The 144,179-nt window shown below is 39.6% G+C and overlaps 4 protein-coding genes across 7 annotated transcripts in view; 1 reads left to right on the top strand and 3 right to left on the bottom strand.

The window, feature by feature from the left end:
* CAMKMT (calmodulin-lysine N-methyltransferase) overlaps nucleotides 1–24,663 on the bottom strand; it is a 213,872-nt gene extending 189,209 nt beyond the window's left edge. The window contains 4 exon segments of the mRNA XM_030944331.1: nucleotides 10,173–10,237; nucleotides 18,977–19,143; nucleotides 24,564–24,593; nucleotides 24,595–24,663. Of these exon segments, the coding sequence (XP_030800191.1) occupies nucleotides 10,173–10,237; nucleotides 18,977–19,143; nucleotides 24,564–24,593; nucleotides 24,595–24,663 (331 nt within the window).
* A 547-nt stretch (nucleotides 24,664–25,210) lies between these two features.
* PREPL (prolyl endopeptidase like) lies at nucleotides 25,211–46,780 on the top strand. Its single transcript, XM_030946302.1, has 14 exons — nucleotides 25,211–25,930; nucleotides 28,962–29,159; nucleotides 29,662–29,728; nucleotides 30,381–30,584; nucleotides 32,607–32,730; nucleotides 35,020–35,236; nucleotides 35,811–35,996; nucleotides 37,436–37,639; nucleotides 38,363–38,538; nucleotides 39,926–40,142; nucleotides 40,334–40,483; nucleotides 41,425–41,551; nucleotides 42,447–42,529; nucleotides 43,355–46,780. Exons 1-14 carry the CDS (start codon nucleotides 25,712–25,714, stop codon nucleotides 43,433–43,435), a joined length of 2,253 nt encoding a protein of 750 aa, XP_030802162.1. The 5' UTR covers nucleotides 25,211–25,711; the 3' UTR covers nucleotides 43,436–46,780.
* SLC3A1 (solute carrier family 3 member 1) lies at nucleotides 44,870–57,170 on the bottom strand. The gene is made up of 10 exons (XM_030946303.1): nucleotides 56,759–57,170; nucleotides 55,869–56,048; nucleotides 54,778–54,932; nucleotides 53,596–53,721; nucleotides 51,403–51,522; nucleotides 50,560–50,684; nucleotides 49,237–49,435; nucleotides 48,354–48,500; nucleotides 46,197–46,313; nucleotides 44,870–45,387 (listed from the first exon to the last, which is right to left on the bottom strand). Exons 1-10 carry the CDS (start codon nucleotides 57,153–57,155, stop codon nucleotides 44,947–44,949), a joined length of 2,007 nt encoding a protein of 668 aa, XP_030802163.1. The 5' UTR covers nucleotides 57,156–57,170; the 3' UTR covers nucleotides 44,870–44,946.
* Nucleotides 57,171–67,884: 10,714 nt separating this feature from the next.
* Nucleotides 67,885–127,679, bottom strand: PPM1B (protein phosphatase, Mg2+/Mn2+ dependent 1B). 4 transcript variants are annotated; one of them, XM_030944336.1, is made up of 7 exons: nucleotides 127,587–127,679; nucleotides 102,718–102,862; nucleotides 88,544–89,407; nucleotides 86,590–86,707; nucleotides 80,700–80,811; nucleotides 77,459–77,516; nucleotides 67,885–69,746 (listed from the first exon to the last, which is right to left on the bottom strand). In XM_030944336.1, exons 3-7 carry the CDS (start codon nucleotides 89,387–89,389, stop codon nucleotides 69,717–69,719), a joined length of 1,164 nt encoding a protein of 387 aa, XP_030800196.1. In that variant the 5' UTR covers nucleotides 89,390–89,407; nucleotides 102,718–102,862; nucleotides 127,587–127,679; the 3' UTR covers nucleotides 67,885–69,716. The 4 variants fall into 4 exon arrangements, with proteins under 4 accessions (XP_030800196.1, XP_030800193.1, XP_030800195.1 ...); XM_030944333.1 differs by lacking the exon at nucleotides 67,885–69,746 and adding an exon at nucleotides 69,753–71,521; XM_030944335.1 differs by lacking the exons at nucleotides 67,885–69,746; nucleotides 127,587–127,679 and adding exons at nucleotides 69,753–71,521; nucleotides 120,222–124,611.
* Between the last annotated feature and the right edge of the window lie 16,500 nt (nucleotides 127,680–144,179).

Raw genomic sequence — 144,179 nt, 5'->3', positions numbered from 1 at the left:
CCCTGTATACAAGCTGCTTTGTCCTATAATGTTTTATTATGAAGACATTCCAGTATTTTTAGCCTGACAGAATTTATACTAAGGTGCTGATTTGTAAAATGGCTTAAGACTGTACAGTGTTTCAGCTGTGTGAATAGGTAAATTTTATGGAATGAGGTTTTGGTCAGGTAAGCTACTGTCTTCCCACTCTAAATTCATACTTACAGGCAGATTGCAATGGGGTTTTTCCTGACACACTGTCATGAGGGATTAGCCCATACATTTCGTAATATTGTTTCTTGTCTTACTGTCCTAAAGGAGCTCCAGTAAGTGAGCACATAAAAGCTCTGAGCCCATTCTTTTTGCTAACTCAGGTGGGCTGACTACCCCTACTTTCATGAAACTACCTTCTAAGTGTTATAATCATTAGACTCATGTCTGAAACCACATAAATTCTACCTAAAATCTGCAGCTACCTCATACAAGGTTAAACAAACCAAAAAATAAAGTTACACCTTTTATTATTTTTGACAGACACAGATGAAGCATCTAAATAAAGGAAAGGATTTAAGATCTTGAATGCATCAAGTTAGGAACTGACATTATAAAGAGAGGGAGTGTTAATGACACACAAGTCTTGGGAGTATCAGCTGTGGTGAATTCCAGGCCATGCCACTCAGTGTGTAGAAAGGCCTCCTTACCTGAAGGAGGACAAAATTTTATTGTCAGAGGATCTAAAGTTCAGTTCAGCAATGCCCAGAACTCTTTTTTGACACAGCTCTAAGTCCTTCAATTTTGACACCCCCAATAGGTGGCACTCAAAATGAGAAGGCACTCCTGAAAATACAACACTGCAAATTAAAAAAGATCTTGCAATAAACCTGTATGTGGGAAAGATTAGAAGTCAGGCAGTTCTCTGCATACCACCACTGCAAGATGGCTTGGTTCTGCCTCCCACTGCTAACCATGAACAGCCCTGCAACAAAAATAGAGACTTATGAGATCTCCAACCTCTAAAATGGATCTAATATTTGTTTCACAAATGTGATATTGTATAGATTCATTAAGAATAAGAACAGTGCTTTGGGGACTACAGCATTATCTTCTGAGCTGATATAAATCACATGTTTAAACATGACAACAAATACTGCCTTAAAATATGGGAATGGGCCTAAGCATAAAGTAGAACCTAAAAATTCAATGGTAAAAAAAACCCCTCAGATAGTGAAACATCTTCAATCAGTACTCAAATAGATGAGAAGAAAGTAAACTTAACTCACAAAGCATAGGTCACAGTTTGACAAAAATACAATAGACAAGGAGTTGGTGCTAAAAGGTATAATGGGCTCAAATTTCTTTCTCTTTAGTCCTGAATATTATTACAGAATTCTATTTCTCCAGTGCAAGAGGCCCAAACACATCTGAGTACTCCCAAATTACCAAAAAGGCCCCAAAGAAAATAATAATTTTCAAAAAACTCCAAACCTTGCATTATTTCACTTTCTTTCACACTTATCACAAGTAGGGAGATGGGAAATAAAGGGTATTAGGGTAGATGACTTTTACAATCCTATACTAATTTTTGCTAGATGATCAAACATGTCACAAAACCAGTACATAGCTCAGAGTAGCTGCAGTTCTCCTTCAGGACACCAAAGAACTAGAGAACAGAACTATGCATAAAAGCTTAGATAGGATATATCTGTAGTATAAATAATTAAAATAACAGCTTTCAGAAAATGAATGAAATTGCAAGGCAGAGAATCATCAGGTGACTTTCAGTGCATAAGACAATTATGCATTCAATAATTAAGTATAATGTTTCATTCAATTCAACCTCTCCCTCATCTTCACATAATTAAAAACTTGAAACAGATTCATGTTTTTCATTCTTTTGTTGCACATTCCATGATAAAGTATAACAATAAAAAATAAATTGCAGATTTTAATTAAAAAACCATTCACTAGAGGAACAAGATAAGTGGCTTGTTTATAGGGCAGAAGGAGTAGATGTCTCGTATCAAAACTTCAGAAAGTCTTTTGACAATTTCATAAGAAACAGGCTAAATAAAATTTGGTTCAACTGGTGAAGAAAACTGACTGTGGAGAATAATGGGAATAATTCTCAATGGTTTGCTATAAAAGCAGGTGAATTTAACAGGTGGAGTTTCCATAAATGCCTACACCAGACTGTGCTTTGTTCTGTGTTTTCATTGATCATCTAAAGGAACATGCCCATTAGCGATTTATCAATTTTAGAAGTCCAGGAAGTTGAAAGACAGGCTTCAAAGGATAAAAGAAATGAACTGGGAGAAGTCTGGAAACAGGAAGAAGTTCAACAGGGGCAACCACCAGTTATTCAAATTGGGTAAGAATAATCTGCTACATAAATACACAGCCAGGAATAACTGATTCCTTCTGAAGAGGACCAGGATTTTATGGCAAGTCAACAGCTCAGCAGGAGTCAAAGCCATGCTGTTGTAAGAGGAAAATTCAATATTGGGATTACAGGCTGTAAAACACAAAATCTCCTGGTTTACTTAGCATTATAGAAGTCTCAACTGGAATACTATGCCCAGATTTGACAAACACTCTTCAAGAAAGATACAAACCAAATGTATGGAGTCTAAAGAAAAGTCAGAGGCTAGCAAAAACTGCAGCTTAAGAAAACATGATAGAATTTGGCTTGCTGGATGTAAGTAAAAGAAGATATAGGCAAGGCCATGTGATGATTTAATATACCTAAAAAGCTATTGCAAAAGAAAATTTCAGTTTTGCCAAGGACCAAACCAGTAATAAATTTAAGCCTTAGTAAAAAAAGGCTACCATTAGATATGAGGAGATATTTTCTACCAGTAAGGAGAGTAGATGTGAAATCATTGCTAGAACCAGTATGTTCTAAATCATTGCTTATGGGATAGTCACTAAAACCTTTTGCAGGTGGGCTGCAGTCTTAACTAAAAGAACAAGGCTGGACTCCAGTAATTCTAACAAACTTACAGTTACTCTTCACACATTTTCTGTTTACCAAAACATTTGTATAGGAGGGTCTTTTAATCCACTAAGATTACCAAAAATTAATTCTTTATATTTCTGAAATAATGTCTTATCCACCTCCTTCCACATTATTGAAAAATATTTTTTAAAGAATAGCTTAAACCTGATATAATTTAATTTAAATGTACATACTCTCAATAATAGTATTTAATTTTTCAAGCTAAGTACATGAATACTAGATCTACATTGAATTTTCATCTGGTCACTGCTATGATCAGTTTTCATCATATTTTTCAGTCAGAACTATCATCAGACAAAATATTTCAAATGGATATATTCACCAAAGGTTTCAAATTCTCACTTCCAGAAATATTTTACTCAAAGTAGGGTCTTCTTAATACAATATTAGGAACTGGTGTTAAATTGAATTGGAACCTTTCACTGTGACATTTTCAAAAGAAGACATGAGTTGAACCATTTGAATATGATTTTTTTAAAATTAAATAATACAGTGCAACTTTTGAAAAGTTCTCTAAAACAAACATGAAACAAAATAAAAACAAGGTTCAAGTTACACATAACATTTCAGCTGCATTTGTATAGAGAAAAGAAATAACAAGGATTACCCTTGCTGCCTCCACACCTCAGCCACTGATGGGGCTATAATACAGTACAGAGAAATGCCCCATCCAATGTGCATGTCAGAAATCACCAGCATCAGGTGGTGGTGTCAAACAGAAGGGAGATCTCAGCACTGAAAAAAAGCAGCGCTGAAAGCATGGCTAGAACGCGGCAAGCCAAGTAGAAAGGAATTGTGAGAATAAAAAGAATGATTACAAAGAAGCATGCCAGTTCCACACAAATGGCAGCAACCCAGGGCACATCAAACTCATTTGAAACTATTTACTTCAATTATGCTCAAATTTGAAATGTTTTTAGAGAAAACTTTAAAATGTTTTAAAAGACTAAGCTGAATTAATAGCACAGCACAACTTAAAGGGATGCTTACCATTATCCTGCCCTATCTCAGTTAAAGAAGTGACTAAGATAAGTTACCTAAAGCAGAAGTAAACCCCATAAAATTAATTAAAATCATTCATACTTTCCTTCTACCAACCTACTTTAAGGTGTTATACTGTACTTTCATAATTTTAATAAATGTAAATCAAAATATCCAATTTCTCATGGTAATCCATTTAGAATACATGGAATACTTTCAAAACTACTTCACATTGTAGAAGATTAGCATGAGTAGTACACTTAAAAACCTACTAACGCCAACTACTTTTTAAAGATTAAGACAACAGATGATGCCAAAACATAGCTAATCAGAGTGCCAAGGTACAAAAAACTGCTCAGCAACACAGAAAAGTAACTGCAGTTGATCTGAGAGATTCATATATTTTTACCAAAAGGTTCTCAATGAAATAACCTGAACAGGAGAACCAGTTCCTACAAAAACTTCAATCAGACCCAGCAAGAAACAGGGTACTCAGAAGGGCTGAACTGGGCTTCTTCACCTCCCACTTCTCTAAGCTTGTGCCATGCTTGAAAGCAGAGGCACAAGGACAGATAATGTTTGGAATACATAGTAGGAAAAAAGTACTTTAGATGAAAAGGAAAATGACCACAGTTATGACTTCTCTTTTCACACACAGGTTCCTGATAAATTGAAGATTTTAGTGAGTGGGGAAAAGCTGAATATTTCAGGACAGTACTTAGACAAAATCACTGATGTTCCATCAGAGAACAACCTCATAAAAACAATTCTGGTAGCAAGAGTAATTTAAAAGGCGCCTGCTTCTCTCCATATATTTATTTTCTGCTCCATTCCATATGCCTTATGTCAGTTATGTCAACATGACTGCTTGGGATGATGCTGTAAACTGAATCATTGAAGTGAATTGGAAGAAGGAGGGATGGAGGAAACAGCTGGTTTTTCTTAACCCTGATCATGAAATGTTTTATTTAAAAGGAAGCTGCATAGTGAATAGTAAATTGTAGGTATCATAAATACAATATTTCATTCAAAACAACACGTATCGTTGCTATTCAAACATTCTTCCAGACAATTTATTTTTTGCTGAAGACTTCCAAGGGGCTCTGAGGTTCTGACATGGTAAATCATTTCAAACTGCCACACCAGAGGAATGAGAGAAGGCTCAGAGGACAATGGGTGGCAGCTTCTTCAGGTGAGAATACTGACTGAGACATGGAGAGGCAGGAAGCATATTCCAGCTGGCAGGCTTTTCACCACTGATCACCAGATGTTTACTCAAAACAATGTGGGAAACTTCCACAGCAGCACCTGAAAACAGCACTCTGCTCCCTGCCTGATTCCAGGTAACATTCCATGCAATAGAGGAGTGCCTCTGCTGCCATAAAGGATGTCATCTGCTGATTGTCCCCAGGTAACTTTATGGCATCTATCCTTCCAAGCATGATCATTCTGTAGCGGCCATCATCTCTCCATTGAGGAGTGCACATATCTGAGGCACACAGTGAGAGCTCTGAAGAAACAAATAGCTCTCAAATTCATCCTCATATACTACCAGAAAGAACATATCCCTCTTGCTTCAGTTATTTGAGAGAATGGAAGAAAGAAGAAAAGGTTCTTTGTTTTAAATAAAATTTTAAAATATTTTTCTTAAGTAAATTTTAAATGAAGTTGCATAATTACCAGTTTTAGGTAACTATCATTTAAAAATTAATATATACTGAAAAAAAAGTGTTAAACCTAAACAGAGAAAAATAATTTGTTTCCTTCTTGATTTTTGTTTCCAAAACACCTCAATGCAAACTTGAAAGTTAAGAAAAAATATCATTCTCTTACGCTATTTTCATGAAAAATATTATATGAAGGGCAAAAATATTCTTCAGTTTAGCTAGCTTATTTATTTTGGAAACATATTTTTAAAAAATCCACAAATAACAAATTTTTCCAAAAAAACTTGTTGCAGAGACTAGAACTTCTAAATGTAAAATTAGCATAAACAAAAATAGTTCTAATAGCCAGACACTATGTTTTCATGAAATTACGTAACGTTTTCCACCAATTAAACTATTAAAATAAAAAAATCAAGAAAGGAGTATATAATCCTACTTTTCCTGGATTTCACGTAGATTACCTGGTTTCCTCTATAAACAGAGGCAACAGAATTTAAAACTATCCTGTTTACATCTATCCCAAATGCAAAGCCTAAGAGTTTACAGGATCTACTTGCCTACAGGAGCAACAATTTTGGAGTATGTTCCTGGGCAGCTCTGTAACTGTAGCACCCTCTGCTGCTCTTTTAGTTCTAAAACATATAATGGTACACTCAACCAAGTAGAAAATAAAATGAGTATCTGTTGAACATGTTGTTTCTTGAAAATAAAATTATTAACTAATGCTATGTGCAGTTTACAAAAAAAAGTTTTGCTATTACATATAGTATATTTTCAATTTTGTACTACTTGAGCATTCTGGAATAGCTTGTTTCTGTGATAACATCAGACAAAAACCTACTAGATGAACATTCAAAAATATGCTGTATTTCACTTATTAAAATTCTCCTTTACACAGCCTGTAGCTTGCTTAGACTGGGAGCAAATAGTAAAGAGGTTTCTATTTTGGCCCTTTTCATTTCACTTAATCTAAATGTTTACATAATCTGCAATGATTGCTTCTGGGATAGAGTCATAGCACTTCAGTTATAACTGCTTTCTCACACCTGGAAAGGCAAGGTAAGGAGACACTCTCAAAAGCTCATCCTTGCAGAATTTTCCTTAATTTTTGGATGATTTCTTTTGCCAGGATGAGCATGTGGTTCCAGGGGCCAGCTGATGCTATCCCATAACGCCACCACTGAACCTTCTGCCTGGGATCCATCAGTTCTTCTAAAGGACGGTCTCAGGACCAGAGATGGTGCCAGGTTGTACCCTCTCTTTAATAGATGGCATATTGTTGTCTAAAACGAACAGACTGATCCTTTCCTTCATTCCAGTCCTCTTTTCCCTGCCTCCTGTTTATGCATAGAATTAAAGCTGAAGGAAGTACATTTGGCACTGCATCCTGTCAGTGTGGACAATTCATTTAGAGTTTTCATGTGGAAACCACTCTCCCACAAAGGATGAGCAGAGAGAAAAAAACTTCCACATTTTTCTGAGAAAGTGAAAACCCATTGCAACTTGTAATGTGGATTTTCATTCACAATGTCCATCCTACAGTGCAAATGCATCTTCAGAAATCTTTTAAAAACAGACAGAATACAAGTGTAGGTATACAAATACAAAGTTTGAACAAGCCATTGTGCAGAGGCAATTTTCAAAGTTAACAATTGGGACCCTGCAAGACACCACTGACAGCTACTGCAGCTGGCTCCCCTTTTATGCAGAAGTCTTTCTGGTGTAAGGCAGCATTTTTGGAAGCAATCACAACTACTCCTCAAAAGCTGCTTATTGATATTTTATATAATGCTGCCAGCTAGTGGCACATCTTGTACTGAGTTGATACCTACTGGGAGTATGGAGACAGTGGTATTAACTGGAGTCTGCTCTACCACTTCTCTTTTGATGGTATACAGTGATGTGGCTGTCAAACACCATAAGCACAGAGATCAGCATGGCAAACAGAAAGACCATAGAAACAGTCCCTGAAAGAGCTTGTTTTAACAGAAAGTACTCACTAGAAGAAACAAAAAAAATTCCCCCCAAACTACAAAAACCATGTTATTTGAAATGAATGATTATGTTTAAAAACAAAATGAATTTTTTACAAAAGCTAATCTGTTTCATACAAAATTATTCCGTATTCTACTAACTTCTAGAAAAAAACATTAATCTTGCTGATAAATACACAGTATAGCAATCAAAACAAAGACCCAGAACACTAAAACATTTCCTGTTTTGTGCTAAGTCAGTCCAAGCCATTAAACCTTAAACTTCATTTAAGTGAAGTTTAGTGGCCAGTAAATAAAGGCTAGCTATGCAGTGTGCCCCAATAGAACAATGAAGTCTGTAATTATTCAGTGCATCCCCCTCACAGAGCACACTGCTGTGATAGCACACTGAGTTCTGGCTAGCTCCATTAGTATTAAATATTAGGAGAAATAATCTGATGCTGTCAAAGACCATTCAGAAATATCTGCGATTTTTTTGAGTACACTATGATTTGACAATAAAAAGTTCTTGTAGAGCACTACAGAAATTATAAAAAACAGTCAACCTAATTTTAGAAAGACAACAGTACATACCTCTGGGGGTAAAAGGAGGCAACACAACACCCTCATAATTTCCACAGTGGGTTAACATAAAGAGAGTCAAGAAATACACAGGAAAATATCAAAGAAAGACATAATTTGAATTAAGGGATAATGGGAGCACACAGAAATTCCATCAGTTATGACCCAAACAGAGCAGCTCACTAAACACATGACTGGGAGAACTTCACTATGATGGTGTGGCAGGCACATAGTTATTCTGGCTTGGATACTGACAACATCTATTCCATACAGGTGGTAGCAAAAAAGTGTGATTATTACACTCCAAGCCAGAAGATAATAATTTTACAGTTATGCAAATAGAGTGTAATCTAGAGCGCATAGTAAAACAGGAATAAATCAGTAATATGTAGATCCATACAGACAGACACTTTCAGACAAAGACATTTAAAAATAGGGAAGCAGTGAATCTGTAAATGACTTGGCAAACGCTGTATATAATAGCACGGCATGAACCCTCAAAGCAATTCAGATTCCAAAAGGACAAATGTGAATCTTTGTATAAGCAGAGAAACAGTGAGAACCACAAATGTCATATTACTCCTGTGTTAGCACTGGTGGTGCGCCTATTAGAGTGTAAGTCTTGTTCTACCATCTGCAATCAATAAAAAAGTAACTGAAATTCTCGAAGAAGAGCTGACAACACATCCATCAATAGGAAAGTATACAAGAACTTTAGCAGAATAAATTCTTTGTGTTAACAAGGAAATCTGTGTAGATTGAGCACAAACTCAGTACCCACACAAAGAACAAGAAATCGTGTTACCATATTACAATGTCTTGATTCATTACCTGAAGCACATTTAGACACACACACAGGAAGTATTTTCTCTGCTGTTCAAAAGAAATGCTTAAGTTGTTATATAATGAACTAATGTTTATTGAAACATAGCTTTGGAAGTCTAAGACTGGACATCTGAGATAAAACATATATATCAAAACAGTTCTATATCATTGGCTTGATAAGGAGGGTGAAATATGTGTATATTTCTTGAATATCTGGCAAACTACCAACTTTATTCTATCGGTTTTCTTCCTTGAAAACAAACCAGCCAGAAAGATAAGGCAGAATGACCAAACAACAATTACATGTGTATCTCTAAATGTTAATTATATAATAGTAATTACTCATTACATCAAAAATGTTTCAATGTTGGCTCAGCTTTGTTTCCACCACCTACCACAATTTGATAATTCAAGCCCATTAATAGCATAGATAATTTTATTAATAAGTATACTGAAGCAGAGCCATACTGGGTCAGACACTGATGGCCCACTTAGAGCTCATCTTGCCTCAGGTTAATGCAGCCAGTAACTGATGCTTAGACAAGAGTGAAAGATCAGGACAAACATATCATCCCACCACCCCATTAATTCTCCTAACACCCAGCACTTCCTAAGCCATAAGTGATGTCTGTATATTTAATAGTCACAGTAAATTTTTCTTGCACAATTTTTTCTCCTTTTTGGAATTTATTTCATGTCTTAGGATCCAAAACATTCTGTAGGGAGGAATTTCACAACTTGACTGAGTGCTTTCTTTTGTTTCTCTGGTTCAAGTTTGTTCTCTCCAAGGTAGAAGTACCCCTGATTTCTTCCCATGTTCCTGCACTGCTGTTCCTCACACAGCCAGTGCTGGCCCCTGGCCAACACAAATCAATGGTCTAAATAATGTTTTATTCACTCCAGTCCAGTTGCTCTAATGTTCCCACCATAGCCACAACCAAAAATAACCTGCACTGGGAGAACTTAAGGGTGTATCCAACACAAACAATGGTGCTACATAAAACTGTAATGCTATGGTAACCCTGACCACAGTAATGGAGTTTCCCAGCTAAATTAAATGGTCATTGAGGGGTCATACAGAAATGTTTTATATTGGTGCAGTTAGACTTTTATCAACATAGTACTGTACTTAAATAAACAGTGACTTACACACATTCCCCGTGTTGTCAAAACTTGTAAGAACATCTTTAACATTTAAGAGGCCATTGTGAAATCTGGAAGAAAATAAAAAAAGCAACTTTACTAATACATAAACCATCAAAAAAACCCCATCTTCAAAAAAGAGATTTACTGTATGCATTCACTTCTCACCACCCCCTTTCACAGTGAAGCAGCAAATAGCTACTACTGTAGCCACCAGGGGGAAAACAAGGGGACGATCACCAGTCTTCAAAGTCCCAGCACTGAAATCCATGAATCAGGAGGATTGTGTTTCTCAGAAACTACTATCAGGAGGAAAACATTACCAAGGAGCATCAATTTTTATTTAGTTGTGGAAGTCGCATAGAGGAAAGGAGGAACTTTGGTAAATCAATTTCTTTGAAAGGGAAAATCCATAAAAGTATTTTTGAACAGCAGCTGTATGCACATTCCTATTTTCTCCCACAAAATCAAGAACACTTAATTAAGTTAATGCTAATTAATGTGTTCAGTGAAATGCAATTTTTTTTGGTTTTACATTTGCATAACCCATGTGAAATAAGCATTCGAAAGTGGGGATAATAAATTAATTACCTAAATTTCATACACCAAGTGCCAATTTTAGAATGCAATGAGCAAAACACTGACAGCAGCAGAAAGAATAAGCACCAAAACTGAATAAAAATTTACCTAACATTTGCCTTCAAATATGCAGTCATATACGCATAAAAAAGCATCTAATCTTGTTTTTAAATATTCCAAACTAATCTAAGCCCAAAATGAACAAAATATTAGTCTCACACTTTACAACAATCCGATCACACAGCTGTTTCACAAATGCATTAAAGAAAATCTAGAAGGAATTCAGCAAGGCAGCAAAATATGAAAATATAGGGTTTTAATAATGTTTCAAATATAGCTTCTAAGGCTATTTGGGAACACATTAATTTGAAATACTAAAAAAATGCAATAAATCCCAGAATTTTAGCACCTACAAAATTAGTTCTCATTCTCTCAGCTGTTCTTTCCTGAAGAAAGACTGCTGTAAGAATGGGGGAGGAAAAATCAATCATTTTGCAAACATGAAATTGCATAATTATTGTGAAAAACCCACTATTTATAGCTTCTGATAAGCATAAGCATTAAATAAAGAAATATTAACAAGTTAAATTTTGAGAAGAACCAAACAGCAACTAGACTAATTCTTAAAAATGGAAATCAAATTAATAAACTGAACTAAGCTTATCAGAAGCCACAAAGAAATATATGAGAGATGTTAGAAAATATTCAACTGGACATGACTGCTCTTCTCCCAGGTACACAAAACCAAACCAAAATTACATGCCTTCTCTGCAGAGGAAGTCTACAAGAACGCTGATGGATCATATGGATTTTTAATGTACTTCTTTTTTGCAAGTTTGTTTTCCATCAAATTGGACAGCCAATGCAACAGAGCTGGTGCAAGGCAAGTAACAAGAAAGGAGATAGGTTTGGTAGTTCTGCCAGCCACAGAGCTGCCCTTTAAACTCTCCCCTGCTGACTCCTGAGAACCCTATAAACTCTGTAACTCTGCATATGTCTGGGGCTGTTGGGGGCTCTCACAAAACTGTGAATGTCTCATCTCTAAATGAATCCAAATGGAGGGTGGGAGATGCTGAGGAAGTAAAGAAATATTTTAATCTCTGTTGGCACGCAGGGTAGTCTTGGGATAACATGTTTTGGTTTCTTTTTTTCCCCCCTCAATTTCTTTATGTACATAGTTCATATCTAAAGGAGATTTATCATGTAACTCCCCAAGTGAAACAAACAAAGGTAAGGATAAAAATTTAGTAGTCTAGTACCAGTAGTTAACAGAATGAAGAAAGAAAAACAGAAGTAGGTGAAGTGTCCTGGTCTAGAAAAGAATACAATTTATATAGTTAACGGTCAAAAGGTAGGGAAACACAAAAAGGAGAAATTATAAAACCACAGCACTAGCCAAAACTGCTTAAAATTTGTGGAATCCAAAAACTGAGGAATTGAGCATAATCTCCTACTGCAGACAAGTTTTAGGACTGAGGAAAGCAACATGCCAATAGCTGATCCATTTGTGAAAGGGAGAACTCAGAAAAATGCACTTCCAAACGGCAACAGCCATGTTTCTCCATTTGGAGATCTGCACTTGTGGAGCCTGCAGACAAACTCTGCACCAGGTATTCCCCAACTCTGCCATCATAGGCCTTACTACAGACTTAAAGTCACATGCACCTGTAAACACAGGTGTTCTCTGACCCCAAATTCTGCCATAAATAGTGTGCTACTCAGTCCTGCACCTAAAAACCAGAGCCTGTAGTTCGGGATCCACTGTCCTGCACACACATCCTCAGCAGTTCTGTAACAGCTGCTGCTTCACTGTCCCATCCCATCAGCTGCTCCTCCATCAGCAAAGCCAGAGAAAACTGCCAAGATACAGCACATCTTGTTTCCATGAGTGCCTGTCACCATCACAGCTTTCCACAGTGCAGCTGGCAGAGTCTTATGTGTCATGTGCACTGAATAATCAAAGTCAAGGAAAGGAATCACAGAAGCTTGGGATTAAACCCCAACCCTTAAATTCCCATAAATTTCCACAAGTATCTCAAAATACAGAAGAACATTAGTATTCAGTGCTTTAGAACATATCACGGATGTCATACAGTTCAAATAAGTTCAAAGCTCTGATTGCTGAGATCAACAAAGTACTTCAAAGAAGCACAGGTAAGCATCATGGAAAAAGTGAATTTCAGGCTGGCATGATTAATCTGATTCACAGTGTTCTTATTATAAGTCTCCAAGGAACAACAGGCAAAAATTTCTATGGCTGAGGCAGTGAGTAATAGAAGACAAATCTATGAACAATAAACTAATTCAACTCATGTTTCTCCTGAGACAAAGCAAAGCAGAATTCCTTACTCTGAACTACAAATAAATCAACTTTGGATGAAGTCAGAGAGAGTGAGATCAACCTTTAAATATACTAATGTTCCTTCCTCTCCAATTCAGGCAACACAAGTGGCAGACTTTTCCATGTATTTAAAAATAGCTATGGATAGTACAAAAAAAAAAACAACCCTTCAGTAGGTCCCTATTAAGGCTTGCTTTTCATCAACCATAATGAAACAAAAGTAAGTTCCTTCTTTCCTTTTATATTATTCTTAAACTGAGTGATGAAAAATAACAGAAGTAATTATGTGCCCATATTAACTTTAAAAACCTACAAAATCTAAGATAGAATACATTTCTACATAATATTGAAAAGGGAAAAAGAACCAAACCCATCACCATAAACTATTAACCTATGTACAAATTAAAAGTATATTTGTGAAAAATAAAAGATGGAATAACGGTAAAAAATTACTGTTAAGGGTACTTCACAAAAAAGCTTGTTGTATATCACTATCAATTATCACTGTGGCCCACTAAGAACCTGAGTTATCTGCAAACTTTGCTACCTATCAGATGCTCTTTCTGCACCAGAGTATAGCAAAAATAAGTTAACTCTTCTTTCACTCCAGTTCTAGATCCCAGCTTAATGCGGCAAGAAACTGAAACAAAGGTTCTTTGACTACAATTATTTTTTTTTACACACATCTTGGGCAATATGATGGAGCAGCCATCACTTGATCACTGAATAAAAGAAGTACATTGCCAAATCACTTTTCATCTCTTTCCTCCATTTCCAGCTCCTGGGGCCAACCCTTTATGCTGCTAAATTCACATTGCCTCTTAGCATGCAATACATGGAAGAAAGCAAGTTTGTCATATCCACATAAACTGTCCATAAGAAGTAGACAATATTCACTGAAATTTGTTTCCCTTCACTTTTTTAATCTCTACCCCTAAAATGAAAAACCTTTAAAATTTAAAATATTACTAGGAGAAATATCCAAGAGGAACAGCCAATGGAAGTCCTGCACCATCTTCTAACACAGCTTGCCACAGACAAGTGGTATCTCTGCATGCCCCTCATTTCTAAACCACAGGTCTAGAATCATCTAATAGTTTCTGTCATATTTTTATCTGCAGGTTCATTCATATTCAGAACAAAAGGCATGACAACTTGCAAAGTACACTAAACACCTTTTACAAAGATTTAACCCTTCCTGTAACCTGCTGACATTGTTCTTTTCAGTTCTGTACTTTAGTATTTGAAACAGCAAATGACTGATCAATGGAAAATATTTTACCACAGAAATAACTTATTTCTGCACTGTTTTCTTAAAATGAGCCTACAATTTAAAAGCAAATCCATATCCTGAAATAGAAAACTTGAAGATATTGATTGCTCCTTTTTTTAACTCAAATAAAAGAACAATTTTCCTATCTAAAAGGCAGGCACCATCTCCACAGTGAGACACTGCATCTTGATGATCACTTCATTGCTACAACTATTCATACAAAATTCAAATTTAAAAGCACATTCCTGATGAAGAATAGAAGGATTTAGAAAGGCAGTATTAAATAAATATTAATTGTTCTATTTACTTACTATATATCTTCCTATCCAGAAGAAAACACATATTCAGCACATGCATAATTTTTAACAGCAAAGTGAAGTACTGCCACAGTTAAGAACAACTTGAAAAAAGCTAACAAACACACCTGAAAGTTCTATAAATAAAACCACAGGGGAGATATGGAGACAGTGGTGCTGTCTGTCCAGCTGGAGAGCTTGTTGCTCCCCCTGGGGATGGACGAGGAGCCAAGCGAGAGCTGATGGGTCAGGACTGAAGGGAGGGCAGTGACCGGTGACATTATAGTGGGGGTTTGCTACAGGGGCACCAACAGATGAAACCCTCTACAGACAGGCAGAGAAGCAGCCTTGCATTCACAAGCCCTGGTCTCCATGGGGACCTTCCACCACCCCCATAGCTGTTGGAGGGACAACACACCAGGGCATAAAAATTCCAGGAGGTTCCTGAAATGCTTGTCTGTTCAAGAGGAGCTGACAAAGAGAAGTGCTATGCTGAACCTTGTTCTTTCCAACAAGGAGGGGCTGATGAGAAATGTGAATCTCCAAGGAAGCCTTGGCAGCCAGGACCATGAAATGGTGGAGTTTGAGATACTTAGGGCAGTGAAAAGGGCGCACAACAAGCTTGCTACCCTGGACTTCTGGAGAGCAGACTTTGGCCTCTTCAGGGATCTCTTTGGTAGAATACCATAGGATAAAGACCTGGAGAGAAGAAGGGCCCAAGAAAGCTGGCTAATATCCAAGGATCATGCATCCTGAACAAGAGGAAGTCGGACAAGAAAGCCAGAAGGCCAGTGTGGATGAACAAGATGCTCCTGGACAAATTCAAACACCAAAAAAGAAACCTACAGAGAGTGAAAGCAAAGTCAAGTAGCATGTGAGAAATACATAGAAATTGTCTGAGCATTCAGGGTTCAGGTCAGGAAAGATAAAGCTCAATTAACATCATCAAGACAAGGATGCAGTGTGTAGGAACATCAAATAAAATACAAATCCAGATGAGACTACACTAAGCAAATGAGGTTTTGGATTCTAACAAAAGTGATTACATTTTGACACACCTTTCAAAGCTAACAAAATCCCACACTCACCAGACACTCCTTTTGATACCCCAGAGCTACTGTGAAGCACCTTAGTACCTAAACAAACCTCAAGAACACATTCCACCATGTATTATGAATTTACATTTCATTAAGCACACTGGACATCACTGTTTCACCAGAAGAGTTATGGAGATTTTTTAAATGAGTCAATGATATTTCACTTCAAGGATCTAGTCAAAACAGCACTTAAATTCAGCTTAAATTTTTCAAGCTGAAAATTGCCTTATACTGGGACTTCCGGCTTTCTGCTTTGGAAGATTTGTTATTAAGAATAATGCAAAAAAATACAAACCAGTGACAGAAAAACATGGTATAAGCTCTTCTTTCTGAGATGTGGATGCAGCCTGAGTTTAGTTAGAGAAACAGCAAAACCAACAAAATTCAGAAAAGCACACACATGACTGGTAGTTCCTACAAAAGCTTCTATTTTCCTGACAAACTGGTCCCAAGCCCCTCTAGAGCAGTAATTCCAGCTAGGTCATAGCATATCTGAATATACAATTTTATCAGTTTTGACAGCCCTTGAACTGATACAGCTTGACCTTTATACTCTTTGCCAAAAGCCACTAACAACCTTATGAACTTTCTTAAGTATTTAGTCTCGTCAAGATATTAGCTGACAACCCTTTTAACATTGAACATATGCAATGAGCTTTTCCCAAAAGATATTAATGCATAAGGAAAACAAATGTAGATGAAATTCCAAAGCACTTTTGTCAAGATTTTAGAGAGGCCATAGCAACATTTTTTTTCCCTGACAAAAAGATATAAAAAGGTTTTCCTATTCAAGCATGCTGTTCCGCATTTACCTGACTGAAGTTATTGTTAATATTATGCTCTTGTTAACTTGCTAAATTGTTTCTGTGGTTAAATATTATTATAAATAAAATTTTGCCAGTGGACAGAGAAAAACCAGGGGAAGACTGTCAGACATACAGAGAATGCTTAAGTTTCCAACATATAATCAGTTTCCAAAGATCCAGGAATGCTTACTCCAAGAATTTTTATCTTTTAGACATGTAAGTTTAAGCAAGAAGAACTGTTGCTTTGTTATGTATGTCATACTGTTAGGCTGATCCCCTAAATTAATGCTTTTGCAAAAACGGGGAAGAAACTCTATTTAACACTGACTCATGGTAAAGTCAATTTTGTTGCAGTCTATTTATACCTTGTTCCTAGCAAAACCCACAGTATTTTCCCTTCCCTTCTTCACCTCCTGCAATATTCTGAAATAGTAAGTACACGCTATGTATTGTCACTGCTTCTGTGTGGAGAAGACATTTTAATATAGAAGTGTGTAAGACTAATCAAGTTCTGATCATCATTATTTCTAAAACGAACAGTGATTACTATTTTTAGAGGTCACTGAAAATCTTTTGGAAAGGAAGAAATGCAGGGAAGATATAAAATAAAAATCCCCATCAGAAGACAATGTCCATATTGTCCTTAATATTCAGTTTTGGAAATGTGATGTGACCCTGCTCCAGTACAGAACCTATACATTTCCACTGAACAAGATTAGAGAAACACAATAAAATAACACATAAATAAATGTTCTTGTTCAAAGTCTATAGTTGAGCTGCGTTCTATTATCAATGAAACTACTGTTAGGCAAATAATACCAAATAAAATGATGGCATAGAAAGTGGTGGAAACAGAAGCACACAAATGCTGGAGCAGGATCAGTCTGACATTCCCTTGGCTTCTGTACTGCCAGTACAGGTGAACCTTAGCTCATCTCCTACCTTAAAACTCCAGAACACGCAAATCAAGTGACAGCAAGTGTTGCAAGCCATGACAGTGAACTAAAAGAGTTCAGGGCTGCATTGTAAGGGACTGCAGCCTTGTTCAGCCCAAATTCTACCTAAAAACCTTGTGCTTCCTATCCCCAGTGTGCCTCTGAGGACCTAGAAACAAGGAATAGGGACACTGCACAAAGGCATTATGTAGATTGGCAGTGTTTGAGTTAGTCCACAGCATTCACTGGTAGTTTACAGGAAAAGTCTATACATGGAAAAACACTGCACCTACTTCTACTACAAACAGCAGTTTTCCAGTGGAAAAGTTTCCTTTTGAGCCCTTTCAACACCACTGAGTGGAAGCCTGGGAAATGGAAAATTAGGACTTTATAAAGCTCTAAAGAATTTCGTTCTTGACTTTACATCCAGATGCTAACTTAAAATGATCTGCCTGTAGTGTTGTGGGGTTCCTTTAGTTTGGTTTGGTTTTTTCTCATTGGTTCATCTTAAAATCTTGCAAAAATGCTGCAGTTTAATGATGGTCACTTTTTTGTGTTAGATCTTAATTCCTAAGCTTCACTTTAAATTAAAGTCTCAGGTAAACAAAAATGCACTTCTTGATTTGGGCTCTCCAGAGCACCTTCCACTGTGTAGACAATACGAAATCCTTCACCTTCAGAGATCTAATTAGATGCTGCAGAACAAGTATCAATTCAGGGATTCTTAAGTTACTGTTGCAAACTTCCTGAGGGAAACAAAGTAAGGTAGATACAAAACTGAACGGGGAAAAGAAGACCAAAGCAACAGAAAAGAAGAACAGAAACAAAACCCCACAAACATAGTAGTGGATGAGAGTTATAAACAAAGCTACTGAGAATTCACTGAAATTCCTCCAGAGGGTTTTTTGGAGGGGAAGTAAGCTTTCTGTTGCTCTGTTTGGGTGTGCGTGGACTTTCTAATTGTCAATTTCTTTAATAAAAATGACCTGCCCTAATACAGGATTACTTCATCAAGTATGTATTATTTTGTAGGAATTTGGCTGCCAAATTATCATTGAGTTTTTAAAAAAGCACTAAGAAGAAAACTGAATAAAATTACCAAAAACCTTTTAGAACATTATTAATAACATCATGTCATAAAAAATTTTAAGACCATAAATAACTGTGTTCAAGTTTTTTTATATCCCATGTATAGCTGAAGAATGTCAAAACAGAAAGCTGTTAAAATATAAAATACATGCTCATATTTGCATTCTGTTTTAGCTACAAGCATCAGTATTTTCAGTCAAGCTCTGCCACTTCAGTGAAATGTACCAGAAAGAAGAGTCAGACAAGCTGCTTACTGTAACAAACAACTAAAAATAACATTTACCAGTTTATTTGTAAACTATGCCCTAGTTACACAAAACAGTGGAAGAATGACTAATGAGTTTTATACTTGAAGCCCATTCAAGATCTTACTTAAAATTTAAATTGTGGTTACCTTAAGGAGACACTGTACTTGGGATAAAAGATGCTTCTATACTGAACCCAGGTCCCAGTTTCCTCTTCTGTGTTCTGGTCTTCTATTGAAAAGAGATTGAATGATGCAAACCTTCTGACAGACACTTGTTGGAGATGCACATCTTTCAAGTGCTTTTTCCTCAGAACCTTTGAAATGAAGAACAAATTAAGCATTAACAATAAAACAAGAAAACAAGAAAAGAACCCATGCCTTTTTGAGTGAAGAGGGAAACCATAATGGATATGCTATCAGCTAGTAGTTATGAGTAACAAAGTAAGCCAAGCCTGAACAAAATACAGTGGTATTGATGGTAGGAGTCAAGAGAAGGAGTTATGAACTACGTCTCAGTAACTAAAGCAAAGTTACTGTGTTCAGAAGTTCACAAAGTTGCTTTTTTAACTTAAGCTCCAGCAAACCCATGCAAAAATTAGAGGGCCAAACTGGGTTCTTCCCATCCTCTCATTTTACCAAGTCTCACAGCCCAAGCAGTGCTCTCCCCAAGCAATTTCTGTGCCATTCACTGTCCCTATAGACGAGGAAAAAGGCCAACAACAAAGGTATCTTTTGTAGAATTAAAAGGACAAACCCAAAACATGATCTTCAGGCACCAGAGTGCTGTGTGCTCCCCTGACAGATTCTTTCCTAGCCAAGAAGTCTTCTGCTGCACATTTGCAGAGATGCTGCCAAAGTTCTCTAAGTTGAGAAAATTACTTCCTATCCCAGGCCCCAGACTTTCAGACACCACAACTCTATATTCCCCAACCAGGCCCCCATAAGGGGACTGACACATGAGACTTCAGGTGAGCCCCAAAAGACTCTGAGAGCACCAAGTTCAGTGCTAAGAGACTGAAGAATTCAAGGCAGTGACAGAGACACAATGCCATCTGCATTTCTTAAATGATTAAAACACTTGTTCAGGAAAGTGAAAACGTGGGCTCTCTGTCCTGACTAGTCTGCTGCACTCAGCCATCTTCAGGGAGTGAGGTATCAACCCCTCTGTGCAGGAGAACGCAGCACTCAGCTGCTTGAGCTGTGCCATTGCTCAGAAGACAGCCAGCATTTCCCTGCCAGACAAAAAGATTTATTTCTAAGGGCAGTGATGTGGAAAGAAAGGTGTCCTAGATTTAACTTCTTTCTCCTAACATTGGAGAGAATACATAAATAATTGTGATTGCATTTTTAAAATTAAGGTGCATATGCAGTCCCCAGTGATGGATTTAAAACAAAAAACAAAAAAAAAAAAAAAAAAAAAAAACAAAAACAAACAAACCAACCAAAAAAGAGCAGAAAATAAACTCATGCCTATAAATTGATAGGGGTGCAAGGAAGAGCTCCATTGAGTAGGACAGCACTGCAATTTACAAGTTTTTGTCACCTAGAGATAAGTCAAATGAGAAACAGCTCTCCAGAATTATGAAACTTGAAATAGAAGCTTTGCATACAGGATGTGTACCAAAAAAAAAAATAGAGTCAGTGATGTTTTTGCTGTACCCTACCTGTGTTAACATGCTTTAACTAAAAATGCACTCACAATCAAATGTCTTACAGTTTGAGGCCATGACCTGTTATTTTGCAGGATATTTGGAAGTACTACATATGTGAGCAGAGCGATTGTATTTGCTACACTTTTGGTACTTAACAGCGAGTCTGAGACATCAGGCTTACTGCTTTTGAAGCTATTTTCATTGGCAGGTCTCATCATATGAGAGGCACAGGCATTTTCCATGAAGTATTAAATATGTCTGGATGCTGTCCACACTACTTTGTAACATGTGAGAAAAATACACACATGAATGAAAAATGCAAAAATATCAAAGCAGAAAATTCAAAGACCAGCAAAATTAAGACCTTCATGTAATAGCTGTGTGCCTGAAAACAAAATGGACTATCTTGACAACTAAAGAAAACCAGCAAGACCTAATTTTCAGAAAAGTGTGCTGTTTGGGGACTTATTTAAAGCAATAGCAATTACTATTAGTAAAGCCATTACTAACAGGAAAAAAAACCACAGTGGCAACAACACTTTTCTATTTTCAGTTTTTGTTGTACGAGACATCTTATAGCCACCCTGTAAAATTAATTCTCTGGGTTAGCAGAAAATCTCATGAGCATTTGAATACTCAAAAGAACATTTCTCCCACAGCCTGAAACAAAAATCAAGTGGTCTAACATCTGAAAATTACAACAGCAGGTCAAATATTTTAAAACCCTACCTATAACTGAGAAAATAGCACAAATGGAGAATATGTTACATCATTTATATCTAACTCTGTATTTTTTACATTTGGATCAAAGGGGGGCTTTTCTCAAGTCTATTCCTAAAAGGACCACAGTTGCGTTAAATAGGGTACAAAGATAAATTGCTGCTGATTCAGAATAACTGATAAAAACTTAACTCATCATCAAACAGTCTCTGTTCTACAAAGATTCTGGTAAAACATTACCACAGATCTCAATTTCAACACCCTTGGTATTTAATCACAGTATTAGTACCATGTTTAGGACTTCCTATAAAACCTAAAACTGGTTGATATCTCTTAAAAAAAAACCCTCCCCAAAAAAAGAATCTCCCACGAACAATATGGAGAAAGGCAGTCACCTGAAATTCCTGTACTTGTATATCCTTGTGTTAGGCCCAGTTGCACTAAGAGCCAAATTCATAACAGCTTACAGTCTACAGTTCTGGGGCAGTTCCCTGGCAGTGACTGCAACATGGTATTTTGTACATGCAAGAAAGTTTCTACACAATCAGCTACAACATAACCTGTAACTGCACTCTGAATATCATCCATAGGACTATAGTATTTATTTTTACAAAAAATTTATTTACCAAATTGTTTTATCCAATTGTAAATAATTTACAAACTCAACACTAACAAAAACATGGAAAAAAGATCTGAAGCACAGGCACCCTTCACAGAGAGAAGAGCAGGAAGAGATGAAAATTTGTTTTAGAAGTGCTTCTCTTCAGGAAAAAAAAGTGTCACTGACTTGTCCTCACTTTAGCTTTTATTTTTCAATTCTGGAAGTTTAAGTACATTAGCAGCTGCCAACATAGCCTCAGGCATGTGGTGTGGCTCTTGGGGATGGCCCTGTGCAGGGCCAGGAACTGAACTTGATGATCCTTGTGCCTCTTTTCCTGCTCAGCATAATCTGTGATTCTAAGACTTGTGTGAGAAGAGCAAGAGGAAGGTAACAGGCAGGATAAACAAAAAAAGGTTACAGATTCCATGAAACTTTCTCTAGGGAGCAAATTTACATATAGGGAGGAACCTAAAGCGTGCCTATTGCTCTAACTTCCCTGCTGAAAACTGACTGGATAATGCCTTAAGCCACAGAGACTGGCAGAGCTCAAAACACAGCCTGAGAGAACTTATCCAGTCATTTACAAATGCACAGTAAATGGGTAACTTCCCTCAGCATTTTTTTAAATGCAAAAAAATATTTTTCTTGATTCTGACAGACTAAGTTTAAAAATATTGTCAAACTTCAAACTCAGTACATACATAAAACATTTCATTGATAAAGAGCACACAGGTAATTATGCAAACCCCTGGTTCTTTATGCTAGCTTCATAGGATACCTCATAAAAGGGCTTTTTTTTCTTAATTAAATCAGCAAGCATGCACTCAAGCATCCTTACCATAGTAAATCAATTTGTGTGTGCATTGAATGAAAGCAAATTCAAGATATAAACACACCACAGAACTGATTTCACGTAAGGCGTTATTATAAGCAGTATGAAAAGTGCTTTTAAAAGCACTGTAAGAAACACTTTGACAGTGCTCCATTAAAAATGGATTTAAAGGGAGGTTGATACCTTCTTCCAATCCATAGATAGATCTGAGCACCACTGTAGCAAAGAGCACAGAACTGATTTTTACTTCAGATGTACCAGTAAGATTAAATTGATCCTTGCTTATTGTACCATATAAAAATCAACAGAAAAGCTAAAGAACATGGAAAAACCAAGAGAATCTGCAGAGGTAAAGGTCACAGATACATGTAGTTTGAGAAAAAAAGAGAAGCCTTCTCCCCAAATACCTACATGCACTCTTCCACAACCCCACTCTACTGTTATGAAAAGCTCCTTATGATTTTAAGAGACAGGAATATGCCAAAGGCAGTATATATGTTGAGAAGAAATAACAGCTAGTACAGCTACAGAGTGCAGCTTACATAGGCTGCTAGAACAGAGACCTACAAAGACAAACCTGATACTCCTACCAGTAACTTCGACATTTCCTGCTTTGGAGTATAACAAAACAGAAGTTGGTCCTGTTGAACAGGACTGGCAAATTTTGAAACCAAAAGCACACACAAAGTGCAATATTGATGTCCCCAGGCCTCCCACCGTGACCCAGCTGTGGGCAGGTGCCCCTTCCAACCCAGCTGCCACCACTGACCCAGTGTCACCCCTCCACCCTCTCAGGGACAGCTGTCCATAGGCAGCTCCAGATGTCCTCTGCACAGAAAGAAACACTCAAGTGAGGGCTGTAAATTTCACATCCCTTAATATAAACAGCCAATGAAACACACTAGACTTTTTAAGCCTTTATGCCTACACTCATCTGCAGAGGAATCCTTTCCAACCTTGCACTGCTCTGAAAGGGTCTAAAACCCTTTCAGTGTGGAGGGCTGCAGCTGAGGAGCTGCTGTTTACCACAGCACAGGTGTCACCACTTGCTCCTTCTTCCTCCTCACCTTTCTCCAGGCACAGCACCTCAGCAAATGCAGTTTTCACTGCCAGGTGAGCAGGGTCTTGCCCCAGCTCCCACCAAAGGCAGTCTGGGGGGAGGGAGCAAAAAGCAGGAATGAGGTGGCAGCCAGGACAACCAGCCCCAGTGGCATCGAAGGAAGGTGTAAAACCATGGCCTGAAAATCCCAAGGTGCCCTCGGGCAGTGGGGGTGCCAGTGGGATGCTGGTCCTCCTCCCTTAACACAGGCCATGGACACTTTTGGGGATCTACTGAAGGCACACTTCAGAATCATAAAATCACAGAACAAGCTGAGTTGGAAGGGACCCATCAGGACCATAGAGCCCAACTCCTGGCCCGGCACAGGACACTGCAAGAGTCACACTGTCTGCCTGAGAGCATTGTCCAAACACTTCGACTCTATCAGGCTTGAACTCTTGTCAGGCTTGCCTGACACCACTTCCCTGGGGAGCCTGTTCCAGCGCCCAGCCATCCTCTGGGTGAAAAACCTTTTTCCAACATCCCACCTAAACCTCCCTTGCACAACTTCATGCCATTCCCTTAAGTCCTGTCACCGGGCACGAGAGTGATCAGTGCCTGCCCCTCCGCTTCCCCTCTCTTTAGAGAGGGTTGGGTGCATATATATATGTACATCTTTTTATTATCATATTTTCCAGGGAGAGTGCTGCAAGCCCCTTTACATGACCCGCCATAGTATAGCTCGCAATACTCATGTAGGGGCGCGGGACCCGCCGCACCGCCGCTCGGGGCACAGCCGGGCCCGAGAGAACAGGGCGAGCCCTCGCGCTGCCCTCAGGCTGCGCCGCCGCCCGCCCGCCATGCCGCCCCCCGCCCGCGGGCTCCCCTACCTGTCCGAGCAGCCGCCAGCGGGCTCGGGCCCGCCGCCGCGCCGCTCGCTCCGCACCTGCCCGCGGCGTGGCGGCGCGGGGAGCCGGCAGCCTCGGCCATGCGGCGGCGGGAGCGCCGGGAGCTGGCGCGGCGGGCGGGAGAGAGGGAGGGAGGGAGCGCTGTCTTGGGCGGCGGGGCCGCGCCGCTGAGCATCCAGCGGCTGCGGGACCGGCCGGGCTAGGGATGGAGCGGGAAGAGGGGCGCGGCCATCTTTGCTAAGGGCAGCGCCGAGCCACTCTCGGCGGCCGAGGAAGCGCAGTGCTCTTCAGGCCCGGTACGGCGTGGGTGCGCCTCAAGACAAGCCGCCCGTGGCCACCGCGCCCGGGGACGGGACTGGGTGTGGCACGGCGGCCACCCGGGAAAGCCGCCCCAGGGAGCGTGCCCGCCCCGCCGTGGCTCCGCGTCCCGGCGCTGACATCAGCGACGCCCGGCCGCCGCGGCTGCTGAAGCGCCCTGCCGCCATCTTAGTGACGGGCAGCGCCCCCGGGAGCGCTGCCCCCCGGCCGGCCGGTGTCTGATCCCGGGCAGCCCGGCCCGGCGGGAGCGGGAGCGGCAGCAGCGCCACGGCGAGTCCTTGCGCGGGCCGCGGGCGGACGGGCAGCGCCGGCGGGGAGCGGGGCCGCGCCGGGTGCGGCCGGACACGGGGGGGCCGTCCCCTGCAGTGCTCCTGCGAACGGCGTTCGGCTGCTGCTGCCCAGGGAGCCTAGGGAGAGAGCGTGGGTTTGGTGTGAGATGATGGGGAACTGAGGGGGGACCACTTCTCCAAACTTTCCCAGTGTTCTGTCCTTCAGCGTTTGGACGTGCGCGGTTGCAGCTCCCCTTCTCCTCATAGTTTCACTGGAGTTAAACTTTGGGCTGCCCGGAATGTTCATGTTAAGATGTGGGTGCCAGTTGTTAACAAACAGACAAAGTTTTACTTATTTTCTTCTCATATGATTTATATAGTGAATCAATCTCATTTCTTTGGAAGAGGAAGTTTACGCTACGTCTGTTTCCTCTGTATGTATGTATATTTACACCTGCTGTTTACTTTATGTATGTTTCACATGCGCAGTGTAAATGATCGGCAGTTCGGGATTTTCAGAAATTCCAGGCTGGCTGTCACGAAATGAAGGTTAGGATGTGCTGCACTGGACTGCGGAATCTTCTCCAAGGGCTAAGCTTTGGTGCCAAGTACTACTCTAAACATAACCCTCCTCAAACAGTGTGTCCTTACAGTAAAATTGCACCAAAAAAGTGCCACATCCTGGGCTGTTCAAAAAGCACATGCACCCACAGGACTGCACCACCTGGAAGCATCCTGCCGTGCAGATTCTTTTCCTGCAAGGTATGCTGTTTAATATAGGCCTAATACCAACAACCACCTTGGCACATCTGTTAAGGGATGCAGTCATACTTTTCACATGTTGAAGAAACATATATTTCCTAGAGGATTTTAAGCAGAGGATATCAGTTACAGGATATCAGTTACATTCAAGGGCATGTACCATTGTTTAGCTTTCCTGTGCTGTTTTGACATAAAAATGAATTTTGGTTGATTTTCCTGCTATTGTAATTTTGAAAAAATTGGTATCTTCCAGACTTAGGTAAAGTGTCAGGAGAAAACTGCAGGGAGAGATCAGCTAGTGTGGAGGCAAAGTGTCCAAACTGATTATATCAGATTGTGGCCTGTCTCAAAAAACACTTGACTTTTCTGTGTTGACCAGTAAGGTCATGGTTTCCATCATATTGAAGTATAACATGATGCTCATATGTTCTAAACTATATTTTAAAAGGTATTTGGCTTGATTTCTGTAAATAAATATTGTGTAATTGGATGGCAGTATATCATGCACAGAGTCAGAAAGCAGACTGAAATAATTTTAGGTCTCAGTGTCTCTAATACAGATTTTGCTAGAGCTATTATAAAAGTTAACTGCAGTATGACAGCCTAGAAACTTATTTATATGCCTAAGTATTGTTTAAAAACGTGTTTGTTTTGGTTTATTTGATCCTTAAACATGTTTTCAGAATGGGTGCATGGTTGTCCTAAAATTGTTTCAAATTGACAGTGATTCTTCAGAGGTGACACAAAGGTCGTCTTGTTGTAACTCTCATTTGTCACCATGAAGTAACGAGTTCCTAGGTCTGTGTCTCAAATTTAAGCAAATGTTTCAAGGAGAGCACAGGAGGTCTGGTGTCACAGACATCTTTTTTGAAAAATCCTTTCCTTAGGATTTTTTCCTCCTGAGAAGCTGAGAGGCCTCAGGAACAAAATGTAAACAATGATTATCTGCTGCTGTGGAATGCAGCAGGTGCATCTGTGATTGGTCTCATGCAGTTGTTTCTAATTAATGGCCAATCACAGTGAGCTGGCTCAGACAGAGAGTCTGAGCCACAAACCTTTGTTATCATTCCTTCTTTTTCTATTCTTAGCTAGCCTTCTGATGAAATCCTTTCTTCTATTCTTTTAGTAGTTTTAATATAATATATATGATAAAATAATAAATCAAGCCTTCTGAAACATAGACTCAGATCCTCATCTCTTCTCTCATCCTCGGACCCCTGTGAACGTGGTCACAGTCTGGAGGGACAGGAACGTGTGTTCAGTTTACTCAGTGGAACTTCACTGACAAAATTGTTACAAAGGCTGCTCTGTGTCGCTGGTCCCAGGATGCAAACATGGCTTTCACCTGAAAGGAGGCTGTGCCTGTTTGCTTTGGAGCAAATGTTTGCACATCAATTGTCACTGAGATCCTCTGCTATCCTGAAAATCTTTCAAGATTGCTGGATTTTCTCCAGGCAGGGAGGTGTACTGTACCTCTTAATACATCCCTACACTGTGACCACCAGCTGTATATAATATTTCCAAATGAATACAATGAGTATTGCTGAAAACAAAAGGAGGTCAATCATCAAAAGATTCATTAAGTGTGGAACTTGTCAAAATAAGTTATGGATGCTAAAATTTTACATAGGTATAAGGAGAAACATATATGAGATATATAGATACAGATATATGACATATGTGAGAGAGACTTTTTAAATATCCAGAAACCATGTTCAGGTTAGGAAATTCCCGAGCTAAAATTCCTTAAGGCTAGGGAAGATCATCTGTCTTGTCCCATTCTTATGCTTTCCTAAGTATCATTTATGGCCACTGTGAGGTTTTATTTGATTGCATCATGTTTGGGGCATGGTGTTGTCTTACAACAGTTTTTCCTACAACTGGGGTGAGGTGGTACTACTTTGGTACCCAGCATTTTGTTTCTCCTGACCAGTCACTCACTTGCTCTAGAGCTTCTCTAAGAGCCTTCACAATTTCTTTGCCTTGTGCCAGGTGACAGGGAGGATTGTTCTGAACCAGTGACAGACACTCTCAGCTCTCAGCAATGATATGTTTATGTTCATAGGGAGTTTGGTTACTGGAGCAGATTGCTTCCCTTCAGAGTCTACTTGGAACATTCACATTTGGTTGTTAGGTGTTTCTGAAGACAAACTAGGAACAAACGAACATTCCTTAATGAAAAGTGGGGACAGGATACAAAGCACAGGCTGCTTTTTAAGCTTAGACACATTGAAATCATATCTTGAATGTTATAAAATGCTATTTTGTGTGATCTGTGCAATATTAAGTAGTGTAATATAAGTTGTGAAGCTTACTACTTGATCAAGTGAGGTTTCACAGCATGTAAGAGGAAGTGGCATTGTTCTAGCAGTTTTAACACACTTTTAACATTTTTTACGATAGAGGACAGCTTTGTTGGCAGTGAGGTAGCAGTAATCACCTCACATTTCATGGAAAACCAGATCCTTAAACTTATTCCTGATAAAATTGTTGTGGAATCCATATCATTCACTTCATTCTGCGCCTTATGAACATTTATATTAACACTTCTGAGGAGGTGGAGCAAGAACCTGAACGAGCTGCTGGGACTCTGAGATACGGGGACAGAGATGTGGGTGCTGTTGTCTAGGAAAGGAAATGAGAAATTACACTCTAAAGACAGGACACTATGAAAGAAAGCAGTGAAGAAGGAAAAATAATAAAATTCCATAAAAACTAAAACCTAGTTCTAGAACAGGAACAAACATATTTACTTACAATCAATTAAGAGCATATATTAATAGTATCCTAAATTTTGAAGAGAAGACCTCAATGTGTCAAGTAAAGCACGTTTGACAGTGCCTCCCAAAAGATCAGGAAGAGTTAAAATAAAACACATACCAACTACTGTTTGGGTTTTTTTTTTTTACTGTCATGTACTTTTGTAATAACACAAAGGTGATTTTGGGCCTGTGGCTTAGGGGATATCATCTCAATATATTCAGATTAGTGTGCTGGCTTGTAGCCATTGTTGTCTTTCCTTACTTAGCAGGAAGGAACAAAAGTCCTTTCCAAAAGGAAGCAAAATACATCCATAGTAACTTCAGACCTTTTGCACAAGAGCCTTCTGAAATCGGAGCAAAAAAACTGGAATAACATTTCACCAACATACAAAGCTGTGACAAAGAGGATCAAAGAAAAACTGGAAGAATTGCACAACATGTATACACTCAATTCAAGAAGCCCAAGGGTAAGTGGCAAACAATACAAACATTTCCCATCACTGACTACAATAAAAGACAGTGAAGTTGTTCCTGCTAAAAAATGCTGGTTTACTCATTTTTTTTACAGTAGAAATGTTGAATATTTTAGTAATTGAGCATAGTAACAGTTTGTGTTTAGGACAGCTTATACTTGTTATGACATTGAATTTACCTTAATTTCTCCATAGGCAAAAGCAAGTAAAGATAAAATAATCATCTGACTTTTGGATAAAGAATACACAACATTGTAAGTTACAAGAACAGTTGCAGGTGATCTGAGCCTACTGTGAAATTTAGAGCAGGTAGAGGTAGCTTAAGTAACCTAACTGAAAAAACCTTTCTGATGTGTGCAATTCCTTCTTCACTATGGAATATATGTTCTGTCATTTGTTACATTTGTTACACTTCTGCTGTACAGAAAAATTACTATATAGGGATTCAAAGGAAATAGTATGCTGGACTTGAAATATTTTTCTTTGTATTGAACAGATAAGGTTTGGAGAGAATGTGTACTTTGAAGAGAATGGCTGCATATTTCTTGCAAAAGCAGATGATGGTAAGGGATTTCTCTTCCTAATATGGTAGGATTCTTTAAAAGGGTATACATGTATCACTTAGTGTTCTTTTCTTGCATTAACGTTTAACTTGTCTGTTTCTTAACTAAAAATACTTTTATACAATTCTGTACTAGAGTAATAATTTTAGATCCAGAATCTGAAAGGGTGAGGTAAAGAGAGTTAGAGAATAGTATATATTGATACTAAGGAAAGTTGCTGGAGAGAAAGCGATAAGACATTTCTTTGCAGAGCCCTAACTTAACATTTTGAAGAAAGGAAAAGAACATCCATGCTTTTTTATTTCTGAGGGGAGGTGAAAGAATTTTTAATTTTATTTATTAGAAACAACCATGCTTTAGCTATCTGAGCTTTAAAATTCAATATGTTTATTAGAAGCCAGCATCTACACTTTTGAAATATTTTTAGTAATAACTACAGGACTTTTTTCCTTGGAACTGTAATTTTTGTTTATTTTTACAAAATGCATTTGCAAATATCTTGCAAGACAGGTATTTGTTGTTGATAAATTCCAGTAGAATGTTTGTGAATATTTGAGACAGATTTGTTAAATACAGACATTAAAAGTCACCATTCATTTTGACAGTGTTTTAATTACAGGATTTTTTGCTATCTCTTTTTCCTATGTAATAGGTGAAGGAAATGCTAAGATTTTATTCAGTATTGAAGATCTTGGCTTTTCTGATGCCTTTATTCAACGGATCAGAATTTCACCAGATCAGAGATACATGGCCATCAGCTTAAAAAGTGAAAATTCTGAAGAGGCAACCTGCATTATTATGAAACTTGGTCATCTTCCTGTAGTGGAAAAAGTAATTCCAAGTGTATTTAGCTTTGGTAAGTAATTTCTAAATATCCTGTGGATCACACAACCTTTCAACACAACATCTTTTTTTAGTTTAAAGGTAATGGTTTTTTTAATGAAGACAACATTTAATCCTTATAAATGTTGAAATTTTTCTTATGGTTTCTTTAATGCTACACAATTACAGGCTATCTGATATGGATGAAAGGGACTACTTCCTGGATACAAGTTGTCCTTCACTGCAAAAGCATTACAACAGTCATATCTTTTTCCATTGAATCCAATATGCTATTTTCAAAATATAGTGATGTGACTGTTTGTCATATAAAGATCTTTTTAAGGGATGTTCTAGTTGGTAAATCCTTGCAGCTACAACAGAAGTCACTGGTAGCTGTAGACAGTTAGCTTTGCTTGAAAAGTGTGGAAGTACTACCTACCAGTGAGTGTTGGCTGGAATTTCAACTGGAATCCACAATGTGGGTCACAGTTCAGAGCCCAGTGAAGTCAGCCAGGCCTTGAATCAATTCCTTCAGAATAAATTACAGAGCTTTACATTGCTGTTGAAAGAAGCAGAGGTAAATGGAAGTGAATGGGAAAATATTCTTTTTTTATAGTCTATTAAAGAATATAGCAAAAAGAGCATGATAGTATGTATACAGTGTTCCACATCTTGTACTTTGGATTATATTGCTAGATGTCATCAAGTATATCTAGTGCAGTAAGCAATTTGCCTGGGCAGAGCAAAAAAAATAAAACTCTACGTAAAACTTCCTTGTTAAAAAAATGAGGAGTAGCAAGAATTTAGTGTTGTGTTTCCACACTGAAGATTATAATACCAGTTGAAAAATAAACATGCAAATTTGCCAATGACATTTTACAACATACTTGATTTGAACATCTATCTAGGTTGATCCAGAAGAATCAGTACAGTTAAAAGACCAGCATCCTGTTGCCTAGATAGGTGTGACAGATAATAAGAGTACAAAAGATGACTATCAGAATGGTAAATTCTGTAAAAGGTAAGGCAAGGTGTGTATAAAGCTAAGTCAGGTGTTAGTGAGGTACAGCAGTAGTGCAATGAAGCACAGAGATGCCTCAATCATGAGCAAAAAAATTAGGTCTTAAAACCACTTGCAAAGTTTATGGGCTTGTATTGAGTGATATAAAACAGCAAGGAGACAGACAAAAGTTCCTGAAAATTTACACCTTGATTTTTCTATAGACTAGGCTATAGAAAAGTCTAGATTTGTCCTCCAAAGGCTTGTCTTCATAGTGAATCCTTAGCCACCTGTGCACTTTGGAGCCACATTGCTGTTCAGAAAGCAAAGTGTTTGTGTTATTTTGGGGTTATGAATTCCTCAGGGTTTGTACTGAAAATCAGTATTTATGCATAAGACACATACAGCAGCTTTTAAAAGCACATGTGTTAAATACCATTCTGTTGGCTGTAGGAGCAGCAGAAATGGCAGGAATGTGGCTGGATCAGTCAGAATAACTTCAGAATGACAAGGTTCCTGTATTTATACCTTTCTATGTTGGTGAACACATACACAAGCATAGAAAACTGGAGAATTTTTATCTCAGCAGTACCCATGGGGCACATGCATCATCTCTTTTCTCTAAATGGCTTGTGTGCAGTCACATGCAGCAGTGCAGAGCTTATGATGTCTCTATTGTCTTGCTGACTCCATGTAAACCTCTTTTTCTCTGCTGTTTTAAACAGCCACATCTCCTATTTTCCTGCTACCTCCAGAACCCACACAGGGTCAACAGCTTCCTATTACTGGGCCCTGCAACATTGACCTCTGCTTTTTTTTTTCCTTTTTTTTTTCAATGCATTATGAGATTCTTGTTCTGTGGTATTCAGAGAAAACATGGAAAAACCTTTTGGCTCTTACCACAGTCCCCACAGGATGCAGAAGTGCTCTCCTCAGTTCCATGCCACCTGCAACCCACCTCTTTCAGCACTGGGTCCAGTGTCCATGGAAGTCCCATCTTCTCTCAGTAATATCATCTTCTCTCTGAATTTGATATGCATTTGTCTTTTTTTCCAGAATGGGCTGCAAATGATGTTCTGTATTACACAGCTCAGAAGAACCTTAAAAGCCAGAATGTATTCAGGACTACTTTCACTTACCAGGAGCATACTAAGTTAGTTTATACAGAACAAGATGCAAGGTAATACATACCTAAAATATAACAAGTCCTTTATATATTTTAAAGTATTTTATATGTAAAATACAACTGGTTTTGAAAACAAAGTGTTCCATATCACATTTCAAATAGTAAAATGCATTTTTTTGTTCTGCAGTCAGTAGTGCCTTATACAGCCTGAGAATGTGCTCTGTTCTCCTTTTGATATGTGATCAACAGAGATTAAACTTTCCTCTCTTACCTCATGAGTTCAGCTGAGTTTATAAATGTCAAGGTCACTCTCAGGTCAGGGTGTCCTTTAATGAATGTGTGACAGTTTCATACAGGGTAAATCAGACCTTGGATTTCATTTTGTTTTCTCTGCTATTGATGTCTGATACATCTTTTTAAAAAAAATACATAAGTTCAGGCTAATCCTTGCTCTGGGTAATGGATGAGCAAAATCATTACAACATTCCAAGAGACAGAACTATTGTTGACTGAATACCCTCTCAATAACCTTTCTTTAAGCAGTGGTTTAGGAAGACAAGAAGGCTCTTTGCTAAATTGAGCACAGAACTAGCTTTTCAGCATTGTAGCACATGGTATATTTATATAGCATTGCATAAATATTTGTGATTATTCTTAATTCAAGTTACATATTCAGTAAAGAAATGCCTATTATACTTTCATCAGAAAAAAAAAGAAAGTAAAAAAATCTGCAATGGAGATCAAATAAATAAGATCTTTTTTTTCCAGCTGCATTTGATGCATCGTTTTGGAAAATAAAGTTGCACTGACCTGGCACTTCCCCACAGGGAAACTGTTGGCATAATTCTGAAGGTCACAGTCATTACAGTAGATCTACTAGAAACTTACTCTAAAGGTTCATGTGCTATTGCAGCTCATAGCTGAACTCCTTCATCGGAGATGGCAAGACATTCTTTTGTATTGCCATTGAACAGTTCTGTTCTGCATCTCACCAGCTCTTCTAGTTGCAATCAAATCTTTTTTTAGAAGCTGATAATTTCTTGACTTTTTTTTTTTAAGCTACAAAGATAAAAAAAATTGTAATATCAAGGTCATAATCCTTAGGGAGAAGTGTAATACGCATTTCAGCTCAACCCTCTTAGAGGCAGGATCAGCAGAGCTGAACTCTTGGAATCTCTACTGAATGCAGTGCCACATTCTTGCCAAATTCATGGGTATTAGACAGGCAGGAGGCTGATTTTTCTTGCAGACTTTAGCTCCCCCTCTGTGCCTGTCCTAAAGATGTCAAGAGGGTGCAATTAGGAAAAACTATAGTACCAAAAAAATTTGAGATCCTCCACCTGCAAATAATTAAAGGCACTGAAAATACTATTTAAAGCATTCTTTTCTTCACCAGTCAAATACTCTGAATCCTAAAGAGATCATCATTGCATGACCGCAATGATGATCTGATCTGTGTGATGCAGATTATGGTACTCAACCCTACATTTTCTTGATGGAATCTGGATCTTTGTGTTGGACAGTTTTGCTATTAGAGACATCCAGTCTTAAGGGTTCAAAATGGCAAAGAGACTGTTCTGATCCAAGATATGACATTCCAGTTAATTCAGATGACTCACAGAGAAATTTGAATCTGAATTTTAGCCTGAACTTTTCTACTATTAGCATCCAGGCACTGGTTATCAGTCTGCTTTCTTTTTCTAGATTTCAGATGGATTTAAATCCAGTATGTAGTTCCTAGTTTCTTAGTTCAAATTTTTCCAGTTTCCAGTTTTATCACTCCAACACTGTCCATCTTGCCTCATATAAGCCTCTGTGCTTTTTTTCTTTTTAAGTAGTACTTTTTGTCTTATTTGCTTCAGACAGGTCAGCACATAGACATTTTATCAGATTATTTTCTAATAGCTCTTACTTTTGTTATTGCTGTTCCCACATGATGTCATTTCTTATTTTAACTACCCATTACTACTTTTTTATTTTAAATAGGGTTACAAGCTCAATAAAAAGTTCTACATTCTGCCTAAATTTTAAAGCCTGTATGCATAAACGAGCTTCCAGTCTAGCTCAATGATATAAAAACCTGGAATTAGTTGGGAAACAACTAAATTGCTTTCCTTGCAGATTTCAGGTTTCAAACACAAGACTGAAGGGTTTTAAGTCCCAGGGTAAATGCAGCAGAAGTGGGTCTGGGAGCCAAGTAGCCTGAAATTTCTCCAGTTTGCTTACAGAAATGTTGTTTCTTATCTTGAAGATGGAAGCCCATGATTCTGAAACAACTGATGTATTTTAAAATACTAATAAAATTTAAGTTTTTCTTTTCTTTTTTTCAATGATTCCCTACAGATTCTTTGTAGACCTTTATTGCACAAAAGACAGGCGTTTTCTCACTATCAACAGCAACAGCAAGACAGCCTCAGAAGTTTGGCTGGTTGACTGCAGACATCCCTTTGAGTCACCTGCTCTTGTACAAGCACGAACCACGGGGCTCATTTACCACATTGAGCACAGGAAGGACCAGTTGTACATTCTTACTACATATGGAGAACCTGCAGAGTATAAGGCAATTTTGACGGATAATTACATTCATAGGATTAATTTAGATGACTGTTGGAGGTCATATAGAAATAGTAAGGTTGGCTTTTAATTCTGTTCATCACAGCTTACTGAAATAAATTAAGAGAGAGAGCTGCATGGATTAAAAAGACTGATAGTGCTGCATGGAATCTCACCTGTCAGAGGCCAGTTTGAGCCTAACTCCTTTGACAGCATTAAGAAATGACTATGCTTCAACAGTCACTTGCCCTGTATCAAAACTTAAGTTGGTGATCTCAGTTTGTGTAATCAAACCCACTACAACTGTGCTGGCCATACTGAAAGCACTTGTTGTATTACAGCCTTCTGTAGAGTACTCTTTGAGACTTTGTCTTCTCCAAATGTTACTGCATTGTTCTTCCATTTTGCCCAAGTAAAGGGAGTTTAAAAATCTCCAGTTTTAGACAGGCAAACACCCCAAATACAATTAAATATTTTTTTGCAAGAAAAATGTATGAGATCACCTATAAGTCTGTACCTCTCATTTGTAATTCTTAGTACATTTTAGTAATACAAGGTTGTTTGTTTTGTTTTTTTTATAGTTGATGAAGGCACCAGTAGCTTCCAGTGGCAAGGAGAACTGGCAGTTAGTTTATGCACTGGAAAGGAAAACCAAGCTAGTCGACTTTGAGATGTTCAGTGATGACTGTATTATGTTCCTGAAGAATGCTGGTCATCTTTACTTAAATGTGATTTCTTTTGTTTCACACTCGGTTCAGTCGATAAAGGTATGTTTTAGCTTGATTTAAGCAGCATAATATTTTTCCAGCTTTTTTTTTTTTGGCATAACATAATTAAAGCAAAGATTAATTCCAAAAGCAAAAAGTGGTTTAGAAAATACTGGCAATTTCATCATTATGACTAATTATGTTACCTGTGGCTGTTCTTAAGGATTTGATGTGGTGGCTCATTGCAGCATTTAGAAAGTTAAAGAGCAGCTGTCCTGTGAGCCACTTCTTTCCTCAACAGATTACAGTCAAGCTTTTCACAATACAGCTGATTTCTAATGTAAACAGAACTTAGTTCCCTAAATGCTCTACTTAAGTTTTACTGAGCCTTTTTTTGCCTACACTCACTGGTGTAAGCAAGGCCCCTCCCACAGGAAAAAGAAATCGGAAATCATACTTGTTCAGAAAACAAGTATGGACGCTGTCCCATAATAAATGGGAAGAGTTGATATTGCAGTACAATTGGTGCAAAGGATTTGCTTCCATTCTCTAGTTATTAAATACCTGTGGATTAAACACAAAGTGACTTAAGCCAAATCCAATTTCTGAAGATCATTCAGGTGAAATATTTAATTGATTTGTTTTCCTGAAAAATAACAGTCTGAACAACTCACAAGTTTATTGCAACAAGCTGCCAATGCTGCACTCTATAAAACTGCTACAGAAAAAGGTTTTTGACAAAGTACACTGTATGGTCTCCAAAATCTTTAATTTTTTAAAATGGCCATAGTTTATTTATTCAAAAAGGGCCTGTAGTTACTCAGGAGAACTTGGACTTCTGCTGCCTTTTCAGAAGCCTCTAGCTACCTAACCCAAGTAAGTAATGGTCTGGCAGAGGGTTTGGCTATGTCCCTGCTGCTCTCAAAGAATGAATCTTGATTTCTTTCATTCTTAGCAGAGTTAAAAACCTTAAATATAATAACAGTAAGTATCTGAGGGTGAATGTGCCAGGAAAAGGCTTTGTTCTTCACAATGGCTGGCACTAGGAACAAAGTTAAGAGGCAGGGGTTTTCAGTGGCTTAGCATTACTGAGCTAACTCACAGTAAAAGCATAATAGCTGACATGGACTTGGCTGTATAACGTGTTGAAGTAGAACTGGAAATGCAAGGAAAAATAGGATCTAAAAAATAAAACTGATGCAGAATAATTTCAAATGTTTTCTTTTAAAAAGTCTGTACTAATACCCATTTTAAACCGAATTTGAATTTATTTTTTGTTTTTAATTCATTGTCCAACTTTATCCAATGGTTTCGGGGGAAAAGTTCACCAGTCTTTCACTTCTTGACTGTTTTGTTACTGGATTTAAATGAAATACGGATTATGCTACATACAAACTAAGATAATTAGTTAATATCCAAAGTCTTTTATTCTGAAGGACATATTAAAAAATTTACAGAAGCAGTGTAAGGGTCTCACTTGAAATGCCATGTTTTCTCAGCTACCTACGTGGGCCTGTGAATTTGAATTGGAATCTCATCCTGAACATACCACCAGCACCTGCTATTTTCAGCTCTCCTCCCCAGTACACCCCCCTAAGCGTTTTGCATATTCATTTAAAGAAAATAATCTCATTGAGCAAGCTGTGCAAGAGGTACCAATTATTACGAATTGTCACACTACACGTTTACTAGCTAAAAGCAAGGTAAGATTTTTCAGTCTTTTTCCCATTCCTTTTATTCTTTCCTTCCTCCCCACCCATTTAAAGAAAGTGCATTTGGCAGGGAACAGAGATTAAAAAATGTAAAGAGCAGTTGGTGCTATAGTTATTAAACAGTGGGTGTTTTCTTCAGTGCTACAGAGAAGAACAAGAAAGAGTCGTGATTTTTTTTTCCATTAACCTGGGTATTCCACAGGAGATAACAGCACATGATGAGTCAAGAAGCTTAGTATAAGTGAGAATTGCTAGTTGATGTAATGGTATTGTACTCCACATGATAAATGAAAAAGGTGCCAGCTGTTGAAAAGAACTGCACAGTGCAGATCAAGAAAGGAAAGTTTTAACAGCCTGAGTTTAAAAATTTGGAGATGTTAATAAAGAGTTTGTACTGTGGTAAGTGGTAAACTCTATTGTTAATAACATATATTCTTGGTGTTAAAGGGGGAAGGAAGACTTGGGTGCTTTGGTAGTTTAAAAACTCCTCAGGTGTTGCACTTAAATGAATTTATACTCTGCATCTGTAAGCCCACACAGCAGAGGTTCAGTCTCAGGCTTTATTTTTCAAGAGTGCTTTGTACACTCTAAGTGAAAAAAAATTACTGTAATCAAAAAAACACATTTTAAAATAAATAATTGAAGTTTTCATTGCCATGTGTCATTGAGATTTCTGCAATGTCCCTTATTGTAAAACTACTCCTTCTTTTCCAGGATGAAACTTTGGTGCCAATTACAGTTTTTCATAATAAGAATTCTAAAGAACTACACAGGAGACCACTTCTAGTTCATGTATATGGAGCTTATGGAATAGATTTGAACATGAGCTTTAAAGAAGAGAAGCTGATGTTAATTGAAGAGGGTTGGATATTAGCATATTGCCATGTTAGGTAAGTCAAATATAAAATGGAAATAAGATTTTGTTTTGCAGGATATACAGGTACTTGTTCAGGTACAACTGAAGATGCACCAAAATAATCTTTTTTGTGTACCTATACCTAGTTATTCATATCTTCTTAAGATTTTTTTATTTGGGTAGTTTTTAAATTTACCTCAGGGAAAAAAACCACAAAAGCACACTACATTTTAGGTTTCTTAAATCTACATGATGGCTGTATGTACCTTTTAATCTTTTCAAGTCTCATTACTTCTTGTCTCATCTTTGCTCAAGAAAATATTTGGTTAGATGCTCAAATTGCCATGACATGTTATCTCCCTCCTTCTGAAAGCATTGTGTGCTAATGCTCAGTCTGTGTCTTCTGAAAGCCATTTACATTCCACAGCAACAACTTAACATTTAACCTGCAGCCCTTATTCTTTTATTGGCTAAATCATCTGTCTCCAGTTTAGCTACAAATCTACCAGTTTTATAAAACTGCAATGTACAACAGGCTTCAAATTTTTCTCGGTAGCTAAGGAAGATAACAAAAGAATCACTTTAGAGGGGGGAGGGAAGGGGAGGAATGAGTAATTGTTGGAAATACCAGTCCCAAAACAAATTCAGCAAATATATTCAGTCTGCTGTACTCAGTGGCAAGTACTGTGCTGTTGTTCCTCACACCCCACAAGAATCTTAAGATGCAGGTCAGTCCTACATGAAGATGGATTTGTCATCCAAAGATGGCAGGCTAATCAAATAATCCATTTGAAACTTGAAAACAGAAGAGGAAGCTTCAGGTGGCTTCAAACCAAAACTGTGGTTGCATAGAAAGAAGTATAAATTATTTTTATAATTCTGTACTACAAAACGTAACATTTCAAGTAGCATTTGAAATTCACAAATTGTGGGGGGGGAACCCAAACCCAGCTTTCTAACAGTCTCAGAATTTAAGCTAAGTGGAAGACAAATCCTGAGAGTCTGGTGTGGAGCTCAGAAATACTATTCTACTGTTTTTAATAAGTAATAGTGTTAGTAATGGAATTATTGGAAATATTTTTGTAGTTTCCTGTATAAAAAGGTAATATTATCTGATTTTGTATTGCCTACAATGAAAATGTCATTTCCTAAAGTGTTGCTTTTCCTGTGGATTCCAGGACATAAGCACATGTGCCCTTCTACAGTTAGTATTTTCACCAATCATCATGACTGGATTTATTTTGCCTTCATGTTTTCTCTTGTAGCCACAAAGAAGGGTAAAGGCAAAACTAGAGAAGAGTTAATTTGGAAAGCAAACTGTGATGTGCCACTCTGTGGCTGCTGCTGTTCTTTGGTTATCTGAAGCTATGCCATGTAATGTTTTCTGAAGAGACTCCAACTTGAATTGCATTAAATTTCAGGGGTGGAGGAGAGCAGGGCCTTAGCTGGCACAGAGATGGATGTCAGCATAATAAACTCAAAGGTCTCCACGACCTCAGGGCTTGCATCATGCTGCTGCACCAAGTGGGATTTTCTCAGCCCAAGCACACAGCCCTGGCAGCTGCCAGTGCTGGGGGAGTTCTTGCAGGAGCCCTGTGCAACACTGACCCAGCCCTGCTCAGAGCCATGGTGTTACAGGTGAGCTGCTGCAGACCTTGTACACATTTTAACATTAAACTGTGTTATCTGTGTTATTGTACCACTTTGAGAATTGGAAACATTCCAGTTCAAAGCTCACTCTCCTCATTTGTTTGAGAACATCTTGACTCAGATATTCAAGGTCCTCTGTCCTATTTGCCAACTTTTTTTTTTTTTTAATGATTTCTAAGGCTCCTTTCGTAGATGTTCTAAATACAATGATGAAAACTCATCTCCCACTGACAATTGAGGAACAAGAAGAATGGGGAAATCCATTAGAAGATGAAAAATGTATGAAGTATATCAAAAGCTATTGCCCATACCAGAATATTAAGCCACAGGTAAAACTATGCTTTCTGTGCAGAATACTACTGGCATAAAGTGTAGTGGTTTATAAGAAAACCAGAAGTAGATCACTGAAATTTTTAAAAAACCTCCAATATAAATTATTTCTGTAATAATCTTAGCAATAGTTGGAGTCACAAGTGACTACTGAAATTAACCCAATGCCTTCTCCTAAATGACATGAATTTCTAGACTTGCTTTTGTTTTAGGACTTTCAGGAAGTAATAGATTATTGTGTAGCAAATCTCAACTTGCAAAATGCCTTCTTTTGTGGGGGAGTTTTGACTTTCTACCGTGTTTTGCTGGCTTTTATGCAGACACAGGAGGAAGGAGGTTTCCATTGGAGATATTTTCCAGTGATGGAAACTACCTCCATCTGAGGTATTTTCCAGTGGAGGTGGGGGTATTTTCCACTGATTTAAAACCTTTCTAGAGGTATTAAAACAAACAAACCCTGAAAGGGAAGAAGACCTATAGCTTTGACATTGTCACCTCAAGGAAAATCTCTCTTTATTTGACAGTGTGTTAGCTGTGTTGCACAGCTTCATTAAGTAAAATTCTTACTATTTAAAAACCAACTTCTCTGCAGAAAGATTGCAAAAGTAAACTTCAACTATTGTTCTAAGGTAAAGTATTCCATGATTATTAATCCCTTTTTTCTTTTTTTGCAATCATCAGCAAGCAGACAGGCATCAGGCCTTTACCAGTGGGAAGAGGATGTTTTTATGACCTTTTGCAAGTAGATTATGCCCAACTGTGAAGTCATTTTTCAGACCAAAATACTTTTTGCACTTAGAGTGATAAAACTCTTAGAAAACACTAAGTAATTATGTAATAGATGAGTTAAATAAACACTAAGTTGTATAGAGAAAAATGTGTTACTCTGTGAGAAAGACCAGTTGTCAAGTGTTTAACTGGTTTTGGTTTTTAATCTCAGTGCTATCCATCAGTTTTTATCACGGCGTATGAAAATGATGAACGGGTACCACTAACAGGAATTTTACAGTATGTTCAGAAACTCAGGAAGGCTGCACTAGATCATGCCAGCAGAACAAGTAAGAAAGGTAAGGATAAGAATATCACAGAAAAGTGGAGTTAACTGAACCAAATCTTAATAGTCATGTAAATTAAAGACCACAGAGATTGACTCCTCCTTAAATGAATTCAAACACAATCCCATATCTCCAGCTCCACAGCAGACTCAGAACACTCTCTGAGATGCAAGAACAAAGACTGGAAGCCTGTCAGGGGGCTCACTCTTTCCTAGGCCTCCACATAGGGCAGTTGTTGGATAGTGCAGAGTGAACCCACGCTGTCACTCCAGCTGCTGACACTTGCTGGAGTTCTCAGTAACCCTTGGAGAAAAATCTTATTTTTGCTGCTATACAAAAACCTATTTTTCTCACTTTGCTTAAGCTGCAGGTCCTTTGTTCAAGCTGGAGTGACAACAAGGCCAAAGGACAGGTGCTTTTATACCTGAAACTTAACCCTAGCTTTGGGAGTTTCCAGCAAAAGGTACATTCAAGCTTGACAAATTTCTTGTACCATCCACTCTGGGGAGAGGCTTTTACCATCATCACCAAAAAAGATCTTGAATAACCTTTTCTACATTTCAGGATGCCCTGTCTCTGAGCAGCACAACTGCAGTGGTGGAGAAATTGCAGCCGCTGCTGCAGTTGCTGTTGTGCTCTTTGTGCAGGAAGAAAAGAGCATGTCTTTCCAAAAATACTCAGAGAGAACAAACACACTAAATAGATGAATATTTTCCAAATATGCAGTTATTAGAAATACAAATAATTCATTCAGAAAGCCCCTCTACAATTCTCTTTTTCTTAAGGAATAATAGAAATTCTGTCAGGACAAGAAGGCAGAATTAGCTATCCTTAAACAACTCACATACCCACTTAATTTTTTCCTTGTCCATTCAATGTAAAGTGATCATCAGCTTCATTGTTCCAGGAAATTGGATTCCTAATATCATCCTAGATGTCCAGGCAAATGGCAGTCATTGTGATTCATCCTGGGAGCACTCACTGAATGAGGTATGGTCCCTTTACTGCACAGCTCCATAACATGTTGCAGGGATATTCCCCTCAAGGAACACTTCAGCCTCAGTAGTTGGGCAGTTATTGAATGTATGTTTAAACTATAAAGAAAAACTGCTAGAACAACTGCTGATTTTACATATATATATATATAATTTAAAGACCCAGCAATCTTTATATATAATTATATCTATTTTTATACATATAAAAATATGTACAGATATAAAAGAGAGTGACAGAGCCAGATTATTGAAATAGCCTTAAAAATAGTGTTCAATTCCCACTGTAATGTGCTAGGAGCTTTGAATGAAAGGTTCCAAGTTGTGCAAAACATCATTCCAGCAGGAAGAGTCATGCTCTGTAGAGTATTAAGTGCTTAAAACTGTCATACTATTTACTCCTGTCTTCGTCATTGTGTAAAACATACATGATGGGTTGGATCTTTACATTTTGAAATGCATGATCTGTGCTATCAAAGCTATTACAGTTGGCTTTCAAGAATTTGCACTTTATACAAGCATGCTTGTTAAAAGCAAAATATTGCCAAGACCTAACATATTTTTACTGATGTCTCAGACTGTCACAGTTGGATACAAATTTTATTACTCTTAATTTTAACAAATCCTAGAAAATGTTAATTTGGTGGTGGTGGCAGTTATTCCCAAGATGAATTCTTTTAGGAAAAGCTCCATGCTGTCTTAGGTCAAGGTATTTCTAAGCACTAGTATAGGAAAGGAAGATGACTGGAATAGCTGCACAAGAGCCTGAACATTTATAGTGCAAAGAACTTTACTTTGTAATAAAATATTTTCATTATCTTAGGTTGCAAGACACCTTGCTTTTCTGAACAGAGAACTTGAGGAAGTGTGCCATCCCCAACATCACAGCAAATCCTGCAAATAACTCCTAAACACACTGACCACCTGAAAAACTTTCGGTCAGATTTGGATTTGTATGGAAAGCAAACACCTTCTCCAGAGAATCTCTCCAGAGGATCCCTGATTTATGGGCACAAGCACACAGAGCTGGGTGTGGCATTGCCTTACAAAAATACAGACCAAGAACTGGAATTCTGCCCTGCCAGGCTGTACAGAAGCAGCTGCCAGCAGAAATGAGTTTGTGCAGCAGCTCCGTTCACGTGAGCCAGCAGAGCAGCAGCACACAGAGCCCCACAGGAGAGCCACAGGCACTTGGCACAGGCAGCCTTCCTGTCCAAGGCACATCTCACACAAGGCAGCAGAACTCCTCCAGAGCATCTGACATTCAAGTCTCACTACTTCCAGGACTAATTCCCATACATAGGTGATGGGAGTTGCTGCCCTCTCTCTCTGCACAGCAGCCATGGTGTACTGATCACGTGGTGGGACTGAGCAAACTGCAAAGAAAAGCACTCTCAAGGACAGGAATTTTAGCAGAACCCTGATCTGAATACATTAAAAATCTTTCAGTTCCCTTACCTAGCATGGTAATCTTAAGAAGGATGTGCCAAATCCCTCAAGAGGACAAGATCAATGTGTCAGAAGATGCCAGAGTATCTCCAGAAGATAAAGCAAAAAGAATGCCCCCACTAAAGCAGCCTGATTCATAGCTCAGCTGCCCTCTGAGCAAGGCACAAATCTGCTGCGCCTTGCTTGTTAAAAGAGGTGTGGTGCACACCCAGGGCCACAGCAACCACTGCAGGTGCAGCAAATGCAAACCAGAGCACCTGTACAAGTGTGACATTCAGTAGAGTTAGTTCAGCTGCTTCCTCTGAACTAAAGTACCCGCCCCTCACCTCAGCCTTAGGGCAGGAAAAGAAATAAGAGAATGCAAACATATTCTAACTCAGCGGGGAGGGGGAGAATCGACTGGAAATGCAGTTATGAGTGTGGAATTAAATATGAGCTACATTTTGTTTTTTTTTCTTACTAACTTTGAGGATAATCAGTTATTAGATTTGAGAAAAGAGGTGAAACATCACAATATACACTAGTCCTGCTTGTGTTCCTCTGTTTTAACAAATATAGGGCCATCCCTTTGGAATAATTTTTACAAATCTGCAGACTTCTAAAAAGTTACAGTGAACCGCCACAGGCTTGGGATTCCACAGGAGCACTTACAGACCAGCAACCTCCAGGGTCAGCAGCCTGAAAGCAGCTGTTCTCTCTCCTCCCAAAAAGAGATGCTTAAACAGGACAGGTTTTAGAACAGGTTTGCTTTTCTTCTCCACACATCCTAAGGGGGAGTTGATACCATTATTTTTCCTTTTCATCACAAATACAGATACAAGACAATTATGTATCTGATTTTTCAGGACATTTATTTTGTATACAAATAACGTTTTAAAAGCTGAAGAAAATGGAGTATTTTTAGCATTTCCCTGAAGCTAATATCTTCTAAATTAACATGAAAGCACCGGTATTCTACTCCTCTACTTAACAGTTCACGTAGAGTAAATTGAGGACCTTGGAATAACAAGCTTTTTCTGCCACAAAACACTTCCCTTGAAAAGCTTCCATAGTATGAACAGGCTTTGCTGTTGTATATTCTAGGACCAGGCCTTCCCCCATTTCAGTGTTAATTAGTTTGGTATTGACCACTTTACCAGCATTGCTAAAATGAGTACTGAGTCTTATTACAGCTTCAGAGGGAAGGTTAGGAACTCTGGCCTGCAGGTCTGTTGTTGCCTCCTGGCCAAAGTTGAGCACCATCATGAAGACTCTGTCCAGCCCATCCAGCTCCCTGACGTACACAAAGACGTTACTGTCATTCCAGATGTGGCACATCCACCCTCGGTTCATGGGGAGCTCCTCGTTCCGCAGCAGAGTCAGCGCTCTGTACAGAGCCAGGCTTGAGTTGGACCAGGTGCTCTGGATCTGCAAGAGTCAGCACCAGCAGGGTCAGCTCTTGGCTCTGAGGGAGGAAATGCAGCTCCCTTCTCACACCCACCCAGGCTGCTGGGAACGCGTCTGTCAGAATTCCGTGCTGACAATTACCCCACTTCAAATCTGTCTGCAAATTTCACTCAAAATCTGCTTTTTCTGTGCACTTCTTGGCACGTGTGAAGTGGCAGTCACAGAGTTTATTAAGCATAACATCTCCCCAGCACTAAAGCGATTGCTTCCTCCCCCAGCTTCCTTTCAGTACTGTTGATTCAGGAGAAAGCCACAGCCATTCAGAGCTTGACACTGAATCTTTTTCATTGAGTCCAGTCTACTGCAGTCACTGGGTTTATTTCACACTTTATATTTCTGCTATCTTAGATTTTTTTTTCTGCCTTCAATTTTGGGCAGCACTGTAGGTCAGCAAATCTGTTTGATTCACTGCTCTACTTATGTTAGAGTCAGTCTATGTCAAGTTCTTGTTACAAAACCAGTGCTTTCTATAGCAACAGAAATGGGGGAAAAGAGACCAGTTTTCAATTTAATATCAAAATTATTAAAAGAGCCAAATTGCAGCATCAACATGATAATTGTAGTTACTCTGCTTAAACGAATATAGATGAAGTAGGCTCCTCGATGTGCAAGGATTTCCTTTTCTAATAAAACTTGTGAGGATTCAGTGCCTTTTTTTTCCCTTGAGTTTATTCCTGCTACCAATGCTCACTACTAAAAGGAAGCCAGAGCAAAATAGATACATTAAAATATTTTGAGACCATTAGTTTGATACATATGTTCATACCTACCTCCACATTTACACTTTGGTAGTCAGAGTTAACAGGTAACCAGCTGCTGTTGCCTTCAGTAAAACCAGCATTAACTTTTCCATCCCACTGCATGGGGGATTTCTCTGGGAGGGTTGCCTAGAAAATAGAAGGAGTGATTAGCATATTAAAAATTATTCTTTGAATGGCATGTTCTCACCTCTCCCAAATTATCTCCCTTTCAGTATTGCTTTCTTTGGTTTAAGTTAAAAATAATGAGGATGTAATTGTGGTCCAAATCTAAGGAGAAAATGAATCAAGACAGCTCCTGAAATGGAGGGGAGGGGATAATCTCAGATACAGCATTGTTGGGTAAAACGTGGAATTCCCAAATGACTCTTACTGGAGTTGCCATCCTTTGCAAGAGATGGTTGAATAAGTTTACTGATGACAGCCAAGATACTCTGATAAATATCTAGACATGCAGAGAGTGAATATGTGAGGTAATGAGTCCTTAGAGGAGATGCCATTAAAATAACAGTAAACAACAAGTAATTGCTGTTCAGTGTCTGTTATTTTCTAAGTATTGCACTTTTCACCCCAGAACTCTTCAAGCTTACATTTGCAAGGGGTACAATTTTGACAGGACTGTTTGTGTTAGAAAGGTAAAATTATTATTTCCAAGTGCAAAACTATTGAAAACTGGCTTTTAGCTGATTAAAAAGTGTTGATGTAGAAAAAGTCTGAAGTTCTCATTTTGAAGAATTCAGAAAAATTCTGAAAAAGCTTCCTCATTGTTACTGAAGAGCTGCCAAAAGATCTGACACTTAAATTTAATGATATAAGAGGGCATAAAATATTTTGCACATACTTTGAGTGTTTGTTTTCCATGAAAACTGTTTTTCATATAAAGGACACTTTTCAATACAATCTGTCAGAGCAGCAGCCTAACAAAAGAAATTGTCACTTTGCTTTGTGACATAAATAATGGGTTTCTCCTTTTTAGCATATTCTGAAAAGCAGGGAAAAAATCCTAAGTTTTCAACACTGGTAACACTGCCTCTCATCTTTACCTCTTTCAGTGTCTCCTGAAGTGTTTGAAATGCTGGGACTAAAGCCTGTATAATCCTGAGCAAATACTCTCCATTTTCTTAAGACACCCATTAATCAGGGAGCCTTCCTCTCCAGCCTGAGTGAAAGGTGGGTTTGCATTTGTTCCAAAGCCCTGAGCCACAGGGTAGCCACTAAAAGAGAGTGAAGCCTGAGGAGCTCAGGGTGAGCCACTTTTCTTAAGAGAATCACACTGTCAGCAGTAATCAGCAGCAGCAAGAAAATGCAGGAGATACTTTGACCTGGGGTTTTCTCAGAGGAAATGAGATTTCCTTTTAAATCAGAGAATCACTTCCCCATATCTGAATCAGACAAATCTGGAGATGATCCTGTGCTTTAAGTACCTCTGTCCCTTTGACACAAAGCTAGCCAATGCCATGTCTAACACTGCCAGCAGCTGCCTCATTCCCTAACAGCGGCTTTCCACAGGAAAAGCAGTATCTGCCATAGGACTATATTCTTATGGTGCTCAAATACAGTCAGGAGAGGCAGAGATGAGCTGCTCCCTTTTGGGACAGACTATGCATGATGACCAAAACCCACTTTTGCTTGCCACCAGGCAGCCTCCCCTTCGTGCAGATCCCTTTTTCTGAATTTGGGCACACTCATGACAGTAATGGCTGGGACAGAATCAGAACCGTGACTTCCTTTAAATAACAGCCAGGAAATAATGGACGCTGGCATGATGATGAGGGCACTTCCACAGGAGGAAGGAGACAGCTCAGTTATCTTCCCTCATGTGTCTGCAGCACCTCTCCTAGCCCCTGACCAGGCCCAGTGTGGCACTTGCTGTCCCTTCTGCTGAAGCACCACTGCTGGAAACCATGCAAGACTGATCCGGAGAAAGACAGAAATCAGCATCCATAACCGAAGTCTACCAGTTCAGACACACATCAAGGCCTTGGTTCTGGTCTCTGGCCTGGCCATTTCCACTGCTGTACAGAAGTTTGCCATGAGGAACATGGAAAACCATTTAAGCAGTGAGAATGACTGGGTTTGGTTACCAAATAAAAGTTCTTGTGTTTTTGAATGTTCTGTTACTTGGAACTAAACAACAACAGGACCAGAGTTTACATGCTCTTCACTTACATTTTCTGATGCAATGTTCTCCATGCCTATTTCTTCACCATAGTAAGTTACAGGAGTGCCAGGGAGGGTTAAAAGCAGCATGTTCATGACATTGATGTACTCCTTCCCAATTCGAGTTGAAATCCGAGCAGCATTAGGGCTTCCAACCTGAAGAAACCATCATTCTGTTAAACACAAATTATAAAATTTCATGCATATGTGAAATTGATTAACTAATTTAACAAGGTAGTAAATGTTTTGGGCTTTTTTCTTTCCCTTCCAGGGCTGTGAGGTCCATTATCTTTACCTTGATGTCATTACAAACTTCTGTCCCAAAAAATGTAATACACAGAAGTCCTGCCAGCAGCACATGAGGCAGAAGTGAGGAAGAGATGACAAATAACAACTCTCCCTGCTTACAGTTCTCTGCTATTTTCTCTGCTGTGTGAGGACTGCTCTGCTTGCTTTGAAAAGATCCTTTGCACATTCCAAACATGCTTCCTAGGAAAGAGAGGAGCAATGTTTTAAGTTAACTGCTCTCCACTGCCTGCTCTTCTCTGCCCTGGCCCCGGGCGGGTTCCAGAATCCATTGCAGTGAGTCAGTTTATGGTCAAAGATAATTATCCCAATTCCATTCTCACTGGTGGTTTAGCCACTGGAGACACTGAGGGAGAGGCATGATCATAAATTCCCTTCTGTCATCCTTGCAAGGGGAGTGGAACTGTTACTGAAGGGCAGCAGAGCCGGACAGTGCCAAGCACTCCAAGTAAGGCAGCTGAGAGTTCTCACAAGCTCAGCCACAGGCCCAGGCTGCTGCTGATCCCACTGAAATCAGAGTGTGTGAGTGGTTTCTGCCTCCTACAGGAAGAAGCCCTTCCTAAGAGAGTTGGTCTAGAACTCTTACTGCCCAGTTTGGCCATTTTCCTGCAGGCATGTTTTGCATCCACGAGTTGACAGCTTCAGAAATACTGTTGCCTGATAGATTTTTCATGTTAATTAGGTTGAAATTGAAGGGAAAATCTGCTTCTTGGATAAAAGTCGTTCCATAATACATCATTGTTGCTTCAATATCTTCCTTTTCATCATCATCAGAACCCATAAATCTACAAAGAAGTACACAAATAGCTTTTTTGGCTCATTTTTTGTTACACAGAACACAATAAAGCTAGAAATGGTTGGACACAGAGCATTAAGAATTATGGTCACTCCCCCCTCCCCATCAAAAAAAGATTAAAATGGTAAGGCAGACAAGGAATCAAGGAGCAGTACTCCTTGGAAATTGCTGGAGAAAAATCTACAGGAGTCAACACCAGGCTAAAGTATCTGACTGAAGGTTTTATTTTTCTGAATCCATGTCCACACACTCCACTCCAGCAATTTCCATGCTTTCCTTCACAGAAGAGGACCTGGGGGTCCCTCAAGCTGACCACGAGCCATCAGTGTGCCCCTCAGGCGGCTCAGGGCATCCTGGGCTGCATTAGGGGAGTGCTGCCACAAGTGAGGGCAGTAATCCTTCCCGTAGTCTGCCACTAGGGCCATTAGGCTTGGAAACATCTCTCCCAGGAGGAAAGACTGTGGCTGATTAGCTGGGGGAAAGGAAGCCCCATGAATTGAAGGGAGGGTGCAAAGGTGTCAGAGACAGGCTCTTTTCAGTAGTGCCCAGAGCCAGAGCCAGAGGCAATGGGCACAAACTGAAACATAGGACAGGTGTTTCCCTATGAACATCAGGAAACTCCCACCAGTCAGAGTGGCTGAGCCCTGGCACTGGTTTTCCAGGGGGGTTGTAGAGTCTCCATTACTGGAAATGTTCAAAAGCCATCTGGACAAGTTCCTGGACAACTGGCTCCAGGAGGCCCTAAAAAGCAGGGGGTCTGGACCAGAGAACCTCAGGAGGTCCTTTCCAAATTCAACCTTTCTGTGATTTTAAACTCTGACTGTGTGTCTCACTTGAACTGCACTATTAAAACTAAAGAATAAATCAGTCACAGGGTTGATAAACTAGTATCTCTGTGATTAGAATGTTTTCCTTTTCTTAGCTTTATACAGTCCACAGAGGGAGCAGAGCTAACTGGGCCAATTCCTTTCTGCATACACTGGGGAAGAGACAGTACAGCCTCTGCACTAGAGTATTTGCATTTCTGTGGCGTATTATGTTAGTAAGAGAACATTTTCTTGCTAGCAAGAGGGAGATGAATATTAGAAAGGACTGGCCAGCTGTGCTGGTTACCTGTATCTGCCAGGCTCTCTGCTGAACTCATTCATGGTGTGACGGAAGCTGCGGACGATGTCATGCAAACCAACTTGTGTGGTGGTGTAGTCATGGTAGAGCTGGGAATAGGCTGTGATACTCTCCTTAAAGCAGGGTATAGTACTTCACATTAGTTCACCAGTGTTCTAGGTTTCAGAATTCTCCAAATTCTCCCCATTCTTTCCTGAGACACTGCACCAGTTCATGAATTTTTACTGAAATGAGTTCAGCATGCTAACACTAACAGCACAGAGCTGAACTGCACTTGAGGAACTCTGGAGCAGCAGAGGACTGATAATTCTGGATCCCATCCTTCAGCAGGGAAAACCCACCCACAGCACTAAAAAAGAGAGCACATCTGGAGCAATGACCACAGCATGAACTGTGGCCTCAGATCAGGCTGGAAAGATGGACAGTGCCTTGATAGAGTAACACACCACAACAGCACCACCACCTTGGAGCTGGCCAGCTGCCTGTGACCCTAGCTCCACAGGAGAACAGTCTCATGGTGCTGATACTACCTGGCAACAACACCAAGTTCACTATCAGAGCAAAAGCAAGTAACATAAACAACAGTGAATGGGTCTGGTCACCTCTCATTGTGACACATGGCCTATACCAGTGGGTTTTAGTTATGCTCCAGTTCTTACTGGGGCTTCCTGGTGTGAGTGCTCTTTGTGCAGAGTGCCCGGGACCCACCCACCTCCCAAGGCTGACCTGAATTTCCTACAGCCACAATTAAGACCCAAAAGAGTCAAAGCAGGCACTCTTGACTCCATAGGAAAAGCAGGAAAGAAAGCAAAGACAGAATGTAAACATTACTCCATTCTGGGACTTGTTCACTGGAGGCTCATCCCGGAGATGTGTTGCTTCTAAGAGAAATTTAACAGTGCCAAAACTAAGTCCATCAACTCCTTTGCCGAGCCAAAATTTGATAATATCCTAGATAAAAGCAAAAATTGAGAAGTCTGAGTGAGCCTACCCCATTTAAAATAGTATACTCTTAAAAAGAAAACTAAACTTGGAAGGAGGTGTTAATACATAACAATTCATTTTTTGATTTGTGCTTCAAATTTTTCTAGAAACTAAAGTGAATCATATTGATCAAAGGTCAAATAAATAGCTAAATAAAGTATGTCTTACTATTCCATTCATACAAAAAAAAAAGACTGGTCTCTAACTTCTCCCATAATTCAGGAGACCAAAGCCAGGGCATGACTCACTAAAAGCAATTTCTAATCTCATCCCTCAACACAACTGGACTCATGCTAAGTGATGTTGTTGATGAACACTCATGTCATGGGTGCACACAATTAGAACACATTGATTCAAATATGCAGCAATATGTTGTTCTGCACAAACCTTGTGCCACCAGTTTTCTTTTACATAATAGAGCTCTTAAAACATCTGTTCTCTCTTATTTGACTGATGTAATATTTTTAATTTTTTTCAGACTTATTTGTCGATTCATAGGAATATAAGAAATTATTATCCAACAATTACAAATGCTATTTATTTGAAATTTCACTATCAAATTCCAGTGTTAGTCACTATTAGTAAAATTATATCCTACTTCACTAACTATATTACTAGAGTTTTAATTGCCCCAGTTTTAACAAAAACCTCCAAAGTTCAGTCCCTCTTGAGTGGTTTCTGCAAATGTCCTTTTAGTTGTGAAACTTGTCTTCGTTGGAGGAAAAAAACATATTTTAATATATTTTTTTTAAAAGTCTATTGACTTGCCTTTTTAAAACATATGAAGTACACTTGTCTGAACAGGCTGGAGTAGAATCAATGCACACTCAAGCTGTACAGATTTTTGTTTGGCAAATAAAGACTGCCTCACTGAGCTGCACTTTCTCATAGCACCATTCTGAAAGCAGCAGCTCTCAATACGGTGTGTGTCCAATACTGAATCTACCCAAAAATGTCCATGCTTATACCTGTGCTCAGCACAAAAGCCAACCCGGGTATCAGCACTGCAAACATCGAGCACTGATGTGGTTCTCACTGGCACCAATCTACATCTATTTACACATGAAAGCCACGACAGGCTGGTTGCTGAGTTTGGCTGTTCTTGGCTGCCCTTGTGCTGCTGAACCAAAGACTTAAATTTCTCTGCAGAAGTCCATTTGCTTCCTGCTCAGTCCTCCTAACCTTCTGGAACGGGATTTTGAATTAAAACACTAAGCAAAAATTATTCTTTAACATGATGTTCATACACATTTACCAAAGGTTGGTGTTACCAGGACAAACTTCCCAGCTTTCATGTATTCTTTTTTTTTTTTTTGCATAGGAAATGCAGCATCTCTTTGCTACTGGAGTTTCAATAATTCTCACTGTGTGCTTGAGTTAAAAGGTGTGACCAGAAGCGTTTTGTCTCTTCAAGCTCATGCAGTACCCACGTGGTGAGGGGAGAGGCCCCACAGAGACCACCCCAGGAGGACTGGGCAGCTGTGAAGTCCAGCGCCCAAGGAATGCACCACAATTCAACAGAACAAAGTGGCAAACGCTTACAGTCAATTAAATACATGAAGTGGCTGTACTACCTGCTGAGGGATAACTTACAGAAAGGGGAAAAAGAAGCAGCAGCTGTCCCACTCCCCATATTCAGGCCTACATCCCCATATTTTAATGAATTCCACATTGTCAGCTAGGAAACAGTGCAGACAGGAATGAGATTCCATCGAGCAGCACCATCACCACCACTCTCAATGTGAAAACACTCATTTTCCCTCTGGAAAGTCATCAGACAATTGGACAGATCGAAACTCACTATCTCCCCCTTATCAACAAGCACAGGCATTCCTTGTAATTCAAATCGGCATTGCCTCTGCTTTTCCGGGAATGCTAACATCTCTCTGCTAAACAAGGTGCCATCCCTCCATTTGACTGGCTAATTAACAACTCTTGGTATCAACAGAGATAAAATACTTCTCTGCACTTGCCCTTCTACCAGGCTTCAGGGCAAGAGCTGCTCTGTGCTGGCTCAGCACCAGGGGGTTCCACACTTACATGGATTTCCTGCTGGACAGCAGCGTTGCGAAAATTTAAGTCTGGCTGCTCCTTCCCAAACTGATGGAAATAACATTGTTCTCTCACGTCGTCAAACTCCCAGCTGGAATTCCCAAAGACACTCACCTGCTCAGCCAAGGGAGAGAGACAATCAGAACTACTAATTTAACAAACTTTTCCTCCTCTGCATATATTAAAATGTGGGGCATTACAAGCATAAAATAAAGCACAAAATGCCTAACCAGGGGACCACATTTTGAACAGATTTTGGTACTTATGATTTTCATTTCTTTTGGCCACCAGCTGCTCTCCTTTTAGTTGTGCTTTCCTGCACATATTTCTTGTTCAGTGTTGAAGATTTTGAAGATTTTTTTATTAAGTTAACTTTCATTGGGAATTATCTGGAATAGAGGGGAAAACATGGGTGGGAACATTTATTTTGGAATTACTTCTCCTAAAACTTATTTTAAATAGCTTTAGTTAACTTAGAGCTTTCTGCAATTTAGTATTATCCCTTTGAAGGGACAACAACAGTCAGCAAGTTAAAAATGTTAAACTTTATCACCATGTCTCTAATAAAAGATTCCAAAAGCTAAGATAGTTCTTAAGACTCTTAAGTTTAAAGAGAAATTATACAAATTGGTACAAAGTATTAGTTCCACCTGGAGTTTTTAGAACATACAAGTTCCTAATCATGCACCTACCGGTTCAAATCTAAAATAAATCTATTTGAGATAGGCAACGCATTTGCACTTTCTGGACTGATCACTTTCCAGAAAAAAGGACAAAAGCCATGATCACATTTTTGTTTCCTTCCCCACCAACTATGACTTCAGAGTACCTGACACAGTTTCTAGAACAGAATACCCATGCACAGAAGGAACAACTTGTGCCCAACCTTTTTTTTTGTGTGTGTGTGTGCCTGTTTGTTTAATAAACTAAGATTTAATACTGAGGTGAAGAAACAAAAGTAATTTTTAAAATCCCACTTTAAGTAAGACCTTTTCAAGTAATCCCTCAACCTGGTTTAAATCTTAATCTGCACTAACTCATGTAGTAACATCAGTTTGTGCCTCTCACCAGTCACTTACAACCCCATGTACACCAGGACAATCACGTTACAGCTGATTTTGCTCTGTGGCACCCAGCTTGGGATGTGTGTGTGTCCCTTCCCGTGTTTACCCAGTTGTTGGGAGGGATGAGTGAGCCAGCAGCCTGCCTGCAGTCCTGCCAGATGTAGTAGTCCGTGTATTTCCCAGTCCGATTGCGGCTCAGCTGAAACCACCGGTGTTTGTCACTTGTGTGGTTTGGTATTAAATCCATTATCACCTTTAGCCCTTAAAAATAAAAACAAAAACATTTAAAATCCATCAACCCTCCCCCTGCACCACTATATTACATTTAGCCTTTTAAGACAATATTAATATTTTTTCCAAATGCAGTATCAGAGGTATTTGGGCTTCTTCCATGCCAGAGGTCTGGTGAAGGAGAGGAGCACAAAAACCCCATAAAAAGTACCAGACTATCAAAACAGTTAGACCTGACTGGTGTTTGCAAGTAGCTGGAACACAGCTTGGGAGGGAAAGGAGAGTGGAGAGAACAATCAAAACAGATTTCTGCTGTTATGAACCACTTTCACCAACTCTGACTTCAACATCTGTCTCACACGTCCCAGGTGAGAAAGGCACTTCGCCAGCCTAGCATCAGTGATCACACATTCTTCATCACCCTTCCTAAAGAACAGACATTTTATTGAAATCTCAAATATTTTCAGACTTGCAAACCATTTTCTGTTCAGCTCAGCAGCTGTAAGAAGCAGCACCTGAGCAAACATTTGGTCTGAGGCACAAAAGCACCAAAGCAAGGATGCGAGGGCAGGAAAGAAGCGTGCGTTCCCTCATGTTCAGTCAGACAGAACTGCACCTCAGCTTGATCCCAGCCTTCCAGTGCCCATAAGACAGGCCTCAGGGAGCATGGATGGCTGCCAGCCCACCACCCACAAATATCCTCCTTGCAGAGGACACGCAGCCCCCTGTGCTGCTGCTGTAGTTCCCTGTGCCCTCTGTCCTGCTTTCAGCTCTGCCCCAGAGCCAAAGGGCAGGAGAGGGCAGCCACGGAGCTCACGTGGCTGTGGGGCCACCTTGTACCCTTTGCTGGCACCTCCATCTGCCCCTGATTAATGCCACCATGGGGGGACTGCCAGGTGCACAACCTGAAGTCCTCATGAAGTCCATCTTTTCAACAGAGTTACTTTGCTTGGAGATGCAGCTTACCTTTGTCATGTATGGCTGCAATCAGATTCTCAAAATCTGTCATTGATCCAAAAATGGGATCAATGTCATAGAAGTCTTCAGCTCCATATCCAAGGTCTTTTAAAGGGGACTTAAAGAAAGAGGTGATCCAGATGGTTTTTATATTCAAATATGTAATATGGTCCAGTTTTTCTTGGATACCTATTTAAAAAGAAAAGAACATCATCTGTTCAGAAAAACAAAATATTTTTGTTTGTACTCTGGTCCCTTTATCTTCCTGACATGTTACTACGGTGTGCAACTACAGGAACAGTTTCTGCCCTTCACCTGCCAGTACTGTACAGTGTGGCTACCACTTCTTGTTTAGAAATGCATTGTCCATTTTGGTGCTGAGCCCTCCCTTTCTGCAGGGCAATCTCAGTTCAGCTACTGGTAAGTGCCATTGCTTCCTTGCTACCAGGTGCCCCATCTCCACGCATTTTTACCAGCTGATAACACCTAGAGCATGAAGAAAACAAGAAGTAACACATCTTTCTCCCCTCTTTGTCAGTTTTAGCTTTCCTTAGGAGGAGCAGCCAGCAAACATGACCAGGTGCTAAGCACCACTCATCCTCCTGACTGGACTCAGTTTTGTGGAGGTGTCTGACTCTGGTAGCAGCTGTACTGCTGCTTGCTCTCAGCGCCATCTCTCAACTTCCTTTCTACTTCCACACTTAAGACTTGACTTGAGCAAACAGATCCTGGATTTATTCACAACAATGTGAGTTGCTATTAACGCCTGACAAATTCTCTTACTTCTCTCCATTTGTCTATTGGCTTTGTCTATTGGACTGTATTTTTCCACTGGTTTTGCTTTTCATATAACACATACACACACAACTGTTACACAGCAAGAATGAAACCTGACCCACCTTTCAGATCCCCATTCCCATCCATGTTGCTGTCCCTGAAGGAGCGAGGATAGATCTGATAAATAGGACTGGCCTGCCACCAGTCCAGGCACTTTGGAGAGAGAGCAATGATGGCAATTGTAGCACACACGAGCACAATGGCACCAGCAATCACCAGCCAGAAGAGGATCTCCCTGGTCACTCTGTAGCGGGCCTGGCTGGAGAACTGCAGCAAGACCTCCTTTGGCATCCCAGCATAAGGCTTCAGCATAGTCTCCTCCACAGCCACCGGGTCCACATCAACACTGCACATTTTTGGCATTTCGTCTTGGCTACTGGTGGCCGTTTCCTTGTCCTCAAAATCCTCATTTTGAACAAATCCATTGTTCTGCATGCCTCCCTTCTCACTCAGCTCCATAGGTAAGCTCCTAGCTTCCACCTCAGCTCTTTCACTTGACAGTTCTTGTCCTGGAGACTCTGGCCACAGCACCTTTGTTCAGCGAAATGAGAAACAGTGCAATTAGCTATTCTGGGTTGATAATCAATCCTGACCAACTGGTCAAAGTTCAAAAAGGGACAAAAAGGGCAAAGTGCTCACGATGTTCTGCATATTCGGCATCTTCAGCAAGATAACAAAATGCTAGGAGAAAGGGCAGTCCTCCTGGGAAATGAAGCCTACTGTTGGTACCAGCTGAGCACAGTTATGTTTACTCTTGCTCTCTCCAGTACACCACACTTCCCTTTGACAGCAGGGGGAAATTCAGGTTTTACCAGTATCAGATCTAGTAAATATGCAGCTTTCCAGACTGGTCACAGTCCCCCCTGCCTGAAGCAGTCTGAATATGGATAGTTTAAACACAGACAGCAAGAGAATGAAGTGTTGGCAACCACTGGCCCGAATGCAACAACACAAACTAAGAAGAAAAGAGTCAAAGGCTGGTTGTGTATCTTTTTCACGGTTTAACTCACCCGTCCCAGCCCACCCCCAAGCCTAAGCACTACCAATGCTGTGGTACATACCGATCCTGCGACTCACAGCCCAGTACGTGGGGTGGACGGCTACACCCAGAGCCAGCCCGGGGGCAGGACAGGATAGCTCTGCACAGGCACAGGCACAGCTCAAGAGAAATACCCACTGCCCACTATTAAAATCCATCCCTCCATTAAAAGAAAAAAAAATTTTATTTTTTTTTTTAAAAAGTAAAAAAGGGGGATTAAATAAATGTGTATAAGAATCTTTCCCTCCTCCCTCTTTCCTCCCTTTTCTGCTACTCTAGGCAGGAAAAAGCACTGCCCAAAGTCTGCACAGACATGCACATCTGTACATATCTGTGTGCCCTAAGCCCCAAGTGCCTAAAGTCAACATCAAGATATCCCTTTCCACCCCTGTACCCCCTGCCCAGCACACCAAAGGACACACAAAGCAATACAGATTTGCCAAGGAGCCGCCTTATCACCTGTAAAACTCCTACCTCTGACCATTGGGTCAGGGTCCTAAGGAAACTCTCGGACAGTGCAGTGGAAACAAGGTTGGGTTGTGACTCAAAAGAAGTGTTTATTATGTTTGCCACAAGCCACGAAAGAAATTTATAAACTACAGACTGTAAAAAGTCTATAAACTACGGACTGTAAAAAGTCCAGCATGCAATATTCAAATTACTCAAAAAAGTGTTATTTCTTCAGTAGCTGAGCTAAGAACAGGTATTTGATGCTGACAGATTTAATCCTTCCTCTTCCTAGCAGCAGTGCCTGGCAGTGTCAGGCAGCTGTGGGAGCATCTGAGATAACAGCTGTAGTGCCAGTGCCTGTAATTCAGTAGTGCCAGGAGATCCAGAAGTGGGAAATTATTTGACACTGGTTCACTCCCATTTAATGACTCTACAGTCTTAAAATCATCATATCAGTAAGCTGTAAAAGTTTCCAGCCAGGCACTGTGCACTCAGGGCATGCACCTGTATTCAACACAATGCCAGTGACTCCTCACTCCATTTAAATTGTTTAATTTCAGTGTCTTAACTTGTAATGAAAGTAGAAAATGTGCAAATACAGACATTTTTTTAGACTGCATAAAATACACCTCAAGACCTGGTACTCCCCAGCTTGCTTTTTTTCCCCCCAAGCTCAGAGGTTTAAAAGCATAAGTATCTTCCTGCATACACAAAAGCTCCCTCAGTCACCCAAGCACAGCAAAGCAAGTCAGAGGCAAGAGCAAATGACGGCCAAAACACAGTCATCTGCCACAGATGCATGCATCTCTTAAGCCAAGGAGACTTAGCACAGTCAGGTATTACACCCACCAGTACTGCTAGAATCAAAAGGAGGAAACTAGTTCCAAGTATTTCAGCTCCACCAGTAAGCCAGTAAACTCTCTGATGATTATTGCCTGCATGGACAAGTTTATGTGACCTAAGGACACAGCTAGCTTACCCTTGACACACATACTTTTACAACTGCTAAAGGCCAATTTAGCATCTCCCTAGTCAGAAGCTGCCACTGCTCTCTGTATGCGTGGCTGGGAATCCATTCCCTTCCCCTTATTCGAGCATCTTGCGGGAGCAGCCTGCTTTGTGAATCCTGCTGTGCCAAAGCCGGGCCTTCAAAAGAGCCCCTCATGTCCTAATGTAATCCCCAAGTAACATTAAAGGCTTATTTATACCTTAAGTAGGGCAGATAGTGTCTTAATTGCCAAGCGTCTGGCTGAAAAGAGGAGGATTATAGTGCTCTGGTAGATAAATGCAGCAGGCGGGAGGCCATGGATAGATGAATCCGGATGAATCCATGTGCACCATCTCCGCTGGCTGCAGGGCACACAAAGCTCCAGCGACACGATCCCCGTGAGGGTGAAAGAGAGCATGAGCCATGCTGGGATGACCAAGTGGCAGTGCTGGTGAGCACAGTCTGTAGAGCCGAGCTGAGCGGGCTCACGGCCGCACCGCAGGCGCATCCCACGCCAGCTCTACCCTGCTCCGCGAGAAGAGCTGAAGCCAAGCAGGTACCAGCGGAACACAGGTACACTTAGGGTAGACACCTGGGCCTTAAATCCTGAAAATTCCTCTTGAAAGTTTGGAGAAAATATACAGCCAAGGAGTTAAAAATAGGTCTAGATGATCAACTACCACAGACCCAGGAGAATGAACACAAGAATCTAGGATTGTATCCTGTATGATTTTCCTCACAGACTAAAAATAAAACTACACAGGTATTTTGTTGTTATTACAGACCTATTTTTTTCCTCTCCTCATCCCGAGGAGTTGCTTGCCTTAAAATTATTTGATAAAGGAATAACATAAACTTCATCTTAGAAAGGCAGATCACCAACAATTCCCACTGAGCTTTAACTTTTTCCTCTTAAAACATATTTTATGTATGCAGGCATTATGCATCTGGCTGCTCTCAAGCAATTCTGAAATGGTTCCCTCCTGAGCTATTTTACAGTTTAGCAGGAGTAACTAGCCAGTGTAACTGTGTTAGCAGAATCCACTGAAAGGCATTAATAGTAAAGAAAACACTTCATATTCTGTGCCAGTTACTCTGTTTACCTCGGGGTTAGGTAGGGAAACAAAACCAATCTGTATGTGGGCAGTAATAGCTGCTATCTCCACACAGATTGCCATGGTTATTTCTGTAAGATGGAGGGGTTAATTTTCACAAGTATTTCTTATATATAATTATTTAGATGCACTGACTGACTTAGTCATCTACTGTTTGATGCTCTACAAATGCCAAGTAGCTTGCCAGTTCCTCAATACCACACATATTACGCTGAAAACCACGCAGAGGGGTGATTATGCACCCTAATGTGCTAAGTGTAGGAAGACATTTATTGTTAAAAAGTTCTCTTGCTCTATTCTTTTTCATTAAAAGGTTTGTTGCCACTGGAACTCTTCTGACATAATGCACTTTAAATATAACCTCATTATTTACAGAACCAGGGCCAGATTTACAGGTATGTGAAAAAGGCAGACACCTCAGCTGCAGCTTTACCTCAGCAGCTCCCCCAAGACTGACGGATAATCTGACCTTTAAAGCTACCTTTAACTCAGCACTAAGAAAATCCTCCCTTGACCTGGAGGGCAGCTGTCAAGAGAGAGAAGGTCTAGGGGAACAAGTTTCTGACACAGTATCTTTTACCTGGAGCATGTCTGAAGTTTCTGCTATCAGCCTGAAGTCCTGGGGGTAGCAAAACGTAATTGCACAGGACACCTGTGACAGGCTTTGGTGGCGGTTTTGTTACTTTTGTAATGCTCTTAGTCCACTATAGACAATGTGATTAACGGTTCATGTCATTATAAACGCTGTAATTAGCTGCTGCTTGGCTCAGGGGACCTTTCAGGGGTAGGTTTCAGGGGAAGGAGGCACCCAGCCCCTGCCCCCCACAGCCGGCCTCTCCCACTACTTTTAATGAAAACAATTATCCACTAATTCCTGCTCTTATCATAGCTGCCAGAACAAGAGCACACAGCACTGACTCCTGGATGCTTCCCCCCAGAGGGTCAAACACTACATACAACCGACAGAAAAACAAACCCGAGGTTTGCTGCCTCTCCAGGAGGACGCTCACTCACATTAACTGTGCTCATTTCAATTTACACTCTTCCCTTTGTGGCATTCATCTGCACCATTTCTGTCCTAGAGGATGACAACTTCTTTTCCAACCTACTCCTCAAAACTTTTCCCAGCAAGAGACCCAGACCTTGCTCTTCCCCTTGTACGAGCTGGAGAGGTTCAGCATGGTAGTAAATCATGGCAGACTGTTGAAGTTTGGATGGCTGTAACTCAAGAGTGACATTGTGTTACTGAAACATCCCTGAAGTGGGAGATCTGCAATACAGATAGCACAGTCAGGCAGCCCAATAGGAAGCCAAGGAGAAGCTCAAAAAAATAAAATGGCATTGCACTACACCACCACCACATCCATCCTTTTGGGTTACCAAAAAGACAGCACCCCACAAGCTGCATCTGCCTTTGCCAGGGCTTATCTCTGAGAACAATTTAAATCCACTGAACAGGAATCTGAGGAGCAGGTTTTGGTCTGCTGGGCACAAAGCACTTCTTGTGGAAGAATGAAGGATTTATTGGAAGGGGCTGTCAGGCAACAGCTGTCACTGCATGAGCACACCTATTGCCACACTATACAAGATGTAGAGCTTTTCACAGTGCCTCAGCTTCCCCACCTGCAGGAATTACACACACAGTATCACAGATATATTTGGTACTCCATATAAATTTACTCCTTTTCCCTTGTCTCTCTCAGTGCATCAAGATAGGCCTTCCTGCAAACAATTTGCTTTTTCACAAGTATTAAATCAGTGGCAGGTATTCCATGATGAAATGTACTCAGGTTGTGCTCCTGTGAAATGATTTCCTCCCGGAAGAGCTCAGTTCATATCAAAAATCTCCAGTCTGTACAGAAAGCTTCACTCTCCAGTACTGAATTGCATCCTAAGGTTCTTACAATGGCTGCTTCTGACCAACAGTTCATGGACTCCACATCAGACTGTTCACAGTCCAGCAGCAATAATGGGTGTCAAAATCAGAGTGAGCACTGGAAGTGAAACCAAAGGACTGAAAGCACACATTCTGTAAAAAGCCCCAAACCAACAAAAATCCTATTCTTCCATTCAAGACCTAGCATGCTGTGCAGCAACAGCTGGCACACACAAGGGTCTGTACTCAGGGAAGGGGCTCTCTGACCAGCACAGACTAGACCTCTGTATCAAGAAAACATTCCACAACTACAAGAAGTATTTTCCAGATATACCATTCAGTATGGACACAGGTAGCAGAACTTCACCTTAATTTCATATTCACCTGAATGAAAAACAACTGAATGAACACAACCTTTACTTCCTGGAAGTCACAAGAACTGCTAAAACTCTAAGCACTACCCTCATAAACACTGCCTAAAGCAAGGTTTTGGGACTGTCTGGCATTCAAGGATCCAGCCACATGGATGAAAGCACTGCTTGGTGCAAGGTGAAGAAAGCATCACCTGCAGCAAATACCAGCCTTTCCATTTTGAACTTCATGAGTCCATGGAACTGTGTGGGCTCTTCAGTGCCAGATCTCACACTGCTTATCTGCACAAAACAGCTCTGGCACCTCACTTGTTTATGCTGGTGAACCAGAGACAAGCAACCCCACATCCTGCAAGCACTTACATAGTGCATTTAAATGCCCACTCCATTCTCTCCACTCTAACAGAGCAGCAATTCAGTATCACACACAATCAATCCCCCCTCCAAGAATAATTAAAGTACATTTCTGCTCTTCATTCCACATATCATGGCAGTCTCTCACAGCTCTCATGCTGCTAGCTCTGCTATGCTCTTTGGGAGTCTGTCCTACCAAGTACAGGGGAGCAGTGCAAACTGGTTTTATTCTGAGTGGATGGCCTGCTTGCATTTCAAAGACAGATCTTTCAAACATTTGAATACTGCAGGCTGAACTGGAAGACAGCTGTACAATATCTTCAAGTCAGTGATAAGACAACACCCATTTAGTACATATTTTTCTCCTTTCCCTTCATTTAATACAAAATATTTTAATTTAATGCAGTTCAAAGCACATGGGCTACTAAGATCATATGAGAAGTCACATCTTAAAGCTATAACTTTGTTGGGTTTTGCTGGGTTTTGGTTTTGTTTTTTTTTTAGTTCACAGAAATAGCACTTCAAATATGATAACAGCATGTAAAGAAGTTGCCGCAATCAATTATTCCCATGCTTGGACCTCTGGGTTTTTTTAATTATTGAATGTGAAGTTTAATGCAGTAACTGTAATCTCTGAAGCAGCAGCATGGAACTTCCTACATATTTTTAAGGTAAGGACAACTAGGAATGAAGAGATTAATGTAAAATACATTTCACCATTTTAAAACTTCACAGCCAGCATAACATAAAAAGTACTAAGAGACTGAGAAGTTCTTGTAAAGCACGACAGTTTTAAACACCTTGACACTGTTTGTGTTGGCAGTGTATTTCCAAAAACTATCTCCTTCCAAAGTAAATGCAGATTTATTGGAGCTGGAAAAAAAAATTGGTTTCATTTAATACATTTTCTGCTCCCAGTGTTGAAATATTATTATTTAAAATACACTAGGAAAACATACCTGCTTTACATACCCAGGCCAAAATCCTTCTTGTACCATTAAAATTAGATTAGTTTATGAAGATGACCATTGGATTGAGGATTAAAAAAAATTAACTCTCATATCATCCAGTTTCCCCTAATAACAAGAAGTTAAATAATGTAAATTATTTGAAGATGTAAATTATTTGAAGATTAGGCAGGCATCCACCATTTTGCACCTGAGTAACCTGTCAAACAAAATAAAACCAATATTCACAGAATTAATTTGATGGGAATGGTGTTAAGAAGCTTCCTTACAAAAACAATGGGAAATATCTCTTCATTAATGCAATTTAAATATGCATTTTACTTCAAAGTTAAAACACATTTACTTCAAAGTTTCCAACTAACTTCTAAATGTAAGATATTTACTAATCTACATGTTCACTCCCCAAAGAAGTAGCTAAAATTCATCAGTATAGAATGGTGCATTTTCACCACAGTTTCTCTTTTTGCACATTTTTTAAAAAGACAATTCAGGGATTTTTTGAGAAAATATAAGTCTTGAAGGGAATGTAACATACACAAATATTTTTAGGTTCTCTTTGTAAGTCCTGGACACTAACTTCCAAGACTAGGGTTTTATCTCACAAGAGAGAATTCTCCTTCTATGAATTTCTGCCCAATTTCTTTCACTTAAGCTTTGCAGCTCTTTCAAAATTATAAAACAGAACACATGTGGTCATTTTCTGACAGAACCTTGCACGTAAGCTCTCTGAACAATATTTGTTCCAAAATATCCCGCATGTACTAAACATATTCCAAAAGCCACCTGAAAAAGGCCAGGAAAAAAATCACTATTTCTGTATTTAAAGATCAGAGAAACTTCCAACACCACCATCACACTTCCAACATCATCATTCATGAGACTTCCACTATCAGGGGTCTCATCAATCTCATTCCAGCTTTTTAAAGGTCAAGGGCAGGGTCCTTACAACACTAAACACTACTGCACCATAGACTGAACTTCCCCACAACTCACCTTAGATTCCAGAAGTCTGAGAAAGCAGAAAACCAGTCACTTATTTTTGAAGCAGACTTGACACAATAGGAAAAACTATATCCAATGAGACCGTTTGAATTAGTTGCCACAAGTCTTTAGAATGTGTATTCATTCCTACTACAGTCTTTTGCATCCTTTACTGGGAAGGATAACTGCTTTCAGAGAAAGATTACCCAAGTGATGGAAATGGTCCGTTTTTTTCTCCTATCAGCCCATCCCCATGACCTGAACCCTTATCAGTCTTTGTTAGGTTTAAAAGCAGGTGCTGATGCAATCATATAGCTGACGATTCAGCCACTAATCACAGCAACCACTGATCAGCACAGCAAGGATTTTTCTCTGAAAGCTGCACATAGACAAATAAGGAAATAAGGAAAGCCAAGAATCAGAAGGAAGATCTCGGTAATCCCAGTCAGTCTTTAAATCCAGACATCACAGCAAAGGAGAACTTTGAGATTTTTGAAGACAGAAATGCAAAGTCTTTGGGAGAACATGATCTTTGAGATGTACAAAGAACTAAGCACAGCAGCACTGGTGAATTGACAGAGTGAATGATGGAAATGAGAGGAGAGTACCAACAGTGATTTTAACACAAACAGGAGGCATAGGCATGGTAAAATGCAAAATTGCTCATGTTTTGATCAACAGAGAAGCAGCCAAGTATGAACATGAAACAGCACAAAGAAAGCAGAGCTAAGTCAGGTCTGTACAGCAACAGTCCAAACAAATACAGATAGGACAAGTTCAGATTGGCACACAGAGAAAACAGGTCACAAAGATATGAAAGGTGGAGCCTCAGCTGCATAAATTGCATACTTACCTGGATTAGACTGCATAAATTCAGTGACTTTGGGTCCTTTCTTGTGGTTTTGTCAATTTGCCTTCATCTCTGGGAGTATCCCATGGAGTTGCTTACCTGCACCAGTGCAGCTCCCTCCAACTTCATTTCCAGTTTAGAGCTAAAAAAGAACTATAAAGAGCCAAAAGCAACAAGCCTTCAGACAATCCTCAAGCCAACAAACTGCAAATTAGCTGATAATTAAAAACTGCTCAGCATTGTGGCCTTTTTTTTTTTTTTGGCCATTATAGGCCTACACCTAATGATAGGCAGCATTGCTTTTAGCTTCATCTTCAGAGGTAAAAGTTGCCTACTACAGTTTGGTTCAATGCTGTAACTAATTTGGAGTTCCTATTGTTTTTGATTTCCACTCAAAGTGCCAAAGAAAAATGACTGGTTTTCTGGGGCTAATTTTACTATTTAAGCTAGTGATTATGGCTGATACAAAAGTTCAGAGATGAAGTGGCTGACTGAACTCCACTTTACATATGATACCAAGAAACTACTTAACCAGTAATAGCCAGCCTCTGATGTGCTAAAAGAATCAACAACAGTTTGTTTGGTCTTGTGGTTTTGATTTTTTTGTGGTTGCTTTTGTGTTTTGGTTTCTTTTGTTTTAAACCACCCAAATAGCAAAATCAGCATCAGATTCACATTTAGGGCCACAAAAAATATGGATATTTTGGCCAAGTCTTGCAAAGGTTTGCATGCAGGCTCAAATAACCACATGAAGATCCAGCCTATTAAGAGGAGACTGTCATAGTAGTTAACACCTAATATGAGACTTCTGAGGTCAGAGTGACATCATTTATATTTCCATCTACTTCATTACCCCCTATTCCTTTTAAGATGTTAATTAGGAGCAGTTAAAACAGATCTTTATTCTGCTCAGAGAGCAGACTTAAGGACTGACATGGACTACTCTGCCTCTGTTACAGGAGGTCTTAAAAATGAAATCAAGCTGAATTTGATACAACAGAAAGACCTCAGGTGGAAGACGTACTTCCCACTCTCAGTATTCTACATAACGATCTTTGTGTTAGTTACCAGGTGGCAACAAAATTAAGACAATGTAATTTTAAAATGTTGATAAGCGATGCAAATACATGAACAAATTTCATCATTCATTCAGATTTCTCACACTAAGCATACAAAGTCAATAAGCAAAGTTTTTCCCAGGCTGCTGAAATTATACAGTATTTAGATTAAACTGAAAACATGACTAGAATTCATAACCAAGTGGATGCATGAATGGCAAGTAGCGATAATTTAGGGGAAAAAAAAGCTGGTACATTTTGATGTAGCTGCGCAAGCCATTATCCTTCTCTTTGAAAAACCTGTGTGTATGCTGCGCTGCGATACAAACAAGCATCAACCCTTGTACTTGAGGGAGATTATCCACTTAATGTAAAAAATCTACACAAAGAAGTGTTCATGGGACTGGAACCCATGGAATACCGGAAGTCTCACCAGTAGAAAAAGGCATTAAAATTGTAGCTCATGAAGAAAGCATGCAGGGGTTATGCTGTACAAGCAAATCCAACAAGAAAGTTGAAAGAAGTTACAGGTGTGTAGACTCAAAAATCTTCAGGTTGTTTGTAAAGATGTCCATTCTACAGTAACACTAACTATTCAGGCAGGTTATTACCCTGCAGTATCAATATCATGGAGGATTCCATTCTCCTTTTCAGCTAAAAAACTATATTAGTAAGTTGGGAAAAAAATCTGTAAAAGTTAAAAAAAATCTGTAGAAGTTCTAACATGAAAGCATTAACATCAGAGAAATTTCTATTCAAAACTGTGCAACAGTGAAATGTTACAGGTTTAAGCTCAAATCTTTAAGAAACTTCAAGAAATGACTTGACCAAAAAGTCTAGTTGAATCTGAAGTTTTAGTCTTTAAATGAATATTCTCCCATAGCTGGACTAAGACTCCAGCTAAACTTGGGATGGGGATTTGCTGTAGGAGCAGTAAATGTTGTTTGCCCTTTCCTTACTCCCACAGAGAAGCCCACTTTGAGACTCGTGCTTTTCTGGGACAAAGGGGCACATCTGCTACAGAACAACCAGAAATCCATCAACCAAGAGACCTCATAAATCTTACTGGGTTATCTTCTCATATGGAACACTTGCATCCTCTTAGTAAGTCCTTCCCAAGAAAATAGAAGGCATGTCACACTGTTTTAGCAATCCTTTATTGAAGATAACAAGTTGGTTATGTTCACTGTATTGTATGAAACATCACAATATCATACTGGGAAGGTACTATCAGTACAGGGTTGGACCAGAGCGGACAGTCTGAACAATAAACCATTTTGCATTCTTCATTCCCTATCTTTTAACAACCCCAAAAAAACCAGTAAAGGGACAAATACCTGTTAACATCATCATTTAAAACACTTTAACTTACAAGGCTAAAATCTAATGAATAAATAAAATATACCGTGGCAATAATCCTCTCTAGACCAAAAAAAAAAAATAAATCAGATACACAGTGAATCAAAATGACTGGAAAAGCTGGCCTTCGGCATCAGTATGAAAGAGCGTGTGGTTTTTACAGACTCACCATGGGGATAAAGTTACAGAAAAATACCATGAATTTAATTTCACACAAAACCAGTTGATGACTGTCATTAGCTTAAAACTACACACAAGGGCAATTACATCCTCGCTGAAACACAGTTTAAACAAATAGGAAAATGTTTACAAGGCATCCACAGCATGTAAATCATGTACAGATGGATACATTCATTGTTTCCCCTCCCCAATAGCTTTTATTTTAGATAAATACTTTACTCTTCCCCATTTTCAGCATTTACTGGACTCATTACATGCACAACTCAAAGAAGTCAGAAAAAAAGTCAAGGTTATTGCAAAAATAGAATTAAACTAAGAATCTTCAAGTACCTTACATGACAGCCACTCTGTACCATGCCCATTGCTTATAAAATGAAAGGTCATTGAACCCATGAAAATATCTCTAATATTTTCTTAATTTAAAATAGATAATTTTAAGTGTATTTATAGTAATCTCAAAGTGATAATTTGAACTTCGAAAATAATGCAAACAATTAAAAATTATACCCATATTACACAAGACTTCTGTCTGTATCTTAAGCTGAAAAAAATCAAAAAACTATAGAAAACCACATATAGAACAAAAAAAATAATCACAATTTACATTATAATAAAGGCAAATTTTCAGCATTTTTAAAAAAACCTGCAGCTGTGAGAGATGTCAAAGCAAGTCACTACTAACTATAAATTCACCAGTTTGTTTTTTCAAAAAGATTTTCTCTAGCAAGAGTTGAAGGGTGTGTTGTATACATGCGTAAAATTCTTACTGGTTTTAGATGCCTAGAATCTTCATATATTATTGCCAAATAATACACTTATCTTCAAGCAAGCAGTAGGCAACGTATCACAATTTGGACACAGCAGGGAAACCTAACGGTCTGGTAATACAGGTAAAACTGGAAAATTTAAAATTTAAAAAAAAAAAAAAAACCAACCAAAAAATACACATCTGATAGTGTATTGCCCAATTGAAATTACTCCCAAGCCACAGAGCTGCAAAGCCTTCCAACTTGGTTAAGTGAAATAAGAAACGTCTCAAACAATTACTTGTACTCTCTCAAGCTTGTGTGTTGCATGTTTCATTTAGCCACAGTGTATCTTCAGAGTAGGCCTACAATCCCGTGCACCTCAGGTACACACACCGATCTGCTGAGAGAATATTCCTTCCTTCCTTCTTTTTTAGGGCCAAAGTTCATTACAGATGTAATCAGTATGCCTGAGGCTGGTAAAAATACTGTAGTACAGGCAATGCTAAGAGTGGCAATATCAGAGAACACAAAAATGAACAAATGATGGAAAATTCTATTATCTTTCTGCCCATTTCACAAATGTTGGAAATCCACCAGAAATTTTCCCTTGTATTGAAGAAATCAGATTTAAAAGTTTTTTTCCCCCTTTCAGAATCAAAAGCATTTTAGCAGATTTGTAAGGCTACCACGGATCTTCTAGATCTCCAGAACCCTACAGAAAAAGAAGAGGAGAAACATTACTACTCACCAATACAAATGAAAACATTTTGCTGCACTTTGGATTTCAGCGGCATAATTAAGAAGAATACTAGTGTGAGACAGAAAACATTTTCCTTGCTTTCCATACCTGTACACTTCCATACACAAATATTTCCTGTTTGTCAACATCATGATGGAATTTACTTTTATAAAACACGAATCCAGTAAAACTCTTATAGCAGAATGACTCAAAACCAAGATTTACCTTACTAAATCACTACTATCAATACATACTATGTCTGTGGACTACCAACCCCAAAAAAAGTTCCACAAAATACTATGGAACTCAGCTTCTCAGGTATTCCTGGTCCAAAAGAAATTCCTGCAGGGTCATTTTTGTTAAGGCAGTGAAATTTGTACCTGTTTTGAACAATTATATTTTTGTGCACGTGTTATGTTATGAACTGACAACTGACACAAGCTTAGAGATTTCACTTATTAGTGATGAGCTACCACTACTGCACAGTCCCAGTATTACCATCGACCTACCAAAATGTGTATGTGCTGTACCCCAGGAGACAAGAAAAGATGTGGCAGAAGGCAAGCTTTAGAAGAATAGTTTATTCATTTATATGGCTGATGTTTAGCTTGAACCTGAGAAATGTTGCTCAATACAGTGGGCAATACAAATGCTCCAAACCCAAAATCACTCAAAGCTTTGTAGAAACTAATGAACACCGTGAGATCACATCAGAAGCTACGAAAAGTTTCAAGTCATGTCAGAGTGACAACACTTCAAAGAAAGTTTATTACTCACTTAAAAGAGTCAATATGCATACAGATATTATTCCACAGCATATTCTTTATTTTCACTTGTTCACAAATTATTGTAACTTGACACTATGTACTAAATCTAAGTACATTTTCATTTCTGGATATATGCTATGCTACAACCTGAGAAGTAATAATACCATTGTCTAAAAAATCAGTATTTATGATGAACACTGGATACAATCTAAACTAAAAAGGAAAAAAAATCAAACATTTCATAAGTGACAATCTAAAATAAAACAGCTTTTGTAATTTAGCTGTAATAGAAACTATATACAAACCAAACACAAACATGCAGTACACAATGCTGGGGGAAAAAAACCCTGAATAATTTGTATAATTCAATTAAATTGCACAAAAGATACAACTAAGATGTAAATTACTTTACAATGAGCAAACATATATCATCAAAACTATTGTTTAATAATGTTCTCAAAAGAAAAAAGTTTTAAAATGCCTTTTTGCATATCATGTTAGACTCCTGTTTTTGGTGACACAGGATTTGAAAAAAAAAAAGATCAAAATCTCAAACGGGAAGTTAAATCTCTCTACACAACTTAGGGCGCAATAAGTGCAATATTGAACTCGTAAGGAAGTAAGAGCTCTGTATAAACGATCTGTACACGTAACTACAGTAGAGCCAGTCAGTCTTCCAGGCTAGCAGTGCCGCGGTGCCATGTGAGCGAGGAAGCCGCGGCGGTGAAGCGCAGCGCTAGCTGGCCGCGGGTGTCACGAGTGCTGCTGGCCGCTCCGGTCGCTGCCCGGGGCCGGGGCCGGGCCGGGGCCGGGCGGGGGCGGTACCTGGCCAGCATCCGGTACCTGCAGCTGCGCCAGGCGGTACCCGGCCAGCATCTCCTCCAGCAGGTGGCGGTAGTTGCCCCTATGATTAATCCGCATCTGCCTCAGCGCCTCCACCAACCTCCCCTGCGTTCCGCCTTCCTCGGCCGCGCCGGGCTCCTTCGGTTGAGATTCAACACCCCAAAAAGATCAGTAGTTAAACTAAAAGTTTTTCTAACCACATTTAAAAAAAAAATTTAAAAAAGCAAGCCGAAAAACCAATCTTTTTTTCAAACTGAGAAAGCAACTCTCTATTTGAATGTACAACACCTTATAAGTAACATACAACTTAGAACAATGTATTTCATGTTCATCCTTTTAAGCAACATAATTTAAGAAATTATAACTATGAAACCAGCATTTTTAATAATTTCAATTCATTTTGAGCCAGTCAAAGTACCTCCTCCCAATTAACTCCATCTTTATTTCAAATGTCTTTGATAAATACAGATGATACACCCCCACAACTTTGGACATCTATCAGTGGAAAATTTTGAAAATTTAAGCTTCTTTAGCCACCAGGTCAATATATTTAATTGTGAATTTCTGCACAGCCAGTAGCAGCACAGTTCTGTGAAAAACTCAGAGAATAGCTAACTCTACTGATAGTAGTTTAGTTGAAGCATCACATCAAAATAAATGCTCAGTGTTTTAGTGAACACTCTCTGATTTTTGCATGCATGATGCCGCCAGAAAAGCAAGCAGCAACCCATGAGCGTGGGGAATGCTGGTATTTGAACAACTTAAGACACACCTCTGGGGCAGATTGTGTATTGCCTGGAAAAACTAGCAGGTAGAACAGTTATTTAAGGTCAAACCTAACAGCCTTCAGTACAAAATCTGATCATTGAGTGCTGATTAAGGAATGGAAGTCTCCTCAGCAAATGACCTGCATGGGTACAAGCCTTCAGCTGAAAAAAATATTGTGCTTTTTGGTGATAGACTTCCAGTGCTTTGACACTGATACTAGGTATTTTCACTTTCAAGTGCTAAAGCAGTACTGTTGCTTTAAGGGAACAGTACATTTTAAATTATTAATATCTAGCAACTTATCAATCTAGACAAATGAAACTATCTCTGGAAGCTGGCAGATTTTCAAGACATTAGAAGCGCAATCCAGACTGCCTTGTTTTCATGCTGACCTCATTTTATTGTCATGTAATCCAAAAGCTTCCTCACTACAAGTACTGCTGTCATTCAATTACAAGCTTAATAGCAGTATTGAGAAAATACCTTGGGATCAGTAAGATTTTGCATGCTCTACGTAATGTTGCTGGAATAAAAGCCCCAAGACTGATTAGCACAGTCCAAGTTAAAATGGGGACAATTTTACCACAAGAAGGAGTATTACTGCATATAATGGCATCCCTCTAAGTTTAATTTGTTCAGGAAATATGAGACAGACTTTCACAGTGGTTTGCTGGTCTTAGTTTGAGATGTTTTGACTCCCATTTACTAGAATTTTCACATCCAAATACGAAAATATGCAAGAGAATCTTCAAGAATTCAATACTCTCCTGTCTTCAAGAGCACAGAGAGGAGAAGCAAGATAAAGGAGATAGTTTTAAGGTAAGAAATGGAACTGCTTTAATACCTTACAAGTACAATGTCAGCAAAAACCCAGGGCACCAAGAAGAGGCTACAGATGTATCCTGTTTCTTGGTTTGACAAAGAAAAAGACCTGAGTTATGTATATACCTAGCTAATATTAAACAGGGCAACATAGCTGAAGACTTCAGTTTTTTAAAATTCAGGGAACATTTAAATTCCGTATTTCATCTACTCCATCAGTTTTGCTCTGAGGTTGACATTAGCACACATACACCCTGAAATTTCCACATTTCACAATACCGAGATCTTTAAAAATTCCTTTGGCAGACTGAAGTGAATAATTTTGCTCCATGCAACACTGAAGAGTAAAAGCAATAAGCAATATAATAGCAGCCCTGAGGCTCCTAAGCAATTCAAATGCTGGTAGGAGTTGAATTAGCAATGCTGTTAGCGTTTGATATTCAAGCTCACATCCTGCATGGCATTGCACCCTATTTTACAGCAGGCTATTTTGTGCTTCCCTTGTGTCCCTCAGTGCTAACAGACAAGAAACCCCACAGACAGTAGGACAGAAATTGCCTCTTTTATATATTATACGCTACATAGACAGATTTCTCTCTAATGATGTGTCTAGAACAAGTCCCCGAAAACTATGGTTATTGTGCATTTGCCTTCCTTCACATTTCAATTCAACTGAAGCATTACTGACCATAAAATCAGGAATAAATTTGTGCTAGCTATATTCAACATGAGCATTCACGATTTTTACACAAGTTTTGTGCTATTAAATTATGTGTATGAAAAGGGCTGCTATGTATTAAAGACTGGATTTATAATGTTGTGAGAATGATGTAAGGGTTGTGTCCATCTACATTTTTTTATGTGTAGCAGCCCTTAATGGCATATGATTTGGTTCAGCCAACTGCCAGAGTGTATTATTAGTAAAAACAAGACGGAAATATGATTGATTTCAACTAAGATGCTCAAAGGCAGCTTTAAACAAATGCAACTGAAACTATTAACATACCCACTGCAATTTTAACATTCTTTCTTGTGTTTAAGGATATATACAAACAGTGAAGCAGCCTAATCGGATAGTAGTCTCCTAGTCTTAGGAACACATCAAAAAATTAAAATGGTCAGAGTAGAGTCACAGAGAAAGAGCAGTACTTTAGCACAGAAGTAAGAACAACTCTTCAGTGGTATTCTAACATCACAGTGCTAGCAATTATTTAGCTATGAAAACATTCTTTGAATTCCCTTTAAAGATCTGAAAGCATCAGGCCCCAATACACAATAAATTTCTGTGCTTTCACTCATATTTGTAAAGGCATAAGGCACCTCATTTGTAGCTGAAGTCTCTGCTCAAACTATGCTAAAGTTGTTCATTGTGACCACAGTACAGGGCTCTCTCCAGCCCTGGATTTATAAAATACTTGTAATCTGCTGAGATTCCTAGCAGAAAAAATTTAGGACTGCTATACCCTCAAGCCAGACTAGTGATCTCTGGATACTGCTGTAAGTAAGGATTCTTTTATTTCTCAGACTCTTGCTCTGCATGGCATCTCCTTACTTAGGCTCTATGTTAAGGTTTCTCAGAAAGCAAATGTGTGAAGAACAAAAATCTACTATCACTAGTTTGGATAACCAAAAAACAAAATCCAAGTGCAACACTACCTGAAATGTTTATGGTGCTGAGTAAAACAAAGCTAACCTAGAAACAGATAAAACCAAGGTTTTCATTTATATACTAAGAACTAACTTGCAAAAACTATTAAGATCCCATTCACATAAACTCATGGTAACTATTTTTAAACTGTTAGACACTAAAATGTATAGTCTTTAGAAGGAAACCATATTCTCAATTGCAAAAGTTAATCTGACTGTTTGGATTGTTGTCCTTGTGGTTTGGAGAGGGTTTTTTAGTCATTTGCATTAATATTTTGGTAACTAACAACATTACTATTTGGCCATGATAAAAATTGCTTTAGTCTTACATACAACCATAAGATGGAAGAGGACTGCCACAGGCAGAGTTTCCAGTCAGTAACAGAAGTGCTCTGCACAACACCCACTCTCAGCAGACACGGGTGCACTGCTAACCACACTGAAGGGAAGGATGCTCAGGTGCAAGTCAAGGGTGCCTTTGTGCTCTGCACACTCATCATCCTTGTCTCTAGCACCTCATTTTTCATATGAACATCTGCTCTTGCCTCATACTAGTTTAAACAGGAGCATCATGGGCCAGATTTCAATCTTATTTGGCAATGTCATCATTGGGATATACTGGATGTTTCCTTCCTGCCTTTGCTTCCTGCTTAAATGTGTGATGTGTAGCAACATCATCACTGTGTGTGAAGAGTCTGATGTTGAATAACTGAACAGCTTCCTTCCCTTTACATCTCTGGACACTACAGCATCCAGTTCAGAAGGCTACAGAGATCACCACACATACACCTGAAACTGAGTAAGTAAGACCAGCAAGGAAGTCATGTTTTCATTGTCTCAGATGAGGCACAGCAGACTCATCCACCTCAATGACATTAAGATAACTTGCTGGGAAAATGCAAACAGGAATTGTATCCTTCACCAACGGGGAGTTTATCCTCTCAAACCTCTCTGGGCTAGTACCACTTGGGGGGAAAAGAACAAAGGTGCTGACTGGCAAATGACATTTCACAAGCTCAAACTAGAATTTAAACCATTCTATTTAAAAAAAAAAATCTGAGATTTGCATGTCTATATCAACATAAGAAAAATTTAGGAAGCAGACTGCAGTCTACTGTTCAAATCTCTTTTTAAAGAAACCAAATTAAAAGTAAACCAGCTACTCAGGGATTTTAATGGCAAGAAAGGTCAAAGCTGTTAACGATATATTTTCTTATGAGCAAAATGCATATTTAGGTTAGCTACCTAATTTTATTAAATTAAAATGGGTGATGCACAAACATTTCCTGAAAGGAGCCAATAGACAAACAGATGCTGTACTACATATTAGAACTTTCAGCAAACTTGCACAGCTATTGAGAAGTAAATCTAGACTTAGAACAGGTGCATGATAAATGCAACTATGGCATATAACATTTCTAAAATGTAACCATTAGACAAACATTCAGGGTTTTTTCTCAAAATACCAATTAATTTGTAAAATCTATGCTGTTTTATTTTTTATTTAATTTTTAAAGAAGCCAAACATACCAGAAACTTTTCCCCAAAAAGCAGGGGAAGTTCTGGCTAAATACAAAAAGTAGTAGCAGGCTGATAGAGGTGCAGAGTTTCCTGAAGGACTAAAGAAGCTGAAAAGAAGAAAATTTTGTGTATCTTGGTTTGGGGTACTGTTGCACAATTTCTTGAAAGTGGAATGAAAAAAGTATATCCTATGACTTTCAAACTCGACAAAGGAACACATCCTATAAAATTAACAAGTTAAAAGATTTCTTCTCCGTTTGTACGCTAACAGAATAATGGCCCCTTCCACCCACACAAACTTACTGACTGAAGATAATAAATCAAATCTAGGCAGATAAGAGGACAATGGAAAAGACACAGTAACAATTGTGGTGAGACTTACTACTTGTGTATTTACTATTTCAAGGTGTGCAATTGATAATTTCAAGGTATTTCAAGTGCAACACCATTCACTGTAATAACTATCTGACTGAGGGCCTCATAGCCATCTCAGAAGAAAAAAATATTACAAAGGATTGACTAGATTAGGAATGGTATTTCCACAAAACAGTTCACATAAACTGCACAGGAAATGACAACGTGTACAAGCACTGATGTTTTTTATCAGTTCTTCAGTTTTCCACAGTTTTTAAACAAATTTAACCACAATTGACAGAAACACCAGTTATTACTTACACTAATATTAAGAGCTACCTAATAATCAGGTTTAGAGGTACAATAAACCAGATTTCAACACACAATTTAAAATTCAGCTTTGTAGGAAATGGGAAGATGAATGTAAGCCATTTTAGAAATCATAACTGAAGTAATCTAAAATTACTTTTCCTTAGACCAGTAATGTGACATGAAAGGATAGTGTAAATGTTATGAAAATAGTCAATATTGGTTTTGTAGTCTTTTATATTCAGTGTACTGAGGCCTTCTTACAGAAGACAACAGGAAGTGTGTTTGCCCCTCTTGTACTACATTTCTGGACAGTAGACATAACAGCCAGTTAGGTAATGGATTTGTTGACTACTAATTTATTACAATTATAAACCATAGTTTAGAAAAACCCTGCACTGTTGCCTTACAGGTTTGACTGAGAAAGTGGTAGTCATTTAGATGTTTAAAAAGTCTTTCAGAATTGGGTGTCAATTTTCTGTCTTTTAGAGGAAGAACTTCTATATCACATCCATCCAAAGCAAGGTAAAAATCCGAGGTATGTTACAATATGTATCTTGTATTTCTAATATTTTACTCCCAGTGACAAACATTTTTGCTTAATGTATGACAACTTTGATGTTCACATTAATAAAGAGCAAAATGGGAACTTACCCCCTCATTGTCTCTGTGTGGATTCAGCCTAGTATACACATTTTCAATAATATTACGCCTAAAAAGAGAAGTTTTTAAAAAAAATTAAGCAAAACTAAGGATTTCAAAACACTGAGAAAAGTCTGAGCAGAGTAGGCATTTTGAAGTGTTTAAGGTATTTTTCTTTTAATCTGCCTTTTAAAAAGATGAAACCCACTGTGTCTTTACTCACTTTCAATAAGAATTTGGGGATCTAGCAACTGGTTAAGATTTGCAAAGACTGAGCAAAGTAAAATCACTTTCTTACCTTACCCTCTTCATGATCCACCTCATTTTAGAGCTGCATACTCAGATTTTTTCAAGAGTAACATTTAAATCTATATTTTGCTTGTTATAAAAAATTCTTCAAGTTTGCTGGTTTTCTTGCCTTATTTCTGGTTGTGGAACTTGAAGACAGTTCAGTTTTTCCCCATCTTTATTACATATGCAGTTACAACCTGTCTACAAAATTTTCAAGCGTGGTATGCAGAGTATATGACCCCTGAGACGTATTTTCTATTGTCTAGTCACACTGCAGAAATTAAAACACAAAAGCCACTAGCTAGACATTTTTTGTAGCAGTGGCATTTAAGGCCACACTTTCACAGGCAGTCAAAATAAGCACAAAGATCTTCACAAAAAATAAAACCCATCATATAAATAGATTTCTGATGCAAAAAAGGTTATGTACTCACATCTTCAAATCAAAGTTAAAACTGGCAAACATTCAGACACTTATAATAAATATGATCGAAGTTATTGACAGCTTCAACAAAAACAAACTGCTACATGGACTAAGACTGTTAAGTCTGGAAGTGACCAAGATCTCTAAAAATTGTGTCTCACAGAATGCAGGGCACCAACTGTTGACTCTTCTAAAGAACACAAAGGCATCAGATGTCAAAACAGCAGCTAATGTCTCAAATACACATGGCTCTCAATGCAACAGAACTTTCTGCCCCAGAATACTGAGGATGCTACAAGTTTGATGAGGCTCCTTCTGAACATATGTAAGAAATCTGGAAAGGCTGCATATTTGAGGCAGTACTGGATCCAGAGGGATCCGCTGGAATTAATGGAGGATCTTCCTAGAGAAAAGAATCTGAATCTTTTTGCCAGTGCTGGAGGAAAAGGTTCTCTCCATTTAGTTCCACAATTAGTGACAGAGGAATGGCACAATTCTGACTAAATGTCTGCACTACATAAAGCAAAGGCACCTCCAGTGTAACAGAAAACACCTGGACAGTCCAAGCAAGACTGCTATATGGGTTTAAAAAGAGATGAAAATAAGCTCCTTGGGAATTCTCCAATCTTTTAAATTCACTTTTCTTTCTTTCACCAGTGTATTTCTCTATGCTTTTTTTTGATGGGAAAACTCAGGAGCAAGATTTTGAGTGGAACTACTAAGGCCCAGGTGCCAGAGTAGCTCAGGGCTGCTTTTGTTTACTTCAGCAACAAACCTCCATTCTTGAGGCAGCATTTGAAATCACAAGGGGATTGGAGTCAAGCCAGAAAACAGTCTTTGGAGAGTAAGATTTTCTAGGATAAAACAGCACCATCAGCTGACCCATACATCTCCTGTCTCAAAGAGTGGGCCAGCAGGGGCTTCTACATAAGTGAGAAGCTTGAAGGAAGCAATTATACAGCGCCAATACAAATGGAGCTGCTTAAGGGGTGCCTAAGGTTTGCACACATACTCTAGTCATATTAACACTCAATTGCAATTCTCCAGCTCAGACATACTAAAAATTTGGACCAACTTAAACTGGTGCTAAAATTGTGGCTCACAGCCACAGACAAGATCTTTTTGCATTGCAACTGTTTGAGCAAGGTCTGGAGTTCAAACACAAGGACGAAGTGTAACTTCTTTGTGACCTGGTAACATCACAGGACAAGGACCTCAAGAAAAAGAATATTCTCTTGTTAGGACAAAAGTTTTAAATTACACAGTACGTTGATCTGGGTTGTGCAATAGTATTTTTTTTCCCAATACTTCCATTAATTTCCTGCAAGTAAAATGAACTTACATATGTCACTGCCTTTGTCCCAAGTTCAGAGGCCAAGAACAAGTTACTTAATTCTTAATAACATTAAGTTACTTAATAACATTCTCTTAAAAGAAACTGCAGGTACACTGCTGAAGTCAGGAGACTTTAAAAGTCAAGATGAAGAGAAAGGCACCAAAATGCAAATTCTGAACCAAGTCTATGAAAAACAGAACGTGGTTCACAACAAATTAAAACAGCATTTATATGTCAGGGTTCCAGAATAGTGCAGCAGTACATGATGTAGTTATTAATGAGCAAAACAACAAAACACAGTAGTTGGGAGGCACCAAGAAGAACAGGCATACCAAAACTTCTCTGAATGCCTGGAATGTACACAAGTGGAGAAAAAGACTCAGAATGTACAGATACTTCCAAGGCCAGAGAGACATAATCATAGCAAACAGTGCTCATTAACAAGTACATGCAATGAAAATAGATGGACACATACACAAATGCTCAGAGGGCAGGACTTCATATTTTGTAAAATATGAATATTCCAGAAACAACATGCTCTATGCCTTGGAACAATGATCAGTCCTACTGTCTGGGGAATTCCAGATTAACAATTGTTTATGCAATCCTGAATTCTTTTCATTAAAATCCTTAAGTTATAAGTTGCTAGAACATCACCATTGGGCTCCCCAGAAAGCCAGTGTAATTTCTGAAGGTTTATTCCTGTTAAGTTTTAAGATGCATATTCTATTTCAATAATCTCAGTTATCTACCATTCAGTTTCAGACTAAACAAATAAAAACAATTTTCTCATGAGAATGTTTGCTGAGCAAATAAGTACTGTTCCAAGCTTTTATGGACATTAAATGGTTGGGAAAAAATGGCATCAGGAAAACTCATCTCCTGGCATTTTTGATATTCATTTTGATATGTTTGATAGCTCTTAACAAATGCAGTAAAGCAGTAAAAAGCCAAGAATACCTTTTTTTTAAATGGCCACATGGAAAGAATAAATTAATATGTTATGTATAATATGATTATGCGTTTCCTCTTCACCATTCTGGAATGGGAACAATGACACAAATGTTTATATACTGCAAAAGGTAAACTAAGTTCAAACATAAAAAACTTGATTTAACTATTACAATAAGAAAGCTTTAAAACATTAAATAAAAGAGTGTCAGTGAATTTAACAGTTCAAGAAATTCTAGTACTGTACTCACTTGCCAGCTAAACCACCTCCTGGTGGTAAATTAGGGATATTCTCTGCAGTTAAAATACGAATAACATGAGCAAGATCAGGCATTCCTTCTTCACCTGCTTTTTCCATAATTTCTAATTTAAAAACACAAGAAATCCTGAATTAATACCACCCATTGACTCAGACACTGAAATATAAGATATTACCACTTTTTAACAGAGGCATTATGAAACAGTTACATATAAATAGGAAAACATTGTTTGCATTTTAGGTTAACAATCTTTGCAAGATAGAACAGAGCCTAAATTCATAGTCTGTCATTCCAGTATGCATCAAGCCTTACTCTCTAAGAGAAATTCAGAAGCAGACTGTGAACTGAATGAAATACCCTGGAGATAGCAGCCTGTTCTCTCTGAAAAAGACAGCTGCTGGGAGTCTGTTTCAGTTAGCTTCCCTTTGCAGTGCAACACGTTACACGCCATAAAGCCAATGCTTCCCAGGATTCTGGCATGCTTCCCTGCCAGTAACACCTTGTATCCTCTAAGGCTCAATCTCCAGTGCACAAACACTTAGACCACCAAGCAATCCAGAGGATACATAATGGATAGATAATATTAGCACTCAAGTGGCCAAAACAGAATATGGAACTGATGAGGAATAATTAAAAATACTTATATTGATAGTAAGTCTAAATTATATTCCATTTTCAAAGTTGACATACAACTCAAGTCAAGTCCAGTTCTTCTAGCTTGGAAAAGAACTGCCTGAAGTGAAGTAAATCTTCACATACTGTCTTTCATCAGGGTTGCTATTAAGATGAATGTATAGTATCTGTGTGTACACTCACACAGGTGTAATGCAACCAGCTTCCACTCATCAGCCTCTACTCATTCAACCATGGCGTAAAAAGGTTTGGAGTTGTATGCACAAGTCTTCTATTTTTAAGAGAGAATATTTTTTCTGAAAATCAACTAAATTAAGGAATGGAGTGCTATTTCCTGTAGACACCGTTCTAGATAAAATTCTCTTAAAGAAGAATTAGGAATGAACCCTCTCAAATATCACCCTAAAAAAAAATCAGTCATTCTGTATCTTGGCTACTATCCACAGATAAGAAACAAATAATTTAATTTTCTTACAATTGATTACATTCTGCATGACTGACATGGAGCCTGCAGTTCATGAATTTTTAAAGTCAGCAGAAAAGCATACCACCTACCTACCTCAAACCCTTCATCCTAAGTTTCCTAGCATTTAAGCCTTTCTTGATGTCTATCACTTTTTTAGAAGCCAGTGCCATTCAGGCTTCTCTCGGGACTACCAAGATGAACAAAGTGCTTGGCAAGGTACTCACCCACTTTGTATGGGGCACATCTGTAAGCCCTCAATGCAATCACTTGTAGGATAATTACATTACCTTCTAACAAATAAGGCACTATTATGCTTCTAGGTCCCAATTTTAAGCCAGCACCATACAGTCTTTGTAAAAAATCAGATATGATCACTATCACTAGCAGTGATTAAAATTAAAGACTGTTCCATGAAACTTGGATGTGTTATTATCATCCATCCATCCATTAAGGATAAATCATGGCTAGCAAAGGAAGTGATAGCTGAGTAAGTGTGCCTAAATCTTAGGATTTTGATCACTTCTTCCACACATACACAAATTAGCCACAACTCCTGTAATAAATTGCATTCTTTTGTTCAGTTCTACTTAGTTAGAAGTAATTGTACTGCTATAATATAAATTTGGTGAGATACATTTGACAGGAAACATTTCTAATGAAAATATACTTTTTATGCCAAGAGCACATTTGGTTCTATACACAGGAAAAGTAGACAAATAGCAAGAATTAGTAATAAGAAAAACTACAAATGCAAGAAATTTCTAAATATTTCTTGCAAGCATAAGGGGTTTATATCTTCTTAAAAAGGAATGAAAGCAATCACAGCTAAAGATTGCTGTATGTTTCTTGGTACCAGAAACATACACATTTATACTGCATAATAACTTCTCAGGGAGTGCTGAACTGAACCATAAGCATCTTCTCTCCATTTCTAGAAAGTGGCAAACCAAGAATTCCGGATGAACTAATCACTATCTTTCTATTTTCCTGGTATTAGAGTGAGTAATTTTATCCAGAACTTGTTTCCTCTCTTAAAAAAAAAGCTTCCTAACAGAAAATCAAGAATAAAGCAAATGAGCATGCATGACCCACTGTCATTACACATCAGTTAGCAGGCACACACTGTTGATGTGCTTGACAAAGGCCACCAGAGAAAGAAACCAGATGTTCTCAGAAACAGATTTATGGGCATTTACAATTTTCAGCTTAACCTCTGTGATGTTAAGAATAACCCTACAGTTAGCTATGCATTGCTAATATAATTCAGACACTTAAAGAATAATTCCTGGTATTATTATATATGTATATTCATCAAAGTCCATGTCAAAATCTACTATTTTATCTCTGAAACACTTTTCACTAAAAGCCTAACACTTCATTCACAGATAGGCATTTTGAAAATTCCGGTAACATTTAACTTCCATTTTATATAATGCAGATCCCCAACCAGACAGCATTACAAGTTCTCCATGTTCCAGCACCTTCTTTCATGCCCAGCTATCAGATTATGACAAATGAGTTTTATACACGATATATATTCCACATATGTAAAATGTATCATTCAACTTAGGGGATAAACTGAGTACATCAGTAAGACTGTTTAAGCCTACACAGATCATGTGCCCCTACTTCTGATTTGTGGGGTTAGTGGTTTTTTGGGTTTTGTGGAGTTCTGTGGTTTGTCTGTTAACTGCAATTCTGATACACCCCTTCAAATAAACTGAAACATTTCAGAGAACTGAACTGACTTCTGTACCTAGTTTTCACTTGGTGGGACCAAACTTTGGATCTCTGAAAAACAGCAGAAAGTATTTGCAAGGGGCAGTAAGAAGAAAGTGACCTAGCATAACCTCACTACTGCCCTAAACACCTGTGGAAGGTGCCCCATCCATGGTAGTGGCACTGGAACTGGATGATCTTTAAGGTCCCTTCCAACCCAAAGCAGTGTGTAATTCTGTGACTGTGCTTTGGAGATGGATCAATTAAATGACTCAAATGAGAAGCAGGGCTGTGCTCAGAGTCATAAATGACTCAGGCACAAGCTTAACCTCATTAAGCATTTCAGTATACTCTACAAGTGGCAGCTTTGGAATGCAGTCATTGACATTCTGTCAACCTCAAAACCCCAGCTAGCAACAGAGCATGGGTACATATTGCTTCCACTGGAAATCTCTGTAAACAGTGACTTGCTGAATTTGTTTTTAATCAATCTGTTAAAATAAAAAAGTAAGTATCTCTAGGTATTAAGACAATAATTCTCTTTTAAGAACTCTGGAAAGATCTTGGGGAACTACTAACTCAACTCATTATACAAATACACAAAATGTCAGCATTCCACTTATAAATGTACAGAGCACAAATGTTACATGTGCAAGTATTAACCTAATCTTCACCTTTCTTTGTAACCTTTTTAAATCTAACAAAAGCATGCCTTAAACACTGCTATTCTCCCTGAGCCAGAGCTTAGAATGCCCAAGTATAGTAGTGAAAAAACCCTCTTGCCTAAAAGGTTTGATGGGTTTGTACAGTCAGCTTAAATTTAAGGCCCAGAAGAGAACAGAAACAGAACAGTGTGTATTCATTAAGAACAAACAGCAGTGATCAAACTAAAATTGCTTCAGGAAGTCCCAGAGGACTTAGTATACTAAGTTCTAATGTTGCCCTGACTTATATTAGTCACTTAGTGAAAGTGGAGGGTATCCAAGAGAACCCATAATTTACATTTCTGACAACATCTATCTTTGCAGCTTGGTAGTTCCAAGACAACATTATATTTTTCAGAATGTTTTTACTACAGGTATAAATATAATTGTTACTGGCTATCAGCCAACTGCATATAACTTGTGAGCTACTAACTCATTAATATCTTTTTAAATGTTGTTCTTATTAATTTGTGTTCCAACACCATTATTTGCTTTTTGAAAGAAATAGTCAGCCTCCAAAATCACATTTTAAACAAATCCATATTATCGGTGTCACAACATATCTATCAGGCTTTATGTTTGCAGACAGTTTAAACCTTTCTGGCACAACTCCTTTATGCACTGTTTTCTACACTAAGTTAAAAGATGAAAACAGAACTGATTCAGGCAATTGTCTTAACCAAAAAGAAACTCCACCTTCCAAAATTTTTACCAACTCCAACACTTCAGAGGATACTCTTGCCCTCATGGGATTTTTTGAAGTCAAAAGTATTCCTGCTCACTACTTAAACCTTTAGATCAGATACTGTTTTTAAAAATTCCAACATATTTCTAAACAATTTTCCTCATGCTGCTTAGACATTTTGCGAAAGCCTCGATCCTTTCTGAACTGATAATATTCAAGGTACATGTGTAAGTTAAACTACAGCCCCACAACTTTTTTTTTCCTTTTAATTAAGGAGACTGTATCAAAATTACAATTTCACAGAATGTATGAGTGCAAAAATTTGTTAAAAATCAGATAGATATTTCAAGTTCTTCTGAAGTCTGTTTCATTTACCTTCTCCACTCCTTGTCAGAATTTCTCAAATATGCTAACTGTCATTTCTTGCTAAACACTTGCCTTTTAAAGGCCTTGAACTCTGTCCAATTAGCAAAACACAGACTGACACAGGGAACTCAAGCAGGGAACAAAAAAATCAAGAGCTGAAGCAACAGAAGTTCAAGCTTTGGAGCAATTAATTTCTCTAAAGCACTTAAGCTAAACAATCATTTTGAGTTATATTTGAAATGACTCCACATCAGTTTGGACTACAAACTCTCAACTATTTTTTTGTATACATATTACTTAATTAAATGTGATAAAAGAGCTAAAAATAATCAGTTAATGATTAGTTAATCCAGACACTCTGATCACAAGTTATTTGACAGCTTTTCTATTAATCTTAACATTCACTTAAAAAAGCAATAAAATCCACTGCAGCTCCATGCATTTTTCACCTATTTGCTACCAGAGAGCAGCCACCAAGAAGCTGGGAATACTAACCTGTAACCACTGTGCACACCTGACTGCTGCCAGTGAAGGCAACTGCTCCTGGCTCTCTCCCAGAGCCTATTAACAGCTCATGTACTCTGACACAGAAGATAACAGGTATTTATCTTAACTAGTGTCATCTAGGAAACCTGGGATGTAAGCCAAATTCCAAGAAACAGGCCTAGAGTTAGCATTTGGAGTGACCACTAGGGCTCTCTAATCTCAACAGAAATTACAAATATACAACTCAGTTCAATTTAGATCCCATTTAAACAAGAGGAAAAGACACCACACACAACAGCTGGGTGCTCAGAGATAACTCATACCTGAAGACCATCATGCATATATATTAAAATTTAGGGTGGCTACACCAACTATCTGGATTACTGGGGACATTGACACAAAAACCAACTACAGCTTTTTCTTTCTGTCAAAAACTTGCACAGAAAAAGGGAAGAAATAGTACAATATAACAGTTCATAAGCAGGACAACAGCAAGATCACAATTTACTGAGCTGATACAACACTCTGCAAGGTCAGTAGTTGCATTTTAACTTACAAAGACAGCACTAAAAACTTAGAGCTCACATTAAGAAAATGTTTGCAGAATACCAGGATAAACTAAGCACATGGCCTAAAACATTCTTCCTGACATATAAAAGTTCAAAGTTATAACCAGGTCTGAATTTAACCCAACACAAAAGTGGCATAATGTCTTTCATGGCTTTTGTTTTCATGCTTAAGATAGTTATGACACTACTGTGCTCACTATCACAAGCAAACTGTGATTTGTTCACTATCTAGTGAACTAAGCAGATTTCTTACCTTCAACCCGTGATTCCAAGTACTTATCCAACTCGGCATCTTTTTTCACTGCCTCCTCTGAGACCTTAGGAGCATTTGAAAAACAAACTAATACAATACTCATGTTATCACGACTCCCCTATGTGACAAAAAAGAAAGAGAAGTTAGTATCTTTAGTCTTATTCTTCATCTTTCTACTCTAATAATATTTGTGCTTTTTCCAAATACAGTGCTACAGACAAACCTGGGAAAAAAAACCCTGAAAAAATCCTGTACTTTCATCAATAAGAACTTCTCAGTGTCTCAATTACACCTCTCACTAGAATTAATTTGACTGATTTTGACTGTATATTCTTAGCATTGAAGTCTAAATAATTAATGGACTTATGTACACATCAACCATTTAAAAATAGTATCAATAAAACAGGTCAGAAATTAGATACTTGTGTGACGTTACCTTAAGTCAAACTGTAAAACAACTCCTGTTGCAAAATGAAATGCAGAATATTCTCCTATACTATTAGAATAGCTTAGCTCAAGCAACTAATTTTTATCATGTAAGCCATTACATGCATTACAAGTCTGTTTATTGGAAGGCACCTGTGTTACACAGCACTTGAAGCAAGTATAAAACATAAATGTTTTGTAAGGCCAAGTTGACCTTACAGACTATCACGTGCTCAGAAATATCACCCAATGGCTTTTTTAGATACTAATTTAATGCCAGTTCTTTACTAGCACACTGATACCATTTTCCTGCTCATATTTAATTTTCAAAATTGTAATTCACAGCCAAATTTAAAAACACAATTCTAAGTCTCTTACAAGGGGATCCAGTAGAATCATAATTTAAACCACTGGTTGGTTTGAAACTCAAATCTCAACTTCATTTATTTTTTTTGTGTAGAATATTAAGTGCCATTAGTCACTGCATACTGTCGCTGTGTTAACCCAAGCTACTGGATAGTTCTTATCATCTATCACAACAAATCCTTCTCCTGAAGCAATTAAGAATTTGACATTAGACTGCATTCCTTTAGAAATACTGTTTAGGAGTCAGCCTATATTCCCTTTTGTACCAAGCATACGAGGACACCTATCACTTAGTATTATGTGGTATAATCCACAGCCTGGCTGTTACAGAGATCCAGGATATGACTTTGGAAAATAAACGTGGCCAGCGCTCAGTTTCACTGAACGAATCTGAGAGTGGCCATCCTTTAACAAGGCTGGTTGAGTTCTTGGTCAGAAAAGCAATTTAAACCAATTTAAATGGCATTTAAACCAATCATACACTGTATGGTATATGCCGGAATACAACCTGATTTCTGGAAAAAACACACAACTTACCCTTCAGAGTTACAATTGTGAATTTCAGTGTATTACTCAAAATTGCATGTTTAGTCTGTGGCCTAACAAAGGAACACTGTCTGTACTAGCAGGAGTTGCACTTTTCACGGGATGTTGGAAATGGAGTACCTATTTAACATATGTAGACCACTAGCAGCTGCTCCAAACAAACTAAATTTGAGGAGTGGAAGCAAGCTCAGATACAAAGGTGGTGTTACTCCATCTAAGCTACAACAAGCTGAGGGCACAGGTGACAGACAAACAACACCTTGAAGAGGAGACAGGGCCAACACTGGTTTTATGCAAAGGATACAAACAGTACCCATCTTCAAAGATCAAAAAACCTCACAAAGTATCTTGCTCAGAATAGATTATGTTTAGAGCTGGAACTACATGCAAGCATTACCTGCTGGAAAAAAACCCAGCCTTTATTTTTGCAATTGCTATCACCTTTCTAAGCATATAGGGTGAGGCTGTATATTCTTCTATACAGTCAAATGGGTACAGAACTTTGAGGAAAAGAAATTGGAGAAGGGGAACAGTAGGCCAGGAACAGCTGTTAACACTGTACCCATCTAACCAGAAGATGATTTTAGACAGCTGTTTGGAGAAAACACTTACATACCTTATGTAAACAAGTGTCCACTACCCAATTGCACACTGTTTCCAGGTCATCTGATACTTCAAGTCTAGACTTTACATATTCACAGAGCTCTTCATTGCTCATTACATCCCAGATGCCATCACAAGCCAGGATGATAAACTCATCTTCTTCTGCCCTTAAAATTTCACACACCTCAGGCTCTGGAGAAACAAGTTGTTCTGTGGGGCCTTTACCATCAACACATTTGTAGTCATAGTCCCCCAGAGCTCGAGAAACTGCCAACGAACCATTAACACGCTGAATCATTACACTGCCTCCTGCATTCTGGATTCGCTCTTTCTCCCTCGGGTTGCAAGGTTTGTGATCCTGTGTTGAAAAACAGACTTGTCCATTCCTATAGAGAACAGCACGTGAATCACCACAGTTGATAAAGTATACATGCTCAGGTGAAATCATAACTCCCACTGCTGTTGAGCCACTTCTGTCCATGCCATTTCTGAGGTCTGCGAAATTGCGCATATACTCATCAATTTTCAAAAAGCCAGTTCTGATTCCACTCTTGACATTTTCCACTGAAGGTTCAAGAGCAGATCCAGGTTTTTCTGTCGCCCTAAAGTCTTCATTGTTAGTGATGTGTTCTAATAAGTGTGTGGAGCAGTAATTTGCAACACGAGATCCCGCGTGACCATCATAGACAGCAAAAAAGGACCAGTCCTCTAAGCCATGGGGAATACCCACAACAGCTGTATGAGCATCTTCCATTTCCACTCTCCATCCCTGCATACTGCTGAGGCCGTAACGCAAGCCATTCCCTGCACCATGAGCATTGTGTTTTTCAGTTTTTGGTTTATCCAAAAATGCACCCATGTTTATGCAATATTGAATCTGGAAAACAGAACAAGTATTATTTATAAAACCACCATCCCATATAAGCTTTGTTGTCCGCTTCCTGTGTTTCTTTTTTATAAAACAAGTGATAAAGCATGCATGCATGCAAAAGTCAAAAACTATACTGGAGGAAAAAAAATCAATACATGACATGAATGAAGTGTGAATTTACAAACCTCTGTACGCATTTTTAGTATTTTTTGTTGGGGTGCTGTCTTTTTTGACAAGCTACTTCATAAAAATTAAACAATCTCCATACAAAGGCAGAGTAGTTCACATACCTTTGCAGCCCTGCTGATTTTGTCATCCTCTGCAGAGACAAATTTATGATGGAAAAACAACAACTACATCACTCCTACTTTCTTTCCAGTTTTACTGTGGCACAAAGAAAATCAATTCACGTTCATAAATCAGAATGGACTGGTCTCGCTAGCTTTGCATGTGCCATGCTACTTCTGTATTCTTGTAAGGCATGGCAAAAGTGACCATAGGGGAACACAGACCATCTGCCAAAGGAACCAAGGCAGTAATTCCCACTTAAATACAAGAAAACCTCTCACAGGAATCTTTTAACAAATTAACAACATAAAACAACATTTCAATATTTACTATAGAATCATAGAATGGTTTGAACTGGAAAAAACCTTAAAGATCATCTTCTTCCAACCCCTCTTGCCATGAGCAGGGACACCTTCCACTAGACCAGACTGCACAAAGCTCCTTCCAAACTGGCCTTAAACACTTCCATGGATGGGGGGCATCCACAGCTTCTCTTGGCAACATCTTCCAATGTCTCACCCTCAAAGTAAAAAATTTCTTTCTTATCTCAAATCCAAACCTACCCTCTTACAGTTTGAAGCCATTTCCCTTGTCCTATCACTACACTTGGCCAACAGTCCCTCTCCAGCCTTCTTGCATGCTATCTTTAGGTACTTAAAGGCTTTTATAAGATCTCCCCAGGCTTCTCCAGGCTGAACAACCTCAACTATCAGCCATCCCTGAAAGACTTTCATGTGCTTACATGGGATTTTAAGTTCAGAATTTATTCCAATAAACTTAAAATTCATAAACTTTATAAATTACAAAATTTATTCAGTTACAAGAGATATGAGCTAAGGGAAGTAAATAACCCACAGAAAGTTAGAAGTTCTTCAGTATTTGGAGGCTATCTCCAGAATGCAAGCTCACAGGTAAAATGTGAATAATCTACATTGAAGCTTTATAAGACTTCTGATTTCCTCTCCTGTACTAGACTCAAGTGTCCTACATAGACCTGAAAAATTACCTTGCCCTTACAAAGTCAGTAGAGAATACATTCTTTAATCCACAGATCTCAGAAACTCACATATCACAACTTCAAACCATTCTAAAAGTCATCAGCCTATGAAATCCTTAAATGAGAAAATTACAGGAAATTTAATCCAAAAAGAATTGGCAAGAATTCTGCCATGATTGATCCCGAGCAGTCACTCATCTCTGACACGGTAGTACCCACCTACAGAATCCAGAGAGTCATGATAACCTAATTCTAGTTTAAGAATTTGTTGCCAGGCCAGGAAGAGATTAATTAATCCTTACTCCCACCATTCCCCTCAACTAAACACATATGAAGTATACAGCAGACTACACACAGATAAACCAAACTTCACACTACCTCTCCGCTACAATGATCTCCATGCAGTGCTGAAGATCCAAACAGCTTGCTCAGTAGTTTTTTGTAACACTGTGAATCAATGGAAAGGACACACAAAGTGTATCCATCACTGCAATACCTAGTCAAAACTCTGATTTTGCTTTGAAAACAAACAAAATTAATGTGATGTGTGTCAGAGGGTAAGCAAGACAGTGCAACACACCACCACAAAACAGAGTTCTCAGCAACCAATGCTCTCAGTTAAGAGCTGAACAAGTTCCACATAGTTTAATAGTGCAACTAACATCAGTAAAAGAGACTTGTGAAAGGATTCTTGTATCTCACAATCACTTATTCCCAAATTACACACAGTATAAAACCATTTTAAAAGCACACAAAACATTCTTACTATTAAAACTGTTATACAGGACTGAAATGTTGCCAAAATGGCAGATACCCTCCAATACTTCATACCTTCAATGAAATTCCTTTGTGTTAAGTATGTCCTTACATTCTTAAAATCAAAAATGTGGAAGACATAATGTGACTGAGTGAGGAAAAAGATCAAAACCTATGTAATCGCAAAGGCCTGGGAGCTCAGTATTGTGCCCCAAACATCTTTGTAGAGAAAGATTTAGTTACAAGATAAAACACAGTCAGCAGAATAGATGAAGCACCCACCTGCAAACCAGTAATTCAGTCATGGCTTTAATCAGCATATACTCAAAAATTCAGAACCCTTCCGTCTTGAGATTTATTTTCCAAAGATCTCATTTTTGTGTGAAATTTAATTGAATAACAGATTAGTTTGAGAAAACATTAATTTCCTTGTGGTGAAAATATTTACCCCACATACAATTATTAGTTGAAACTTTCAAAATCAGGAACACTATGTCTATTGTAATTCCCAAAATTTTCTTGAAAATGGAGAAAGCCTTAGTTCTTGCCCATGTTCCACAGACCATTCTTTAAAACACCATATATTACTCAGACCAAACCCTAGAATTCTCTTCTCCTTGTAGTCTTTCCAACCCTGGAAAATGTTGAAAAAAAAGAAAGCAATAATAATAATTTTTTTTTTAAATCTACTGCTTGGCAGGACCAATAATCACCAAGGTTCAAAGACTTTTGGAATGCCTTTACAGAGGAGAAATTACTTTATAGGAAGAAATTACTGGCCTTTGCCCCTCTCTGGCAATGAAGAAGTTGAATCTGAGCAATAAACTACCAAAGCAGAGGCTCCAACTATCTCTCCAGTGCACATTGTTCATCTCTAGTCTTAGATCAATAGCTGAGTCATTTCCAAGAGAGTTCAGGGAAACAAGTCTCCAACAAAAGCTGACATTCCAGAGCAAAAATCCAACCCAAGGCTTACTTCTCTGAAGTTCCAACCTGTATTTTTCTCTAATGTTTTCCACCAGAGTGAAATCTTACTTGAGGTCCTTATCTCATATACAGGCAACATAGACAACAATTCAGACTCAGGAAACCAAAAACATCTATCCTTTTGAGGTATAGAGGAATGAAGGCAAAAGTCATGTCCTCTGACATGCAAGAAAAATTTATGATCAATATCCTTCCTGCCCCAGCTACACAGTGAAGACTCTTCGGTATTAGATCAGCCATATAGGAAAGAGACTTAAATTTAGCTGTGCACAAGCTTGTGTTTGCATTTAAAAGACAAACAACCCCAACTGCAGATTTTCTCCAAAGATCTACTTAAAAATTGACAAATAGTTCTTGCTCAGGTATAGATATTCATTATTTTGTACTATATCATAAAGGGGAAATAGGCAGCTACGTTAAGTGAAAAGCATGCTCCTCTCAATTTAGATTTATATTTAACAGGCAGAAATATTTACTTAATGACTGTCATAAAGGCCAGAGCTGTCCTGACTTGAGCTGGGATAGAGTTAATTGTCTTCCTAGGAGCTGGTTCAGAGTTGTGGTCTAGATACAGCACGAGAGTAATGTTGATAACTCACTGAGGTTTTTAGCTGTTGCTAAGTACTGTTAGCTATACTAAGTCAAGGATTTGACAGCTCTCATACCCTGCCAGGAGGTGGGAGGGGCACAAGGAGTCGTGAGGGACACAGCCAGGACAGCTGGCCCAAACTAGCCAAAGGGATATTCCATACTACATGACATCATGCTTAATATATAAACTGGGAGAAAAGCTGGCCAAGGCTACCACTTGGGAACTGGCTGGGCATTGGTCAGCAAGTGATGAGCAACTGCAGTGTGCCACATTTCTTTTTAATTCTTTCATTATTATGATTTTCTTCCTTTTCTGTCCCTTTAAACTGTCTTTATCACAGTGCACAAGTTTTCTCACTTTTATTCTTCTGATTCTCTCCTCCATCTGACTGGGTCAGGGTAGTGAGTGAGCAGCTGTGTGGCACACAGTTGCTGGATGGGGTTAAATCATGACAGACATTTCTGATGCCCAACACAAGGCATGATGGGTTGAGATAATGACAAATCTGACTAGAATGTATCAGAAGAAATTTCTTGTAAGTACTCATTATATTAATCACTGGTCACAGTGATGAGGTATTTGTTCCCCAAGTTGGTGTGGTGTCCCTGTTAATAAAGTTGCATTATAAAATACTTTATTTGTATACATTGCCCCCTGAGCTGTTTGTCACCCATGGGAACAGGGCTAAGGTTATGTTGTTGTACTCTGTACTACTGTCTCATAATATGACAGAATTGCTGCTGGTGAAACTGATCTGGTATTTGTACTCAGCACTGCCCACATCTCCATACTTTGGGAGCCATCTATAGGAAACTACTAATAATTACAACTTTTACCTCTTCTCAGAGCCCCAATCCATGAGGGAGACAGATATCATTCTCCTCTAGGCCAATTAAAATAGCACTTGGGAATTTTTAATATCCTTGGGATGTTCAAACCAGCATTCTTATTGCTGTGTCTTCTGAATGTGTTCAAGGTCTTGCTTTAGGATCAACAATTCCTTCAGAATGCCACCCACAGGGATCTGCCCTGAGGCTGGACAGTGATAAGTGGCAAGGTGTGGGGGATAGCATGGGCAAGTGCCTAGGACAATGGGTACCTCCAGTGCTTTGGAACTTCAGCCCTGAACAAGTGCAAAATCTGGAAAGACTAGTTAAATACTGGGAGAAACTATGCTGCCACCTTGGAAATTCCAGAGATGCAAAACCCACAGCACCGTGCTGCAGCCTGACCCAGGCCTGCTGAGTCATGCTCAGAACTGTACAGTACCCTTGAGGGAAAAAAAGGCCTCTGGATGTGATGGGAAAATGATGGGCACAGGGGTACTCCAACCCCAGTGACAGGCACTGTGGTTGAACCAAAGCACCAACTCGTGCCTGTATCAGCCCCTGCTATACATAAGGAGAGAGATATGCAAAGGGGAGCTCATTTAGTGAGGGATGCAGCAGCAGGGCTATAATGAGAAGAGGCGGGGGAAGAGGCAGAACAAATAAAAGATATAGTTAATCATCTGATCCGTATCCTTGAGGGACCTGTGACATATGCAAAAAGATTCCAACCATCATCCAGGCAAGGGCATCACCTGGTTGCTCTAATGCTGGAATAACAGGCCCAGTAAGTTGGAATTAGAGGATAGAGAAGCCAAACAGCTGGCATCCCATTCTACAGAGGTGGGCATTAACCAAGGAACTGGAAAAGGGGCACAAGCCCTCAGCCTCTGGAAGTAACTCCAGGTATGAAGGAAAGTTATTCCTTCAAGGAACACATTATGCCACCCAGGCAAGTGCCCTGTCATGGATAGAGGTATCCAGTATCTGAGGCAATTAGCCATGCTGGGGGAGATTTATGATGATATGGATTTATGATGATTTATGATGATGTGGATGATAACAACAAGCAGTTATCCAAAGACCCAGATGAAGACAAGTGTACACAACCCATGTGGTGGAATAGGATGAACCATTGTCATACACCAACTCATTGGCAGTAATGACCTGAAAAGACTGAGAGGGACAAATGGACAAATTGGCCAACTCTCCTAATACAAACAAAATGCCTCTTCCTTACTACAGGCCTGTATTTTGGCTGTGGACAAGGAAGGCTTATGCATTCTATTCCCCACCTGTATGGACCAGTGTCCCAACTATTAGAAGTAAGCATAAACAGCACAGGCCATCCTTTGTGACCACACAGAGGACATGAGGAAGTGGGATGGAAAAATCTACCTTGACCCTAGAAGCATGAGTAGGGAAATAGCAAGGAAAATCACATGAGAGGGTTATTGCAGGACATTGCTGCTCCAGTCTCTAGTGGGCAGTTCCGCAGACAGAGTAGAGGGGCTACTCTTACTCCTGATCTTCAAGGGACTCTGATTCACATTTACAAGAAGTGAATAAACAGTGAATACATAGAATCACACCGAATCACTAGGTTGGAAGAGACCTTTAAGATCATCAAGTCTACCCCAGACTCTACCACCTCAACTAGACCATGAAACCGAGCACCACATTCAGTCTTTTTTTAAATACATCCAGGGATGGACTCTACCACCTTCCCAGGCAGACCATTCCAGTACTTGATCACCCTTTCTGTAAAAAACTTTTTCCTAATATCCAATCCCTATTTCCCTTGGCTCAGCTTAAGGCTGCATCCTTTCATTCTGAGTTGCTGCCTGGTGAAAGAGACCAACCCCCACCTGACTACAACCACCCTTCAGGAAGTTGTAGAGAGTGATAAGGTCACCTCTGAGTCTCCTTTTCTCCAGGCTAAACAACCCCAGCTTCCTCAGTTGTTCCTCACAGGGTTTGTGTTCCAAGCCCCTCACCAGCCTTGTTGCCCTCCTCTGGACACGCTCAAGAGTCTCAATGTCCTTCCCAAATAGAGGGGCCCAGAAGTGAATACTAAAGCCAGGACTGGAGGGGCCCTGCCTCCAGCCAGGTGGTGGAAAGAAACAGCTAGGTTTAAGGGACTGTGTGGATTGGATGACCTTGCACAGCAGAGCCACAGGAGTCAAGGGCTCCAGCAAACACTGCTGCACAGGGGCAGGCACCATCTCTGTTTCTGGAGTGGCAGGGCAATCCCAACAGCTAACTCTGTTGGAGGTGAAAGTGAGCCTGACAGGGAATGAGTGGCAGAAGCACTCCATTGTGACTGGCCCTGAGACTCCAGTGCATCCTTTGCCTAGACTGCCTCACAAGGGTGTGCTTCCAAGGACTCAAAAGGTACTGCTGGGCTTTTGCTATAGCTGCCTTGGAGACAGTAGAAATGAAACAGCTATCTACCTCACCCCATCTCCTGGAGGACACTTCTGGTGTGGTCAAAGAACAACAGGTGCCATCACAACGGCGCACTGGACACGGAATCACACCAACCAAGACACCCTGACACCATCCATAAGTTGATTTGCCATATGGAGAGCCAAGGAGCAACCAGCAGGAATCACTCACCCTCTAACAGACCCATATGGCCAGTGCAGACTAACAGTACACTGTCATGGCCTGAACAAAGCCATGCCACCTCTGAGTCCAGCTGTGCCAGACCTGCTGGAACTTCAATACAAACTGGAGTCAGAGGCAGCCAAGCAGTATGCCGCAATTGATATTGCTAGTGCAGTTTTCTCAAGCCACTGGCAATAGTGTAGGCCCACCCAGCACACCTGGAATTCCAGGGGTGGAAACAAAGACCTACTATTAGCCATGGACTGATCTAAACAATATTTGAAACAAAGCAAAGCTCTAGAACACTTAATACATTGATGGCAATATTGTGTGAGGCAATACAATAACAGAAGTTTCTGAGAGAGGGAAAAGTAGTTCAAATCCTTCTGTAAACTGGTTTTGCCATAGAATTAAAAAGGTAAAGAACCTGAACAGGAGACCCAGTGATCATCCACAGGATTGCATTTGCTCAAGGAACTGGGTGCACTTGGTGGGTAACACAGAAGGATGGGAAAGTCTTATGGGTACCTCCAGGGGATTTGATTCTGGGTAAGAACAGTGAATGATCTGAACTGTATTATGTTGTTTGCTAAAAAATACTGTAGGTCATCACTCCCACTGTTGTTGAATGCCATATCAAGGGTATTGTAATAGCATTACCCAGCCTAATGAAGAATGGAATTTTGATGATAGAACCAGACATACACAGCAGTGATGGAACTAGCGCTGGCTTCAGCATAAAACTATCCAACACTACACACATTCTCTCCTGCCCTGAAGGACTACTACAACAGACAAAGCCAAAACTCATGGACTAAAACTCAACAAACATTCTGAAGGGATGGCCCATACAGTATGGGAATGGTATCTCTGTGTATATATCAAAATACAGGAAAGGTGATAGTGATTACTGGGGTGTACTGGAAAGTGTGGGAGCTAGTAGGATGCAAATGGATATAGCCCTGCTTTCAGGTGGGATAGAGTTAATTGTCTTCCTCATAGCTGGTATAGAGTTGTGGTTTGGATACAGTATGAGAATAGAGTTGATAGCAACAACTAAAAATATCAGTGTGTTATGTGGTGTTTATATTAGTCAAGGACTTTCTTGCTTCTCATATCCTGCCAAAGGAGAAGGCCAGAGTGGCACAAGTAGCTGGGAGGAGACGCAGCCATGACAGCTGGCCCAAAGTGGCCAGAGATACTCCAAAATCTATGACATCATGCTCAATGTATAAACTGGGGACGAAGCTGGCCAAGGGCTACTGCTCACATTGGTTGGCAAATGGTAAGCAATTGCATTGTGAATCACTTGTTTTGCATATTTTAATTCTTTTTCTTCCTTCCCTGTCCCATTAAGAAGCCTGTGTCTCAAGCCATGAATTTTCTGGTTTTTATGATTCTCTTTCCCATCCCACTGGGAAGGGAGGAGGTGGAGCGAACAAGCAGCTGTGCAGTGCTTAGTTGCTAGCTAGGGTTAAACCATGACAGCAACCAACACATAATTAGATTACAAAGGTCTAAAAGCCATAATCAAAGTTTCTGTAGATACTATAAAATAATTTTCCCATTGCATGTCAGTTTCATAAAAAACATCAGAACTAAACTAATACCACCTTGATGGCTGACAGTCCCAAAGGCAATACTGTATCTTTTCATAAAATGAGAATGGTCTAACATAAATCTTTTGGGCTTAGGTCATAAAAGTGTGCTGTAAAATGTCTCTTCCTCAGAAGGATTCACTCAACAGGCTAGTCATTTCTAATAAGTCAGTGCTGTGGAAAAGAAACAGTGCCAGAGTTTCCTGTTACAAAGCACATGTGCTCCACTATAAAAAAAGAATGACATTTCAAAAGAAAAAATGATGCACTAGATATTAAAGATGTAAATGACAAATAAATAATCAAAGTATCCATGACAAACAATTTCAAAACTTATGGAAAGTGCAGGAAATAACTTCTCTGGTTTAAGTTAAAAAAAAAATTAAAAAAATCAAAGTTTAGTCTTGGTAGAAAGCTCCTCTGCATCTCCCTTGCAGTCTCTCTCTAGTGTGTGTTATGTGGACATATAGATTTTACATAGTACATCTGTCTACACACATTGCAGACAGTTTTGATTTTTGATCCCAGAAAACTTAGTCTTGCTTCTAACTTACTGACCTTAAAAATACTGGCACTACAGGAATTTACATTAGGCCAGTAGTTATTGGAGATTGGCTGTAACAGCTACTCTAACTACGTAGCCACAAATACTGCCAAACAAATTACTGCAAGAGTAAAATCTGAATATTTTATTTTCACTTAAAAATGAACTATACAGAAGAGCAGTTATTACCATTCCTGGGTTTTATCTGGAGGATTTGGGTTTGGTTTTAGGTGATCTGTGGCCATGGGTGTTGGCTTTAGGAAGGATGTCAGCTGACCAGAGATACTGACAGAAAGAAAATAAGTATCAACACAAAATGCCAATACAGAGCTTCCTACCAAAAACTTTTTCTGCCAGGATGTTGAGAATAAAGCCAAAGAGACTTCTAAACCAGGAATTCAAAAAAATTTTGCAGGCCATCCCTACTACCAGGTAACATACATGCCTAGGATCTACAACTGTAATTTTTATATTAAATTCAGCACAACATTGTTACAACAGCTGGGGAAAAGAACAAATAACAAAGATAAACAAAATACTACGTTCCCCCACCACACTACCTTTAAACCAGCAAGTTACAAAGGACATGAGGATTTCAGAATGAACTTCAGCTACTTCAAATTGTTTTGTGCCTCCAGACCAATCACAGGCATAATTTAATGCTCTATATTCACACCTATTTTCAATGTCAGTAGCAGTACCTGAGAACATGAATGCTTCTGCCCTGCCTCAGCTACTCATCACTACATTGTGCCAGAAATTTCTTTTCTTTCTAAACTGCTGGCTGAGGTGTTTTTGCCCTTACTCTTTGAACTGTTTCACTGAAGAAATGCAAAGTTAGCTTTAGTATTTTGAAACTTTGCGACTTTGATTGCAGTGGGTTTGGGAGCCAGCAGCTTAGACAGCAGATCCAAGGGGGCTGTAACCTTCAACAGAAAAGACAAAGAAATAGAAAGGAGCACCAGGAGCTAGGTTAAGGGCTACAACCTTTCTAGCTATGTTAACACAGGAAAAACATGCTTGTGGTCCTTTCAGAGATTAGTTTTATAGTCTGCTTTCTTGCACTTTACTAAAATATGGATGATGCTACTTAACTACAGATTTTACAGCACAGTTTATGTGACAACCATCTGTCTCCCATGGGCAAATTGCATACTTTATGCTGAGGCTTCTTATTTTCCTGGAATGCAGCTCAACAGCTACAAAGTTAGAGATCATACCTCAGATATTCAAGATGAACTTCACAGAAATCTTGAAAGTAGACTCTGCATCTAGCTTTCTAACTACTGCACTTAGTACAAGATCATCAGTGCCCAGGTTGCTGTATTTTTTAGTCACAGACCCTTTATATTGCAGCTTCCTTTTTATTCAAGTTGCAAAGACAATTTCACACAGTTCTGTGGCCAAATGAAAACTGTAAAAAACATGCAGTGCTTTTCTTAGCTACACAGAATTCCATGTTTGCCAGTGTGACTTCTGATTATCAGCAGCCCTTAGCTCAGATTAGCACCACTGCCAGGCACTTAACTGAAGAAGTATGCAGTGTCATTCTCAGTAAGAAAGAGACTACCCTTGTCAATGTCTTAATGTCACTCATCTTAGGTTTTCAGGTTACACATTCAGCTTTGCTTTACCAAGACTTCTTCCAAACACTAAGGAGACTGGGAAACTCAATCCCATTTGTTACCTGCAAATGGTTTATCTGAGGTACAGAACAACTACACAAAAAGTAACAGGTAACAATAGGCAAATATCCAGGCTGCTTCAGCAAACACAACAAGGCTGGGCGCACACAGTACAAAGCAGACTCCTGCTGCCAGCACCTGCCCAGGAGCAGGATGGAAGCTAAAGTCTTTAAAAGTAAAGACAGCTCAGCCTAAGTCAGCATTCATGCTCTTGTACCATTTTCTTGGAACAGAAATTTGGTGCACTGGCACTGCAGTGAAATAGGCCTACCTGGTTAATTCAGATATTGCCTGTGCAGGCTTATCATCCTTAAAATCACATTTTGTCCTTAACTCAAACCCTGCAACTCAGCGTGCCTTTATTAAACCACGTGGAAGTCTGCACCGTACTGCTGCCTATCCCTACTGACCACACTATGACAAGACTCATATCCTATGATAATTGGTGAAATTCCTTGTGCATACCTGTTCATATTTCCAGTAGCCAATAAGCAGGTTCTCACTTCTTTACCGGGCTGTTCAAATCAGATGCACAGGGGGCACTTGGATATTACAAAGAATTAGCTTAGCATAAATCCTTCACAATAAAAGTTTTTAATCCTTCACAAATAAAGTTTTAAATTATTTCTATGCAGAACTGCTGTTTTAGTTCTGTAAATTCAATAAAGGACCAAGTACTTCGATGATTGAAAAGGAGCAAACTAAATTTAACTCAATCTAACAAACAGCAGCCAGGTTTTTACTACAGAAATGGCATCTCACATTTTGGAAGAAAAAGAACCAAAATTTATCCACTACACTAATGGTATTAAAACTGAAGAATTTTAAATGTGCAAATGTGTCATTAGCATGACACTTCATGTCACTGGGAGTGAGTTCTCCTCTGCTCTAAATATAGGCATTTAAGACAACTTTTCTCACCTTTTTCAAAGTCTGTTTACAAAAAGTTTCAGACACACTTTTGTGAGAATAGGGCAGCAATGAATAACTTGTTCATATCATTTGTGAATTATTCCTAAGCAGGTCTGAAACACCAGCATAAGTGTTCTGCAGCAGGTCTGCAAAACCACAGTAAAACAATACACCTTTATTTACAGAATTGAGGGCTGGTTTCTTGATTCACACAAAAATCTGAGGAAGTCAGACATAAGGGTTGGGCTGGATGAGTGCTAAAGGTCCATTGAAATAAAGTGTGACTTGCACAGTCAGTATAAAAGGTTGTGCCTTTTTTCAGCATGTTACATCACTGCAAAATAAGTACAAGCATTCAATCAACACAACACTAACAAAAACCCTCAAAAAAACCACATTGAAACCTCTCTTTCATTTTAGCAGCAGAAAAACCAGCACCACTTCCTTGGCACAAACCTGTTGCTGATTTACAACCTATCCATTATTGAACTTCAGAGTAAGACAGACAGGACTGCTTCAGACCAACAGTCCAGATGATTCCTGCCTGCCACTACTGAAAAGAGACAACTCTTCCTGTCAAAGACACTAAAATGTGTAATCAAGACTCAAAAACCTTCATTTGATCATAATCCTGAAGACAGACGCATGCAATAAACCCATTTCAAGGATAGTCTTCAAAACAAATAGTCCCAGTTTAAAAACAGATCTAAACCTTTCAGAAACATACAACCCAAAATATGCAATCTCTATCACAGGTATTTGTGGTGATATGGGATTTTTTCCCATTACTATGGTCTTACAGCATTGTATTTATCCTTTTTTTTCAAAAGGACTCAAAGAACATTGACTCTGAGTTCCCTCTACATGAGTTCAGAAGAAGGTGACAGAGTGCGACAAGAGTTCTCAGTCATCGTCAGATAAAGTTAATGACAGAAAACCAGCAGCCAGAACATTTTCATTGACCTGGAAAAAGCCATCAACCTTTACCCTTGGAAAGGTGATTCAAAAGCTGGAGCTTCAGGGAACCTTGTAAGGGAAATTTAGAGATTTTCTGTAACTGATTAAAACAGGGAATTTAAGTAGCACTGCTGCTGTTAGTGCATTTAAGGAAATACAGACCTTGTAAGGAAAAAAGCCACATGCAGACAGAAAACTGATCTCAACACATAGTAGGCAAAACACTTCATGACTTTTACTGACACTATACAGTCTTCAATGTGAGAACATCATTTCTCCAAAATCTGGTCAGCAGACATTTTAGGTGGTGAAAAATTACTATTCCTTGTCCCCCATTTATTAACACTGCTTTGTATTGTAACAGAAAGAAGCTGTACCTGAAATTGTATTTCCTCCCTATTAAAAATAACAGTAAGCAAAACTCAAATACATTTAAAGAAGAAAAAACATCATTTTACCCAATCTCAGAAATTTCCATTAAATCCATGGTCAATTACAAATTGCAAATTAAAAACACAGTCAAAATTTCCCATAAATTTCCAAGTGGTAGAATTCCTTCTTACCTGTAATTTTAACCTTGTCAAGGTTCTAGTTCAGCACTGAAAGAATTAGTTTACATTCCTGCTGCCAAGAAGCACGTAACAGAATGACTTGCAAAACCTTGAGATAACAGTACAGAACACAACATCTGCTTTATTTTGGTATTTCCTAGAAAGAAACAAAGGAAGTAGTTAGTTACTCCAGATGGCGTACAACAGATTTGTACATTAATTTTTTCATGAATACAACTTTTTCCTAAATAGAAGTGTTTGAACTAAAGCCATGCCTGGATGTGCAAAGACCTTTCAGCAAACTCTCTAAACACCATATTCAAAATTTATGCTAACAAAGAATCAGATTAATATTTTTCTCTATTTCCCTCACCAACACTGACAAGCACTTAAAAAGTCATCAGCATATTACCTGCCATTCAAGTCCCTGAATTCAGTAACAGAAGGAATAGCTTTTGCAGGCCTGCTAGCATCACTGTGCTGTCTTAATTTTATTCACCTACTCAGATGACAGAGTACACTCCTTGAGTGTTTGACATGACTTAAACCCACCATGTGCAGCATGTGTGATTTGTGAGCTCTTCATCCTGCTTCCTTAGATGTTAAAATGCACAAGAGTTAAAACAAAGGCAGTAAGCCTCAACTGCAAAAGTATTTCAGATCCTCTGTAATACAAATAATTACATTTCTTTAAAAAAAGTTTCTATAAAATTAAGTAGAAATTCACCTTAAAATGTAAAAGTAGTAAATAACCAACAATTCAGATATGTGGATCAACAACAGCATCTACCCATTGTTTTGAACAGGATGCAAACACCCAAAATCCTCCACGAATCATGGACTACATATTTAATCTTACAAACCACTGCATCTTACAGAACTTGTCTTAAGAATACACTGGTCGAAGGAAATATTGTAGGAAAATTTCTGGATAACAGCCAGCTTTCTCTGGGACAGGAGGGAAATAGAAGTTTTATTGTGACAGTGAAGATTTTAAACTGATAACAGCACTCTGGATGAGCTGAGTGATAAAGGTGACTTACTGCTGACCTTGACTTTAAGCCCACTGATGGAGGAATGGAGCTACGACAACCTTTCATTATGGCTCGCCTCTTTCAAACACTCAGTAGTGCTCTTCAACTACTAACAAGTGTCATAGGCACAAAACTGCTCAAAAGGAGCACTTCACCCCTTTTGAAGAATTGCAGGAGTTCAGGAAGTTCCATGCCTGTAGCTCTACACTACTGCAAGCCCCGAGTTCTCCCCAGAACTCTCTCTTCTTACGCACCACAATAGGATGGAATGTTCAAGGAACCAAACTAATCCAGAAAAAGTCTAATATTTTCTGTCACTTGAGGTCTCCAAACCAGCTTAGGAAATGCCAGATCAGACAAGTGCCAGCAACAGAAATGCAGAACTGGGAGCTGCTGCCAATTCATATTTGTTCCAAGTATTGTGTAACTATACCTTAAGCAGCATCCACTAACCATTAATGAATTCTGAAAAAATATCCTAAATCATTGTATTGAACTACCAGGCAAAAGCCCTCCCCAGAAGGTTAAAAAAAGCTTCAGTAAAAAAGTTGGTTCTACATGAAGGAACTTCACGGAGTAAAATTAAACACACCTGGTGCAAATTCACAAAGTTGTTTAAAATAGCTCTACTTCAACACACAAGGTTTTAGGGCACAGACACAAAGCATGTGGCCAGGACACAGCTCCCTCCACGCACTGTCTCCCACCTTCAGCACACCCTCCCAGCCAGGAGCATCACAAGGCGCATGCACCAAGTGCTCAGGAGCCTCAGTGCTTCTGTGGCCAGTGGCCTTTAAAAGCAGCAAACTCACAAAAGCAGTCCTGGAAGATGAGCATTCTGCTTTTCAGAAACAAGAGCCTTGAGCCCTTCCAGATTCCACTCCACAGGGGATGTGAGAGCATTCCTTAGACCAGGATCACTTTAAGCTGAAGGCTGCTAACAATAGAGCAGATTCCAAAATAGATATTTTGGGTTAAGAGCATTTTACCTCAGAGTATGATTGCATTTATACAAAGTCTAGGTACACTATCTCACTTCTCAGAAGTGAGGAATACAGTATTCAGTGTCCCAAAACACAAAAGCACCTTAAGATATAGCCTCCACCCCTGAATATGGCACAACAAAGAAGGAACACTACTTCTACCTAATCTGCACAGTAGTGACTCTTACCTCTCCAAGTAAGCTGCATGGGTTGTTTGCTCTCAGTATGAAAAGACATTTACATTCATGATGCAGCTTTGGAATAACCACTATATCCAGCTCCTAACAATCTGAATGCCAAAAATGCTCACAATACACAGATGTAAATGTCTTGTACAGATTGCTCATCATAAATTACATCACAAGAATAAGGCTGAATGCTTCCTATTAAAGGCTTAACAAAATTACAAGATGTATTAAACATTTTATTTGAGCTACTTAAGGCTTCGTACTATGTAAATGTGTAATATTTTAGTAGGACTAAATTAGTTCAGTAAACTGCACTAAGACACCTGCACCCTACAGTAGGATAGTTTTTAATTGAGAAAAACTTAAATATTCCTGGCTAATAAAGCATTTGAATTTGACCATGGTTACAGGATTTTCTTCAGAAGGTAAGACCAAACAGACAATGCCATCATAAGCAATTCACTGCTAAAGAACTAAGCTCACTACTCAAAAATAAGATCATTAAGAAAAAGAAATGACGCTGTCCAGAGAAAGTTGAAGAACCCTATCATGTTATTTTACAGAGTGTAGGCACCAAATGCTGGTTTTCCTGATGATTAAATACATACTTAATAATGCTGGTTGCAAAGCACTAATGTTCCTCAAGCTGAATCCTAATGTTTGAAACAAATCCACTACAACACCCAGTCCTTTGCAAGTCTCCAAACTCCGGCCAGAGAAGTACCAGAAAAACACTGTGTTTATTCTGCCTCACAACCAGCTAGACCTGGACTCTGACCTTTCATTGATAATCAAATCACAGCTGCTTTAAAATAGGCAAACAAACAAATCAACTCATTGACTGAGCATCAAGAGAAAGAGCTATAATCTGATGCGCCCTGATCCACCCTATGACAGCACAATACCACCGCTGCCAATATTGTACCCCCGAACTGTAAGCTGGGTCCCACACACAAGAGGTTTTGCAGAAGTAAGAGACAGAAGGAGTGGGAAAGAAAAGAGCAGCAGTGTATCCACACGTTAGCTAGTAAACTGCAACCTACCAAGGGCATGTTTCCAACATACAATAAACCTGAGGTCACATCCCTTTCTTGAAAGAGGCATTCACTGGGATACTTGAGTTTTTGGGGAAAGTGAGAGCACAGGGGAATGCACTAGTGCTGCAAATTCATGCAGTAGCTCTTCCTTGTTGTACCTATATGACAAAGCCAAAACTAAACAAGGAGTTCTTTTCTGCCTCTTACTTGATACAATGCACAATTTCCATCCTACAGAGAGAGTTGATCATCCGTTGTAACAAAAGATGCTCTCTACATTTGCTAAGTGGTTCTTCATTCTATAGAGAACCAAGACTGAACAAAATCTGTGATTCTATTGTGAATCAACCAAGACTGAACAAAGTCTTGATTTATGGATTTGCAGGTGTGGGGGGTTTTGGTGAATTCTTTCCCCCCCTTTTCAAACATGGAAGCTGCACTAAAACATCCATATTAATCAGTTAAAGTAAGGAGAACTAACTAAAGTTCAAAACTAAGAACTCTATGAAGCAATATAGTGCCTTATCCTTTTTGAAGCACTTAATATAATACTATGGTTTTGAAAAATCTGCGAAAGTATCCATCCACCATGTTCTACGAGTAAAACCCAGAACTTCCTGAAAAGCTAAATGTCTTGAAATAAATTTGCTTGGGGTTCCAGTCAAAGTTGAGTTAAGCAAGTTGAAGCTTGCAGTTAAACGTTCTATAGCCAATTAGTAATTTAAACCATTAAACGATGAATTTCCAACAGGTGTACGCTGTTAGACCAGGATTTCCCACTCACCTAAAAGCTTGAAAATACCATGGGCTTAGCATTCTGATTAGGTCTATACTTTTAAACATCACCTCACAAACAATGGACATAAGTTACAGCATCAGAAAGCTGGTTTTTGATGCATCTTAGAAAAGATATTCTGAATCTTCATCCTGTAGACCTGTCTTTAATACATATTTGCACTTCTGTAATTCCTGAATTCTCTGTGACTCACTGTCAGGTAAGCTTTAGATCAGTAAACTCACATTATGTCTGTGTGGGTATCTTGGCTGCAATGGTAGTTTAAGTGATATTTGCTCTCAGCAGCCCTTTCCCTTTCCATGCTCTGTGGCTGAGCAGACATACAGACAGCTACAATGGTACAAGTGAATGCCTGAAGCAGAAACTGCTCATCTGGCTGATGAGGAAATCAAACTTTGTTGAATTATACAAGCAGGAGATGAAGGAAGACCAAAAGCCAGCCTTACTGGAATTCAGAATGTGCATATGCATTTGCCTACTGGGAGATCCCTGGCAAGCATTTACTTCTCTATTTTTCTGTAACAGATCAGAGTTATGCTCAGCACAAGTCAAGCAGAGAAATGTAGAATCATCTCTCCATCACGTATGCTGGGCAGCTTTGCAAACAGCCAGCTTTAGGAAGAGAGGAGGCTGAAGAGTGCAGCCATCCAGCATGCTTTAATAAAAACACCTAAGTACAAAACTCTTTCATTTTCAGTTATTTGATCTTTAGCTGAACTAAGAAGAAGGAAGTACAGTTAAAATATATTCCATGCATATGTTAGTTTTCTTCCAAAAAAATCCTCAACTGAAACAACAGAGCATTGTAAACAGCAGACTTTTATTCTGAACAAACACATTTATTGGGGCTACTAGGACTTTCTAGAGAAAAGCCTGCAAAAGTTTCTAACCAGCTTTTATCTTACCTTACACAATAGCTGTAGTGTAAGTCAAGTTCTAGATACATATTACACCTTCCACAGCAATCCAGGAGTCACAAATTGAGAAAGATGTGTTTGTATTCTGTATGGGTTTGTGGTTTTCCTTGATGCAAAGGGCAGAGTCTACAATCATTCATCCCCTTGATGGGAACTCAAAATTCCAGCTCAGACACACTGAAGTGATATGCATGGGCAACCTAAGATCATATTTATTATTACTGCAGTGCCTATCATTTGAGCACATTTTTACACTGCTTCTCCATGAGGCAAATTTAATATCACATAACTAGCTAGTATACCTGGGTAGCAGTACCACATGCGTCAGTTGGAAAATATCTGTCCTTTGCTGTCTTTGTTAACATCTGGCCTTCAAACTGATGTTTGAACAACTACTGGTAGACTATTTAGATTTTGTAAATGTCCACAAAACCAGCCTGAGCACTGGTCAGATGCTCTGAGAAAGAATCCACCACACCTGTCATCTAATAATATTATAATTAATAATAATAATTTTTCTGAAGTCCTCTGGGACAAAACAGCATGTCCCTAAACCAGACCTCAGTCTCATCCATTCTATCTACTATAGTACTATTAATGAGCATCCAGAGTCTGTCACTCCTTTGCCTAGAAAAAGTATTAGTAAACTATAATATTATTCAAGCTCAGAAGAAATCTTGAAAAGAAAAACCCTCTGTTGATTATGCAATACAAAAAGCTAAGCCCTTTCTAGTTAAGCTGTTCAAAGAAGCCACCTTAAGCATAAACCATAAAAAACTCCTGCAACAAAACTGTCAGCAAAATCAGAGAAAGCAACAGAGTTCAGATCAGTTAATTTGGTAGCAAGTACATGCTTTCGGATAATAAAGTCCATTGTTACAAACCTCACTGCACTGTAGGATATAGAGTTAAGAAAATTGACAGAATTGTATAATTTCATTACTAAGACAGCAAAGGTGACGGAACTACAAAATTTTAAGATGCTTTAGCTGTAGGTTACAGTCCAAGTCTGATAGTTTCCAAAAGATTCATATTCTTCTGAGTGCCTTGTATGAAATGTTCAGAAGAACAGACTACAGATGGCTACCTTGACAAATTCCTCTGTGACCAGTATTCAGTGATTTTTTTAATCCAGAGTCCTCAAAAATTAATATTTATCTGAGTAGAGAACTTTACCCTAGCTCCTACCAGCTAACAATGCATTTAGAACAGGTCAGATTTTGAATCAAGTCTTGTTACTATCATTGAAGCCAATTAAGAATTTTTTTATCCTCAATACCGTATCTTAAATTTCTGCTGTTTCTGACACTAAAAAAAAACACCAAAAAACACCAAAAATCCCTTAAACCTGGTTTATACATGTCTTTCTGCACAGATCCTGTATTTAGGACTGTATTTAAGATTCTCAAAGGCATAACAGCATCACATTTTGTATATTAGGGGAATGAAGCCATTACAATACACGCATGCCAACTAATCAGGTTTTTCCCTGTCTTACAATATAACACAACCCAAAGTGTGACCACGAGTATATCCAAACCTTAGAAGGAATTTAAACTCCACCAAGTGGGGTGAAAAACAAAAAGTATCAAAATAACAGTACTTCAGTTAGGACCAGGTACAAAAAATACAGCAAGAATTCACTAATGCTGGTATGTTTGACAATGACAGAAACCAAGATGTATCAAATTTAAAAGGGATAATAAGAATGGGGTTTTATTGCTTTATATATGACACCAATGACCAGTGGAAGGACTTCCCCTCTCTCAAATAAGGCTTCTCTTCAATTTCTAATATAAGTCTTCAGGTATAAATGCACTAAAACTGAGCCAGCAGAGCAGATTTAAAAAAAAAAAACAACTTGGCTACTACTGATGTGCAGACAGTTACAGAAGGCATAAATTCTCTGCCACACTACTTAGATCTATTTGTAGCTTTTTTTAGCCATGTTATCACTTGCTAAATTTAAATACATCAGGAGTTAAATTAAATGCAAAAAAGGTCATTCAACACCACAATAAAATCACCAGCAAGTTTAAATTGGTAACATAAGAAAACCAGTAGCATGAGTTGCCAAATATTAAGAGTTACGATGCTATAGGCAGTTTAATGTTTACTGCAAAGCATGCAGCTTGGAAAGAGAATTCAGGCATCTGTTATGTCAACTCACAGCCTACACACACAGTCTTTCAAAAGAAGTAATTTAAGTAATACAGGAACTGAAGGCTCCAAATAGGAATTGTTAAAACACATAGTTATCATTATATCTCACAGTTTTAGAACATTCTTTCCCTTTTTCTCTTCCAGATTAAGATGCTGCTTCTAATTACTAGCAAAGTTACTTCAGTAACAACACTGTATTACTATTAACAGAATCAGCATGTACAAGTGTAAAGGCTATTATAATTTTTAAGAGGGTCCATTTGTTTAGAAAGTAATTTCCTTATTGCTAACAGAGATTCATCACCTTCCTAAATCAGCCTGATTTGATTCATTTCAGATAAGGCATATCTCAAAGCATTTTTAAGGCAGTTATAACCAATGTGGAAGACAAGCAGCTGATCCTACACAATATATAATTATGTACTCCCATACTGTAACAGAATCAATACACCTGTAGTCAAATGATATTCAATCCATAATATGGTAAAGAAAGTCATGTTTCAGAACACAGATGACTTGTCCAGACTGTTTCAGAAAACACAATACTCTCCTTTTACAGGATGCTCTATTTCTCCATCAGGCTAGAGAAACTTTTTAAGAAGTCTAGTTAAAAGAATTACTATCTCTAGAAACTGCAGAGTGAAGCAAACTTCCATTACCCTTTTTTTCTGGCAGCAGGCTCCAATATTGTTGCCTGGACACACGGAATCTTTTTCAGGTGTCTGCACTGAGGCTATCTGAACTGTTTCACTTTTCATCTACACGAGACTACTTGGCAAGAAGCAGCCACTTGGCAACTTGTAAGCATAAAAACTCAAGGTTTTCATGTCCAATTCATTCTGCAACTTCAATTCCACAATAAGTCACTTAGACTCACTTTTAATCAATAGTTTAAGTTCTCAATTTGCAATATATATTTCAATGCTGAAGTTTCAGATATCGCTATTGAGTAAAAACTGTTTTAATTTCGCCACTGTACCAGTATCACAATACATGTTGAACTATACCTGCAAAAATTCAAAGGGGAATTCCGTCAGTAAGAATGTTAAAACTAACACATAAGCAGATCATGTCAATTTTCAAGAAATCAATTATTAGAGAAGGTGCTTAAGGGCATGACAGGTAGTCAGTACCATAATGATAGACATGACAGCCAAAATTATTCCAGGAAAGTTAGCATGTTAATAATTCAGCATTCACTTTATGCTACTCATCATTTCAGACATCAGCTGCAGGTAAATTTGGGTAATACAGATTAAGACACCATCTCTAGCTCCACCAAAGGTTACTACTGCTCCTGTACACTGCTGGTGGCAAGACAGGCCCTTGCTGGACTGAATGGTGATGGAAACATCTTAGCACAAAGACACATTTAAAAAAAACAGATTAATTGTAGCAAGGGGGCAAACACCATATTCTGGCATCCCACTTATACGACAGCTTGTCAAGATACTTTAAAATTATTTATACATTCCAAAGCTCACACATCAGCCTTCCCAATTTATTACCATAAAGCTTAACCTGTATGTATTCTATACTAGTGTAACAAACTCTCTGGATCAAACTAGGAATCCATAAAATAATCATGGCACACAAAGGAATACTCTCAAATATTCCGGCATTTGCAGAATGCCAACTGAAAGAATCAGATTAATTTAGCAGTTTAAAAGAAAAGCAGACAATTAGCTTGGGGATTACACAAATAATTCAGTAAAACCTACTACATAAAAAACAGACCCCCAGCCACAAAAAATCAGAAATAGGTATGTGAATAGAAGACTGCTGACCTGAGCTTTCAAACAGATGCTGAACGCAGCACAACAAGTGCCAATTTCAGTAGGTTTCCACGCCTCTGACACGGAAGAGCTGGCGTTAGGCAGTCAGCTGCCTATATAAAGTGCTACTTACACACAGTCCCAAAACATCTCCCACCCCTTCTGAGTGCCTCCAACATCCCTTCTATGACTTGAGACCATGGCCTTGTATTCTCTCTTCTATGCAAATACCTGCTCTGTAAAGCAATAGCTACGTACTTCACAAATCTTCAAAGAGTGGTTTGGGTTGGAAATTACCTTAAAGATAACCGTGTTCCAACCCACCTGCCACAAGCAGGGACACCTCTTACTGCACCAGGTTGCTCAAAGCTCCATCCAGCCTGGCCTTGGACACTGCAAGGGTCAGGACATGCACAATTTCTCTGGGCAACTGATTCCAGTGCCTCACTACCCTCACAGTAAGAATTTCTTCCTAATATTCAATCTAAACCTACCCTCTTGCAGTTTAAAGCCATTATCCCTTGTCCCATTAAAGCACACCCTTGTGAAAAGTCCCGCTCCAGTAGTCTTGTAGGCACCTTTTAGGTACTGGAAGGTTGCTCTAACATCTCAACAGAGCCTCCTCTTCCTCAGCCTGAACAACCTCAACTCTATCAGCTTTTCCACACAGGAGAGGTGCTCCAGCCCTCTCATCAGCTTCACAGCCCCACATATATATATATGTTTTTATATATAAATGTTTATATATATACTCCACTTTTCCCTGGGAGGGGTGTGGGAATGAAACAACAAACATTATTAACATTTTGTTAAACTATGCATGTAAGCTGAAGGCAATGGCATCACTGCTGAACAGTGCTAATGGCTCCCTACTACTTAATTGTACTCTAACTCACAGAAAGGTGACAACAGTGCAGGTGCTTGAAGCTATGGCTTTATTAAAAGAAATGCATCTGCCATTTCCTACAAAATGCAGCAAACCTATTTCCTGATATTTTGAAAGTGACTGAAATATTACTCAAAAGTGTGTTGACTCTCTGCATTCACAGAGAATTACAATAATAAGCTCAGCATGGGACCACAAAGTAAGCAAGAGTTACTAAGACACTACCAATTTAGTACAACATTCCATATCACGCAACTTAAGCCTATCAGTTTTATAATTAGCAACACCTATACTACTCAAAAGACAGAGGTGCAATAAACATTAGCTACAAGTAGCAACCTACTTGACTATTTTAGTTAAGGAACACAGGCACAGCTAGCTTATATACCTCTGATCATTAGTGCATTTCAACAGAAATATGCAGAAGTATTTAATAGTTAGTAAAGAGCGACAGCATTCTGCAGGAATAGTATAAGATGCAAGCCAAGAGCTCAGAAACAGTACCATTTTGCCAAGTCTCAGTACTCATGCTTTGTGTCATCTGATCATGGACAACTTCCAAAGTCTTACCTTCAACGCAGTACAAAAATAAAATTTCTTCCAGATCTTTGTCTTTCTGATTAAGATTCACTTTAGAGACTCTTTCTCGCATATTGGGGTGAATAAAGCAAGAGTCTCTGAGTCTGAAAGTAGTAAGATGGAAGAATTGACCAACTTTTCTCCTAGTTCACCACAATATTCAATAAAATCTCTAACTCAAACACTTAATAGTTACAGCTAAACTGAAACTAATAAACTCTGTGAACCACTGGAAGAGGCCAAGCTAGACAAGAAGTTCCTACTTGTCTATGGCAATGCTGCCAAACACCAAGTGACTGCTTTTCACTTGTGAAAAATGAAAGCATGAAGTGATCTAAGGTACCAACCATTTGATGGCCATTACTTCCCAAAAAACTCCCACTTTCAATAGACATCACCTTTACAGATGTCATGAAAGCAAATCCATTTCCAAGCCAGGAATACATAAACCCTATGACAGGAGAACCTGCACACAATCACATGTATGTACACACATTTCAGTGCGGACAGAACAGAGAGGTCTGGCATACGAATGCAGTTGTTTACAGTAACACATCCACATCCTGGATGCAAAGGAAAAGAAAGACTAAAAGCTGAGATTCTGACTTATCTTAAAGCACAGAAACCACGACAAAGAAGTCTGTTACTGGCCACTACAGATCTTTCCAAAACACAAGCAGAAACACACCTAAGCTCTCTTGGTTACAAGAAAGAAACCAAAGTTGTGTTTCCCCCAAACCCACAAGAAGGGGTAGAACAATTAAACCCACCACACCTTCACAGACCAGAATACTCTTTCTGCAGCAAGAATCTGCCTCAAGCATTGCCTGTTCTGGAGACTGTCTACATTTAGTGTCCAAGATGACAGGTCACTTCCTTCTTTACCCCTCCCTTCCCAGTAACTTCAAATGCTCTACAAATCACTTTGTTTTTCCTCAAGGTTCAGAATACCAAAGGCAAGTGAAAGACAAGACACATTGGTATGTTCTTTAAGAACATATAATGTTCTTAAAACTTCATTTTTGACACTAAAAAAGAGCATTTTTCCTTTCTTAGATTAAATGTTTACTCAATGAACATACCTTGCTTATTCCAAGCCCACTGAATGGGCAGATTCTAATTAACTACTGCTTAATACCAAAAACATTTAACATTAAACTATTTTATTTAGTAGCCAGTAGACCCTTGAGGAGCTCTAGCTGTAACTGCTGTTCAGAAAGAGCATGAACCATTGACCAGCCACCCTTTAAAATTACTCCTCAACCAGTTTTCATTTGTCTAGTCATCCTCCCATTGAGACTGTAAATAGGAGTATGCTAAGGGACACCAAAACATCTTGCTAAGGTCAAAATAAAAAAAAAAAATCTCTAAAGCTCTATCCTCAGCTGAAGATCTAGTAATTTGACAGAAGGCAGTCAGGTCAGTCAAGCACAACTGACCCCTGGTAAAGTCAGGCAGACTGAAAATAGTCACCTTTTTCAAAAATGTTTTTCTACAGATTTATGTAAACTACTTATTGATAGTGCTATCCAAATAAAGCAGTATTTAACATTTTTATTAACTGAAATGGAAAGCTTTCTTTATTATATAACATAGTCTGAAACAGTGAACAGGAACCATCCCTTATGCCTCAACAATTTGCAGAATTCAAATGTTCCAAAGCCTAGATACAAGAACTCTGTGCATTAAAAAAAAAACAACCCAGGTCTCAACATGTGAAACACAGACATCGAACAATTCAGTTTCTGGCTGGTTTTCAAGGTATCTGGCTACAAGACAGTAAACAGCAGAGGTTATAAAAGGGAAAACTTGGTCCTTGTAACAGTATGTAAAATTTATTACAGAAACGGATGGCTGAGAAAGAGAAGAGAAAGAAGTGGAAAAGAACAGCAAATGACCAAGAAAACTCAAACATGGTTCATCGTAAAGAACTTCTAGAATTCAGATTACTTCCATCTTTTCAGACAGTTTGAATTTCTTCCCAATCTTATTGCAAGAGACCTCCAACACTGAACAAACACAGAAACTCCTGGACACAGAATCAGTCAGTGCCTGACAAACAACTGCAAACTCTATTCTTTACTAGTGATGACATTACTCATGTTTCACCCAAAATAGTTCAGTCCCTCTGCAGTTCATCAAAACCTAGGCTTGAAACAGGCAGTGGGTAAGATAGTCTAACTACACATTAAGTGATGACAAACACCACCGTGGATGAGCTGAGGCAGTACTCCTACCCCTAAGGAAATCTGCAAATGTGACAAAAAGCACAGAAAAACAGCTCGACTTGCTCAGAAACTTTCTGACAAACTCCTTACCGTGACCTTTGCTATGCAAAGTTTTGGTTTCTGCTGCTTTCTCATGTACCTACAGATATTCTTGTCAGCAAGTGCTGGTATTTAATTAAACTGGAATGACTACTATGAAGGGAGTCATATAAACATCTGTTGCAGGCTATGCATTTGGGGAAAATCCAAAAGAGGGGATGGACCTTTTTCATTTAGTTATAATAGATGTTTTAATGTCAACATTTAATTCCATGCTCTTTTACTTTAGGACTGCAACATGACTGGTGACACTGCTAACACTGTCACAGTTATGTGACTTCTCTATGGTCTTCATCAGCAGTAACATTCCAAGTAAATACAGAACTTCCATTCACAAGATAGGCCATCAGGTATCAAAACCACCAGTGTCAAGAAGCAATGTTAGTAACTACACAAGAACCTCATTTGAAACACCTCAGCATGCAGTCCTACAGTAAGTGAGGCTATGCTGAACTGATAACTGCTGTAAGCCCACCTCCTGCCATGGGTAGTTTCAAACCCGGCTTTGGCACCTGTAGTTGCTCTCACATCCTGATGCAGCAAGTTGATTCAAAAAGATAAACTAGAAGAAAATTCTCATCTCAGCCAATATGTACCCAACATAAGCATGTTATCCACCTCTTACTCCGAGAGGAGACACAGCCAAGTATCAAGATGAGAAGGAAGAGGATCCTGCACATGGTCAGAAGCAGAAAACTGCAGAAATACAGCAGCACTAACATACTTAGGTAACTACACAAGAACTTCTTCCTTAATGAAAGCCAGGATTATGAGTGGGTTCCAGAAGCAAATGCCTGAGTGTGTGCAAAGGCCTAGCAAAAACTCTTTTCTGTACTGTATAAACACTGAGAAGTGGTGAAAAAACCAAACTATTCCAAGGACCTTCCACCTTTAAAAAGAGGAATACCAGATACTCATGGACTGGGCAGCATGCAGCAAACATCTGTTTGGGCAGAGGGTACGAACTCCCCATAATGGGAGACAAAACCAAAGCTGCATTATGTACAGTAAGTGCCTCAGCTTCCAGGAAGGTGCTCTACCCATTGTTTTTAAACAGCTACAAAAACCTAACAGCGGTGCCTGGCTGACAAAGAAGTGGATGTATCTAGTGCCCAGCACTCTCACCAAGGTAGCGCAAGAGTTATTGACTAGAAACCAACACAGGAGAAGCTAAGCTTCAAGTGAATTACATGCTAGCTACATGAACTCTCCTGTCTATAGAATTTTGAAGACACTAGCTTTTGGGAACTGGACCTAATAAGCTTTATTGCTTTTTTCCTCTTAATATAAAAATTAATCTGGGGTCATACCAGCTCACTCTTACTTTCCTTCTCTGAACAAAGCAGTTCAACATACATCTTCTCAGTCATCAAAAGACCTTAAGAGAATTTTTGCTTCTTCAGCAACACTGACGCAAGTCTACCAATTCCATGACACCTCAAATCCCTAAAGCACTAAGTTTTCCACTAACTGAAGAACTTCTTACACAATTCAGGGTGAATAAACCCAATAACTTGCACAGTTCAGGAAAAAACACTATAGACTAAATCTTCTCTCATTAACCCCAGTCCTTCTCAAGAGTGGATTCAACAGGAGAAAATGAGCCCGAAAACCTAACACAAACAAAAATAAGGACAGAGAAAGAAGTCTAATAGCAAATCCCCATCTCACCCAGCAATGTCAGTGGTCAGTTTTTACTTGTTGGGTTTTACTCATGTCAGTATCAAAAAGAGTCAGGATACTGCTGCAAGGCAAGCAGAGGTAGTGGCAGGCAGCAGAATTTGGTAATAAAAGGCAGTGCAGGGTATGTGCTGATAAAAATCTATAAAATGAGGTACAGACAAATGAATAAAAAACAGATCCCCATGACGAGAGCAAGAAGAAATACTCCTCAATGAATTCTGTGTTCTGCCTACTCAAGTATTCCCTGGATAAGCTGAAGTTACCAGTGAATTTATGCAATAAGTTCTTCAGGAAGCACTGCAGTTTTCTTCCATACTAAGAACACTACTTTTCATGTCCTCTCCTCACTTATTTCAGTTTCTCCCTTGCAGTAACAGCATCAGACTTCAGGGAAAGGAAAGGATAAACACTGACTGGGAAAAAACCAACTTAAACAAATGAACGGAGCAGAAGAAAGGCTGCTCACAGGTAGGCCTGGTTCGCCACTTATTGCACTCATAGTAGCTTAAGATGTCGACTACTAAAAAGAAAATACATAGCAGGAAAGGATGATGGAGTTTCCAATACAGTATTCTAGAACCATTACTTGAGTTTAGGAAAAGGCTTTAAGCACAATCTGAAAACTCACGACAGATCTAAGCTGTCACATGTGCTTTGTATGCAAGAGCTTGTTTAAAACAGTGCTTCAATAAGCAAACAAACAAGACCTTTGGAAGAAGGGACAATAGGGAGAGACCTATTAACAAGTTTTCTACATTAGCTTCCTGGTCTTTGTCAAACTTGACAACATAATCAGGTTTCAAGTCTCAACAAACCTTAAGACACCTTTCCAAAAAATCAGTTACTTCAGTTAATGACATTGCTACCCCAAGTTTTTGTTTATACAAAACACATCTGAATTTGCTAAGCCTGAACAAAACAGAACAGTGAAAAAAGATGAATTACGGCAATAACTGAGTCCTACATTCCCTCTCTACATATGCAGAAATACAGAAAACTTCAGACTGAAAATAGTGTGGTTGTTAAATACATCTGTGAATAAATGATATTTTTCAAGGAATTGTTTTTTCCAAATATGAATTAATAAAGTACAACTGCAGAGTACCTTCCATAGTGACATTTTTCTAACCATGTTAAATTATGTTTCCTGGCATTGGCAACAGCAGCACACAAGATAATTTCAGGAATCCTGAACTATACTGGAATTGTATTTATTCCCTTCTGACTCCAGAAGTACTGCACATTTCACTTCAGGTTAAAAATAATGAGAAACTTTTCAACTGTTTGCAACCTTATCCCCTTCCCTCCAAAAGTCAGATACGCTAAGCTGACAGCATATCTTTTTTTCTTTAAATTAAAATAATACTGTGACAATAGTCAAAACCAGAAAATAAGCTGTTTTGTTTAACAACAGCTACAATACTTGACTTCGTTAAATATTTTAGAGAAGTTCTCTGGCCTAGAAATCCTTGTGTTTGGTATGTTCTAGTTAAGAAATTGAGATATCATCCAATTCGATTTAATGTTACAAACTAGCTATTGATCTTCAACAACCCAACCTCCATTATTTTCACACTCAAATACTGCAAGAAGAGATAATAGTACAGACATGGTTCAGCATAAGACAAACCAAAGGCCAAACAAAAGCAAAATAAATTTATTGTTTACTATTATATAAAAGCAGGATATGAAACACCGTTGGCACTACAGCAGAGTCCTAACTATCCTTTCCTTCCACATCACAAGCCTAATTAATTTTTTCAATTTTCAAACAGGAAAATGCTAAACTATCACTTCTACCACTTAGGAAAAACAGATGAGCTCTTAAGGCCTGACTGCAGAGGAGACTATTTAACTCTAGCAAACACTGTGAAACATCTCTTTCCAATGTAATCATCCACAAAAAAGTGGTATGCTTGTCTTTTCCTGATCCCACAAATTGCTTGTGAGATACAGACACACTGAACTGCTTCCAGTTTCTTTACATTGCAAGAAATGCACAGAATCTAAAAGAGGGCTCGTTGGAAAACCTTACACAAAGCAAACAACTCCTATTATGAATGCATTTTTTTAAACTACTGAATGCTTATGAACTGGAGGTTATCTTTTGAACAGCAGTTTGAATTGCAGTGCACTTACAGAGGATTTACAGAACAGGTTTCATGCTCCCCACTTCCTCCCAGCTCTAGCTATTGTTTTCACAACATTGTTTTCATCTTGTTTATGTATAAAACATCTATTATTTGAAGTCTTGTGCACAACCTGCCGCTTGTTTAGATGCTACTTGTTTACATGCTCCTCAGAGTAACATAATCAGACACAAGCTAGACTTCGGATGAATCCAGTAAGTTCATCCATCAGGGTAAGCGATCAGCAAAGAAAAGAGCAGGAAAGACATTATCTCAGAGAAAAGGAAAAGCGAAACAAAAAAGCTCTTGCTGTAATATGTCTCCTGGAAAAGTGATAAAGGCACAGAAAACACGACAAGCTAGCAAATGGATAAACATCCCATCTGAGGAGTCCATTTGATACACATACAGGCAGCAGTCCCACAATTACTGAATAACACTCATTGAGTGTAAATCCCACCTGTAATTAGACATTGTTAATAACCTCCTTAGAGGCGTCACTTCAGTTCTTACTGACAACACCCAAAGTGAGGCATTTGTGAGCCTTAACAGCCTGTACTGTGCACTGGGGCTCTCTTGAGCTACATGGAGCTGCTTTACTTTCCAAGGTGAGGGACTGAACACTACCTGGGGGAGACAATGAACTACCTCAGCTAGGTGTGAATTCAAGTTCTACAACAGCTGAAATAAAAAAAGAACTTCATGTTTCCTTTGAACACGAACACTCACAAAACCCTACCCTTTTAGTAAAAAGCCAGCTATAAGCAATTTCTATCAAATGTTCAAGAGAACCAAGCTTCATGTCAGACATGAGAAACCAGTGCCTGCAACTAGTATCATATCTGAAGAGAGATCTTATGCACAAGCTGGTATGCAGAGTACCTTTTGAACAGGATAAGATTTTCCTGTTGGGAACCAGAACAAGTAGTACAGACACATTTTACTACTATACTAGGTAAAGAGAGCAGGAGAAGAAAGGACACAGAAAAAATCCTGAGTAATATCTGTGCTATATTCACCTTTCATATCTTTACAGCTCTCTGAAGGCAGTGCTTTGAGTACAGACCCACTTCAACAGAAGCAAAAGGAACAATTTCTTCAGCTTTATACGCTGAAGACAGAACTCTCAAAACAGCCCACAGTGCCACATGTTTCAGTACAGTACTTCTCATCTGAAAAGTTTCAAAGCACATGACAGTTTCAGCAGTTTTTCAAGGTCACAAGGGCAATCACAAACACAAGTCCCTGCCCCCTCCAACTGCTAATCCACCACCATCTAAATCCAGTCTAGCTGTTCTCCAGAGACTTACGCAATGTGAAAACCCTCATTCACTTCTCTCCTAGAATCATGGTCCAAAACTACTGTATGTGGCACCATACATACAGCTGCAATATACAAAGGCAACTTTACACCTGTTATATTTATTTGGATGTGCTTTAACAAGCATGTTGAATACACTGAAGAATTTTATGTAATTTATGAAGAAAAGATTTTCAGCATCCCTTAAGGAGCTGCCATGAAGAACACAATTTCCTATTTCTAGATATGTTCCCCAAAATGTTGAGGGGAATATACTTTTAACTCTTTTGGAAGAAACTTCAAACAGTGGTAATTATTTTTTTTAAAAACATACAACCAACCATACACACAAACAGCAAAACAAGAAATAACATTAGTGGAAAATGAAATAAAACCCCAGCAAGCCAAGCTACAGTGCGTGTTGTCTGTGTCCCCACAGTTTCACTGAAACACAACTCAAAAGTTCACATAAGGGTAAATATTTCACAAATAATCAGGTCCTATGAGTTTTCTGGAAATAAACAGTCACATCAAGGAGAGACATCCAAACTAGTGCCCCTTGAGGACAAGGGGAGCAGGAGCTCAGCTGTGTTACCAAAACCATCATCCTGTACAGGACAAACAAATGCGCCCCAAACAAATGAGAATACTTACAGAACTCACAGTACCCTCTACCCAACCACAAGACAAAGCCACAGGAAGTCAGGCTTCAGAACTGGCTGCTCACAAAGATAGTTTCATTCTTGATTAACTGAAGAAAAACCATGAAACTACTCTCCAGAATTTGTTGTAGTTTTAACACCAGTCTTTTTCATACAAAATTTCAAAATTAGGGACAATAACTTGGGAAGAGATATTTAGTTACCAGTCACGATAAACAAGCAATCCTTAGAGAGCAGCAGGACAATTTCTGCAGGCCTGGCAACACTTAGGAAGCAGCAGTGGGTAGAACCCACTCCCCCTGCATAGCTCAGCACCCTCTGCAGTGCTCTAACGTGCTTTTTAGTGGGCACAGCTGTACTGACATGTCAGTTTGAATTACGAGCACGCTTTTCAAGTAAATCTGTCATTCACTTCCTGTATTTTAGTTCACATCTCATAGAAGTTTCTGAACAGATGATCTGAACATCTCCAAGACTGACCTACATCAAAAGTCTGGGAAACCTTGGAACAGACTCAGTCCATAGAGCCAGACTACAATCAGTCTGAAATAAACCCCATGAAGTACACACACAGGGGACACTGAGTCTACCTTACAGCTCTCCACTCCACAACCTTTTTCAACTGCAGCATACTGCTTGCTAATGTAAATATAACCAATGGACTGTCCATTCATTTATGAGAGCCTCGAGCAGCAGGAAGCAAACCCACAGACTTAAGCTGCCAACATGCACCTTAAAAGCCCTAGAAAGGAGGCCTGTACAGGCTGCTCCTTTTTTTGGAGTAATGATAGCAGCAGTGTACCACTACTCATCCACTTTTGTTTCCACTCCTTTACAGGTTAGGAGTTTCAAAAGCTAGTGGTATATTCTAGAAAAGTTTTCTGAATAAAGAAAAAGATAGCCCACCAAAGATCTACATACGTCATGCATCACCTACAATTACTGTTTTACAAAACTTTTCAAGTAACATTGAAAAGACAACTCAATCAATTGTTCCACTGGAGGTGGTGATAGCAAAGGAAGAGCAGCATGCACTCAAGAATGCTTTTTATGACTTGCATATCAGCTTAACCAACAAAACCACCCAGAACAGAGGGGTTTTTTTTCTTTTTGAATAAGCTGACCAACATAATATTCATTATTCCACTTGAATAAAAACATCAGTTCTTTACAAATAGTTCTATCACTGAGATGTTCTCTCCTGTTACAAATTTTTCTTTTTCTATAAAATTTTAAATAGAAGATCATGAGTTTCAAACATATACCTGCCTTTAGCAGGACCAACAAGCTGGTGAGAACAGACTGAAGCAGTACTGCATGAAAAACTTCCAATAACATGCTACCTCCTCTGCTCAACAAATCCTTACCATCTTACTTCATTACCTCCTTGATAAAAACAATTCATTCATATGCTAACAATGCAGAGCCATGTTTGCTCTACATTCAGTAAAGGTCAAGTTCCTATACAGAGGTGCAGACACAAAAGTAGGATTATTGAAGATGACATTTTCTGTTAACACACTAATCCCATGAAAACTGAAAGAACTAATGACACTTTCCTTTGTGATTTAACTGGAAGTTTGTGGTTCTTGACATGTTATTACCATACTCACTAAAAAGCCATTTTAAATTCTCCAGTAGCCCAGTCTGAAACATCCTTAAGCTATGTTTTTCTGATCTGTTTCATGTTAACTCTTGTGAAAACAGACTTAAGCATCTAGTTGCACTATTTGTTTGAAAGAAAACTCAATGAAAACTCAACTCATCCCACCAAAGATGAAGAGAATCTATGCCAGGAGATAGTAATGTAGTGACATCATAAAATGACACACTGAAGTAATGTTAATGAGAAACTAATGGTGCACAGGGGAAAAAAGAATTGTGAGTAACATTTTCATAGCAGAACAAAAATACCTGGGCCTGAGTAATCTCCTTCAAAATTGTAAGAAAGGCTGCTGTCTGCTGAGACACCTAATTTCCCCTTTTGGCATCATTCTCTACATTCAAACATCTTTGTGCTTTCCCTCCCAACACAGGGTTTTCCAAGAGCCAGAAGACTAATTTAACCTACACTCACTGGCAACCCTTATGTCCCAACATGCCAATGATGTCTCAAGAAACTGAGATGAGTTGAACTGCTCATCTCTAGAAGCTAGAGATGAGCTACCCCAGCTCAGTAATTTCTTACCATCTCATGAAGATTTTCAGACCAGTCTTCTTCTGGAGTGACACTCATAAATTCTTCAAAAAATTTATCTGACTTTATCATATGATACAAATATAAATTTGTACAAGGCTTGAGCAAATGATAAGCAGTTTGAACAAAGTTTCCCACACTAGACATCTGTCTAAGGCTGAAAAATATCATCCAAACAGCTAAGGAGTTTGCAAAGTTGTCTGTTAAGTAAAAGCAGTACTGATAATCTTTCTGGAAACTCTGCATCCTTGTTCTTACATCAGGGATCATCTTTCAATTTCTTCTTTCTCAGCTTCTCTAGTCAGAGGTCATTCTATTTGGGTAGCTTGTTTTTTATTAAGAAGTTGCAATTACTGGTCCAGATTTTGACATTAAATTCCCTGAACATTTAATGTATACCTGATATGCTGGAGGTTGGGGCTAAACCTGACTCCTGTAGGATGCATAAAACATTTATGCTGCATTCACACTGCTAAGGGGGAGAAAGAAGAAGTTACAATTCATACCCTGTACAGCTATAAGTCAAATCATGAAGACCATCAAGCATAAACTGAAACACAGAATTAAAAAAGTAATACATAGGGAAGGAACCAAGACAGCAAAAGTTTTGATTTCAACGGTTTTCCAAAGAAATTACCACTGCTCTCCTCCAATTTACTGAGAAGAACAGAACAATACTCAGATTGAATCACTTCAGTTGCTAAAAGGCCCAAGATGTGAAGAATGCTTCTTTTTTACAGGGCAGGGAAGTGCAGCAAACCCCAAACAAAATAGAGCATATTTGATTAAGGTAGTGGGCAGAAAGAATCAATACTAGGACGAAAAACAAACATCTATGGACACAAAGATATGCACAGCCTGTCACAGTAAACACTCTCCACAGTCGAAACATCGAGTCTGGAGCTTGGATTCTTTCACCAAGGCTTTCCCATTCACTTGGAAGAGACCATGCTTGTAAAAACCAATGGTTAGCTAATTATCTTCCAGTGCTGACTGGAAAAGAACAGCCATTTCCCACTTCCTAAGCTACAGCAGTAAACCTGTATGGCAGATTTAAGCATTCCTACTAGACTGATGATGCAAGGCACTACCAAATGATCAATTTTTGTTTTCAGTGGCTTTTTTGAAAAGAAAGCAAAAAAACCACCAACAACCCAAGACCAAACCAAGCAACAGAAACCACTCTGACATGCCAAGCCCACCCCTGCCCCACTGAACACTGTGGCAGCATTCAGCAAGGTGTGCTGCAGCCTGCTCCATTTAAGGAGGACATTCAATACTCACTGAACACTGTCCTGTGCACATCCCCATCCCTTGCAGTCTAAATAAATCCTGCTCCAAAGAGTAATACAAATACTTCATAAACACAGATTTTTACATCCACTACTAAGAGCAGATTTTAGTGCCTTTCCCTTTTGTAATATGGAAGCGACACATTAATGTAAGAAATACTCTCTACTCTCCATTGGACCCCTGAGAGCAGTAGTTTTTGACAGTGAGCACATGAAACTATTGCTCAACACACACATTTCATAGGCTTGAATTTCAATGGTAATAGGTTTTTATTTCTTGAGACAAGTTTACTAAGTCAGAGAAGCACACATAAGTAATTATAATTGGAAAAGTTTAAGAGAGCAATGCACACCAGAAACAAGAAGAGAACTGGATTGTCCAGGATAACTACAAGACTACTCATTTCTTTCTCTTGTTCCTTACACTACTGACCACCTCATGGCTACCACTATAAAAGAAAAATGGGTTCTCAGCGCCCTGTATGCAGCCCTCTCCATACTACATTAATTACATTTCCCTCATCCTGCTGTTGTGCACCTTAATTAAATCACTGCCCTATGCAAGAGCCTCCTCTAAAGATCTGCAGAACAAGAGATGAGGCCCTATGCAAATAAATAGAACATACTATCCCAAACTTCAGAACATGGGATACACACATAATTAGTCCTAATTTCCAACTGATCCAAGTAGCTTTCCATTCTAAATGGATTGTCTCTTCACAAATCTCTGACCCTGAAGTGTTGATGCACTCTCTCAAACACAAGTCCAGTATAGAAGATTTCATATACTCTAGATATGCAAACTCATAGTTAAGTATTAAGGTATAGAAAATGCATGTAATAAACACATATAATGGATGTACTGGAGCCCGAGCCCACACATGCACACGGGAGCTTGTCTACACCACATTATGTGCTTTTAGTTTGCTGCTGACCTGTCAACATCATGATGAGTGCTAGTTTCAGCAAAAGTTTACCTTTAAAGTTAATGGTCAATTTATCCGGTGAAACAAACAGAACAAAATAAACAAACAAAAAAAGCACTTTACCAGAAACCCCTTGACTGTCCTGTAACCTCCTTTAATCCAGTAATATTCATAACAGTACTAAATTGCCTCATCATCTTTATTCACTTTTTTCATTTTCACCAGGTGTCAGTCATAACTATAAAATACTTCTCTCCATATATGAGCAGCAAAGAATCTCCACAGCCTCCAACCTGTACAGGACCCTGGAGCCAGTTCATCATCCCTCCCCCACATCATTTCAACTTTTCACAGCCTCAGCCAAAACTGCCTGCCTCCTCTCTCTATGCACAGACTAACTCAGCAATACGAAAACTCCAGTTTCCCTTTTGCACAAATACCATTCCCCTGATACACACATGTATACATATCCTAACATAATCTTCACCCTGCGTGCAAATTCATCCTTCCCCCCGTTTTCAATATCATAAACATCCACCCAAGCCCCCTCACTTTCCTGAAGTCCACAGTCATCCTTGAAAATTTACCTACAGGAAGACAGCATTAATGACCTAATAGACAGAAATTCGGAGTGCCTGATGCCTGTCAAAACCATATATACCTACAGTTCTACAGCTCCCCAGCATACACACAGACTTTTCTCCAAAAAGCACTATCACGATCCCAACACTGGGCATTTGCTACGTTTCCCCATTTGTATTCCATGAACCAAACAACAAATATCCAGCCTTTCCATTTCATTACAGGTGAAACATCAACTCATACTTCCTCTCAAGTTTCCAGGACACAGACCATGTTGCTTTCTGCTCTAGCCCATCTCCACACACCAGACAGAGAACTCTCTGAGCTGGTGACAGCCGGGCATCTCTCTCAGCTCCCAGTGTGAGCAGCAGACAAACCAAAGCACAGCAGTAGGAACACGCATGACTTGCTGTCCACATTCCAGCTCGTATTACACACGAAGGTCTCGCACATTAAGTCTAACCACAGTGGCCACGAAACAAAACAAGTCCAGAACCTTGTAGCAACCTGTTACCACTGTGCCTTTAACTTGTACACAGGCTTCCCTACCATCCAAAGCCTCCCTCCTCCATGGCCTTTAGACGCCTGCCAACTTACCACCTTACTTCTCACAAAACACAGAAGCCTGTTTACCTCTTACTCCTAAATTCACAGGCCTTCCTGTACCACTACTCCCAAACACGTGTGCTTTCATCCCCACGGCATAAACACATCGCTCAACCTACCGCAGCACAAAAAACGAGACAGGTACAGATTTTACTAGCTGCCTCCAACTAAATTCATCAAAATGACGCCCTCCTTCCGAGAGAAGTATTATTGTAAATTATAGAAAAAGCATATCCACTGGGTTGGCAGAGCCAGCAAGCTCCAAACTACGAGTAAGAACTGCTTCAGCTCCTTTCGCCTAAAGGCTCCCAGGCACTACCCATCTGCCCGTGATTCCATCCCCAGCTCGTCACGAGCACCCAGGCCTCACGGCAGCTTCTCCCCCGACCCCGGGGCCGTGCCGGCCGCTCGCCCCCTGCCCGCCCCGCCTGGCCCGTCGGTATCACGGGCCCGGCCCGGCCCGGCGCTCCCCAGGGCCCGGCCCATGCACGTGCGCGAGCCCGGCCCGCCGGCTGCCCCCCGGCCCGGCTCCGGCCGCAGCCGCCGGCACACGCCGGACCCCTCCAGCACCTTCCCCGGTGTCACCCACGCGAGGCCGGGCCTGCCGGCTCCCCGGCCCCGGGACCGTGCGGGGCCTGGGCCGTGTCAGCGCGGCCCCGGCCCTCTCTTCTCCCGCGGCGGGAGGAAGGCGGCTGCCGGGCCTCGCGGCGCCTGCTCGCTCCCCGGGGGGCGCACCCGCCGCACGCCGTGTTCGCTGCCTCCCCCGGCGCCGCAGCCCCGGCCCCGGCCCGACCGCTCAGCCCCGGCCACCCTCCCTACCTGTGTGCCCGCGTCCCCCGGCGCCCGGCGGCGCTGCGGGGCCCGGCGCGGGTGCGGGCGATGCTGGCTCGGGCTCAGGTGCGCGCCGCCCCGCGCTGGCCGCCGCCGGCCGCCGCCGCCGCCCGGTCGCGCACTCGGAGCGCCGCCAGCAGCGCGGACATGTTGGAGCCGCCGTCCCCCCGCCCGCGTCACCGCGCTCGGGAGAGCTGGGCGGGGCCAGGCTCACCCCGCCCGCCCCATCCCGCCGCCCATTGGCCGCCGACCCTGTCGGCACAGCCCTTCCTCGTTGTCATTGGTAGATGCGTTCGCCGCTCACAAGCAGGCCCCGCCCAAAAGCTTTTCTCTGATTGGGTCTCCCCCGCCTGCTTTGGTAACTATTGGCTGCGGCTCTCGTCAGTCAAGACGACAGCGCACGGACTCCGTCTTTCTCCGCACTTTTTTTTTTCCGGCCTCGCAGCCTCAGGCAGGACTGACGGAAGCGGCTGTCAGCGAGCGCCCTCGCCCCTCCCAGCCTCCCTCCCGCCGCCACATCCCCTCCCTCCCGGCGGCGCGGTTTGCCTGCAGGCCATTGGCTCCCAGCGCCGCCACTCCCGCAGCCTCTCTCGCCCCGGCCGCCGCTTCGCCAAGGGGGCGTGAACCGACCCGCGGGTTCCTTTTCCTGATTGGTCGCTGCTCCTGCCAATCAAGCGCGGCCGGCGGGGCAGCGGAGCGCGGTCCGGCCCGCGCGCCGAGCCGCTCCGCACGGCGATTGGTAGCGGGGCGGGCGAGGGGCGCGCGACTTCCCCCGTGCCCCACGGGGGGCAGTGGGGAGTACCCGTATGTGCGCGCGATTACATCACCACCAGCCAATCAGGGCACGCGGGGGCAGGTGTCCCGCCCGAGGGGGGCGGGGCCTGTCGCCCCAGGCGGGACCCGCTGCACCTCGCACGGTCCGGGGGGCGGGATCCGGGGCTGTTGCCGGTACCGGCCGGGGATGTCGGTGTTACCGGTGTTATCGCACCAAAGAGCCAGGCTGGAGGTGTCTCGGTCCTCTGCGTTCCCATCTGCCCGCGGAGCTCGAGTGCCGTGTCCCAGCTCAGGGGACGGAGGGGCCGCGGCCCCGCTCGGGTGCCCGAGTGAGGCGTCTTAGGGTCGCCCCTGGTACCCCACCGAGCCCTGCTGGCACCGGGGCCGCCTGAAGAGTAGAATCACTGAATCACAGAATCTATCAGGTTGGAAAACACTCCTGAGTTCATCGAGTCCAACCCGTGACCGATCACCACCACGTAACTAGACCGTGACGCCGAGTGCCACATCCAGGCTTTCCTTAAACACCGTTAGGGATGGTGACCCCACCACCTCCCTGGGTAGCCCATTCCAACGTCTAATCTCCCTTTCTCTGAAGAAATTCTTCCTGATGCCCAGCCTAAACCTCCCCTGGCAAAGCTTGCGGCTAATTCCTCTCGTCCTGTCACTCACTACTTGCCTGGGAGAAGAGGTCGACCCCCACCACCTCCTTTGGGTGCTTGTAGAAGGTGATAAGGTCACCCCTAAATCTCCCCTTAGCCCCGAGTCACAGCAGGTGGGGAGCGCAGGAACGGGCAGGTGGGGAGCGCAGGAACGGGCAGGTGGGGAGAGCAGGAACGGGCAGGTGGGGAGAGCAGGAACGGGCAGGTGAGGAGCGCGGGAACGGGCAGGTGGGGAGAGCAGGAACGGGCAGGTGAGGAGCGCGGGAACGGGCAGGGGGAGCGAACGGGCAGGTGGGGAGAGCAGGAACGGGCAGGTGAGGAGCGCGGGAACGGGCAGGTGGGGACAGCAGGAACGGGCAGGTGGGGAGCGCGGGAACGGGCAGCCGCTCCCGCCGCCGCCGCTCCGGCTGCAGCGGCAGCCCCGCCGCGGGAGGCCGGAATGAACACCCGGCGGGGGCTCGCCTGCCCTTTGGCTTCTGTCTTGCCCCAAAGCAAAACTGTTTATTCAGGAAAGAACATGAAAATCTGTCTGATCCCTCGTAATCCCGTGCTATTCCCACCTTTCTCAATCAATGGCTGGCTGAAGCCAGCTGCCGTTCACCTCGCTGCAGAGGGACCCCACTCTGCCCCTACAGCTCTGTATGGATATTCAGCCGCTGCAGGAAGGCCCTATAGGCTTTCCTGGAAAGCTGGAAGGGATATCCTTGCCTTACACTCCCGACAGCCCAAACTTTAATGTGCTGTCTGTAGAAATGGCATAATAATTCCCACACCATAGTTCGCTGATGCCTTTGTCCCTTTCCTTACTCTGAGGTGTTTCCTCCCCACACACTGAACACATCAGCATGAGCGAACGCTGGTCACATGCAGGACTTGAGACCACGGCTCAAAACACTGTTTGTAAAGCATTTTTATTTATTCTTCTATTCATTTTCTGGAGTGTTCACAAACGGAACTGACCCTGAATAAGATGGGAGCTTTTCTATCTGGAGTTGAAATTCTCTCCCAGTCTTCCACATAGGCACATGATGGGATTATTTTCCCAGGGCCTCCGGAGTTATGTCCACAGAGCAGAAAGCACTGTGCAGCTTTTACCTCCAAGGTCATGGGCACCACCACTCATGGCAGAAAATCCTTGCACAGAGCTCTGAGGGCACTTTTTCACTCGGGTAACTGATGCAGCCGCAGCTCTAAGAGCTGATGCTTTGCTCTCTGTGGGTTCAAATGCATCCATTCCACACTGAGAAGGTGGGATAGTCCACCCCTGTGTGCCAGTGCTGCTTCCCAGAGCTCCCTACCAGTTGATAGAGCTGAATGAGAATGAAACCTAGATTGCCTCAGCACAGGCACTCGTGAGCCAGTTCAGAAAGAGCCAGAATGCTGAGGCTGCGGTTCCCCTTCTGTCATAGAAAACTTGCTCACAGACTAGCTAATTTGAGTGCCCAGACCCAGCTGCCAATCAACCTAGTTAACTTTGCAGTGTCCACATGATCTGGGACTCGAGATACTTTTATATAGCTAGGGATCTTTTTTTCTTTTTTTTTTTGTTTCCTCAGGCTTATATTTCATAGTCATTTAAATATAATTAATGTATTATTAAAGCAATGACAAATCTGCCTAAAAATTGTTATATCTTAGGGTTGATTAATGCAAAATTTATTTAGCCTCGATATTTCTTGGAGTTTTGAAACTGTTTTTAATTTCAAGAGATTCATTAGGAATTTTTTGAGAGCTTGACACTTTTTAAAGTAATGGTATGTCTTGCACAGATTTCGGCAGGTATGGAGCTGGGCTGTAATTTTATCAGGTCCTTGTTTGCATTCTCTACTTTACTTCTTGGGTACCTGCCAGAAAGATACCCTGGGTAGCATTAGATAATTTAGCTCAGTATGTACATTGTATACTCAGCTACTACTGACTCTTCCCTCCAATTTACTGTAGCAACCACTCTTCCTCCAGTGACAACTAAAACAAAAATCTACAGAAATTCTGCAAGAAATCACAAATTAGGCTTTGAGTTGTCATTCAAACTTTCTGACCCTGCCTTTCTCCTCACTTTTAGGTTTTACAGGGGTTCTGATCCCCTTCCTTTCACCTACAGCTCTAATTTCATAAATGGTTTTATAACAAATTTAGAAAAAGTGAAATACTTGCTTTCCATATCATCTCACTAGCTGCACAACCTTTACAGTTCTTTGGGAAGAATGGACTTCCCAAAATAATAAATATTACCCTAATTTTCTCTAAAGTAATAAGTGATATCCCCTACTGCTTTTCAAACATGACCTGCTTAAATGTTAGCGATTAACTGAAAACCTACACTGTGCCCACGAGTCCATAGCCCAGTGTAAACAGCACATTCCTAATCAGTAGAAAATGTGCATATCTGGCTGGTTTCTGTGGGCTAAAACTCAATGCTGGGATTGCTCAAGAGGTGTGTGTGGCAAGAAGCAAGCAGCAGTGACAGGCAGCAGGGGCGGGCAGTGAAGTAATAAGTAGGTGAAATAATGGTTTGTATGTGGCAATGTGGAGTTAATGGCTAATCCAGGGATTTTCTGCCATTTCATGGCTGGCTCCAGTTAAGCTTTGTTTAAGATTACCAAGGCAGGGTATTTGTGGGGATACTTGTGTGTTGGATCAACGGTGATGTGTGCATGCCTGAAAGAGTCGGCATTTTTTAATACATGCAATGCCCATTTTATTCTTAGTGGTGGTGAAAATAACTATGCATTACAGAAATGGTAATAAATAGGAAATAGATAGTATGGGACAAAGGTAATTTGCAAACAGCTTTGATACTGCACTAAAGAGGAATGAAGGTGAGTTCTTCTATAGGGTTTTTAAAATTCCCATTTTTGAATGTTCTATTGTTACTGGTGGGGCGATTCATCCTTTTAGCAGTAGCTATTGGCAAATCTCAATAATTACATTTGTTTAATGTTCAAATTAATGAGCTGTAAATCAGGTCCTGCCAAAAATCAGTACTGTTGGGAAGCTACTTGATCTGACAGTGTTTTCATGCAATTTTCTCACCTTTTACCTCTGTTTTGTAAAAGTTAGCTGGTTGTCTGAAGCATGTATACATCTAGTGTTTTAGCTGGTTTGACAAATGGTGGCTGCTCTGGTTTCACAAGAAAGCATTCTCAGACACTGACAATATTTATGGTACATGGTTACTTTTTTATCTGCAAAGCAAACAAACTCTTTCATTTTCAGCTGAGTAAACTTCCCATGGAAACTAATTCACTAAACAGTAGTTAGTTCTTCACCACTTGCCTGGGTACCCCTTATAGATTACGCCATCTGTGAAGAAAGGAAGGAAATCACCACAGATAATAAGGTCATCTTCAGATTAAGAAATGAACAGGGAAAATTTTGAAAGTTTCATGTAATATTTTGCCTTGGTTTTGCTCAACAAGAGGAAGACTAAATATTAATACAGCAATGGGGAATAGAAAGAATGTAGGATGAGTAGAGAAGAAAAAAGGACATATACAGACAAAGGAGAAAAAGTAATGTTACTGTGTCAAAATGAAATAATTGAAAAGTGGATATACTATTTCCAGTACTTTGGAAAAAAACAAACATGCAGGAATTTTAGAAAACAATTCAGGACACCCTCCTTGTGATAGAAGAACATTCAGTTCCTAACCAGAACGTGGATTAGAGGGAATTTGTGGTTGAGCAAACACAGAAGTAAAAATAAAAGTGTGTAGTAATAATTCTATGTCAAAGAAGCAATGTTTTGCAAATAAAAGGTGAATAATAAAGCAACTCAAGATTCAGCTCTGCTATATTTTTGGAAAAGATGGTTGCAGATTTTACTGAGAGAAGGGAGCCCTAAGATCATTCCAGACTCCAGGTGGAAAGTTTGGAAGTAGTTAGAAAACTCCATATTGCTGAAGAGATGGTACTGCTTGGTTCAAAGAAATAGCCAGTGAGATTTCAAATTCTCCTTTAATAATTTGGGGAATCCATGCTACTCATAGTTGGGGCCAGACATTCTGGACTGTGGTAGTAAATTAAATTTTCCTCCGAACTGTCACTGAGCCTGTAAATAGTATTGCTTTTGGGTAGTTCAGGATTATGCCCTCAAAGGCCTGATGGTAAGTAATAACCCTGGAGTCAGTGATCACTACTTGTGTGATGAAAGGTAGGGGTGAAAGAAAATAGAACACTCTCAACTTCAGAAATGGAAACTGTGATAAGTGAAGGGACCTGGCAACAAAATCATCTTGTATAATGAAAACTTGAACATGGAAGAAACCTTAGGTGCCTTGAAACCAAATGACTGGGATCCTGTATGTCACAGAAGGCAAAATGGCTTTGAGGTAGAAGCCTCAAGCATAAGTAGAAAAGAAGCGGCATCAAGAGAGAGGTAAGAGAGAGAAATTATAAGCAGACAGCATTGAACAGAAAAAAGGTCTGGTTCAGGAAGGATCTCAAACATCAATAAGTGGGAGAATTTATCTGGAAAATCAGGTTGATTTATGAAAAAAAACAGCATTTTAAAAAACAGCAAGATATTATCCAGCTGTGACATAACAGTGTAAGAAGGAAGTGATGTTGCTTTCCGTTGAGGAGGAAGTGGGGTTTAGAAATAGTCTACATCTGATTCTAAAACTAAATGCATACTTTTCCCTCAATTTTCAGTAAAGATGGTGATCTTGAACATGGGGTTGGAGGGCAGGATGGCTAATAGCTAGGAGGAAAAGGAAATTGCTTGTATTATATATAAGATGAAAGTAAAACACAGTCTACAGCTTCTGGGCAGAAAGAACAGATAATGCCCATTCCAGAAGTCAGAAAATTGTGTCAAATGAAATCACTTGTCTGGTAGTAAGCTTTTTAAAGCAAGTATATCAGGAAATGAGAAAGTATAATGTTTGTTTACTAAAGGTGGGCCTTACCAGATTAACCTAAGATCTTTCAACTTCTACATAAAGGAGGAGATGACAGGAATTAGCCGAGCAGTACCAGAGACTAATGGAGGTGATGGGGTATCCATAGAGGATAAAGCAAAATCTAATGATCAGAAATGAAGTGTCTGAGTAAAGGTTGTTCCCTTTTCTTCCTACCATCACAACCCCCCACATTCCCCAGTGCCCAGGATAAGTTTTGGGCTTAAACCTATTAGATATTTTCTTTAATGATACTGATACAAGAAAGTGGTGTGGGATAAATTTGTAAATGACCCAGTGCTTAGGGATACCAAGAGTAAGGAAAACTAGGAAACCACATACATTTAAACTGATGGAGAAATAGAAATGCAGTTAACTTGAAGAGTATAAAAGCAAGACCTTAGTATAAGAAATTTTTGCTAGCTGCTGGGAGCTCATCACTTCAAAAAGGTGACAAAGAAGGACAAAATATGGTAGTTTATCACAGCACGATATGAAACATCATTCAGCTTCAGCATTAGAATGACAAATGCAGTCTTAAGCGTGGCTGGGCAACAGGTTAAGTGCCTTCACACGGGCACTTAATTGGCAGTGTGGAAGTACTTATTTGGAGATGCACACAGCAGCCATGAGCTGGCTTTGAGATGTAACAAACCGAAGGGGTTGTTGTGCCATGATTATTTCTGTTGCCTTCATTTCAGCTTTGTTCATGTTGTTAAATTGGGTAGGGACAGACAGCCACAAGCTGTCAAGCCAGTTTGTAATTAAGCCATGACTTAGCATGGCTTAATAAGTTACTACACCACAGACAAGCTGTAATAGCTGCCTCTGTGTGTGTGTGCTCCCAGCTCACCCAGCTGCTGAAGGAAAACGTGTTCATTTCAGCTATGACAGGCTGCCATAGCATCCTAGTTGATAAGGAATAATTTGCCTGGCTAACTCAGTAACTTGTGAGCATGTGTTCATATTTTTCCCTCTGCCACTGGGAAGCTCAGAACTCAGTGCAGTATTGTGGTAGCACAGGACACAGATCAGAAGTGTCAGTTTTGTTAACTTCTTGCTGAGACGTCTCCTGTTCCAGTCTAAAATATTGCTAAATATTTTGCTTTGGTGTTAGAATACCACCTTTTGCTTACACTACTCTCATCCACCATCCCTAATGTGGCTCCATCTTTATTACTGCCCTAGTTAGTTCTTCACTGACTAGCTGGACTTTAGATTAATCTCTTCTACCTTTTTTCCAAAGTATTTTAAGAGAACTTACTATGTTTTAAGATAGTCTGTCACAGATATATTTTATGGAAAATACTTTCGTTAGGATCTTTTCTCCTGAGAAGCTTCAGCTTCTCCATGTTTTGCTGCTTTGGAATGTGATTTGGAGAATTGTTTACCCAGCATGGGAAATTGTTTCTACTTGATGACCAATGACAGCCACCTTTGTCGAGGCTGTGAGCAGTCACAAGATTTTATTATCATTCCTTTCTATTCCTTGCTAGCCTTCTGATGAAATCCTTTCTTCTATTCTTTTAGTATAGTTTTAATATATCATTTTCTTTTAATATAATATATGTCATAAAATAATAAATCAGCCTTCTGAAACATGGAGTCAAGATTCTCATTTCTTCCCTTGTTGGGGTAGCCTGCAAATTCCACAATAGTCCAAAATCTTAAGCATGTCAACTGTAAAATATGTATGTTCTTATCATCTTTTAAGCTTATGTTATTGAAGAAGTCAATCGAATTTCCCTAACAAGCTTGCTTTTAAGCTCCATAAAATAGATGAATTCTGGTAACAATATCCTCTCCATTTTCAAGCGTCTTTCAAAAGCTGCATAGACACAAAGTTTTATAGCTGAGACCATTTTAGTGAAAATTTAGAAGTAAGCATGAGAGTAAAAATAAAAATAAACCTGAAGAGTTTATCATTGAAATATGTAGGTATTAAATGAGATCTTACTGTCAATGCAATTCCATTGCTACTTTTTGCTGCTCACTTAAACTTCTTTCCTAACCATAATCTCTAATAGTAATCTAATGACAAGTTAACAGCTTCCCATTTAATCTTTCTGATATTTCCTAATTCATTTGGAATTATCATTACTGTTAATTCCATTAATTCATTACTGTTAATTATCAATACTGTTAATATTTTACCTTTCCTTACAGTAACTGTGATAAGTAATTACCTGGGAGAGTGGCAAAGGTTGCTTCATAAAATCACTGACATTTTAAAAATACCTTCCCACATAAAATCAGTGGCACTTTAAAAATACCTTCCCACATTTCCATTCACTGTCATCTCTCTTTATCCCAATTGCTGAGGAAGAATATCAACTTGAGGACCCCAGTGAGAGTGGGGGCTTGTAGCACACTCTGTTCTCATGGGTAAGTGAAACTGCCTGGAGTGGGGCAACGCATCAGGCAGGAGCAATCTGATCTATGTGAGTTGTCTGTATTATTCAAGGATGTTTCTGCTGAGGGCATTCTGTTAAGATCAGAGGAGCTGTTAAACTGGAATAGATGTGACTCACCATCCTTCTGAGGGGAAAAACATCAGCAACCAAACTGTGCAGAGTGAAGGGCAGCCCTAATACCCATTTGAAACATTAATGATGAACAAAACAGGTCCTGAGGAGTTTTTTTTCTTCAAGCCAAAGGGGGTAAAAAGGTCTTCTGACAGAAACTTCATGCATGTCCAGTAGGGCACTGACCCTTTTCCTGAAGCTTCTGCTGAACTGCAGCAGGGGCTGTTGAGTAATTTATACATGCATGCAACTGATGAATAACAGTTTAGGTAGAAAGTAAAAGTGGCCAGAAATCAATCAAACTAAGGAAATTCAGCTTGTGGCAAGGGAAAGGTCCCTTTCTCTTAAATCTCATAACAGCTGAGCACTGCTGTTGGTATCCATGCCAGTGGTGCATAACCCCAGAGGAAGCGGCCCAGCAGGCCAGAGCTGCGGATGGGACTGTTGTGATCTTGCTAATGGAAACACTTGGTGGTGACTCAGTTAGAGTTGCCAACAGCCAACTCTTCCAGTGAGATCAACAGGCTGCACACCAGCTTGGGAGGTAAAGGTAATGAGTAGGATTGACAAGAAGGGTAACACTGACTCCAAATGGAGCCTCTCATTCAAGGAAAAAAAGAGTCAATTATTCCTTTTCTGCATTTTTGTAGAGTAGTTTGATGGGTGCTGTCCCTGACCAACAAAGCTGCCCATGTCAGACACTGTCACATTACAGCTATTTCAGTTTTAAGCTCTGAGCAAAGAGCTTTGCTTTCCACGTGCAAAATCCATGTATGTCCCATGTTGTCTTGCACAGTTCATTAACACTTCTAATTTAAAAACATCTAAACATATAATGAATCATCACAAAGAAAAGCAAAACAATGTAGGCCAGGTTCCATGTTGTTGCTTATTACCCTATTTTTCGATTAGTGGCGTTTGGGGTTTTTTCCCAACTATACACCAACAAAACAACTGTTTTAAGATTTTAAAAGTATCATCAAATCCTTCATCTAGGTATTAAATCCCTCCTAAAATAGAAAATGTGTGTATTTCTTGCTAGCATATTTGAATGAATATAAGTCATGACTAGGGTAATAATTTATATAAGCTATTCTGGATTCTAGAAATTATATTAGTGTCTGGACAGGGGAAAAAACCCAACATTCAGATACATTCTCACCATGGTGACCTACGAGAGAACTGTCACAACAGAAGCTGCTGTTGCCACTACAATTTCCAGAGCTCCTGCTGTTCGTGTTGCTGCTGAAGAGAAAATCCACTGCCCTTCGCTGCACTTAAAGCTCAGTAAGATCAGATTGCAGCTCAAAGATAATGTTCACACTTTACTGTACATCAGTATCAAAGAGAAAATGAGATGATCAAAATATGCCAGCCATAATAACAGTGTCAACATGAAGTGCGCTGTTTGTTTCCTTTGAGGTACCGAGCGCTCTGATTCCCTCCTGCTACAGCAAGGACAAACCAGCATCATGATCACAGCCTTTGGGGTCAGCTCTGCTCAGGCCAGAGGGCCACCAGTCTTGGCAGGAATACAGGCCAGGTAAAAAGTAGAGGACTGATTCCCCTCAAAGGAAAAAACCCCACCATTATGTTTTAGAAACACAAAAATAAATTAGTGGTTACAGTTATATGAGAGAAAATATAAAATAAGAACAGTCTTGTTGACTCTCTGCACAATGATGGTTACAAACTCTGTTCCCACAGTCCACCAAAGGACTGTCAGTTACTATAAGCACGTTGGGAAAGCCCTTTTTGCCAGCTAGAGAACTACTAGGTCAGAGAAATGTGTAAAGCACACCTTTTTAACAGGCTACTGATCCCCCAACTAAATAAGCATACTTCAAATTATTGGACTATTTTATAATATTTTCTAATTTTGAAGATTATCAAAAGCTAGTGACAAAGGGACATCAGAATTTAAATGTGAATGTTCCACTTTGCAGAAATGAGCAGTTTCATGAATTTTATACTCTTCAGTACAAAAATGAAACAAAACCAACAAAGCCTCGATGATAGGACTTGACATTTTAAAAGCAGTATTTCTGAAAGTGAAAGAGCCCCCAGAAGACCTCTGATTAGCCTGCTCATGATGAAGAAACTCTGGAATAAATAACTCTGCAACTGTCAGGGTATCTATAATTAACTATGGCTAAGGGAATTAGAGTTGGAAGTTACTGTGATAGTTGCAAAGTTTCTGATATAATAAAGTGAAGAAGTAAGAGGAATGAAATTATTTGAGAATATGCTCCAGACTATAAACTAATCATCATTATTAGTGGCATCTCATGTCTGAGCCCTATGAATAAAACAATCCATTATTCACGAGCTATGAGGTTAGGGTCTGATGTACAGTTGATGGGTTTATTATATGAAATTTAGGAGATGTTAAAAAGGCATAAAAAAAAGTTCATTAAAGAAGTTGCACTGCCTGGGAAATAGAGACCCAAATCAAGTTATCATTCAACTGACTTTCCAAGCAGGAAGGTAAAACTACATTTGGAAATCACATGTCAAAGGATCACTGCGTCTCAGAGGTTATTCCATTTGAGGCAAGAGAAAACAGATTTCATTTGCATTCACCTAAACAACTCTGGTTGGTCAAAACTGCCATACTATATTGGAATTGCCTCTAAATTGAAAGAAGCAAGGGAAGGGCAATGGTCCAAAGAAATGTTCTGAGGTTTAGCCTCTCTTGCAGTTGGGAATTCCCTCATGCTTTGGGCGGGGGCAGGAAAAACCCAACAGAAAAGTAGATCCTGATCCTGATCCTGTACTGGCTCCTTGATTCCCAGAGGCAAGCTGTGAGTGACTGCCAGAACTATGTAGGTATTGAAATTGGATTTTCTTGTTTCTATGCTTTTTGTTTGTGTGTTTGTTTCCATGTTTTAATCAGAACCTTAACTCTTGCTTTACTAGTATAGCTTTTTGCCCCTTATTTAGCTTTACTTTGTTATATCAGTGATTTCAAGTACAACTGGCAAGCACAAGGAATGTTATTTCTAAAGAAGCATCATGTCCAAGTAAATGATTTGGCTCACAAACCTTTAGGATACCCATAACCTGGGAGACATTTGAAAAATCAAAGTGTTTCTTAACAAATAGCAAGTCAGTGTTACACTGCGGGAGAAGTCCTTCCAGTGGGGCATTTATTGAACTCATGAGATTGCACAATTGCAGGTGCTCCGCTGAGATTAAATCTTTTGGGAGTTACACAGTGCTGTATCTCTGCCACGGATGCAACAAATCACAGGGAAGGAGGGGCCAGGCAGAAGAACAGGTGGAACTCCAAGACAGTCAAATGAGAGTGCCACAGGGAACCACAGAGTGTACAGCTGCCAGGAGAAGCCAAGAGAGTATCTTACATGTCTAAAAAATTTCAAGAAATGTAAACATTACAGTCCATTCCAAAGGGGTGTAATAACAGCAAAATTCTGAAAGCTGGAAAGAACAACAACATAATAACCAGAGAGCACTACTGCACAAAGCTCTGACGTGTTAATAAGGTCAGCTTTTTCATAAAGTGTTTGAAATAAAAATAATTAAGAGGGGCTCCACAGCTGAAGCATAATAAGCGCAGAGGTAAGTACATAGTGGACACTGCCAAATACACTGCTGGCACTTCCATATCACAGTATGGTACTAAGAACTGGATGCTAGCACTGAATAAGCTACAGAGGTACAGAAAATCTCAGTGCTTATTGGGCTAGAGAGGGACCTTCGGATACAGGCTTTGCAATCATGTATGTTTACCTAAGATAGGCCAGTATTAGCTTAAACATCATAAACTGCTTATTTGCATTTCTAGAGAGGGCTTGGGAATTTTCACTCCTTGAAAAAAATGTTGCCTTTTTTCAATACCAGCACATCACTTTCACATTGTCATTATATTTTTTGCAAATCAGGAGCAAAAGAAAGGAAGATACAATATGTGCAGAGACATCAAATAGAGCTGGAGCATCCAGTGGCTATGACCTCTAGGTTTATTTATTCAGTCTGTGGCTCTCTGGAACAGGCTGTAGGCAAGATAACTTGCTCAGGTACTGGCAGTAGCCTATTTCTTACATCATTCTTTCTAGAAGCCCTTTCCCTCCCAGTAATAAAACGCAAGAAGGACCAGAGCCCCTTGAGAAAGAGGGCTTTTAGAAATGAGCTACTGTCAGAACAATTAATCCAGTAATCACTCTTTTCTCCTCACAGGTCTGTAGCACTGCTTGGAAAGCAGGAGACCAACCAGCAGTGAGATGTCTGAATTACTTGGAGACACTAATCTGCTTTCTGCTGCTATATTTCTTGGGCACTCATCTCTTCAACGTGGGGAGCTTGCTGCAAGCAACCTGTTGGATATATTCAGTAATTATGGCACTTTCAGGAAATTACTGTGTCCTGCAGCAAAGCATGGACTGCAGTATATGGGCCTCTCCTTTCTTTTGAGAACATTGTAGCATGTCAAAAGTGGGCAGCTCTACTACAGAGCATCCCTCTCGCAGGAGTACAGCAGAGCTGAGTCCTTTGTGCTTGTTTGGTAGAAATTGTGGATGGTCTCAGACCAAATGAGACTGTGAGTGGCAGTGCAACAGCAAGAGAAGGAATGTTAATGACCAGAACATGTGGGGACTCAGGGAGAAGCACATATTTCAACTTCTATGCAAACCTTGTCATACAGCTGTGTGGTTCTTCTTGTATCATGCTCCATTACATACAAAATCTTAATGATCACTGAAGTTTGAAGTAACAAAAAGAAGTTATATTCTATTTTCAAACACATTTATCTCAAAGGGCAAACCCAACAGCTTCTGAATTCTAGTGACAGAATTACAAGAAAGCCCTGTGTGAACAATGATGCAGGCAGGAAGGTATGACTAAAGACAAAGTCTGGGGGTTTTGTTCTCCAAAAGCAGAACAAAGGGCTGCACACTCAAAGTACAAGGAAGTCAGCGAAGCCGAAACCACTGGGGATGAAGTGTCCACTCATCCAGCATTTTCAGATTTAGAGGACAGGGCAATTTAGTAAACTCCAGAGATGAGAGGACAGACTCATAGATGAATTCTTGCAGATTAGGAATCATGCCTGACTGACTGCAGGAGCAAGAGAAGTAAAACACACAGCCCCAAAACACTGTCAAAGCTGACATACTTTTGAGAAGTGACATAAAAGCCCAGAGAAAGAGGGAAGGGTATGTGGCTTGGGGCAATCAACTGTTTTTTTAGAATATTGGAAAGGTGGAGAAAAGTCTAGAGACCTCGATCGACTTACTGAAGCATTTGATAACTTTTAGTTTGCAGAGGATACATGCATCTCATTTTCTGTTGCTTGAACATTCATTAATCATTTGTCAGAAGAGTTTAAAAAGCAAATTATGCAGAAGTAGTCCAAGCAAAATATTTTTTCGTCTCCCTTAGCTTCTGTGGTGCGTAAAGAATCCTGGAGTCAGAATGAGGCTATCATAAATCCTGATTTATCAAAACATAGGAGTCTTCATCGTAGAGTATGAGATTGGAGAGAAGCTTTTATTTGGTTCCAAGAGAGAATCTCACTGGGGTAGCTGTCTCCTCAGTCACTACAGCCTATACTGTAACAACAGGAAAATTACTTTTTAGGCTGCTACACCATAGCACATTTTGACCAGAATTTGAGAGAGACAATTAATGGGACTGATCATGTTCCCATTAAAATCTTCCATATAATTTCTACTATTTCAGAAAAAGTAAAATCTCTCTGAAGACATCTGTAGTAGCAATTAGAGAATTGCTTTCATGCCTAGTTCTATACCATTTAATTCTGTTGATTGCAGTGGGGCAATATATCTTGTTCAGTCTTAAAAATAAAAACAGAATCAGGTCAACTTGTCTTTTTAAAATTAATTATTCACTGGCTTCGCCTAGGGACTTACCATAGTTGAGGCCCACAAGCACCGCTGCTAAAGCCACAGCAGAGAGGCAGTGATTATGTATTAGGCCTTTAGGTCCATGGCATCAGAAGATTATCAATGCTTCTACCTCCAGTGCTTTCAGACAGACCTTCATTTCTGGAAAGCACAGTTGCACTTATCCACATTATTTTCAAAATTGATTTCAAAGGATTCTGCAAAACATAATCTGAACACACATTTAATAAGACATAAAAACAAATTAAGGCGACTATTGAAGAAGCGTATCTGTCTCTGTAGTTAAAGCCTACTAAATTAAATTTTAAAGAATTCACTCAGACTGGAAATCATATCACTGTGTGTGGGCACAGAAGAAGGCTCAGTAAATTCTGGCTCAGTGGGTGAGTCAGCATGAGTCATCAGCAGACATACCATCCTATGGTTATATGAATCCACAAGGTACATTTAGAAACATGTCACAGTAACAAAATAACACCATCCTCCTGCTTTTTGTCTAGATGACAGCAATGACAGCCCCGACTTTCCTAAAATATTGTAGGAGTTCTCAGCTCAACATGCGGGGTTAGGAAAAAAAAAATCCCTCTATTTTGCTATTTTCATTAAGCAAAGCTAACACAGATATGATAAGCTGGTAGGAAAGCCTCAGGTTGTAAATAAAATCATTTCAGTAGTTGCATTACACTGACAAACAACTGAGCAACATTTGCTTATCAGGTGGATTTCTCATTGCTTGATTGAAATATGAGGAGGTTTTTTTGTTCTTCCAACCTTAATTGTTTTCATCACTCAGAATTTCAAGTGGGTAATAAGATGCTATGACAAATGAAGTTATATAGCTGACATCACCATCTGTGTAATAAGCAAAATCATGTCAATTTTGTTCTGAAGGAGTTTTTAATTGTGGCATTCACTAAAAGACTCTGAATGCAAACTAGATGAGCATTTATAAGGCTGAAACTATTGCTGTTTTCTTGTCTTCTACTTTTCCTAATTTCCAGGGAAAAGTTAAATTGTGTACTCTATATTTCATTTTCCTCTGAAACAGATTTCATTTTCTTCCAGACTGTCATTTCGTATAGGATTTATAATTACCCAAAATACTCCAACTTGTACAGCAATAGAGGAATACAGGAAAAACACATTTCACTCCTTCTCATATGAATTTTTGGAGCTTTAATATATAGATTGTCTTTAATTTTGCTAAAGATTAGGGAAATTTCACCAGTCCTATGTCTGCACGTAGGATGTAGTGAATGGACTAGAACTGCTGATGGGCATATCTATACACAGCTCTTTGACTGCCTGACCACCTCACAGCCCAGTCTGGAAACCCAATTCCCTGCCACGATTAGTCATCCACTTGGATCCCACTTACTGTAGTGATGCCACATAGATGCAGCCAGATTTACATCAGCTAATCTAGTTACAAAACAGAGGCCCTGCTTCCATCAGATATGTTAAAATCTGTGTAAATAGAAATGGCTTAACCTCTTCGTTTAGGCTGCAGACCCTTGTTTCTCACTCTCCCAACAGCGTGGCAAATGCATTCTGAATTTGTTCTTTCATTATTCTGAAGTGAAGGATGTTTCCTGGATTTATTCCTGTTATGTTTTGGCTCACCAGCCAACTCCTTTCCAGGGTTATAGTTGTCTCTACATCATGTACTCACTATTTCAGGCAATTAGTGCTGCTCTTCATTTGCTATTGCTATGTTTCTAGTAGGCTTAGTAAAAACTTGGGTTTGTTTGGACTTTTTAATTCTGTGAATTACATATTAACTCCATACACTGCACAAAGGAGGGTACCTTTGGCAGTGCTGCTGACTCTA

Source organism: Camarhynchus parvulus, chromosome 3 (genome assembly GCF_901933205.1).
Source record: "Camarhynchus parvulus chromosome 3, STF_HiC, whole genome shotgun sequence".
Taxonomy (NCBI): domain Eukaryota; kingdom Metazoa; phylum Chordata; class Aves; order Passeriformes; family Thraupidae; genus Camarhynchus; species Camarhynchus parvulus.
This window is presented reverse-complemented; position numbering and strand designations above follow the sequence as displayed.

Bases quoted from the DNA above. Each gene is read 5' to 3' on its own strand.
- PREPL (XM_030946302.1), top strand. From the start codon at position 25,712: ATGAAGGTTAGGATGTGCTGCACTGGACTGCGGAATCTTCTCCAAGGG. The intron at 25,931-28,961 runs GTATGCTGTTTA...CTTACTTAGCAG, and splicing joins GCAGATTCTTTTCCTGCAAG to GAAGGAACAAAAGTCCTTTC. The intron at 29,729-30,380 runs GTAAGGGATTTC...CCTATGTAATAG, and splicing joins TCTTGCAAAAGCAGATGATG to GTGAAGGAAATGCTAAGATT.
- SLC3A1 (XM_030946303.1), bottom strand. From the start codon at position 57,155: ATGGAGCTGAGTGAGAAGGGAGGCATGCAGAACAATGGATTTGTTCAA. The intron at 49,436-50,559 runs GTAACCAGCACA...ACTTCTTTGTAG, and splicing joins AGAGAGCCTGGCAGATACAG to ATTTATGGGTTCTGATGATG. The intron at 46,314-48,353 runs GTAAGTGAAGAG...TCTATTTTCTAG, and splicing joins AGAACATTGCATCAGAAAAT to GCAACCCTCCCAGAGAAATC.
- PPM1B (XM_030944333.1), bottom strand. From the start codon at position 89,389: ATGGGTGCATTTTTGGATAAACCAAAAACTGAAAAACACAATGCTCAT. The intron at 86,708-88,543 runs GTATGTAAGTGT...TTTGTCACATAG, and splicing joins TGGACACTTGTTTACATAAG to GGGAGTCGTGATAACATGAG. The intron at 80,812-86,589 runs GTAAGAAATCTG...TTTTTAAATTAG, and splicing joins CTTGGAATCACGGGTTGAAG to AAATTATGGAAAAAGCAGGT.